The sequence below is a fragment of the Serinus canaria genome (genome assembly GCF_022539315.1).
Source record: "Serinus canaria isolate serCan28SL12 chromosome 7 unlocalized genomic scaffold, serCan2020 HiC_scaffold_29, whole genome shotgun sequence".
NCBI lineage: Eukaryota > Metazoa > Chordata > Aves > Passeriformes > Fringillidae > Serinus > Serinus canaria.
In genome coordinates this window covers 366,685-508,424 of record NW_026108147.1, presented here as the reverse complement: position 1 = coordinate 508,424, position 141,740 = coordinate 366,685, and the positions used below count along the sequence as shown (strand labels likewise).

Sequence of the window (141,740 nt, the reverse complement as noted above, 5' to 3'; positions counted from 1 at the left end):
AAGTCACCCCCTGGCAGGGGTGGTGGTGCTGGGGCAGGAGGGGAAGGTGCAGGAGCTCTTCCCCTGCAGGTCAGGTTGTGTTTCTTCTGTTTTGCTTGGAAATTGTGATTCCTAGCAAATGGGAAGATCATGGCAGAGCTGAGTGGAGAATTATTGGAAGCACTGGCCTGGGGGGTACCAAGGTAAGTTTTAATGGAATTTTTTGTCATTCTCTATCACAGCCCTCGTGGGAAAGTTGGGCTCTGAATTTCAGTTCCAGGCTTTGCAAGTGGCCTGGAGCCAAAGCCCTGCAGTTTGTCCCTGCCACAGTCGTGCCAGAGGTGTGACCTGCACGGAGAGCTCAGCCCAGAGCCGAGTCCTTCAGCTGCTGAGGATGTCAGGGATCTCCCTGCCAGAGCCTGGGCTGGAGTGGGGGCTGCAAAGCAGGAGGTTTGCACGTCAGGCAGTGTCTGAGGACGTGGCCAGGTGCCTGAGGTGGTGGCCCAGCAGATGTTGAAACATCTGTAACAGCAGCCAGCAGGAGCTCCTTCAGAGGGCACACAGCACTGGCTGAAGCTTTTGGGCAACAAACCAGTGCCCTGCCAGCCCTGGAGGAACCTTCCCAAGCCTGGCAGGTGTGCCAGCACTGGGAGGAGTCACCTTGGCAGCGTTTGTGTTTGCCAGGGGGCAAACAGCCCTTGGGGCAGCTGAGTCACCTCACAGCAGTGAGGGGGAGCTGAGGGCTGAGCCCAAGGGGTGCCAGGGAGAGCTGAAATCTTTTGGGAGGGCTGTGCCTGCAGGGTCAAACCACAGTGGGGACCCAGGACCCTGAGAGGACAGCAGAGGGTGAGGTCTGGGGCTGCACTCACCCCACTCAGCCCCAATTTCACAGCCTGCCAGCTGTCCCTGCTGCTTGCAGGAAGGGAGGGTTCTGTTCTCTTCTGCCAGTGAATGATAAATGTGCTTTGGTAATGTGATTCATTGATAAATGTGGTTTACATTTATCAATGAAAACCAAAGTTAAGGAGTTCAGCTGATGCTGGGAGCGTGCTCAGGGAAGGCAATCCTGATTTTACTGACAAGGGGTTTCCTGTAGGACTGGCCCTGACACACTTTGTGGTATTGGGGCTTCAGGTTAAAAGGCACAGTACTACAAAAATATTTATTTTCTGCCATCGAATATTTATTTATTTATTTTCTGTCGCCAAATATTTATTTATTTATTTTCTGCAGTCGAATATTTATTTATTTATTTTCTGCCGTCAAATATTTATCCTCGTATATTTATTTATTTTCTGTTGTCTGTTTCACAAGCACGTTCCTCAGGCATCTCATCCTTTGTACACAGATCTGAACAGGTTTTAATTTGAAAAAGGGTTTGTTCAATTGTTTCAGTGGTAATTTCCCTACTATTTAAGCTATTTTTTGAATTAAATCTTGGTGTTTATTTCTTTTTTTTTTCTCTTCTTTTCCCCTTCCACCCCTCCTCAGTTCAGCTTTCTAGTGACTCCCAAAGGGAGTGATATTTATTCTGGAAATTCACTAACACAAAAGGGGGACAGGATGTTACAGACTGGTGTGTGCCTCTCATTTTCCATTTCGGGCTTTTGCCTCCACCGTGTGGCAGCTCCTCAGAGCTGGCCTGAAGTGCTCCAGCCCAGCAGGCAGAAAAAGGACAGAGCTGAGTGAGTTTCATTTCAGGTCTGTTGTCCCTGGAATGGTGAGAGGATCCATCACCAGAGCTCCTGGGGGTGGCAGCTGGGGTCTGACCCCAGGGTGGCTCCCCCAGGGGAGCCACACTGGATTTATCTGAGCCCCTCAGGGACAGACAGACACAGACAGGAGCTTGTGTGAAATCCCAGCCACTGCTGCTCCATCTGCAGCCTCTGCAGCTGCTGTGATCCCTAAACCATCCCACAGGGAAATTCAGTCTTTAGGTGAGGTCTTCAGCAGGATTTTCTGCTCTTCATCCTCACCAGTTGTGTGCATCCTGTGCTGCTCCTCAAAGATCCAAACTGAAATGGAAATTCCCTGAATGTGGGAATGACTTTCTGCTTGCTGCAGAACATTCAGGGACAGCAAAGACACAGAAGGAACCAGCAGGTTACAGTCCATTTTTTATGGAATTCCAAGTGCAGTTGTTCCTTCCGTCAGCTGAAAAGTTGGGCATGGAAAGAACTGCTCACCCAAATTGAAATGTACAGGTATCCCAGTCCACCCCCCCTTCCTCTGCTGGCCAAAAATAAGATTTTTGGGCATTTTGGATAGATTGAAGTAGGGTGTCACTGAGTCAGGACTTGGAGTTTCAAGCATGGTGTGGTTTTGTGGTCAAAACCAGCATCAAAAGATAGGCTAGAAATCAGATTATTTCTGTTCTGCTCAAACAAAAAACCTTCATGACAGGAGGGTTTTACTCCTGAAGGCAGGGTGAATATCCACGTGTCTCATTTAGGATTCACATGGAGGATCTTGTGGAGATTCACATCACCTGCAGGGCTTGAGGATTGATTTTTTTTTTTTTTTTTCGGATTTTTTTGTGATACAATGGTACTAAAAATGTACATAAATTCTCCTAAGCCTGCTGTGGAGCTTGTAAAATAGTTGGATATGAAGAATTTCAGCTTTTAAACCCATTTTTGACACAGTGCTCCTGCAGGAGCTCAGGGATGGAGCTGACAGCCTGTGCCTGGGGGCAGTGCTGGCTTTTCCAGAACTTTATGAAGTGCCCAGAAGATGGTGCCATGATGCTGCTTTTGGCTACAGAAACGCTGAGCTCTGCAGGTTTAAATGAAATCAAACCGTTTTCAATGCTCTGATCAGAAGCTGGCACTGCAAGAACTGGAATTCCTGCAATAATTGCAGTGTGTGATCAGAAGCTGGCACTGCAAGAACTGGAATTCCTGCAATAATTGCAGTGTGTGATCAGAAGCTGGCACTGTGAGAACTGGAATTCCTGCAATAACTGCAGTGTGTGATCAGAAGCTGGCACTGTGAGAACTGGAATTCCTGCAATAACTGCAGTGTGTGATCAGAAGCTGGCACTGTGAGAACTGGAATTCCTGCAATAACTGCAGTGTGTGATCAGAAGCTGGCACTGTGAGAACTGGAATTCCTGCAATAATTGCAGTGTGTGATCAGAAGCTGGCACTGGCATTCAGTGCTCCCAGGGCTGTGTGCCCACCTGGGCTGCCTGGGGTCTGCCTGGATCCTGGCAGCAAATCCTGTCTTTCCTTTTGCCCCTTGGCTGGCAGCCCCTGGGCCAGCACAGCTCTGGGATGCAGCAGCTGCAGGTTCCTCTTGTGGGAGGGATAATCCAGGGATGGCTTCACTCTGTGCCCTTGGAGTGGGATTCCAGGGATGGCTTCACTCTGTGCCCTTCCTTGGAATGGGATTCCAGGGATGGCTTCACTCTGTGCCCTTGGAATGGGAATCCAGGGATGGCTTCACTCTGTGCCCTTCCTTGGAATGGGAGTGACAATCCAGGGATGGCTTCACTCTGTGCCCTTCCTTGGAATGGGATTGAGAATCCAGGGATGGCTTCACTCTCTGCTCTTCCTTGGAATGGGATTCCAGGGATGGCTTCACTCTCTGCCCTTCCTTGGAATGGGATTGAGAATCCAGGGATGGCTTCACTCTGTGCCCTTCCTTGGAATGGGAATCCAGGGATGGCTTCACTCTCTGCCCTTCCTTGGAATGGGATTGAGAATCCAGGGATGGCTCCACTCTCTGCCCTTCCTTGGAATGGGAATCCAGGGATGGCTCCACTCTCTGCCCTTCCTTGGAATGGGAATCCAGGGATGGCTTCACTCTCTGCCCTTCCTTGGAGTGGGATTCCAGGGATGGCTTCACTCTGTGCCCTTCCTTGGAACAGGAGCAGGCTGTGCCTGAGCAGCCAGCCCAGGTTAATGAGGAATTCCTTGGCACAGCCCTGCTTTCCCCCTTCCAGCCAGGCTGCAGCACTCACTCCTGGCTCCTCAGCCCACTGGGTGTTCCTGGGCTGCTCCAGTGCACAGGATCTCTCCCACCCTTGGAGCAAGGCAAGGGCACTTGTGCTGTTCCAGTGACTGCAGACACTGATTAAAGCAGGAGCAGTAAAATCAAGCCAGAGGCTTGCAGAGCTGTCCCACTGATTTGATCCTCTCCTCATACCAAGAAACCAAGTCTTTTAATCTCACATATGAAAGCCTCAGGTGTCACTAAATGGAACAGATTATTTACTTATTTGATTTTCCTGTTTAGGAGCAGCCCAGCTGAGGTGTGTGCAGCCCAGTGTGTCCTGATGAAATGCAGGCACTGCTGGTGTACACAGCACCTCATGGTTGCAGTTATGAGCCTGCCACTGTCACTCCAGCTCAATCCTTCCCCATCCCAGCTGTGCTTAGGAAAGCACATTCACTATAGGAAAGAAGGAACTTAGGAGATAATGGAATACCAGGGTTTTAAGTCTATTTAAAATCTGTCAAGCAAAGCTGAAGCAGTGAAAAAAAAGTCATTGTTGTGCATTATTCTTTATCCTTTTGCTTTTCTTGGTCTGATTTAAATTTTGAATGCTTTGGCTAAGCAGCACTACTGCAGGACTCAGTAGGACCCCTTCTGTCTCCCTTATTTAAATAAACCTGAAGTTTTTTAAAATTATATTTAAATAAATCTAAGTTTCAGGGTAAATCTTCTAAGATTTCTCTATCTGAAGCTCTCTATTTTTTTATATACCTGATTCATCCCAACTGAAGTATCTGCTGTATTCCAGAAGTCCTCCTCCCTTTTCCTTCTTGCCCAGGCAGCAGGAGACTGGCATTCACTTTTTAGAGCAGTGCCAGAGAGGATTTATTGAGGAGGCTTTTTTACAGTTAGGGCCACACAGATTATAGCAATCATCATAATGAATTTAGTACAATATGGAACAGAGAGAAAAGGGCAAGTGTTTAATCAAATAGCACCGAGTCCCAAAGGAAGGATAAAATCAGCGAGATAGAAGTCGCAGCTTGATTTTTAAAGATTTATCACCCCATTTATTCACTTTATTTCAGACAGATGAAATCTTAAAACCCAGCTACAACCATGCAAATATCAACAGGACTGAGCACAGGATCTTTGGAGACGAGGGTGTGAGTCAGGGAATTTGGCTGCCCAGTGGTTTTTGGGGAGGCACTCACTCACTCAGGGCATGGCTGCTGGACAGAAGGAGAAATCCAGGAGCAATCCCTGCTGCTCCACTCCCCTTCCAAGGGCTGCAAGGGAAGGGGCTGAAATGCTCTGGGCTTTGCTGGTTTGGTTTTTTCCCTTTCTATTGAGAAATTGCTCCTGAAGAACGTTTTCACTGAGAAATGGAGACAGCAGGAATCCAAAGGGTTTTGCTCCTGCCCAAGGTGTGTGGTGGGAAAGAACAGACACCTGGAGGAAGGTGAGCAGAGTGGAGCTGGCCCAGGCTTGTGAGAATAAGTTGGTGATCCAATGTGCTCCAGGGGAAACTCACTTTCTTAAATAGAGATATCAACCCTGGAGTGTGGTGGTCAGACACTGAAATATCCGTGGTGCAACGACAAAGTTCCAGAGACCTGCCAAACCCAGAATTTGTTATTGACCTGCCCAAAATGCTTGGCTTTGAAAAGCAGGGCTGAGTGCCAGCCACAAGGGTGCTCACTGCAAACTCAGGGCAACGTGCAGCCAGAGCTGACTGTGGCTCCACTCCTGAGGGAGAAAGTACATTAATTGGGCCATAATTCAAGCTGAAATAAGGGAAAGAGAGAGGTGAGATGAGCTGCCAAGGGAAGCAGCTACACTCACTGGTGGATTTTGGGGAGTGAGTTAAGGGAAGGGAGCACTTACCCTTGAGAGCTGCACAAGATCATTTGTAAAGTCATTAGTCTTATGAATTATTTTGACTGTTATTGTTATTAATTATTTGTGCTGAAGCAGCACTTGGAGGAAAGAGTTATGCTAAAAATCCTCCTGACTTGTGCTGAAGCACACAACAGAAAGGCAATCTCTCCCCTGAAGAGCTTTCATTCTTAATGCCCCTCTGTAGTCAGTGCTCATCATTCCATCTGTATTCCCATCCTCTTTCATTCTGGCACCTGAACTTCTTCCTCAGAGCTGTGCTGCTGTTTGGCACATCTGGAATTCATGCAGCTTCACTTTGTGCCAGTGCTGGTGTTTGGCACATCTGGAATTCATGCAGCTTCACTTTGTGCCAGTGCTGCTGTTTGGCACATCTGGAATTCATGCATCTTCTACATCTGCCTGTTTGGGTTTCCTCTCCTCAGTGGTTCTCCTTCTCACAGCTGACATTCCCCTCCTCTTTATTTCCTTCACTCATTTTCTGCAATTGTTGTATTGTCTCAGTCTCCACTTTGAAACCTTTGTCACAATCCTCTCCTGTTTTCCAGGGATGTTTTTTGTCTGACGTTTTCCCTCTTGGCTCTCTCTTAGGGAGATCTGTGAACAAACAACTCCTGCCATCCTCTGGCCAAGGGTGAGTGGATTTTGTGCTTTTTCTGGCAAATTGTTCTGTGCCTCTCTGATGCCTTGTGCAGGCTGGCCTAGGACAGGGGCAGATGGAGTTAGAAAATAAAGCAGGGATTTGTTAAAAGGATTTCCTCAATGGATCCACCTTGGGCAGCACCAGAGCCCAGCCAGGGCTGCACCTAAGATGGAACAAAATGGTCACAAAATGGACACCTGGTCATGAGATCTCTCACTTTTATGAATTCTGGTTCATTTACATATTGGGGTTAATTGTCCAATTATAGTTTTAAGTTATGAAGTCCCATCCTTCTTGTTTTCCTCTGTTCATTCTGCTGTTTGTGCTCCTGGGCTGAGATTTGGATCAGTTGTCCTTGGTCCCCAGCTGGAGCAGGAATTGTTCTGTCTCCCTGCTCTGTGCAGAGCTCTCCATCCCCTAAATGCAGCTCAGACCCACACACCAAAGCAGCACAGAATGTGAAAACTAGAAAAGTTCAACCCATCCTCACTTCCCATATCCAGCAAGAATCTGCCCCAGGACAAGGTCAGGTGGAGAGAGCACAGCTTTGAGCAGGGAAGGTGCCAGCAGTGCCAGCAGGTGGGGGGCAGTGATCTGCCCCTCTGCATCGGGAGAGTCCCCAGAACAAGACAACCACAGGGGATTCACTTGGGATAAAACCTGGGAATTTTTATAAACAATAAACTTTGGGGGCTCCCTGGCCGAACCCAAGTGCTGTGTGCTGGATCACTGTGAAGAAAAAGAAGTTTGGCACAAGGATGAAATCAGCTGTCAGCAGTCTGTCTGTCCCCCTGCTCTGCTGTCAGTCGTGCTGCCTGGTGGGGTTTGTTTGCAGCAATTCCAGCTGCACTGCCAGGGCAGCCTTTGGCAGAAGTGCTGCTGCTGCCACAACTGCTGTTGTTCAGGAGCTGCATTTTTCAATTAGGGGATGGATCAGACACATCATCTGCAACAATCTCCTTTAATGATAACAACAGAGACAGTAATTAGTCCAGTGTATGAAACTAAAGAGATTTAAATAATTATAGTGTAATCAAGGCAAAATTACTGATGGTTTTATTTGAGGCTGGATTGTGTGGGAAACACCACAGGAAGAGAAGGGCTTTGTAATCTCTGGTGGGAGATGCAGATAAATGTGCAAATACACAGATCTGTCTGTCTGTCTGTCCGTCCAGGCTGCCAGTCTGTACAAATGCACAAATACACAGATATGTGTGTCTGTGTGTCTGTGTGTCCGTCCAGGCTGCCAGTCTATACAAATACACAGATATGTCTGTCTGTCTGTCTGTCTGTGTGTCCATCCAGGCTGCCAGTTTGTACAGATGCACAAACACACAGATATTTGTGTCTGTCTGTCTGTCTGTGTGTCCATCCAGGCTGCCAGTTTCTCAGCTCTTCTATTGCAAGGCAGACCTGAATATTCACCCAAACTTTCCCAAGCTTTCCCAGGAATCCTAAAACCCACTTGTGTCAGCAGTTCAAGAAAACAAACCAATTTTTTTTGGCCTTTCAGATGAATGTTCAGTTTTCTGCAGAAAGCATTTTCTCCTGTGATGTTTTTCCAGCACCTCAGGTGTAGGGGATGTAGCATTTCTGACCACTCTTATAATTTCATTGCTTTATTTCTCACTTTAGTCTCAAAACCAAGTTGGTTGTGACAAACAAGTGGCTGCTGTTGAAACTGTAAAACTGTTTGCAGGGAAACTGATCTGCCAGTTTGATTTGAATGCTGAAAAACCAAATTCCCAGGCTGATATCTCTCACAAGATCAGATCTGATAAAAGCTCAGCTGGTGCAGTTTCCTATGTAAATGAGTTTTCCAGGTGGTTTCTCTTTCTCCTCCTGCTGTTGCCTAGGCTGTCCTCAGACTTCAAAGAAATTCATTATTCCTGCAGCTCTGGACTTTAAAGGAAAGGCTTGCTGGACCTAATTGATGCTGCCCAAGGTCTCTCTGCAGGGCAGGGGGAACTGTGCAGGAGGAATTCAGGCTATTGAGCCACTCACAGCCTCTGTGTTTGACTCTGCCCTGCTGACATTGTGGTTTTCTTCCCCTGAAAAATATTGGAAATCATTTTCACTGATGGAACTGATGGGAAGTAATGAGTCAATCACATGAGGGAGAGTGGATTCAGGGAGCTCAGTGCAAACTCTTGTGAAGTTTTAAAAGTCTCTTTGTCCACAAAATGTCTGTGTTGGTTTTTTTGTTTTTTTGGGTTTTTTTTTCCTCCTCAAGGTTATTTTGAAAGTAAATATTTGAGGCTGGCATGCAATCTTGAAGGTAAACATCAAAAATTAATTAAATATTAATTAATTATTATGCAATTTTGTGGCAAAACCCTGGGGAGGGTGGGACAGCAGGGAGAAGGGGAAGGGAGACCTGGGGGTGATTTGCAAATGTAATTAATGGATTTGCCCCTACCCAAGAGCCAGTAAAGAGCAGAAAAACCAACTGATGTCCTAAAATCCCTTCCCAGGTGATCTCTGCAGCTGTGCCTGTTTGAAGGTGCTCATCTGGGGGGGTTCAAACTCAGTTATCCTTCCACCAAGAGTGCAGAGCTGCTCTTGGTAAGGGGTGCAAGGCTTTTTCATGAGCAAAAAGAAATCCCAGACAGGGTTCCCCTTCAATAATAAGCTGAGCGTCATTAGTGCTCAGAACTATGGACATTTATTTCACTTTGTTTTTGCAACAGAGCACTACCTTAGGATTGTTTTGATAAATTATTTATTTACATATAATGGCAAGTAGTCCTGGACTGGAATGGGTTTGAGAAGACATTTATTTTGTGGGCATTCAGGAGGGGAAAGTGTTCCACTGGAATGCTGGAGCAGCATCAGGAGCTGACTGGACGTGCCCAGGCATGACCTTGGGGAGTTGGGGGAGTTGTAATGCCACTGACATTGCACCTGGCAGTGTGCTGGGTCAGAAACCAGAGCTGTGCCCACCCCCTGATTTCCAGTTTGGTGCCTCACCTTTTATCCAAAGTCGGATTGGGAAAACCAGGAGCAGCCCCTTCCCTTCCACAAAACCAACCAACCACCTCCACAGCCATCTAAGTGTAAAGAGGTTTATCTTTACAAAATGATCTCCTCTGATGAATAACCAGCATAATAATTTCTCTGATTTCGGTGGTTTTTAATTCCACTCAAATCTGAGCTTCTGAGAGGAATTGTTTAGGTCAAGAAGTAAACTTGTATTTCTAATGGGTTACTCGTGGAGCAGAGCAGGCAACGGAATGAATAATGGAGGGGAATCTTTAAAAACTGCCAGCTGACCTTTGAAATGTCAGAATTGGGATGTTTGCTGCAATCAGCACCCTGTGATAAATGAGAGCAGTGAATGCGAAGATCCTTGGCTCAAAGCAATCGAAACCCAATGAGAGATCGATGGCCTTTGGGTGACCTTTTTGGAAAGGCCAGATGACAACATCCATGGGAGACTTCTCATGGGCTTGGAGGATGGTTATAAATGGGTTTATTGCAATTCAGAGTCCTGGTTATGGAGGGGAGCTCTGCCTCCTTGTCTGGGGTGTGTATATTTGTGTGAGGATGGGTGTCACTGTCAGTCAGGGCAATTTTATCCATAAAAACATGCACACACACGGCCTGACGTGTTGGTGTTATTTGAATTTGTAAGTTATTGCTGTTATAAAAGAATATAAATGAGAGAAATGCTGCTGCACACATATAAAATCTCACCCAGTTATTTTTAAGGAAGGCAGCAGGAGGATCAAAGGTGACTTCAGTGGAAAATTGGTTCCATTCTGCCAATGGTGGCAACAGATTGGAAATGAAACAACAAAAGCTCCTATCCCAAGTGGGGAAAGAGTAAATCTCCCTCTCAGAGGCAGCTTTTAGCAATAAATCCACTGACACATTTTTATTTTTTCCCGAGTAGCTGTTGGAGAATGTTTGTTTGTTTTTGTGCTGATCTTACACACCAAAATATCTGAGATGTTCCAAAATTAAATTGGAGACCATCATCATCACCAGATCTTGGTGTCTGCCTCGCTGTTTTGTATTTCAAATTATGAAAAAATGCTATTTATTTGTTTGAATGATTGATATAATTTTTTTTGCTGAAATTATATATATGTTCAGCTTTCTGTGAGGGCCTGAACTACCTGATTTTTTTTTAAATCTCTGTAACAATTCAGTCTTTAAGTAGAGATATTTTCCACCTTTCTGAGGACAAGAATTGGCTATGATCTCTTACATTTCGTTAGAAAAGCTTCACATCCTTGTAGCTAAAGCATCATTGCTTTAAAAAAGTCAGTTATGGCATCAGTCCCATCATGAATTACTGGGAAATCGTGTGGACACCACAGAAAGCCTCTGAGGGATGAGAATTTGCACTTTTGGGCAACTGCTAGCTGGAGGCCAGGACACAAACCCCCAGGAGCAGGGTTTGGGAGCTGCCCTGGCCATGGGACTGTTTGCTCCCTGCTGGAAATTCGGGGGGAGGGCTGGGAGTGCAGCTCAGCCCTGCTCTGCTGTGCATCCCTCATCCCTAACGAAGCACCGCGGGTAGCGAGGGAATTGTGGGGAGCACAGCAAATGATGGGGACAAGGAACCTGCACAAATGCTCCGTGCTCCACTGCTCCTGTCCTTTGGAAAGAGTAAAAACGGGTGAAGAGGGGAAAAAGGAGAGATTTAGCACGGTGAAATATCAGCTGTGCACGGGCATGGAAATAAATCCGTGGAAAGGTAAGCAGTTTTTACTGTGACCCCATTCAGAGCTGAACTGGAGTTTAAATTGGCTGAAAAAGGCTCTTTCCATCTGAGAGAATAGAACCATGTCTTAGATGACTGATTTCACTGCTATGCAAGTATATAATGCCAAATCACAGTGATAAAATCACGGGGTCTCTGATCTCTAGCTGCCCTGTTCTATTAATATTTCTTTACAGTATGCAGCACCAGCTATTTCTGGAACTATCCTCAGCCTAAGTGTGCCAGCTATTATTTCATACCATTGTTCTGCACCCCAAACTGGAGCTGCAAGCTGGGATGTGCTGGGTTTTGTTCTGCATTCCCAGATAATTGGATATTGCAGCAAGAGAGGAGCTGGAGTCTCATTTTTCCCACGTGGCTGATGCATTTTCTATTCAACACAGTCAGGTGAAGCAGGCCAGGAATATCCCACCTCATGATCATTACAGCTCGTGATTAAAAGATGGTTTGTGTTGAGACAGCTTTGTCACAACCCTCCTGTGGAAGGAAAGCTGAATGGTTTTAAATTCAGGTGGTGTACACAGCAGGTCGAGCTGCTGTCTTTCCCAGTGCTGGAAGGAGCTGCTTCCTTCCCTAACAGCTTTGGGCTCCACAGTGAGATGAGCTCTCACTAAAAGACTCCTCTAGTGATAGTGTGCATGAGGAAAATAAATTAGGAGAGCACAAGTCAGGGAGCAGCTAGGAGTGCAAGCATTTATTCAATTATTTCTGCACTCTGGGTAAATTTTCAGCCCCCAGTACAAAATGCCCTCGTGGTGCTAGGGAGATTTGCATTTTAACTCCCTGCAGGTAACAAACACCTATAAACCTCTGTGTTTTGCCAAAAATAACAAATGTCAGAACCTAGGGAGCTCCCAAAGAGGGAGGGATCTATCAAGGCCTTAAATCTATCACAGAATTGGGCACTCTGGCATTAGCACAGGAGTTAATGTTAGCAATTCATTGTTCTGTATAAGGTGGCATCTTTGTTTGGGCATTAAACCCTGGCACTGACAGGTTAGGCAAGGAGCAGATATTCAGGAGAATAATTGCTTTCTTCACCTGAGCAAGGGTTTGTCCCTCGTTTTTGTGCCTGTCTTTACAAATCCTGGCTTGTTTCTCAATATCAGAGTGTGAATTGAGCACGTGGAGCTGCAGATGGTGAATTTTGCTTTCAAAATTTAGTTTGCAAATATGTATTACCTTTGTGGTACCAAGGCCAGGTCTCAGCTTCAAGAATACCTGCCATGGTAAAATGTTTGTCCTTCCAACACAACAGAAATTGTTCAGCTGCCAATAGAAAAGATCATTTCAAAGACATTTTTTGGCTGGCATGTTGAAATCGGGATAATGTTTACCTGAGGAGAGGCTCCAGCAGGGATATATTGTGGAGTGAAGTGGAAACAAAGAGCTCTGAGGCTACTTAAGAAGTGATAATGTTGTGAAACAGATTTGCAAGAACTCAGGGAGTTGCCTCCATTTCACAGGAGAGAACCTGATCCAGCTTAGGTAAGTTTTGATGTTCATTTATGGCTCTCTTCTACCTCCAAACCCAGACTGTTGATGGTGGCCCAGGTTAAAACTTCAGTCTGCACTGGAGTTACATCAGCTGGGTGAGGCTGTCCTGGGTTTTATGAATAAATCTGTTCTGGTCAATAAGGTTTCCCTTGGGCTGTCACAAGCTGCCCAGTGTAGCAATAAGAGGCAATTTTCTTGTTTAAGCTGATTTTTTCAAAAGGAAGTGTACATGCCTTGAGTTAAGGATACTCACAGAAGAAGGAAGGAGAGGCTCCAGCCAGTATTAGAAAGTGCACGTTTGGTGAAAATTCACCCAAAGAGACAAAGCCCACCTGCCACAGGAACTGTCTCTGAAATGAAATGTCACCACGTGCCACCACCTTGTCCTCCTGACATGGACGTGTCCCTCCACTGTGTCTGCCCAGATATGATCATTATGGTAGGCTAGGAGTGATGGTTCTTAAATTTCCTCTTTAAGTAATTGATTCTGTATTTTATATTTTATTTTCTGTTTTATCTGTGTGCACAATAGAGCATTTGAAGCACAAGGCATCCTGTTAATGTCCTGCAGAAAACAGAAGCTGTTACTAGATTTGCTTTAAGAACACTGACATCCATATTGAGGCAGAGATAATAAAAACAAGTAATTCTGAATTGTAAAAGGTGTGGGAGATTTCACTGACATAAACCCCAGTAATTGGTATTGTTGTTTAATGGCAATTAAAAAGCACTGTAAAGAATAAGGTCTGATCCAAAGGCTGGCTGGGCAGGAAAAACAAATGTCCTGTAAAGGAAGCATGCAGTGTACATGGGAAAAGACAATGTTCCATTATTTGCTCTACAGCCCTGGAGAGCACACAGCGTGAGCAGAGCTTCCTGAAGGCTGCAGAGATTTGCAACTGCACCAGGGAGGGATCCAGGTGAGTGAGAACATCCACACACAGGTCTCGGGGTGGCAGACTGAAAGGTGCATTTACCCTCTCCCACCTGGTTCAGTGAGCTGGGTTATGAAAGCCAAAGGCCCAGCAAAGTGTGTGGTGATCTGATGGGAAGATTTCTGTGCCTGCTGCTCATCCTCCTCTTGGCACGTATTTGTCTGGCTGTCCCCTCTCACACTGAATGAACAGTTCACTTTCAGTCCTCCTTCTCCTCTGCCACCTTCTGAGGGCTCTGAACTGCACCTTTCTGGGCACTGCCAAAGACCTGGGACCCCAAAGTCCTTTTTATGGCTGTAGGGATCTCCCCTTGGTATAATCTGGTTGTTTCTATAATCCACACAGAACCTTTATCTCTTCCCATGCCCAAGAGATGCTGACTGGATATAATTCTTCTGCAGCCTCCACCCTCTCATCTCTTTCAGACCCTAAGGATTTTTTACTTAATTCTCTTTCCATGTATCACAATAATTATCTTCAGTTCATCCCATTAATTACTGCTGTACATCTATATTGAACACTGTCATCTGAAAAGGAAATGCAGCAAACTGTTGTGGGCCTGCTGGCAAATGCACTTAGCCAAATGCAATCTTTCCACTTGATTTTCAATGGATTTGGGATTGCAGGTAGTTAAAAGTGCAGCCAGGATTCCTGGGAAAGTGATGATGTTATTTTCTGGATCAGCCTTGAAGTTCTTTGTTCCGGGAAATCCCTGGAGGCTGGGTAACTAAAGGAGCTTTGGATTAGCTGTCTGAAACTAATGGCATGAAATCAATTGCTCCAGGAATGTATTTAGGCTGAGCACTAACGGCATGGGAGGCTGGATGACACAATGATGGAGCACTGGCCTGGGATTTGGGAGGGCTGGGCTGCTCCTGGCTCAGCCCACACCGCGCTGGGCGACCTCTGCAAAGTCACTTCCCTCATTAAAAAGTTCCAGTGGGAAGTGCTGGGAACTCTCCTGATGGCAGTGCCATGCCAGTGCCATCTATTCTGTAACCACAGCAGTGGAATCTGCTCAGTGCCAGGCACAATGAGAGAGGTCAGTGCCTGTGGTTAAGGAGCCTCTCATGGACGCTGCTCCAGCCTCCTGTCAGATCTGTGTTTCTAAAAGAATCTTGCAGGAGGAGTGGAAGGAGCAGGAAGATGCTCAAACAGCCCTTTATATTTATATTTATATATATCTGATGCTGGTTGAATGATGATAGATGGCAGAATATAAGATGCAATGAGAAGGATGCATCCAGGGGATCCTGCAGGAGTTGTTCTGGTCCTTGCAGCAGTCAGCCTTTTCACTAGGGCACAGGATATGGCACTCCAGGAAAGAACAGAGAGGTGATCAGTGGTGGAGAGTCCTGGGATACTGCTTCAGACAGCAATTTCCTGATAGGTACCACTGGCAGAGAAAGCCAATGTACTTCACACCATTTTTTTTGGTGTTAATCAGAGTTCAGCTCTCAGTAGGAAGATCAGCTGCACATGAACAGCAGCAGAGAACAAGATTTGGAGCTACAGCAGGAGGAGAAATCATCACAGGGAGCTGAGCAACTTCTGACTTGTGAAATTGGGTGGACTTGGTCTCTCTTCACAGGGAGCTATGAATGAGGGGAGTCAAACAGAGGCATCAAAAACCATCTTTGAGAAAGTATGAAGGATTTATGAAGTCCTAGATCCTTGAAAAAGTAAATGGAGTCCTTATTTTTTAAAAAGAGGGAAAAGGAAGATCAAAGGAATTTCAGATCAGCCAGCCTTCCCAGAAAAAAAAAAGCTGAAGAAACAAATAATTTGTGAGGAAAAAACCCAGACACAGCAGAGAAAAAAACGAAGCCAAGGAAGTGTGAAACAACAAAGATCTGTCAAAAGCAAATTATCCAAGTTTCAAACCTGCCTTTATTTTCTTTTTTTCTTTTTCTGTGAAAGAACAGAGTGGCTGCAGTAGAAGTGGCCAGAGTGGAATACTTTGAGCTTTGTAAGCATAACATGCTGGCCTCCAAAGCAGCCTGGGAAAAGTGTGTCTGTAATTAAAGTGCCCCCAGGTTGAGACAGGGCTGTCTGGCAAGCCTTGTCCACAGAGAGGTTATTAATGACTCCCTGCCAAGCTCTCCAGCAGGATCCTCTGTGCTCTGGGAGCAGCAGAAACTTCATCAACAGCTTGGATGGTGAAGCAAAGGTTCATATGCAGAGCAGATCATCCTAGGCAGACTCAGGCAGGCTGGGAAAATAAGAACATTTTTTCCAATTTATAATTGAGAGAGATGAAACACAGAGTGGAGTTGGATTAAGGACAAATGTGAACCCTGCAATGCTGACCAACAACATGATGGTGCAAGGACAGGCAGCTGTGCCAGTTCAGGATACCCTGGGGGATGGATCTGCAGGGGCAGATCTGGGCATCACCAGAGGGAAAAACCTCTGCCAAGCTCTGGTGCCAACACCAGCCCTCACTGGCTGGGGGAGATCAGGCAGCAGTCTCTGCTCTCTGCTGACCCCTGACAGGACCCAGGGAGCAGCTGGAACTGTGCCAGGGAGATTTAGGTTGGGTTTGAGGCAAAGGTTCTTCCCCCAGAGGGTGGTGGGGCACGGAACAGGCTGCCCAGGGAAGGGTGACAGAGCCCAGGGAGCACTTGGACACTGCTCTCAGGCACAGGGTGGCATTGCTGAGGTGTCTGTGCACTGGGTGGTTGCTGTGGGTCTGCTCCCACCCAGAACATTCCAGAAGAAGACACAAGCCCTGCAGGGTAAGTGAGGGTGCTCTGGTGACACCTGATGTCCAGTGCCAGCACCAGGCTCCACGGCAGATACCAGCAGGGACCTGTGGGTGTAAGAGGCAGTGAGAATGGCTGCTGGGAAAGGTGAAATGAACTGATTTTATTCCATCTAAAGAAGGCAGACACAGGTGCTGCAGGATAATGGCCTTTAAACTGAGAAGAGACTGCTGAAGAGGCAGGGAGCAATTTTTCTCCGTGTCCAAGTGAATGAGACACGAGTAATGAGCTAAACCTGAAGCGAGTGATTTAAATTAGACATTAGGAGAAGGTTTCCCACAGCACAGGTGGTTCAGGGGGAGAACAGAGCCTGTGCTCTCCACAGACAATTTCTGTAAAGGGAAACTTTCAGGAGCAGGCTCACCCAGTGTCTGAGTGACCTCTGCAAGGCTGGCTCAGCCCAGAGCAGCTGCCCTGTCCATGATCCTGCTCCTCCTGCTCCAGGGCAGAGCAGAAGGTGGAAGAGCACCTGGGATGGGGCATTTGGGGCTCTCCTCTCAGTAATTGTAATTTTTTTTCCCTGTCTGGTACATGTTCTGCCTTCTGCTTCTCTTGCACTCAGTGTAATTTATGTGCAGCTAGTCTGTGATAGTTTCATTAGAAGGGGAATGTAAATAAAAGGAGTGAGAAAAATATATTAATGTTTGTAAAATACCTTATGAGCCCAAGTGAAAGGCAGTATATAAGCACAAGCATTATTATGGGAAATCAATGAATAATAATATAACCCTAATAAACCAAATTAAATAAAAAAATTTAAAAAACTCCAAAAAGTGCTATACTCTGCACATAAGCCCCATAAAATATATATTAACCTTAAATAATAACAGCCCGTTTTCAGGAGTTGCTGGTTTTGGTTGGGGTTTTTTTTTTTAATTAATTAAGTCTTTTTCATTTACCAAAGTTCAAACAATTAATCACAGGCCTATGCAATCAAAAGTGGAGTTTATTTCTTATTACCCATTCACGTTGCAATCCCAGCATCTGAGGTGATTACATACTAAATATAAACACCCACTACTATGCAATCATTGGGAGTGCTGTGAGGGTGCATAGGTGGCTAAAATGAGCACTGTGTGTGCAGCAAAAAGCACTAACAGCATTCCAGGGCACGTCACACCGTGAGGGAGACTAATCTGCTCCTGAAGTCAATTGGACTTGTTCATTAGTGAGATGAAGAAAGCTGATTACAGGGAACTGTTTTCTTTTACATCAAATGAGGGATAATTTCACCCTAAAGATTTGGGGTTTCCCCTGAAGAAAAAGACATGTTTTACAGAAGATTGTGATTTTTAAGGCAGCTGCAACTGGTCAATCACACTCCAATCCTGTGGCTTTATTTTTGTGGGGTTTATTCTTCAGGTCATTTTAAAACCACACCTTCAAATTCAAACAAACAGGGATTTCTTATTTGTGCAAGTTCCTCTGGTACACGCCCAGCTCTCGTGGGATACTTAAAGAAGCAATAAGGATGCATAAGAGTTGAACTAAAGAATTTTTTTAGTTGGAGTATTAGTGAGTAATTCAGGCAGCAGGGTTTGGAGGGAAATGGAGATGATCACAGCTTATTGTGAGGAAATGCATTAATCAGAAAGAAAGCAGCCCAACAGTCAATTTACTTCTTCATTTATGTTTGCATGATATGTAAAAATACTTAATATTGCACATAAAAATGTGAGCAGCCTGTTCTTCTCCTTTCATAGCCAGGATATTCCAATTTCCATGTTGTCTAAAGCTAATCCCAGCTGTAACTGGAAGCAGCTCCAGCTGCAGCAGCAGCTTTAGAAGGACACTGAGGAACTTCACAGAATGAATTAATGAGAGTGAATAGTGTGTTCTACATTTGCAAGTCCTTTAATCAAGGGCTCTTGGAGCAATTAATAAACACTGCTGCACTGCTGCAGCAGCAGAAACAGCTGCTGCAAAGAACTCTCAGTGGGAAGTTGAGACACTGACATGCTGACCCAGCTCCATCCCCTGAATTCTGCCCAGACACACAAATCTCTGTGTTTGAGGCTGCTCTCTCTGCTCCCCTGTGGCACACCCCAGTGATGCCAGCCCAGCCCATGCCCAGAGCAGGTCAGCCAGCCTCTCCACCATCCACCAGCTGCAGGGAGCACACAGCCTTGGCCTGGGGCTCATCCTTGAGGCTCTGCCCCACCAGTGCACTGCTGGCTGCTGGCATGTGGAAAATGGTCATTCTCTGTGCTGGGAGGTTTTTCACAAAACTGGGACTGCTGTGATGTTCCTTTACTGCAGCCTCAGCCTCATCACATGGTGGAGACAATTGGGAGGTGGCAAAAGCTCACATCCTGCCAGCAGCAAAGATTTCTTTGTTACAGAGCGTTTAAAAACTTCCTGGCCAACAGCACATTGCTAAAGCTCACAGATAATTGTTTTAACTAATTACTAAAAGCACAGGTACACCTGCTTCACACAATGCTTGTCTGCTCTCTATTAACAACACAAACATTTCTTTATTAAGCTTAAAACCTCCTGCTATCTTTATAAGCATATTTTCCTGCAGTCTTAAGGTCCATCTTAGCCAAGCCTAAAACTCAAGCTTGTTTCAAACTTGTGAACAAAATGTAAAGCTCATTGTTTCATGTCCTTGCTTGCTGTACTATTTTGACTTTTTCTACTTTCAGGCTTTGCAGCTGCAGCTAGTCTGAATTTCTCTGCTCTAAGGCCTGCTTTCCCAGCTCTCTGAAAATCATCTTGCCTTCACTATTTCCCACCACACACTGGATTTCCTGTTTTTTTCCTCCTGCTGAGACCCCCCAAGGCAATACCCGCCCTGCATTCCTTCCCCTCTGCGCTCTTGCCAGTAGATGGTGGCAGCAGTTGCTGCATTGCTGGCAGTGCCAGGTGGTGCTGAGCTTGGAGAAAAGCAGTGTGTTGTGACAGCAAGAATGATTTCTCCTTGGGAATCTCTGCTCTGCCCAAGAACCTGAGCTGGGCTCTGCTGAAGGGCTGCCACTCCCGTTTAAGCTGAGGTCTCTGCAGCAGCAGCTCCATGGAGGAAAAGACGAGGAAAGCGATCAGAGGTCCTTCCTTAGGTGTGGCAGCAAGATAAGGAGTTGTTCTGTTTCTCCTGCAATGCTTTAAGTTTGCAGAACTGGGGAGAAGGGTTTTTGATCCTGTGGCACCAGATTTCCATCAGCAGCTCTGGGTAATTATTTCCTTTCAGGTTCTGGCTGTGAAGCTCTTGTTCTCACCAGCACACACGAGACCCTGCAGGTAGGATACTCCAGACTCAGTGAATGTTCTGTAAAACAGAGCAGTGGGAATCCCTTTCCTCCTCTGGAGTGCCCCGTTGGGCTTTAGCTGCTCCTGCCAGCACACAGAAGCTCTGACAAATCCCCCTGCTTGCTGCTGCACTGCCTGGGACTGGAATTTGTGGGAGCCTTTCCCACACACCTGAGTGTGTGCAGCCCCTCCTGCAGTCAGACAATCCCTGCCCAGGGAAACTGGCTCTTCCTACAAGTGCCAGCCCTGTATTTGCATCTGGATTTTATCTCTCAGCTCAATGCAGACTTTCCTACCTTTTTTTTTTCTTTTTTTTCTTTTTTTTCTTTTTTTTTTTTCCCTTTTTCCTTTTTTTCCTGTGCCTTACCACAACAGGCTGAGAAAACAACTGCCTGTTCCATGGATGTTTTTGCACAGCCATCACTGCTGCACTGGAGTAGATATGAAATTGCTCATAAGTTCAGTGAAAAGCTGCTTTAGAATCAGCTGTGGTTCACAGATGCTGTAAACATCTATTTTGACCATTTAGAAAACATTTTTTTTTACTAAAAGCAGTGCCTGGGATGATTTTGTTTTGACTGTTCAGCACTGTTGGTGTTGAAAATAGGTGTGTCAGCCTTTGAAAGATGGTCCTCAGGCACTCAGATTTCTTTAATAGCAAGCAAAATTCTCATTAACAGGCAATTTAAAAAAGCAATACTATTCATTTTTTGGGCTATTAAGCATATAGAGTGTTTATATTTCCAGCAAAGAATGAATTAATGGAAAATAAAGTTCTGTCATGCACTAGTGCCACAGCATTTCAACATAATGTATGTGAGGCAGGTTACAAGGCAGCCTTTCAGCAGGATTATACATGATCAAAGCTCCTCAAGTGAGAACTGTGCAGCTGAAATGATTGAATACAATTCTACTGTTTGTTTGCTCTCTTTCAAACCCAGGTTTTTCTTGTTAAACTAAAACCAGCCTGCACTTGTGGGTCTCTGTATTTCCCTGATTCCAGGCAGGTGTGTTCAGTGTCACATCCCCTCAGCACAGACAGCTCGGCTGCCTTGCCTCAGGTGCACGTTCTGCTAGGACTGACTGCATCATCCTGAAATCTCTGCCTCTTTTGATGGCTAAACGAGAGACCAGGGCCAGGTCATGGCAAGGCCAAGTGCTGCTCTTTGAAGGCAAGGCCCAGCAAGGGGGGATGAACTTGTTCACAGGGACCTGACTTTGCACCCTCACCTCCTGCAAACCCTGACTTCTCACTCACCCTGGGAGGCCTGGTGCCTGAAGTGCTTATCCATCACTACAAACACATCTCAAACCACCCAACACCTCCCACGGGGCTCTTTCAGATGTTAGCTTGGTGATTTTAAGTCAGAGAAGTGACTCCTGTATTTTTATGTATATGGACACAATGCCAGAGTCTAACAGAATTCAGTGCTTTTGAAAAATGCTATTATAATGTGAGATGATACTGAAGCTCTTTTTTACTGTTTATCATTATCCAGAAAAGACCCACATAATCAAGCACAGATGTTTGGTTTTGATATGAAGCTGATGAAAGCCACAACCACTCTCTTTTGTAGGACCTAGTGTAAATTTGCTATTTCTGTAGCAATGGTACACGACTGGAGTTATTGCTCTGAGCAAACCTGTGGGAATCAGAAAAACAGAAACTTCCACAGGCACTGAAGGGTTTGATCTGCAGCCTTGGAAGAAGCTTGGATTGAGGTAAAAATACAATGCACAGACAGTAAGTAGAAAAACCATAAACTTGTATTTCTCTAGTTGTGAGAAGATGCCTTAAGTAAGTGAGAAACTGCATTGATGAGATGGTGAAGGATTTATAGTGTAGGGCTGTGTTTGTGTGGAGTAACATAAGGGTTTGGAAGGTAAAATAGAAATGTGTTATAGATAAAATATATAGATAGTATGTGTTATAAATATATGTTATAGATAATCTATGTTATAAAATATATGTGTGTGTGTGTGAGATAGCAGCCCATTGGACAGAAGTATCCACAGTGCAGCAAAATTTAGTAAAGGTGGCAGGTTAGAAAAGCAAAATAAATGTTGTGGCATGTGTCTATTGGATTAGAAAGTTCTATATGGTCTGTACCAAGGAACTTGTGCCTGCTTTGAGCTGTGGCTGACTGCTTGCTCCTTGAAAACCTCAGGGCCTCTGAGACTGATGTTTATCTGAGCTATAAATCCTTCTCAGCCTGGTCCTGCTCCTTCACTAAAAGCAGAGACAACGATACAAACCCAAACGGTTTCATGGTCATTGCTGTGACTTTCACAAGCCCACTGATCAGTTTTTCCAACAAACCCCCTTTCCTGCCCAGGGAGGAGGAGCTGCAGTCCGTTGGCACAGACTGGGATGTGCCCAGGTGCTGTGACAAGATGTCCCTGCCTGCCAGGTGCCCTTCCAAGGGAGCCCTGGGGGGACAGGGGTCACTGCCCCACTGCAGCCCTCGTGCAGAGCCTGGCCACAGAGAGTTACAGTGGTGTCAGAGTCCTGCCCTTCCTCAATGTCACTGCTCCTGCGCAGCTGCTCCCGCACAGCCGGCAGATGTGGCCGAGGAAAGGCACGCAGGCAAACTCTGCAGGAAGGCTGCTTGCAAGGGGTATTAATAGAAAAACCTCACACAGGAGCAGCTGAAGTAACTTCACTTCCTTGAGGAGACAGCACTGTGGTCAGGAAAAAATGCAAAAGTAAGATATGTGGTATTGTTAGAGAGGTGAAAAAAGAGTGTCTTGTTCTTTCCTGTCTTCCCCCTCCAGTTTCATCCACTGTTTCATTGGAGGCATGGACAAAGTGTTTTGTCCACAATATCCATTGACTGATTTGTCTGCCTTTTAAAAAAATTAAATTTTCTCCAAAGAAAAATATATTTTGTTAGTGGCCCCCAAGGCTTCCTAAGAAGGAATTTGTGCCACACCCAAAATGAGAGAAGAAAAGGACTCTTCTGTTTCAGCTTTGCTGCTGGCAGGATGTGAGCTTTTGCCACCTTCCAATTGTCTCCACCATGTGAGGAGGCTGAGGCTGCAATAAAGCTCGAGGAACATCACAGCAGTCCCACCCTGTGTGTGGAAAACCATCAACACATCTCCCTTCTTCTCCTGTTTTCTTGTCATGGTGATGAGAACTTCCACCTTCTTTGGAAAGCTCTGCCACTTCTCTCTTCTTTCCATGCAGTCACACCTTTGAACAGGAATAAAAGTGGTACACAGGTGAGTGGGTGCACCTCCCTGCTAGGGTCCATCCCCATCATCTTGGGCATCAGAAATTCCATCCTCCCCTTCCATGCAGCCTCTTTATCCTGTTCCTGCAAGGCTGTGCCCATTGTGAAGGAATAATTTGATCTAATGCATTTTCCACCATCAACAGCATTTTTTTATGGCAGCAGCGAATCCTTTCTGAGGACATCTGCAGCAAAATACAGCACTGATAGTTAGAGGGGATAAAAAATTAGCAGCTCAATTGCTATTTCTGCTTAGTGTAAAAAAGGAAAATATTGGAAAAATTGGTGGAAGTATTAATGAAATCCACCTTCCATCAAACGTTTGACCAGATAAGGGTGACTCCTCGTGTGCCAAGCTGCTGGACATTCACACCAGCAAATTAATCATCCCAGGACACATTTCCTTCAGATTTGTGGAGACGTGTGATTTTCAGTTTAACTACAGGCCTTTTTCTTTGAATTTCTTACCATTTTAAAACCTGCACAAGAACAAGGCCTGTCTGTCACTTCACAAACTGTGTCAACTTACTTTAAGGCTTCCTGTCTCTCACCCTTCAGGCAAGACTTGGCTTTGCATAATTTACATATTTTTATAACTCAGAAACTTTCTGGATGATTTTTCACCATGACTTCAGCTCTTTTGTTGTAAAGGTAACTTTTTACTATGTGACAGAAACAAAAACAAGGTCCCACCACAATAAATAGTTACCATGAACTCCTCTTGGAAAATGCATTCCAGGAAACCAGCCACTGCAAAAAGTAACAAATGCTAATGGCATTAAGAGTGAGAAGACAGACAGGGCAGGGAGGAAGAATTAGAAATAAAAGTTCTACCATGCTCTATTTCTTATTAGAAATATTTCAGTTCCCAGGAGGTATATTTAAAGGACTCCAAGCTCAAACATAAAAAAACTGAATTTAACATTAGCTATGAAGCTAAAAAAGGAGATTGTGTTGATTTAAAGAATACTTGGTGGCAAAACTTCTGCTTTCATTTATCCTATCTTCATGTGCTATTACTTTACATGATTTTAAATGCAATGCTTATTAAAAATGTGAGTATGTGATATATGAAGCAAATCCATATGTTCCTGTTCCGTGTGAGAGTTTTTTGATTTATGGTTCCATGTAATAGATCAATGTGCACATTGTTCCTGTCCTCCCACTAGATGGATCTGATCTGCTCTGTTCTCTCTCCCATATGCATTCACATCTGCCACAGTGGGAGGTAACCGGTTTGGGAATGGAGAACAGAACCTTGGACTCCATTCTCATCTCATTTACATCACTCAGCAGAGCTCCCAGCCCTCCTTTCCACACAGGAAATCCTTTATAATTGCTGCTTGCACCACGCCCTCGCCCTCCCAAATGAGGATTTATTTGGATAACTCACATTATAATGTAGTTTCTATGTGTAAGTACAGAGAGAGAAGCCAATTCTGTAGCATTATGAAATGCATGGAAATACCTGAAATATAAGAATTGAAATATTGTTATTTTTAAAGTACTGCCTTATGTGTCTCCTGTTGAATATAAACAGCCTCACCTTCAAAGTTCCCTTTGAAATGATAACCTTTTCTGCTTTAACCCCTTTGTGTCACATCACTTCTCCTTTACTTGATCAATATTGAGGATAGCTTTGCCTCTGTACCCAACTACATTATAAATACCATCAGTGTTAGTCCCATTACCCTTTTGTGCTTTCAGTGAGTAGAGATCTTCACTGAACGATCCACGGCAATTCTGTCCAATTTCAGAATTACTACAGTTAATTAAGAATCCTTTAAAATCTTGAGGACCCCAAAAATGGTAGGAAATCAACCATAAGACTGGAGAGGTATTGAGTTCTTTGCCCCCCCTTGGATAGTTTTAACAGTGGGGCTCTGTCTCAGCCTTAAATTGGAGTAGAAAGTCATAGAAAAGGAAAAATTCCTTCAACAGAAAATGCACAAAAGCGTAAACAAATCATGATGTCTGTAGATTCTTTATTATTAAAATCGAGGGAAGGAAGAGGTGCTCAGTGTGTCAGTCACCTTGTGGAGAACCTGGATTTTGACAGCAGCAGAAGAGTGAAAGCCAGAAATAGAGAGCATACCAAAAAAGATTAATTCTCAGTGGAAAGACGATTTTCTCCTAAGAAGAGCCTTTATACTTGCTGTGAAGTTAAAGAAGAGCACACAACAAAAAGAGATACCTGATAGCAACCACAACTTGGCTGCTCATAAAACTGCTAACTAAGCACACGGAGCATTTGCAGCTCAGAATTGTGCAACTTTCCATAAAAATTTCACTCTGTGGGAAACGACGTGCATTGAAATTCATAGAAGTGCTTACTCACTGCAAAAATGTTCAGTGTCCAAACTGGATGCCCTTCACCAGGCAGTAAAATATTACAAATTCAGTATTTTTTTACATGCCCACTTTCTAATTGACTTTACAGTACACCTGCACTAATTACCCAGCATTGCTGGGCCTCTAACATGAAAAATGAATAGTATGCAAATAGTGAGGGATTTTTTTAAGTGCATGTGCTCAGTCACAACTGGTTACTGAAGGACACATTTTATTGACCTTTCTTCCCTCATAGGAGCTGTAACTTTTGGTGGATGTCAGAGACACATTTTCCAGATCTCCCACATGGAGAATTTGGGTCTGTGGTGAATCCTGGAGGCTTTCTAAGGCTCCTGGTGCTCTCAGGAATCCCATGGTTTCTGTGAAGGACAGAAAGGCACAGGGAAAGAGGTGACTTTCCTTCATGTCACCCCAATCCAGAATTGTTTCTGAAATCCCAACACCAGGCATGCTTCCCAAGGAAAGCATTTAGGCAAACCCCAGTTGCACATCCAGCATTATGGGGACACCCCAAATAGAGCCTGAGGTCCACCAGGTGCTTCTGGCCCTTCCAGAAGGTTCTCCCAACACAGTGCCCTGGCCTGATTGCCCCTAATTAGCAATGATCAGCTTCAGGTGTGGCTGCAGGTGATCCCAATTAGCAATGATCAGCTTCAGGTGTGGCTGCAGGTGATCCCAATTAGCAATGATCAGGTGTGGCTGCAGGTGATCCCAATTAGCAATGATCATCTTCAGGTGTGGCTGCAGGTGATCCCAATTAACTCTGCTCATTAAAACTGCTGCAAGCAAGGCGGGGCTTTGTTCTGCACACCTTTCCTCCTGGAAGGAATACCAGCACCTCCACCTTGAACAACAGCTGTGTACCTCTGTTGTTGTCGCTCTTAATTTTTGGAGGTGCCCTGTTATTACCAAAAACATTGGGGTAAATCAAGCTATCATTAGTATTGGAAGGCAGCCTTGGGAGTGTGTGATTGTTCCCCAAATGTACAGGCTCACTTGGAACACTTCTCAATATTTGTATGTTTTTAGCAAACAAAGAAATTAATGTGCGTTGGCTATAAACTGCATAATTCTGTTCATTAATTAGTATTCTTTTATTGATTCCTCTAGTCTCATGCTAATTATCCCATATTTGTAGTCTTTTTATTATCTTTTTCTCAGAGAGCTTTTCAATGCAATTACTGAATTATCTTTGTTAGCTTCTTCCTTATCTCAGCCTTCTGCAACCCGTCCTCGCTGTCCATAAATTCTGCTTTTTTTGTGTCCCCTTCTCCCAATCCATCTCTCCCCCGGCTTTTGTGCTTTGATACGCACCAAGGCTCCTTTAGCCAAACTCAGCAATGCTCCCAAACCGTACTCTAACAAGAGCGACTTGTCGAAAAACCTTTAGAAAAACTAGGAGAAATACTGCAGTGCTTATGAAGGGGTAACAATGTTAATCAGAGGAGTTAATGAAGCATAATTAGTTGTTGAAGTTCAGCGCGGCCCGCCCGGGTGGGGCCCGGGTCGGCGTTGCCCGGCAACCGGCGGGCCCGACCGAGCTGGGCCTGGGCCGGAGAGAACTTAAAAACCAAAAATAAAAACCCAAACCCCGCGGAAACCCCTCAAAACCCCCATCAAACCGCATGTTTTGGAAACCCCCCAAACCCCCATCAAACCGTATGTTTGATCAGTACCCGAGGGCCGCTGTGCTGCCGTGGCGGCTGTGCCCGCCCTGAGGGCTCGGGGCAGAGCTGCTGCTCTCGGGGCTTGCCTTTGAGGCATTGCCACCATAACGCTTCAAAATATTTGTGTTCTTTAAAGTTTGGGCTGTGGCTGCTGGATAGAAAGCTTCAGGCGTGAGGCTTTGATGGAGCAGTTGCATAGAAACAAGCGAAGGTTTAATTATGCCTCCTCGCAGATGGGTTCAGGGTTGTTTGTCTCCCCCAAGATTTCACTTCTCACCTAAGGAAAAAGTTTTCATGGTGATTGTTTTCATGGTCTCTGGGTGCCTGAGCGATTTATTTCATGCATTTATTTGTGTGGCTGTGACTAAGAAAGGTTAGAGCTGACACTGCAGTGGAATGGCAGAACAGTGCTATAAAACAGTGTTATTATGTATTTATCTGGTGAAGTTGTGAGTGATTATAAACAAAGCTTTTCCATGGGGCTTGGTGTGGCATTCCCAAGGGATGGCACAGAGCCCTGCTGGGGCTGGTCACTGTGTTTCTGCTGAATCCCTCGCACAAACCCTTCTGTGGCTGTCAGGGAACTGATTGATGGCGTCATAAACTTGATGAAACAAGTTTAAAATAATAATGTAAGATATATGTGAAATAATAACATGGAAAAAATAATGCAAGGTATTTAATGCATTTAAATATCTCAAAGGCAAGTGCCAAGAGGATGGTGCCAGGCTCTTTTCAGCAGTGCCCGGTGGCAGGCATTACAAGGAGTAATGGCCATAAACGAAACCACGAGGAGCTGTACCTCAATGTGAGGAAGAAGTTCTTGGTGCTGAATGTGTGCTGGAGGCATCCCAAACTCCCTGTGTCGCTTGCTGCAGGGGGATCAGGCTGGTTTATCTCCAGAGGTTATCTCAACACTGCTGATGCTGTGAAGGGATTCAGTCACTTGCTGTGTGCAGGCTGGAGCACACAGGTTTCTGAGCAAAACGTGGCCAACCCTCCAAACCCCCCTTGTGTCCTCTCTGACTGCTCCAACTCGCTGTTATGGGATGTGGAATATCTGACTGGTGTCACCTGCCTGGCTGTGTCCCCTCCCAGCCTACTGTGCCCCTCCTCTGGTCTGTTCATGGTGAGGCAGAGACACAAAGGAATGGCCCCAATGCTGCTCAGCAGAAGTGACAACATCACCGTGTTACCAGAACTGCTTTGGTCAAAAATCTAACTGCTGCGAAGGAAACAGACTCTGTTCTAGGCTGGCCCAGGTGGTTGGGTTCTGGAAATTTCTGCAGGGGGTGGATTCTCTGTGAGCAGGTCTATCCACTTTACCAGCTTCTATCCATTCCCACTGTGAAATTCCAGTTGTTGTGTTGGGGTTTTTTTTGGTTTTTCTTTCTTTTTTTTTTTTTTTTTTTTTTTTTGGTGGGGTTTTTTTCATGCAATGGGAGTTTCCATTGCTGCAGGCAGCATTTGTTGCTTATCCTTTCACTCATTATCTTGGGGAGGAATAAAAGCCATGTCTTCTGCACAGCTATGCTCTAGGCTGCTGAGAGCAGCAGCAACACCCACCTCTCACAAGCTTCCTCTTCTCCAGGGTGAATAAAACTCATTTCTTCCGTCTCTTTCTATGCTTTGTGAACTTAAGTCCTTACTTCACTGGAAAATTGAAGGTGCACTCTTGTTTTTGCCTCCCTGGAGTGCTGATTTTAGGTACTTTTTGTGCGTGGAACTCAGAACCAGGCAGTGTTCCAGGCATGGCCTCCCAGCAGCCGAGGAGCAGGCAGTGTCTCAGCTGTGACCTTGCTGTGACCTTGTCCATCCACACCCTCCTGACCCACCCACCCATCCTTGCCCAAAAAAGACCAATAGACCAAATCCTTGCCCAATAAGACCAAAAAAAAGCAGGAGCTTTTTTTGCAAAACCTGCTGCAGTCATCTCCAGCCTGGGCAGTTTCCAGGGGATAATCTGTCCACGCTGCAGGGCTCTGCAGTTTTCTGCTCGTTCTAATAGGTGCTGACTTTCTGCTGCAATAAAGTGGTGCAGAACAAGAGCCTCCAGTGCTGATATTGGTGTTAGAACTTCCCTGCTCTCAGATGCAGACAGAATATCTGAGTTAGCTCTCAAGTTTTGTTCCCCTCAAAAACGGGGGGGACGTGTCCCTTTCTCAAGTGTCTTTCAGATTACTTTGCAAACGGCAACGAGCTGCAGTGCAAAGTCTGAACTATCTGGTTGTATCAGTTTGGGATAATGTGCTGGTTGCTATTATCTGCTGTGGTGAGTGGAACAGAAGGTACATCAGCCTGGCATAGATAATGATTCCCTCATATCGCTTTTTCTGAGGTACTTGGACTATGCAGACTAGTTTCAAAAGACTGTAAAATCTTACAGTTTGCAGGTTTGCATTCTGAATTTTTATCTATTTCCACAGTCTGCCAGCTATATTGAAGTGATACTGTATTATGTATGGGGAAATAGAAAGCTATCATCTCAAAATAGACCATAATATTGCACCTTATTAAAAAATACAAGTGGGTTTTCTGCCAGCAACCATGACTTATGATAATGACTGTTATCAATATGCAATTACTTCTGTTACCCTGGAACATATTGACATTCATTTATTTAAAGATAATGTAACACATTTGTATTCATTGAGGTAATCATTGGATATGATTAAATGTGAATGCCCATCTTTTACCAAACAGTAAAACGAAAAAAAAAATGTCATTGGACCTTCTGCACTACTTAAAATAGGTTGTAATAAATTCTGAAAATTGCATTCGAGCTTCTTTGAAACACAGTGACAAACAACCATAAAGAAGCAAAAGCAAAACTTGGGTGATTGCCAATTTAAACATTGTCTTTCTAATGATATAGGATAAACCTGACAATAAGAAAAAGACCTTCAAACAAAACTGCAATCCTGTGTTTGTGGAGTGGGCTACGGAGTTTGTGATAGTGTGGAACAAAACTCCATTTAAATTGTGACTCTGTGGAGGCAGGAATCTGTTCGGGTTGTTTAGATCAGTTTTGAAGAGGCAGAGGTTAGATGTGGCAACAGGCAGGCATCTAAATCTGCTGTTTAGGTTTGGAATCGTTATTTTATCCCCCAAATGCCTCAGAGTTCTCAGGCTTTTAACTAAAATGCATCTATCTGCAGTGCATTTGCTACCTAAGAGTAGTTCTCTGGTGACAGGTCGTTATGATAACAAACAATTTGACACCCACTTCTTCAAGGACACCAACCAGAGCAGTTTCAATATTCTGAGTTTTCAAATACTTCTGCTGGTAAAGGTGGAGAGAGTGAACCAATGTTTGGCTGTTCAGTTATGTGGTATTAAATACTACATCCATTTCTACAACTATGTCGTCTGCTGCGTGTCTTAAACATTTTGGATTCAATGAACTTCAAAAAACAAACCCCAAATCAAAACCAAAAAATACCCTTGAAATCCCACAGAAAACCTCCAGTCCAAAACTCTTTATGGTGGTGGTTGAAAATTAGGGATATCCTGGTCAACTGTTGGATGGTTCCTGGTATCATAGGATGGTTTGCATTGGAAAGGACCTTAGTGCTTATCTGGACCCCTTTGCATCCCCCTCCCTTGGGCAGGGACACGTTCCACTAGACCAGGTTGCTCCAGGCTGGCCTGGAACACTTCCAGGGATCAGGCAGCCACAGCTTCTCTGTCCCTGTGCCAGTGTCTCACCACCCTCGTTGTTTCTGATAACAAAAAAGGGAACAAAAAGCCCTTACTCAAAACCATCTAAATTGTGTACAATCCAGTCTGGAACTATTTCCCTTTGTCCTGACACTCCAGACCCTGGTGGAATGCCCCTCTACATTTTTCTCATCAGCCTGCCTTCCTCCCCACCTGCTTTATTGCAAGGCTGCAGTGAGGTCTCTGGGATGTCCTCCCTTCTCCAGACTGAACATTCCCCAAGCAATGTTCCTCTCTCACACCACATCAGCCTCTGTTTCCTCTCTCCTCTGCAGCTGTGTCAGAGGTCTGTCTTTTATGGGGTCTCCAGAGCTGGCTGCAGTACTCCAGGGGGCTCTTGTGAGAGAGCAAATCATCTTCCAGACCTGCTGGCCACTCTTTTTATTCAGCCCAGGTTAAGGCTGGCTTTCTGGGCTGCAGGTGTGCATTGCTGCCCCATTCCAGTAGTTTGCTTTTGCCCACCAGTGCTCCCAAGTCCTACTCAACAGGTCTGCTCTTGATCTGTACATCTTGCAGGCTGTGTCAGTAGTGGGGATGGCTCTGAGCCAAATTAGTGATCAGGCACCGTTCTCTTTCCAAATAACCAAGCTGCATTTTTGCCAGGTGGTGCTACGTGTGTAGAGACATTGCAAGAATTTCTTTATGATGTAATACAGGTGTGTGCATTTTGGATCATGCTTTGTGAAAGGGCTGGCTGTCTTAGTAGCCATTTATAGCTCAATGTGATTAGAGAAGGCTGTTTTCATTGCTTGGCTGATTCTAGCAAGAGCTCCAGAACAACCCAGTGATTTCAAAAGCCTTTCCCTGGAATGTCAGTCACCAAAGCAAAGAAAAATGAACTTAAGCTCCTCAGAAGTGCACCTTTTATAACCTGAGCTCACTGGAAGGCTGCAAAGAATTCTCATGGGTGCAATAACTCAAAAATTTATCAATCAAACTAAGCATTTTCAGTAAAGTGCCTGTTGCTTTGAGTAGGGCCCTACTGTGGTATTGCCAATACTGTAATTTTTTTCAGTTCCAATTTATAGAAACCTGTTTACCCCTTGTCTTCCATTGCAGTGTAGCTGTGGTAAGCCCCCCTCAGTCAGGGGGGAGCTGGAGACCAGAGTCTCAAGCACAGAAACATGAACTCTTCCATTTGATTTGGGTCTAACAGTTTGTTCATCTACTGCTGCAGGAACGCCCGTTCCTCTTATGAATAATTCCTTTTGAATTAGCAGAGCTCTGTCTGTGCTGAGACCTCCTGCTGAAGCTCAGAAATGCTTATGAAGCTGTTTCATCCATCATATTTTTTTATGTACTCCTGCACAAGCTGGAATGTGCTTTGTTCTGTGACCTGGCACTTATCTGAAGTGAACTTGCTCTTTGCTGGGAAAAGCTGATGCAGAGGTTTTAGTCCTCTGGAGGAGCCCTCAGAGCTCTTCAGTATCATCAGCCTTGTGGAGCCCCACCACTCTGCTCCTGGCCTAACCTGTATCTCTGCATGATACAAACCCGTGGTTCCAACAGACAGTACTTAGGAGTTGTGGAATACTGTTGATTCCATTTGCTGCCTGGACCCTCACTTCATGAAAAAAATAGTTTTCTGTTACTGAAGAGAAACTTTCTGTGCACACTGGTAGATGTAGTAAATTGTTATAAAAAGGTTGTAGCAGAGATTTTCAGAGCTTCAGGCCTCCAGAGAGGTGGAACTCTACAAGGCTCTCACATCACATGGTGATTTGGCCGCTGCTGTCTCAAGGTGCCTGCTGTGGCCCTTGGCAGGATTGTCACCGTGCAGCCATTGGGAGGGCACAACAGCAGCGTGCAGGAACCCAGGGGTTTCCAGGCTGACCTTACTCAGACATCAGAGCCAGGGTCAACAGTGTCACAGTGAGGGAGGCTCGGTGACAGCTCAATGTGAGACTCAGCAAGCTTCCTTTATTGATTAGAGCATCAGACATTTAAGCACAACACATAATAAGCTCATGCATATTCTGTAAGCTAAGCAATCTATTGGTTATTCTTACTTCCTCATTCTTTACAACTTACATCTCTCTTTTCTCGTGCTCTGCTCTCTTCTACAGCATCTTTGTTATCATAATACAGCTATACTCAGTGTCTTCACAGGTGCAGGGCCTCAGATTAGCTGGTCTGGTACTTTTCTATGTCTCAGCTATCCAGAGCATGTCTGCGTGACCTTTGTCATGTAACCAGTCCCCAACAAAACAGTTAGTCTGGAGACTTACCTATAACTCTTTGGTGTTAGCCCTGAGCTGACTCCTCGCAGCTTTTCTGGACCTTGTTCTTCTTGTGTTGTCTTCTCCAGAGTCTTTAACCTTGGTGTGATCCTTCTGTGTGCCAGGCAGTGCCCCTGAGATGGTCTGGCAGAGCTGGTTAGCCCCTGAGGTGGGGGCAGCAGCAGTGTGGGGTCCCCAGAGGAACCTGCCCCAGCACACTTCCAGGGGCAGCCTGGGTCTGGGTGGTGCTGTGGGTTGCTCTTCAGAAACACTTGCAGTAGTGCAACTCAGGGACAAGGTGCTGCAGGTTCAATTAATGCCTGTCTCAGGTAATGTCATAATTGTGTAATTAAGTGTTCTTGTAGATGGTCCAAATCCTCCTTGGGTGGATGAGTATTAAACGTTTCTTCCATAGAGTAGAAAGGGAGGCTTTTGAAATAAACCTAGTAACAATGTCTCCTGCCAGAAATTTCTAGAAAAGATTCAAATACTGTAATTTATTTTAAAGTGGCCAGATCGCTGCGTATAATTTTCCATCAATTAGTGTTTAAAACGTTTTGGATTTTGAAAAATTGTAGTAGGTTTGACAAGCACTTGACTGACATCATGTTGATTAAATAGCATTTCCTCTGACAGCCCCATTGAGACCTCCTACTCACAGTAGATGCATGAGCTAATTGAATTCTTTTTTTAAATTGCTTTTGAATTTCAAACTGCACAAGTGACACCAGACCCCCTTCTCCCACACAGCTCAAATATATACCTTTCTGATGGCTCCTTTTGGCATGCCCTGTAGGTAATATCAGTGCCTTTTGTAAACCATCAGGAAGTTTCTGCTGTGTTCTGAATCAGAAATACGGAACCAAAAGTTTGGTGTTCTTTTTGGTTTGGTTTTTATATTGAGTTCAAGCCTAGTGCCATCGATTTATAGTTTTGTGGGTGATAAAAATATGTCACAGCTAAATTTTGCAGAGATAGAATATCATGGAATGGTTTGGATCGAAAGGGACCTTAAAGGTCACCCATGGGCAGGGACACCTTCCACTCGACCAGGGTGCTTCAAGGCCAGTGTAACCTGCTGTTAAAACTTCCAGGAATGGGGCATTCACAACTCCAGCCTGTGCCAGGGCCTCACCACGAGCTGTGGTTAATTTAGCAGTGATATTTTGTCCTGATGTCAGTGAAATGAAATTGTATTCATTATGATGTTGCTGGTGAGGGAGGAAATATGGCTCTACATATGGTTTCATTGACTGCAAGCTTCGTGTAAGGCTGTTTCTGTAAAACAATTAAGAAATATGTCAAGGCAGGATAGGAGCAAGTCTTTAACTCACATTAAAATAGGATAATGCTCATCCTTAAATACATTACCTTTTACATGAAAAAACCCACATCAGTGGTGCATTCCAGATTCTTTGTCAGAAGATGTCTGGTTTTGTCTTCTGGTTGTTGAGGAAAGCAGTGAGGAATGCAAGGCTGATGGAGGGCTGGGCCAGCAACCCCTGCATGGAATGATTTCTGCTTTCCAGTGGTGTTTTCTGCTTCTGGGCATGGACCACCCCAAGTGCTGGCCACCTTGAAGGCATTTCTCTCAGCCAAAAGCTCACTCAGTATCCCTGCAGGCACCTTTGGCAAGTCTCTAAATATCTGATGGAGGATATCACAGTTATATCTTTGTCCCATATGGATGCAGCTTGGGTAGAACAAAATGTTCTCCCATAGGGTACACTGACACAGTCTAATTCCCTAAATGCAGTAGGTGTTATAATTAATTAATTAGTCATTATCTGTCAGCCATTCTTGCTGGTTTTTGGCTCCCACATCATCCTGCTGGGCTGGGCTTGGGTGCAGGTGTCTGCTGTGGTGAGTGATGGCCAGGCTGAAATGGCTGCTGAGTATCTTCCAGGGTTAGTTCTGCAATAAAACAATTGATCTTGGCACATCAATACCATTCTGCCTTTTGGAGGGAAGAGGGTGAAAAAAGGGTTTTTGTCTGTTTCTTCTTTTTCTGTTAGGAAGTTAAAATGCTACCATGCACTACTGGCAGTGTTGTGGAAATTGCTATTTTTGGGGTAGTACTTTTCTTTTTATTTTCTCCAGTTCTGCTGATTGTACAGTTCTGTCATTATGCTTTGAAAAATTTAAGCTTTGCCTCTTCCACATTCTTTATAATGTGTACCTAGAGATCCCAGTTCCTATTAATGCTATGTTATTTTCTTCCTTGTACATAGAGTTTCTTTTAAAAACTGAGAAAAAACTTGTGTTACCCCCTTCCCAATGTGTTTGTACCCACCAGATCAGCAAAATAAAGCTTCAACATTATACTTGTTCTGCCTCACCCTGGGAACTGTCTTTCAGATTTTATATGGTGTCATGGCAATATTTTTTCTGGTTAGGATACATCTCATAGTCTATTTTGACTTAATATTTTAAATTTTTCAATTGTTGTCTGCAATTTAGATGTCTTTATGTCTTTTATACCTATAATATTAAAGCCATTTCAAAACATAAAGATAAGAAATTTGAGAGATGTGATGTAATGAAGATGCATATCTTGGTTTATGATAATAACTGGGCTTTTTTTAAAGTTACTTTTGTAGAAGGAAACATTTGTGGAAAAAAATGCATTGGTCATTTGTGAGTGCTTTTTATTTATGTATTAATAACTTTTTAAAATAAGAAGAACAAATAAACCTTAACTCCTTCCCCCCATCCCAAAATTATGGGTTTTGGAGTGGAATATCATTCTACTGGAAGGAAGGATGTTCTGTATCCTACAGAAGGATATTCTGAAAACCATCTTGACCATGGACTAAAATATCAGGCAAGCACTAATAAAAGAAAAATGAACCAAATGACATTTAACTGCTTCCCTCAGCCAAGGTGACACTGTGTATTAATTGCATTTTTCTTGATGTTTTACATTTTTTTGTAGGTGTTAGTCAAGTGTGTTATCTGGTGGGCAAAACTAACTTTATTGACGTGGCCATTTCATAACCAGTGTGTTTTATGTAGTGTTGGTTTTTTGCTCCAGTAAATCAGGGTGACTTGTGTGCCCCCTTCTTCCAGGGCACATAACCAAAGAATACCTGGTGTGTTCTGAAAGTGAGCCCTGCCCTAATAACGTGTAAAAAGTGCAGAGTTTGGTGTGGAATGTTTGCAGTTCCTGGTTTTGGGAACAGAGATTGCATTGATTGTTAACACCAATGTTGAAGACCAAGTTTTCCCAAGTCGAGTAGGTTTTGCTGTGATGGAAATTGCTGAGGGATCTCTCTGTGCCCTTCTCTTGGGGCACAGTCCTTTAGTTCTGGATGGAAATTGCTGAGGGATCTCTCTCTGCCCTTCTCTCGGGGCACAATCCTTTAGTTCTGGATGGAAATTGCTGAGGGATCTCTCTGTGCCCGTCTCTTGGGGCACAATCCTTCAGTTCTGTATGGAAATTGCTGAGGGATCTCTCTGTGCCCTTCTCTTGGGGCACAATCCTTTAGTTCTGGATGGAAATTGCTGAGGGATCTCTCTGTGCCCGTCTCTTGGGGCACAATCCTTTAATTCTGGATGGAAATTGCTGAGGGATCTCTCTGTGCCCTTCTCTTGAGGCACAATCCTTCAGTTCTGTATGGAAATTGCTGAGGGATCTCTCTCTGCCCTTCTCTGGCACTTCTGTGCCCTCTGGGGCACAATCCTTTAGTTCTGTATGGAAATTGCTGAGGGATCTCTCTCTGCCCTTCTCTTGGGGCACAATCCTTTAGTTCTGGATGGGAATTGCTGAGGGATCTCTCTGTGCCCTTCTCTCGGGGCACAATCCTTTAGTTCTGGATGGAAATTGCTGAGGGATCTCTCTCTGTGCCCTTCTCTTGGGGCACAGTCCTTTAGTTCTGTATGGAAATTGCTGAGGGATCTCTCTCTGCCCTTCTCTTGGGGCACAATCCTTTAGTTCTGTATGGAAATTGCTGAGGGATCTCTCTGTGCCCTTCTCTTGGGGCACAATCCTTTAGTTCTGGATGGAAATTGCTGAGGGATCTCTCTCTGCCCTTCTCTTGGGGCACAATCCTTCAGTTCTGTTTTGCCTCTCCTGTTCAGTGAAGGAGTGGAGTGGTGGAGTGGCTTTGGGCACCTGATGTCCAGCCAGGGTGTGTTCACCTCGCTGTTATAGCTGTGATGATTACGAGTTAATTTTATCTCTATCCATGCTTAGGAGTTTACTGCCTGAAAATTAATTATTATCTAGGAAATAACTAATTATTGGTAGAGAACGGGGTGATTTTCCTGTGGGTACGGGCATGACCTTGAATTGAGATTTTTTTATACATTCTGATGTAAAACTGTTTGACAAGTAGCAGTAACTCAAAAAAACCCAGAACAACAAAACTGTGAGTGTGCACCAGTTTCCTCCTCCACGAGGATCTGGCATAAACTACTTTACTAACCTTCAAAGAGATATGCAAATGCAACTGTGCCCTTCACTATTAACAAGAAAGTGAGAAGATTCACACGTTTAAATGTGGTGTTTAGAGTCTGAATGAGTAATTCATAATAGCAGATAGCTTGCCATGTGTAAGAGTTGAGTCATTGTCATCCCTTTCTGTTCACAGAATGTCTGTGAGCTGGGTTCTGGGAGCACAGTGAGGGATGAGCAGCTTCCAGTTCCATGAGTTCCCAACACTCATGGTCTGCCTAAACTGGAGCTGCTCCCCAGCCTTGACCTGTCATGTCCAGAGGAGTTATCCTTTCACACAGGGCAAGAGGTGACCAAGCTGTGTCACCAACAAAATAAACTCCACTGAGGCTAGAGTGTTTATGGGGATCTCTTGAGTCTGCTGTCATCAAGTTTCTCTTCCTCTTTCAAGGTGAAGCTCAAGAATCCTCTTCTGAAGGTCCAGATAAAGTGTGTCAGTGCTGCACTTGACAAATTCACTACCTAATGTGGTCATAACCTTCAGCTAAGCTTCAAAAAGGGCGTGTAAAGATGCTGGAGCAGCTCAGTGATCACTGGTAATGAGTTCTTCTGGTGTTTTTTAATTCGGATGTTTTTCCCCAAGTAGCATTCTTCTCTTTAAAGTTCCTGGTATGTCTGCTAATAATATTATTATTAGCAGGCTATTATTATTAATCTGCTAATATTCAGAAGACATGGATACATTTTTCCTTAAGATGTTCTGAGCTCTGGTGAATATTGAACAATATTTTTTAGAGTAGACTGCTGCTGCAAATAACCAGTCTTAATTACTGGCACTTCCTGGTCTTTGAGAGGTGTCCTGCAGTATTTTTGTGTGTTTGAGCACGGTGGCAGCAGCAAGGACCTGTAAAGATTGTCACACTCCTGGTCTTTGAGAGGTGTCCTGCAGTATTTTTGTGTGTTTGACCACAGTGGCAGCAGCAAGGAGCAGCAGAGATTGTCACACTCCTGGTCTTTGAGAGGTGTCCTGCAGTATTTTTGTGTGTTGACCACAGTGGCAGCAGCAAGGAGCAGCAGAGATTGTCACACTCCTGGTCTTTGAGAGGTGTCCTGCAGTATTTTTGTGTGTTTGACCACAGTGGCAGCAGCAAGGAGCAGCAGAGATTGTCACACTCCTGGTCTTTGAGAGGTGTCCTGCAGTATTTATTTTGTGTGTTTGACCACAGTGGCAGCAGCAAGGAGCAGCAGAGATTGTCACACTCCTGGTCTTTGAGAGGTGTCCTGCAGTATTTATTTTGTGTGTTTGACCACAGTGGCAGCAGCAAGGAGCAGCAGAGATTGTCACACTCCTGGTCTTTGAGAGGTGTCCTGCAGTATTTTTGTGTGTTTGACCATGGTGGCAGCAGCAAGGAGCAGCAGAGATTGTCACACGTGTGCAGCGTGTTTGCTGCGTGCACGCCTGCTGGAAAAGAATCCCCTCTTTAGAAGAGATCACTTTTGAGATAGAGGTGAATAAGAAGAAGTATGAGGAGAGCTCTCAGTGCAGCTGTGGAACTGGTCAGTGAGGTGAAGCAAGGCAGGGTTTCTGTGCACTGCCCTGAGTGAATTGCAGGGCTGTGGATCTGAACGGTGGCTGTGAATCCTTGGTGAGTGGAGGGGCAGGAGAGCCTGGCCTGAAAGCAGGAGCAATAACCAAGTGAGAACCAGCTGGATGGGAGGGGAGGCATTGGCAGTGACAGGCAGGTGCTGGGCTGGGTGACAGGGAGCAGAGAGCTGCCCTGCATGGCTAGGAAAGAGTTACCTGGAGAGGGAGGTCAGGGTTTCCGTTCTCGCCTTGCTGAGCTGCAGCTGAAATATCAGCAGCCATAAGGAGATGCCAGAATAGAAAGCTCAGAGATGAATCATTCCCTGGGAAACCATGGTGGCGTTTGGATTTCCAGAGAAGACAAGGCAGAGGCTTCTTGCTGAGGGAGATGAGAATTGGAGCATGTGGAAATTCCTGGAGCATTCCTGGAATCCCAGCTCCTCCTTAGAAAGGGAAAACTGGTAGGCAGTCTGATATTTAATGAGGAGGATTAAACCCACAAATAATTAAGGGTATTGTGATAATTTATCTGCTTCCTTTATACAATTCAATCCCTCAGATTACTTCTGCCTTCTGTCTTTCCTGTATCGATATCTTTCTAGAACTATTTTTAAATGTGCCCCATGAGCAAATATCTATTTTCCTCTTAAAGCCTTGAGATAACTTGTGGTAATGTTGCCATTACTCAGAAATCAAACTGAATGTATTTATGGTGCTGTAATTTTCAGAGCCAATTGCTATAATTCGGGTATTTTAATTTATCATCTCTTTTTTTTCCTCCTCTTCACTTGAAGATAAGCAGCCACATTTGTGCTGAAACTTGATATTGCAAGTTGATTGAGCAGTTGTGCAAGGCAGCAGCAGATTGATGGTTTCTATATCATATTGAAGTAGGGTTTTAAATGTGAGAAGGGAATTTTTTATTAAATAGCTAGAAACTTTATTGTTTTGGAATACCATGAAGCATGAACTGAGTGCAAGGGTAACACAGGTGCTTCCTGGCCCTCAGATGTGGAGGAGCACTGGGTTCAGTGCTAAGGTAGCTTCTGGTCTTTTTCCAGTCTGAAATAATTTCTAGGGCCCACAGGTGTGCTTCTGCTCCTTGGCCCGTTGTCTTTGCAAGGTAAAAGATTAAAATTTCCACGTTGCCCATTTTGTTCTCAGTGGTGGTGTTTGCATTCTCCTCCTGAGAGCTCTGGTGGAGAAGGCTCTCATGCAGAATGGATCTATATCCTGCTCCTTGTGGATCCTCTCATGCAGAATGGATCTAGATCCTGCTCCTTGTGGATCCTCTCATGCAGAATGGATCTAGATCTTGCTCCTTGTGGATCCTCTCATGCAGAATGGATCTAGATCTTGCTCCTTGTGGGTCCTCTCATGCAGAATGGATCTAGATCCTGCTCCTTGTGGATCCTCTCATGCAGAATGGATCTAGATCCTGCTCCTTGTGGATCCTCTCATGCAGAATGGATCTAGATCTTGCTCCTTGTGGGTCCTCTCATGCAGAATGGATCTAGATCCTGCTCCTTGTGGATCCTCTCATGCAGAATGGATCTAGATCCTGCTCCTTGTGGATCCTCTCATGCAGAATGGATCTAGATCTTGCTCCTTGTGGGTCCTCTCATGCAGAATGGATCTAGATCTTGCTCCTTGTGGGTCCTTGTCATGCTGGATGCACCCTGATTTATTAACTACTCAGTGCTGTGTGTCTTGTATCTCAGCCCCTCCTGCAAACACTCTTTTGGAAGCCTCTGCGTGCCAAGAAATGTGAATTTAATCTGCAGATTTCAGATCTCCCCACAGGTTTGTAGCTCAACTTCTCAGCTCCCAGGCCAAGCCCTGGTGGATGGGTGTGGGGGTCAGGGTGTTCCTGGCACCCAGACATGAGCACAAAGGGTATGGTCCCTGTTTTCTCATCTGCCTTTAGGTTTGCCCTTTCATGCACAGGGCTCACAGTTGGATCTTGCTGTGCTTAAAAATGGATCTTGCAAAAGCAGATTCAGGCTCAAAGAATAAAGTAGGGAACAAAGTTATTTCAGCTTTTTTTTTGCTGTGTTAGCTTGAAGTATTTGCACCAATGTTCTGGCTGGGCTGAGGTTTCTGTGCTGTGGTTTTGGGGACAGGGAGGTTTTTGGGCTCTGGTTCACTCTGTGCATCTCTCAGTGTTTGACAGGATGTTAATTTTAGGAGATTTGGTGTTTTCTCTGTTCAGGCCCATGTGTGGTTGGTCAGTGATGTGCACACCATTGCCTGGGCCAGGCTCTGTGCCCCACCACTGCACCTGGGGCTTGGGTGCTTTGTCTGTGTGACAAGCTGGCACACCTGAAATTGCTTTCCACCTGCAATTTAGGGCTGTGCTGAGGATGGAAATTGTTTCTGCTGCACACAACTCTTCTCTTTCAGCTCTGTGAGCTCTGTGTGTAGGACTGGAAATCCTGCTGAGCAGAGCACTGCTGTAAGGTGAATAAAAGGCAATTTTCAGTCAATTCCTGGTGCATTGTTTCAGGCCAGGCCTGTATTGAATCATTTGTGCAGCAGTATTTGAAATCCATTGTGAGTACACAAAAGGGAGATGGTCTCTCTTCTTAGAGTGATGTGATGATCCACTGGAGAGATAAATTAATCCTGCTTGACTTCCATTCCTATTGAAGGCAGTGCAAGTTCATGTCATTAAGTGTCACTTATTGGGTCCAGCTGAAATTCAGCATTTTCATTTATTATCCTTCCAAGGAGCAAAATGCCTCGCTCTGAGTTTTAGGTGGAGTAGGTTGCAACATGTAAAATCAGGTTTACTCCAATAAGTTTGTGATTTTCACACTCCTATGAAATTACTGTGAGGTATCTTCAGAGACATTGGTACATGAGAAGTACCTCCAGCTCTGAAGGCCAGAAGTCCCCATTTAGGGAAAGTGACTAATTTTTGTAATTAATTTTAATTTTTTTAATAACCATATGTGTCTACTTTATCTCTTCGATCCAGATATTTTCATCAGCAGCCTCTTCAATGTATAAAATATTTATCTACCGCAGAGAACTTTAGTCAAGCTCACATGCTTTCTCCAGGGAAACAATATTAAAACAGTCTGTTATATGTTAAAAGCCTTTTTGTGGTGTCTGTTGGAAATAGCTCAGCTGATGAGTTGTTGCCATTAGGCAATATGTCAAAATATTAGCTCAAAACTATTTTGCTAATAGCTACCCTAAAAGTGGTAATTCTTACTGTGGAATGGATAGATCAAAGTACAAATGAATGGACTGATTATCTTATTGAAAAAGTATTCCTCCACCTTTCAATTTCTTCTAATGTTATAAATTAATTAGAAAGTTATGTCTGTACAGCATAACAGCAAAACAGAATCATCTCATTACTCCTTAAAAGACAAGTGGGACCCTTCTATTTGTATAATTGCTGCACAAATCCAAATGTTTACCTGGGCAGCTTGACTTCAGTAGGGCATGGAAGGCTGGATGCTACTTCTATGGTTTTAATCAGCTGTGGGAGGAAGTGCAAATGAAAGCAAAATCTTATTTCAGAAAGAGATTTGTCTTTATTAGCTTAAGCAGCAAAACATCATACATGGATTTTTTCCCTTGTTCTACAGCGAAGGTGCAGAAGCTTCCCCTCTGTAGAGCTAGGTCTCATTTATCTGTAATTATCTATAACAAAGGTGCCCCATCTGAATGGCACCCTTTGAATATGAATAGTGCATTGGAATACAGAAGTGTTAGAGAAGAGGGGAGTCTGTGTCACCCTGCTGGAAACCATCTGAGCATCACTGAGGAGTGAGATGCTGAACAGCCTCAAGGCCCGTGTGCACTGGAGTGTGTTGCTGTTCATTCCTCTCCTCGTTCAAATACTAACATCTCTGCTAGTAAAAGATGCTATCCTCCTCTCACTGAATGCAGAATAAAATCATCTGTCTTTCTGGGGAGTCTTTCTTACAGTGGATGAATTTTGACTTTGTGCTGGTCGCAGTGAAACAAAGGTTTGGCAAAATTGTACTGAAGTACTGATGGAGTTTTGACTTGGGAGATTAAAGCAGATCTGCCCATTGCTTATTTTGCTGTACAGCAAAAGAGAGTTTGGCAATGAGGTGCTGGCCCAGTTAAATTATCAGCTAGACTGAGAATAAATTCTTGGTTTATATGTGCTTTTACATACCAGTGAAAGGTGTTCTTATTTGTCTGCAGTGTTTAAACATAGTAAGAGTAATTTCTCTCACTTCATTTCTCGGGGGAGAACCTCCTCTGGATTTGAAAGCTTTTGGAAATCTCTCTGCTTTTGTGCTCAGAAGGAATGCCAGGATGTGATCCTACAGTTCCATCTTAAAAATCAGATGAATAAGCAATCAGCACTCATGAATACTGTGCCAGAACTGCATGAGAGTGGAGATTCATTGCTCAGTGCTTCTGCACAGAGGTACTTTGCAGGAAATCTGCATCATAATGCATGACTTCCAATTGGATTGGATTTAATAAAACAAACCAGAGGTTCAGCACTTTTTATAGATTCCATTTTCAGCGATGGCTGGATTTATTTCTGCCTAAAAATAACATTATTCTGCAGCTGAGCAATAGAGAACATTCTTCCAGTTACTGCAGCATCAGCAGTGCTCTGCCATCTATTTTCTGGCATGTGTGTGTGGAGATGATCCCTTTGTGACTCTGGAGATGTGTCAGCAGCAGGGATGGTCGTGAGCCATAAGCCAAGAGCTAGATCCCACCTTGGTTTGAGAGCACTGCTTTGTGTTTCTATTTGTATTTATTTGTATTTGTGTTTCTATTTGTATTTATTTGTATTTGTGTTTGTATTTGTACTTGGCCAGGTCAAGATCCTGGCAGCAGCCACTTCTCACTTGGAAACTTTGGCTTCATTTTGAGCTGGTGATGGTAGGTGAAAAGAAGTGCCAAGAGATAAGCAGGCTGTTTGTTCAGGATGAGAATAATTTTGTTATGCAGTTGTGTGACTTGTGTGTACCTGAGTGATTGAGTGGCTGAGGGCCAGCTGTCAGGAAGAGCAGGCATGCACACAGAGCTGGGGATTGCTGGGGTATATAACTTTATAACTTGACTCTGCCTATCCAAAATCTTCAGTCTGTTTTGAATTTTGCAGCTGGAATTCAGTCCTAAGCAAAATGCTCTGGTACATTGATAATAAAACTTTCTCAGACACCTGCTGGCTCATAGCTCTGATGTTGCAGAGAGAGAAAAAGAGAAATCAGTCACAGTACTGTCAAATATTTGGTCAGTGCCATTTCCCTGGAGAGTGCTAAAAATCTGCTTGGGAATCCATTGCCAAATCATTACATTTCTTTAGCCAGGTTACTCAAATAGGCTTGGCTGGGAATATCGTGTGTTAAATGGCCTGGCTGAGGAGCAGGTCACTTGTCCCTGCCCTTGGGATGGAGTTTTGTGTGAGGGAAGTCAGAGCTCAGGGTGTGATGAGTCTTTTGCTCTGTGTGTGTGTGAGAGCACTGAGTCCACTGATTTGTGGTCCTCTACATGAATGAAAAACAAGTTTTAATCATTTTATTCTATAGTTAAACCACTTATTTTTAGGAAATTTCTACTGATCTGCTCTTGTTATGCCAAAGCAGAATCCAGCCCAGTCTTCTTAGGGTTGGGCATTTTCATTTTCCCTGCTGGTTTTCTGATTGTGTCTCTCAGTGCTGTTCCAACAACCTGCCAAAAAGGAACCTTCTCTTTGTAACCTCCTTTGATGACCCAGCTATTATTGGTAGATAAGTGTAAGACTTTTTCATCATTGACTGCATTTTTATGAGGTCTGAAATGCCAATAAGCCTTAAAATAAGAATTTTAATGGAACTGGGCAGGGGAAAGCCTGAGAAGATATTGAGAGGACCATTGGATTTTTGACAAGCTGAGAGTTTCTTGGGGTGGGGGCTTGTAGCAGGGGAGGTAGAGAGAAAACAAATCAGAGCTTCTCTGTTGTGTTATCTAAGAGTTTCTAGTCCTGAGAGTAAATTAGCATTCTGTGTCGGGGAGAATGTGTTCACTATATATAGCAATATACCTCACAGTTTATTGTGTTGATGTGTGTAATGAGCTGAAGCAAACCCTACTAAAAAAGAGCATAAAAAAGAAACTCCTACCATGTTAGATTTAAATCTGCTAATATTTAATGTGCACTTTATCTGACAGCTTGAAGAAGAGCCCTAGTGATGGGGGTTGTAAGAAATGAATAGGTTATTCTGGTGCATGGATTCATCTTGCTTTTCATCAGAGGAACAATAACCTGGCCCACAGCTCAGCCTGCTGACAGCAGCTCTGGTGCATTAGTGCCTGACACGTGCATTATCTTAGATATTCATATAAATATCAGCAATCAGATCTGCGAGAGAAAAGTCAGGAAAGGAGGTGGAGAACAGCATGCAGTGCATTTTGAAACAAAAATAGCATTGCTTATGGCCTGTTAAATAGAACTTATTATATGCATGTGCCTCATCTACAGCCTGTGTATGGAGAGTGTGGTGGGGGATGTGCTGGTGGAAACAGCACATGCAGATGTGCAGAGGCACAGCTCTAAATCTGCAGCCTTCCACTAAGGGTTTGCCCTTGGTTTTGGGCTCTGGTAGTGAGCAGGAGCAGTAGGACTGTCCTGGCAGGAGGATGGGAGTGTGGGCAAGCCAGGCACGGACACTGATGGTATTTCCCATGGGATCAGTGTGAGCTGAGCCCATTTTGGGAGTTTTGTGGGGGATCCCTCTTGGTTTGATGCTGCTCCTGACACAGCTGGGGCCACAGATTGTCCCAGAGCTGCTCTTCACAGATTGCTATCAGAATGAAGGAAAGAACAGTCTGGAGGGAAGCTGGTACTTGGTTATCTCTGCCCAAGCTTCTAATGAGGAAAGGTCTGGGGATAAAAGTGAGTAATGTTTTGGCAATGTCATCTTTACCCCCTTCTAATTCTTATGAGGTTAGAAATTACTCGGAGATTGGTTTATACACATGTTATTTTCAATAAACTATATAGACCAGAGAGATGGGGATTGACTGTAATTATTGATAATATACGTATGCAAAAATATGTATTTATCAAGTAACTTGAAGTAAACACATGGTCTTGCACACAAAAGAATATTAATAAGATTGCTCAGTCAGCTCTAGAATTTAGGGCATTAAAAATTGTGATGGTTTAAGCAGTAGCTGCATCTCCTATTTTGAATCTAAACCATTTATCCAGGTGGCAAATGTTTTTTTTTTTAGGAAGGAATATGATTATGCAGTTGAAGACTGTTTTATAATGCATGCTTATGGGGAAGAGGGAAAAGATTTTTTTAAATAAAAACCGCTTTAATATGACAGGAAATTCACAGCATGGAGAGAAGTTGTCCTGTAGGATGGTTCAAGATGAAATATCAGCAGGCTGCTCCAAACTATAGAGATGTAAACTGGTTATTTCTCAGGAGAATCTTCAAATGGGATCTATTATCCTATAGCAAAGGGCAAGTGGTTCCTGTAATAAAGGTGAAGTGTACTTTTCCACTCTGGAAATCCTCATTTGCTCAAAGAGGGCAAACTGAATTTTAATGGATGAAGCTCAAACTCCACAGGAGCGTGATATCAGGCTGGCAGGAGGATCCTGGGGTGGTAAGGAGCTTTACTTGGTGTTGAGAGGAAAGCGCCCCCAAAGAAGAGCTCCCAACCTTTGTCTCCCTGTATTGCTTTATTTCTGTTCCTCCTGGGACTTGACCTTGACTCTGGGACCTGTGACATCCTCAGGCTTGTCTGAGCTCGCTGTTTATTCCGGGGTAGGAAGTGCCTTGCATCACAAACTGACAGGGCTGGATGAGAGGAAAGAAAGAAAATCTGGTTTGATTGTTCTTTTTGGGGCTCACCCCTGAATCCAGCTGAGGCAAGGGGAGTGCTTGCCTCTGCCAGCAGAGGGTTTTCCCAAGAGCCTTCACAAAAAGGAACCCCCTCTCTGCCCATTTCTGTTTCCTGGCTGCCACCTGGATCTGGTGGTGCAAATTTGGGCATTGCTGTCTTGGTAAACTCTGCTGCCTTCACCCATGGTGCAGGGGAACTTCACAATTTGGTTTATTATTGATATTAGAACTTTGGGACAGGACTTGCATGACTTTTAAGTGAGATTTGATCATTAAAACATGATGCTGAAGAAGAGACTGACTGTTTTAGGGTGTGTAGGTGAAAGAAGAGATGATACCATTCGTTTTGTCTCAAAAAGAGTCAGCTCCAGTTCTTGCATTCCGTTTTAGAGAAGGGAGAGGCTGTTCCTGTGCATGTGTGCAAAGGGAATTTCAGTTCCAGGTATTCTAGAATAATTTATGGCTATGCTGTTCTGAGCTGCATTATCTTGGAGCAAGTGTTGCTTGTTGGCTTTCTCTTTCCAGCCTGCAGGAAGTCTCTTCCTGAGCTATTTGCAGTCTTAGCTGCACTGTCAGGTTTTTCTCTGAAGCTGCTGGAGAATCACTGCAAGTTGGGCAAAGCCTCAGTTTGTGTTGATCACAGCAATTTCGTCTGGTTCAAGCAGCCTTGTGATGTACATTTAGCTAGGGGAAAAAAAGGGCAAAAACCATATAGTTCTGCTGAAACTTAGTGCAATGCAGTGCCCCAGATTCTAGAAATTACTTCTGGGAATAATTCCAGTTGATAATTACCATTTTAAAAATATCTTTTAGGCCACCATGCTTAATTACCCATGTAAATATGGATTAGAAGATAAAAGCACCAGACACGCAGTAAAAACGAAGTTGGAGTGTGTTTGCTTGTGGAAACAATACAAATGATTTTGTTCCTTGGTGTGTAAATAGAAATGGAAGGAGCAGCAGCAGCATTGGGTGGCACCGTGTGCAGTGCTGCTTTGGCCCCTGCTGGTTTCTGCAGTCTCGTGGTCAGGATTGTGCTGGAAACCCTCCTTGCCCTCTCTTTCCTTTTCCTGTGTGTGTTTGGAGGCTGCTGGAAGCAGCAGACTGAAACACTGGCTGTGTTTAGTTCTTTTTCTGCTGCAAGGAGAAGGGAATAGACATTTAAAAGTGTGTCAGTGCAGGAAACTTGGAAACCAGCAGTGTTTGCTCAGGATAGATTTCTGAATGGAAAGTGTGTTTGATTTACTCTAGGCTGGGCTCATTAACCTCGGGCTGGAGCCTGCCTTGGTCAGATCTTCACAGAGAGAGGCACAGGGCACTGAGAGAAGGGCAGGTGTTCACCTGGCCTGTCATCTGCTGTCACCAGCCCTTGGTGGCACATCACCATGAGTTATCTGGGCCTTCTGACCCAAATTTGCTGTCTTCTCCTTTGGTTGCTCTTCCTGCTTTTACTTTGTTTTCCACTCTCACGTTCAGAGCAGTTTATGCCATGGCTTCTGAGCATGTCTCCTCTTAGTTTGTACAGAGATAAAGATTCTCAAGTCCAGTATTCATGGGCACCTGAACATGGCTTAGCTGGACACTAAGGCTGCCACATGGAAATGTATTTTTATGGTTTGCTTTGTGGGTTTTTCCCTTTATGGTTTGCTTTGTGGTTTTTTTCCCTTTATGGTTTGCTTTGTGGGTTTTTTCCAAGCAGGTGTGTAAACAGGTAGAACTTTCCTAGCAGCCTTGTCTTTACACTGGAATCTTTCCCTGGTCTGGTTTTCAGTGGTGTCTTTGGGATCCCTTCTGTAGCTTTTGTGTGTGTGGATGGCAAATCCCCCAGGCAAGCTGGGAGAGCAGCTGTGACAGTGCTCACAGGGGTGCCAGGGTGAGGGCAGGGATGAGAGAGCTGACTCCATGTTCAGAAGGCTGATTGATTATTTTATGATCTATATTATATTAAAACTATACTAAAAGAACAGAAGGAAGGATTTCAGCAGAAGGCTGGCTAAGGATAGAAAAGGAATGAATGACAAAGGTTTGTGTCTGGACAGCTGGGCTGGGATTGGCCATTGATCAGAAACAACCACAGAGACCAATCCCAGCCCCACCTGTGCATCCCACAGCAGCAGGTAAGAATTGTTTGCAGTTTGTTCCTGAGGCCTCTCAGCTCCTCAGGAGGGACAATCCCAAGGAAAGGATTTTTCATGGAACGTGTCAGTGACCCTCAGCCATGGAGTGCTTAATAAAGGATCAACCCCTGTGGAATGGAGCATTTGGAATGTGCAGGGGTCCCACCCTGGTGGTGCCAGCCTGGGGACTGCCCTGCAGTGCCAAGTTGGAGCTGCCCAGCTTTGATGGCGTGGCACTGCCTGTCCTCACTGCCACTGCCTGGGGCAAGGAGGAGCACTGCTCCCATTCCAGCAGCATCATCATCACGGGAGGGCGACCCTCAGCAGCTCTCAGCTCACATTCATCACCCAAAGGTCACAAAAACTCTTGCTTGGAGATGATTTTTGGGGCATTTTAGCAGCTCCTCTCCGTTCTGTGAATCCTCTGGAGGAGGAGGGGGCTGGAGCTGCTCCTGCACTGCCTGTGCCCTCCTCAGCTGCTGTCTGAGAGGGGATTTTGGATAAATTGAAACACTTGGGGCTAAGAACACTGGCTGTTCTCCACACCTAATCCCTCCAGTAGCAGTAATTATCTTTGCCACTTTGATCTGCAGGGTTTGGAGAGCTCGTCCTGCAGTCCAGGAGAGCTTGTGTCCCACGTGAACCTGTCCCATCTCTCCCTTCCTTTTGAAAGGATGCTTGTAAGGCTGTAAATATTCATGGCAAAGAGCACCGTGGGATGTTTGTGTTTGTATTCTCATTAATGAGCAAACCCCCCTTCCCCACAAAACCCTTAAAGATGGTGGGAGTCTGTTTTATTAATATTAAACATTTTATGGGAGCAGGCTGTGACTTGGCCATGTGGACTTACACTCCCACAGTGTTATTACCCTGTGCTTGCCTGAAACTCTATTTTAATAAAAACCTGCCTGAAACTCTATTTTAATAAAAACCTGCCTGAAAATGTTCTTCCCACTGTTAATTTCAAAATCTAAGGGGGAAGGAGACACCCCACAAGAAGTGTCTGGCTGAAACTCAAAACCAGAGAGGAGCAAGAGGTGAGAGGCAGAGGATGGATAAAATACCCAGTAATTTTCAATCCTCCTGCAAAGGGAAAGAGCAGGCAGCAATAAAGATTTCTAAGTCTGATAAAATATCTCCAGGGAACTTTTTTTTTTTTTCTCTGCAATATGGTGGTTTTACTAAATCAAGGTCAGATGAGAACCAGATTAGCTGCATGATTAATGTGTATATGGGGCCTCAGCTAGCAAAGTCAGCCAGCACACCGAGGGCACTTTCATTAGGAAGATTGTGCAAATAATCACTGATGTTTAACCACGCACTGGATTTGACTGAAACAACGAAGTTATTGCTAAAAAAAATTGGCACTCTGCTGCTACAACAGAATTTACTTCACAAGGAACAGCAGCTTGAATGAAAGAGGATTGCTGTATTTAAGGATAGCATGACCTTTGAAGGTCTAGTAAAATTGCAATTAAATTAGTGGATTTTTGTGTAATAGCAGTGAAATTGGTGTGGTTTTCTAATATTATAAAGTAAAAGGCTGTGGGTTATAACCTGAACTTGGAAGTTTTTCCACCTAATCTGATTTTTTTTGTTGTTTTCTGTCATTAGTCTCATGCTGGGCACTCTAAAGGTGTGTTTAGAACGTCATAGGTTAGATGCAGGAGTATCTAAAACATACTTAAAATGTGACATCTTTAATGGAAAAATGTGACATCTTTGGAAATTCTTGTGGTACATAACTAGGCAGTTGTAGGGCGTGTGTGTGAGGGATTTGCAGTTTCTTAGAGGAGTTGTGTCAGCTGGGACTGCAGATCCTCCCCAGGGAGATCCTGGGAGCAGCATTTCCCTCTCTGACCAGCCCGGGGGCAGACTGACAAAAGTAACACCGTGTGGAACGTGGGCTCTTTTAAACCTGATTGTTCCCTTTGCCTCCATCAGCCTCGCTGCTCAGCAGAAAAATCAAGTGTAAGCAATAGCAGGAGGCAGGAGAAAGGGTGCCACTGGTCATCAGCCCTTTAAAAAGGGGTTTCTGCTTTGATGCTGCTTCTTTTCTGTCATTCCAGAGATTTATTTAAAATATCTAAACCCCAAATTTCTGTGTTCTGCAGTCAATTTTCTATTTTTCAATTTGCTTAAAGGGTAGCTGGGAGGAATTTACCTTGTTTAACCCTTAGGCTTAATCTTCTCCCCTGGGCTGGGATTTGAAACCCTTCTGTGCTGGACTCTGTAAATGCTTGCCAGTTGGTAAATATAATAAAATTAATTTCTGTTTTTGTGAACATTTTAATTTGAAGAATAGAGGTTCTTGTAGTTAATGACCTGGCTGAAGTTGTTAAACCTAAGTCTTGGGCTGAGTAATAAAATGTCCCTAATCCCCTAAATTTTTTCCTTATTTTTCCCCTCAAAAAAAAAAATTACCAAATGTATTTAGATTTAAATGTTTTAAAACTACCAAAGTAGTTAATGACCTGGCTGAAGTTGTTAAACCTAAGTCTTGGGCTGAGTAATAAAATGTCCCTAATCCCCTAAATTTTTTCCTTATTTTTCCCCTCCAAAAAAAAAAATTACCAAAATGTATTTAGATTTAAATGTTTTAAAATTACCAAAAAAAATTTTTTTTTGGAGGGGAAATAAAAACATCAAAATGCCCAGCTATTGCATAAACCTTGTCTGAATATTTTATTATAAAGCACTTTGAGTGCATAATTTTTTACTCTGCAGAATTAGAAACTTTTAGCAATGTTTCACTGGAATGCTGATCTATTTTCTCATCTTTCCCAGAGCTGGGATTGAAGAGAAATTTTTCACGTGGCTGAAAGAAATTACCAAAGGAAGGCCAAATAATGAGGGACAGATAATGAATGATATCTCAAATGATATCTCAAATGATCTCCATCTCAAACCCTTCAGTATCTTTTTGTTGCTCGGGCCACGCAGAGCTCTGTGCTGGCTGCTGAGAGCAGGACTTGCTGCCCATCCAGGGATCTGCCAGGAGTTAGTGAGGCTCAGGGAGAGTTTCAGGGGCTCTCCAAGACCATCCCTAAGGAATCAGCTCCGTGCCTGGCACAGTTCTTCCTCCTGTCTCGGTTTTTGGAAAACCTGAGCGTGTTCTCATGGCTGCTGTGGCTTCAGTGGCACACCAGGAGGAACGATGTGCTTCTGTAAATAAAGGGGATTTTTATCCCTTCAGCCACTCAGGGGACAGCTCACCGTTCCTGGAGCTGTTCCTCTGGTGCCCCAGGAAGAACTTTTCCTCTCTGGATCAAAACTTTTGGCCTTTTGTTGCCACAGACAGCAAAGTGAGTTCACAATAATTTAGTGCTTCACCATTTTCCCTTGTTCTTGCCCCAGTGTTTGCATGCTGCTGTGCCAGTCTTAAAGATAAAAATCTCCTCAGCTGCTGAGTCCAGGGGAATCTGGAGCCAGGATTTGTTCCTGTTTCCAAGAGAGGAGCCCAGCTGCCTTTCCCAAAGCAGTTTATCAGCAGTGTTTCTTTCTCACAGGGCAGCAGGTGCATGTGTTAACCTTTGCTCTTAACTAGGGCAAGAGAGAATTTGGGTGATTTTGGCAGCAAAATATGTATGGATGCTAAATGCTTAAATTTTGGATAGTTCATTGACTTTAACTTGATTTATGCCTAAAATTTGGATGGTTCATTGACTTTTGATTTTATCTTTTTAAAGGAACCTGTAAAACATGAAAGTGCTTGCTGCAAATGGTCTCTGGATCATTTACATATTAAAAAAAGCTTTAAATGTTCCTTGATTTCAGCAATACCTGTGGGTTTGTTACTTTGCCTGCAGCTAGGAAACATTAAAACAATATCTCCTTTTTATACTTCCCTCTGCTTTCATCAGTGTAACGCTGTCCTGAAGAGGCTCGAACTGCAGCATCTTCAAGACATTTAATAATTGCTTTTTGTGCGTGATTAAAGGTGCAGATTTATATTTCTGATCTGGGATTAAGCATGCCCTCAGATCATGGCGGGGCACATCATCCCTGCCATTTAATCTTTGGCTTTTCTGTTTCTGTGGAATTAGGGCAAAGCTGGAATCTGAACCAAGGAGGGATTTGGGGAAAAAGTAGGTTTTGTGCTGCCTGTTTATGACATAGCCCAGTGGCTTGTTGATTTTGATAATGACGAAGAGTCCACGTATTTGTGAAATATCTAAATATCAAACAGTTCATTTGCTGCCCCTAAACCACCCCATTCTTTTTCTGAGGTTTTATTTTGCTATCTCAGTGCCTTGTGTTTCTGAAATTAGCAGTGCTGCTCTGCACTGACAGAAATCCTCCCCAGAAAACAGGAGAATATCCACGCTTGTGGTCTAGAATTTTGTCTTCCCAATCCATCTTTAATTTTTGTTTTAAAATAGAAATATTGTGGTGTGGGTCAAAAGACTGTTGGTTTGAAATCAGAGGTAGTTGTGTGCTGCAGAACCATCAGGCAGAACATGAATAACCTTTTTGGATCCACGTTTTTTCCCATCTTTTCTTGTAAAAATCATTTTCTGTGTGAGCAGGACTGGGGTAAGAAAGGATTTGCTGCTCTGTGGAAGTGCCTAAATGATCTCTGTACCATCTGTGTCTCAATCAGAAGGGGAGGCTGTCCTTTGGTAATTTATACAAATGATACACCATCATTTGATTACCCATTTATTTAACATGCTTTTTTGATCTGCCAGCTCTGATCAGATATTCATGCAGTGGTCTTTTAATAATGAATTTCTTCTCATGCCCGTGAAGCAGTAATCACAGGGACCTGTCTTTTAATAATTGCTAATTAATAGAAGCACGTATTCAGCCTTTGCTTTCATCAGAATCATTGTGTGACACTTGGCACAGGAGAAAACATCACAAGTGGGCAATAAATTGGGTTTGTTCATCTTGATGGGACTCAGGACTAGGAAATGCCCAAGCAGATGTTGAGAGAAATGTGACTAGGACATTTGGGTGTGGCTAGGAAATTTGGGTGTGGCCGGGCAATTTGGGTGTGGCCAGGCAATTTGGGTGTGGCCAGGCAATTTGGGTGTGGCCAGGCCATTTGGGTGTGGCCAGGACATTTAAATGTGACCAGGAAATTTAAATGTGACCAGGAAATTTAAATGTGACTAGGAAATTCAAATGTGACTAGGAAATTCAGGTGTGGCTAGGAAATTCAAATGTGACTAGGAAATTCAGGTGTGGCTAGGAAATTCTCTGTTTGATACCCAGGCAGTCGTTCCTCATTTCCTGATTTCTGTGCAATGTTGTACTCAGGGTACATTCAGCTTTGAAATCTCAGCCGTGCCAGAGAGCAGGAGGGAGGAAGATGGAAGGAGAAGGAGTTTTCTCCTTTCTGGGAAGATTATTCCATGTTTCTAGGGGCTGACCATAAGGCCTGGCAAGTACAAGACCTGAGGAAGACCTGATTTGGTACCAATAAATGGAGTTATTGTCAGCTTGATTTTTAGCTTGATTTTTAGCTTGATTTTAGAGAAGGATTAGCTTGATTTTAGCTTGATTTAAGCTTGATTTTAGAGAAGGATTTAGCTTGATTTTAGAGAAGGAGAATACAAACACCAGCAGTGTTTCTACCCTGAGATGCTTTGGCAATATGTGGAAGCCCTTTCCATTTCTGGGACGTTTGCATGGAGGTGGAGAATTTTTGGGTGTGTGCTGTTCCGTGGGCGTTTTTCTGATGTGTGTCACAGACACAGAATGGCAAAGTCATGGCTAGTGCAAAACGTGCCTCCAGCTGCTGCAGAGGTGCAGTGATGAGCCAGAAACAGAGCTCAGGGTCACCATCTGCTCTGTCTAAAGCTGTTGGGTCCTTTTGGCATCTTCAATCCTCAGCTGAAGGGCTCTGACTCCCCATGGCTGAGTTAAAGGCTTCTGGTGGCAGCAGCTGAGGTTCTAAACCTTTGTGCTTTACAGGAAAAGGTTTATAGCCAAAAGGAAAGGCACAGCTCATCGACAGCAGCTCTCACTGCTGGATTGCCCATGGCCAGTAAAAATCCTGAGGCTCTGTCAGTGGGCAAAAGAGCTCCAAGTAAGGCTTGGAGTGTTTATTCTCTCAATAACTGATAATTTTCTTAGTAAATAGTAACTATCAATATAATAATTCTGAATATTAAATAAATATTATAAAATATATAGATAATTATTAAAATTATCTCTATATAATTTTATAATACTTATTTAATATTTGCTCTTCAGCAGCAGGCTGTGGGCTGGCAGCTGACTCTGCAGCTGATGGTAGACCTTGGCAGGGGTACTCATTCTAGTACTAGTTAAGCCAAGCAGGCATGGTTTAACCAGGAACCAGGTCTTGGGAGCCCTTTTCCTGAGGCAAATCTCTAATTAAATTAATTAAATATGCTGTGTGCACGGGAGGGGCCTGGAGCTGTGCTGGCACTCAGGTCCTTCATGAAGGAGAGCATTGTTCCATTGTTCCTCAGTCTGGTTTTTGGGTTTTCTCCATGAGCCAAATCGTTGCTGTTGTTTAATCCTGGTTCCCACTGGGAATATTTACTGTGGATCGATCCCAAATGGAATATTCCAGGAAATCTCCAGAGAGCAGCTGCTGTCTGAGCCCTGATGTGACCAATGGAATCATGGCCTGGTTTGGGCTGGAAGGACCTTTGGGACCATCCAGTTCCTCCCCTGCCCTGGGCAGGGACACCTCCCTCTGTCCCCGATTCCACCCAGCCATCCTGGAGCCCTGCCAGGGATGGGGCAGCCACGGCTGCTCTGGGCACCCTGGGCCATGCCCAGCACCCCCACAGGGAAGGTTTTCCTCCTCCTATTTCATCTCTGCCTCTTCTCTTTCAGTCTGAAGCCGTTCCCTTGTCCTGGGACTCCAAGCTCCCTTCTGGTTTCAGGTGTTGGAAACCCTCAGTCAGGCCATGCCAGGCCCTTCCCCTCCAATATCTGACATGGAGCTTCCCAGCAGAGACTTTTTCCTCTTTTTCCTGATATCTCCCAATAATCCATCCTCACACGACTTGATTCTCTCCTTTAGCCCAGAATAAATTGGAATGTCTCTGTAAGTCCCTTTGGCTGTTGTGAAATTTGGGCATTTTTTTGTGGTGTGCATTATCAGGCATAAACAAACATTGCAACAATTTGCCAGACAATCATAAAATAATTCTACGCTGTGCAATGTTTTAAACTTTGAGGAGGAAATTAATTTGCATACATCCCTGGTGCCTTATAAAGGATTAGCTCAAGCTATTTCTGTGTAATGTAATTCTTTTAGCTCATTTTCGTGCAGGGGCAAATCCAGGCTTGATAAATTGCTCCCTGCAAATAACTTGCTCAACTCCAGTTGTGGGAACAGCTCTTAAAGAATTTACAACAGAAAACTAATTTTCTTAATGCACCCAACATTTTATCTCGGGATTTCCTCTATTTGCTTTGCATATCTCCAGTCCCTTAAAATGTTTGTTTATGCTAAAAGTGGCTTTTCACACCTTGTCTTCTCTGAAATAAACTGGCAGGAGAAGTCTGATCCAGGTATGACTGATATCCTGGGGGTTTTTCTAATTTACCTTTTTTATTTTATTTTCTTTTTGTCTTTCATCTTTACCCAAAACACTTTGGCATTTGACTCTCACGAGATGCCTTAGAAGAGTTTTTAGATGTATTTATATTCTGCTGTGACCCTGTCCCTGCTTCTCCCTCAGACTAATGTGGAGCATGATCTCCATCCAGGTGAGGGCCATGTAATGACTCAGAGAGAGAACTGATTTTCCAGGAGCAGGTTCACCTGCTGGCAGCAATCCCTGTAATCTCCCTGCCCCAGTTACCCCCTGCCCTGCTCTAATTCCCCTGACTCAGCCTTTAAAAGGTGAGGAGCTCAGATCTGTCAATGCTTAGATCTGCTCACTGGGGGTTGTGGCTCTTTCTTTAACTTGCTCTGGCACATCCAGTGGTGTTTTCTCAATGCTTTATTTTTAAAATTTGTGTTAAATGCAATGCAAACTCATTTACTTCATGTTAAATTGTACCACTGTACATTTGGGGTTCCTTTAGCTAATGTGATATCTGTGATGATGATGCTCCCATCACTGCTCCTGGTGCTGCTCTGCCATTGCTCTGTGAGGAGGGCCAGGACAAGGCTGCAAACTCCATGGTTTTAATAAATGTTCTTGGAGAACAGTTGGGTTTCTTTTACCTAAACTGCAGAGAGTCCCAGAACAGATAGAGCTGCAGTTCTTGGAGAACATCTGGGGGTTCCTTTAGCTAATGTGACATCTGTGATGATGATGCTCCCATCACTGCCCCTGGTGCTGCTCTGCCATTGCTCTGTGAGGAGGGTCAGGACAAGGCTGCAAACACCATGGTTTTATTCTTGGAGAACATTTGGGGGTTCCTTTAGCTAAACTGCAGAGAGTCCCAGAACAGATAGAGCTGCAGTTCTTGGAGAACATCTGGGGGTTTCTTTTTAATGTGATATCTGTGACAATGATGCTCCCATCACTGCCCCTGGTGCTGCTCTGCCATTCCTCTGTGAGGAGGGTCAGGACAAGGCTGCAAACACCATGGTTTTATTCTTGGAGAACATCTGGGGGTTCCTTTTTAATGTGATATCTGTGATGATGATGCTCCCATCACTGCTCCTGGTGCTGCTCTGCCATCCCTCTGTGAAGAGGGCCAGGACAAGGCTGCAAACTCCATGGTTTTAATCAGCACAGACACAGCCAACAACTGTTCCTTGTGAAGATCAGAATAAAAAATGGCTTCAAGTCAGAACTTGTAAATAAAAAGCTGATCTTGTTAGTCAAATAAAAGGTTCTCAAGATACTCCTTGTTTTAGGTATATTTTCCATCTGTCTCTGTTGATAAGCAGCTTCTGGCAGCCTAATGAATTCTTTGATCTCTCTAACTCCTAAACCTGCATTTGAACAGATTTGAAATATATTCACTCACATCTGCAGGAGTTTCCTCAGAACAGCCTGTTACAGAGAGAGTTCTCCCCTTCTTTCACAGAAAGATCCAGTCAGGAAAATGTCATATTTGTATTCCCATGGAAAAGAATAATGTCTGATTTCTGAGACAAGCAAGACTGGTAGCCATTTAGGAGACTGTAGAGAGGCCAATATCTATTCCTTATTTAGTGATAAGTAGATATTGTGAACTCAGCGATTTAAGGGGAGGTGTTTTACACTTTGAAAAATTGAGTGTTTTGCTGAGACAGCTCTCACCCACTTGGATTTAATGAGTGCTCGAACTGCTTGTTCAGATGTCTTGTATTTGCATTTTCTGTTCCTTCCCCACCCCATCCAGAAGGCTCAAAGCTATGGGGTACAGAGAAGGAATGCTTTAAATCTCTGCTGCTGAACCACCAAGCCACCATTGACCAGCAGCTGGATTTTCAATCAAATGTCAGCATGGCTTTTTGTCACCAGGTGAACTTCAGCTGAGGTGTGAGGCACAAATCCTGTGCAGGGCTCACCTGGGTGCACTGCAGGGTCACCTGTGCACCTCAGCTCTCCCAGGTGTGGCTGCTCATCTCCTCCAAGCAGTTCCTGCCTTGCCCAGTGATGCTCCCTCTGAGGCTGGAGCACTGTGCAGGTGTCATCAAAGTGATTCCCTCCCAGCTCTGCTTGTTTAAGACAGTTTATGAATTGCTTTCAGGAGATTTTTCTCCTTTCTGTTATATATTTAGCATCCATTTGAAATGCAGGAGCAGTGCCCTGCCAGCTGGTTGGAATTTGCTGGGAATTGGGTAGGTGAAGGCTTGATGGGGTGGATGGACCAATAGCACAGAGTGAAAATTCTGTGTTCAGTTGCTCCTCTCCAGCAAAAAGAAAAATAAATCTTAACTAGTAGACTAAACAGAACAAACATGGCACGTCCTCCTTGGACAGTTGTTTCTGGACTCTGAGGTGAAATTGTCTAAAGTGAGTATCTGCAAGCAGTGCTGTGACAAAATGAGCAGCTTTTGTAGCTGTGGGTGCAGCTCACCTGAGAAGGGCTCAGATTTGGCACCTGGCAGAGCGATTTCCCTCTGCTCCCTGCCGAGCCCTTCCATCCCCTCATGTCAAACTCAGATCAGCCTGAGCACTGAATGCTGAGCTGGCATTAGGAACAGGTTTGGGAGGCAGTTTGGGAGAGTCTGGAGCAGCAGATTTCAAAGGGGGATGCTGCAAAGAGCAGAGGGGAGAGCGGGGTGTTGGAGCCTGCCAGGTCCTGAATTTCTGAATGTTAAGGGAGAATTCCATTTATCCTCGGTGGGGGCTCATCAGAATGATTTGTGTCTGTCTCCTTGTGCAGGAATAAAGGAGGCAAAGGTGTTTGGGGCACCTGGGTTTTCATGGGTGGGTGGTGGTTATAAAAAACATACTTATGGCAACTTTTGCAAAACGTGTGCACATCACAAATTGTGGTTTTAGAAAGCTTTTTTACTCCAAATGAGTGGGTATTTTAGAGAAGAGCTGCTCTGAAATAGTGATATTTGCTCCTGTGTCTATCTCCAGAAGCAGCAATACATTTAATATAGTGGCTTAAATTTGTTTTGCCTCAGCTCAATGAGGGGTAAAAAAACAGAAAGTACCTCAAGGAGTAGTGGCAGAGTAACAACTGGGAAAAAATCTGCTTGGAGTGGGGCAGTGTTTGTGATCAGATGGAATGGCAGAGCTCTCCAGGGAAGGTTTTCCATGCTTTGCCCCCTGCCAGCTGCTGGCATCCATTCCAGTGCCTGCAGAGTGCCACACGTGAAACTGCACGTCCAGTTTGCTCCCATCCCCAAACAAAAATTCCTGTTGCCATTAGAAAGGAATTGCTGGAGTCCCATCCTCTGAGAACACTCGTGGGCAGCCTGATCCTTGCTCTCTGGCTGGCCCAGGCCCAGGGTGTGTGCAGAGCAGAGCTCTGCCCTGTGCAGATTGCCTCATTAATTCTGCTCAGACCTCGCTCTCCAAAAACTCAGAGCCCTGTTGTTCTCTCATCTCTAACCAAATATTCATCATTAATCTGCCTCGCAGTGCAGCCTGCTTTGTGGCATGTCAGTAATACATCTGACATAAGCAATCAGGTGAAACATTATTGTAAGGCAGGCAGGCCAGGGAAACAATTTAAAAATTAATAAGGGAATAAAATATGTGCATTTTATGGACTTGTTTTTCTTTAAACAGTTTACAAAGAAATTGTTTTCTGTTCTGATAAATCCCCAGCATTTTTCTTGCAATTTAGCTGCCCCAGGGAGAGCAGCTGCTCTAACAAGGAAGAAGCTCCAAAGCCATGGTTTCAAATTTTTGGGATTACTTTTACTCCAACATAGTTGAAATAAAAGTAAAAGTAAACAATAGCTGATGATCCAGTGCAGAAATGCAGACTTTCATCCATACAGAGCATAATGGTGAATCTGGACTCCATCAGGGAGTTCAGCATTTTTAATCACTGGGGATAAACTGCTGGGTTAATAATGAGCATGTCCCTCTGAGTAGGTGCTCCTGGGCAGGTGGTTCCCTTTTGTGCTGTTTCAGCTTGAAGAAAGCAAGATTTTCAAACAAATTCCAGCCCCTGGTCTCTGGAATGGCCATCTGGATTTGGCAACAGGAAGGTTTTCCCAGCTCTGGCTTTGTTAATAGGCAGAACACTGATTTAAAAGTCAGCTTTGATGGAAAATAGAGGGATGTTTCTCTTTGGTTTTATGGCGTTTGAAGATTACATGCACATGATTTCTCAGATCTCTCAGCTCCCCCTTATCCCTGCAACTTCAGCTGCTGTTCTCCAGGGTCTCAGCCCTTGTAGGAAATGCTGTTTCCAGAGATGAAGGTGGTTTGCACTTTGGTGTTTTGCCTTTCCCTGTGAGAGCACACTCTGTGCCTCTTTAGGAGCCCCTGTTCAAATCTGCTTGAGCAGATAACACCTTCCAAAAGATTAGTTCAAATACCAGCAGCAACATTTGAATCCAGTTTGACTATCAGAGCTGGGGGAAGGGTGGGGGGGAATAAATAAATAAATTCTTTTCAAAAGTAGGGACTGCAAAGTGCCATAAAATCCTTTTTAGCCGTGGTAGCAGGAGGGAGTGGTGTGTGAAAGGTGCCAGCCAGGTCCAGGTTCCTTCTGGGGCAAGAAGAACAATTTCATTGTCCAAACAGAGCAATAATGCCCCAAATTTCTGTCGTGTTGCAGCAGGATAAATGGGTTAAAAGGGGGCTGGAATATCAGGAGTTTCTGGAGGGGCTGAGAGGTTGGAACAGGTTGGGTGGATCTTGGGCTGCCTTGGGAGCCCCAGTGCCCTGGGTGACTCCTTGGCCTCCTCTGGGCATTTTCACTCTGGTTCTGTTTAAACTGAGATGAGGAATTATTCCTAATATATTCCCATATAAGCATCTACTCCAGGGGTGTCTGAAGTGCCACTGTCAGATGGATTCTTGTTCCATATTTATCAAATCAGGAATCCCACTCATTCCAGCATTCCACTGTTTCTCACTGATGAGAAATCCTGGAGGTGAAAGAATGGCATCCATATTTTAGGCATGGAGGTGCAGGATCAGGACATGCTGCTGAGTTTTTTGCTTCAGCTGAAATATAAATGATAAAATGGGGGGCAGGAAAATGAAATTCTAGTCTGTTTCTGTAATTCCAGTGGAATTATTCTGTTTCACCTGCTGAAATTATTTTGTTTCTCCCTAAACTGAATGCTGTTTCTATCACAGCAAACCCTTTTCCTTGTGAGATTTGTAACAATAAGTGCAGTTTTGCTAAAGAGTGAGCACGAGTCAGGAGGGAGGCGTTTAGGCACTAAATATTTGTGCAGTGTTGGGGCTCCTCATGCCCTGCTGGTTAAAATGGGCTCTGTTTCAGATGAAAACTAAATGTAGCTCTGCACTGGGAAAAGCTGTTTAAGGAAAACTTGTTTAGTCTCTGATACTGAGGGTGTAGAAGTAGGTGAAGGCTGATCAAGAGTAATTGGTAATGAATATTTCATCCATGAAGGAGCTTTCAGTAAAAAATAAGATGACAGGGGCAGAAATGGGTGAAAATATCGTTGGGGCATTATTAAAGGGGGAGGAAAAAAACCCCCATTCTTCCAATTTTTATTGTGTAAGGAGAAAGCAGAGCAGAAGATGGAGGTTAGGAAAATTTGCCCTTTAACGTTTTTGCGGAGTCTGTGCACATTTGAATTTTCTAAATAATGGCATCAAAAAGTAGTAGTAATAATAATTATAATATTTATAATAGTATTCTTAATAACAATATTTATTATTATTATTATTATTATTATTATTATTATTATTATTATTATTATTATTATTATTATTATTATTATTATTATTATTATTATTATTATTATACTGCCCATGATTAATACAGGAAAACCCTCAGCAGAGTGGAACTGCATTTGATTCCCTACATGTAGCTTCATCTCCCCTTTTTCAGATGATTTTCCTGCCTCCCTTTTCCTGCTGGTCCACTGGATGGCTCTGTGATCACTCCCATGCTGCACACAGGCATTCCTGTGGCCTGTGATCATTTACTGTCACCCCCAACCCTCTGCTGCTCAGGGTCGGAGGCAGAGCCTGCTGATGTCAGCAGCAGAAATAGAAAATCTCTGTGCCAGGAGCAGTGGCACAGGGAAGGGCAGAACCAGAGTGGCTTTGAAAGGCCAGGGCCTGGTCCCTCCCCTGAGCTGCTGCTTTTCATCATCTGCAAATTTCTTTGTGGAGAAGCACCAAGAGGTGGAAGGGGGGGATTTGTTGGGTTTCTAGGGTGCAGCATTATTGGGAATGGGTCTGGCTCAGGGCACATCTGGGTTTGTGGCTCTGCTCCTCTCTCTGAGTGGGGCTGGCTCAGGGCACATCTGGGTTTGTGGCTCTGCTCCTCTCTCTGAGTGGGGCTGGCTCAGGGCACATCTGGGTTTGTGGCTCTGCTCCTCTCCTTGGGGCTGTCAGAGAGGATTGGGAATGGCTCAGGGCACATCTGGGTTTGTGGCTCTGCTCCTCCCTTGGGGCTGTCGGTGAGGATTGGGAATGGCTCAGGGCACATCTGGGTTTGTGGCTCTGCTCCTCTCTTTGGGGCTGTCAGAGAGGATTGGGAATGGCTCAGGGCACATCTGGGTTTGTGGCTCTGCTCCTCCCTTGGGGCTGTCGGTGAGGATTGGGAATGGCTCAGGGCACATCTGGGTTTGTGGCTCTGCTCCTCTCTTTGGGGCTGTCAGAGAGGATTGGGAATGGCTCAGGGCACATCTGGGTTTGTGGCTCTGCTCCTCTCTCTTTGGGGCTGTCAGAGAGGCTCTGAAGTTCCCACCTCCCAGCCAGGGTGGTGTGTGGTGTTGCTGCTCCAGGTGGAAGTGTCCTGCACTCTGTGAGAGGATGCTTCCTGGTGTTAGTGGCAGCATCAAACAGCGAGCTTGGTGAGAGGGATTTGCAGCTTTGGCCTCCTGCCCTGCATGTCTGTGCCCATCAGTAAATGCCATGGGAGTGCTCAGGGTCAGCTGCACGCCAGCATCCCCAGTGTGCTGCTGCTGGTTCTGGTGGGAAATGTTAATGTCACAGAAATGCCATCAGGCACCTGGGCTGGGGCAGGCAGGGCTGTGCTTTCCACACTCTCAGTGCTCTGTGTTCCTCAGGTTTTCTCTAGAAGGAAGCAAACAGACACAGGCTGATCTGCAAAATGCTTGCTGTATCTTGAAAAGATATCTTGGGGGGAAGGAAATCTTAAAGGCCAATGGTGCTGGAGTCGATTAAAACTGAGGAAAGCAAGAGCTTTTTATAGCTGTCTTTTCCTATAAATCACCGACTTCCTCTCCTTGGGAGATTGCCAGTGCAAAACCCAAGAATTCCTTGGCATTACTAAAATCAGAGGGGACCTGGTTTATATTCCCAGACCAGAGCTGGGCAGTGTTTCATTTCTGCACCAAGGCAGAATAAACCTCTAAAAAAATTGTCATGCAGACCCACAAATTAGTGTAGCACTGTATGGCACTGCTCTAGACTGCACCCCAGGGAACTCCTGCCCAAACTCTTGGTGATCATCTCTTTATCTTGGCCTCAGTGGAGTTCCTGGAGAGCATCACACTGGCACTGGAATAATCCTGCACACTGGCACTGGAATAATCCTTTATACTGGCACTGGAACAATCCTTTATACTGGCACTGGAACAATCCTGCACACTGGCACTGGAACAATCCTTTATACTGGCACTGGAACAATCCTTATTCTGGCACTGGAACAATCCTGCACAACTGGCACTGAAATAATCCTGCACACTGGCACTGGAACAATCCTGCACAACTGGCACTGGAATAATCCTGCACAGTGGCACTGGAACAATCCTGCACACTGGCACTGGAATAATCCTGCACACTGGCACTGGAATAATCCTGCACAACTGGCACTGGAACAATCCTGCACACTGGCACTGGAACAATCCTTTATACTGGCACTGGAACAATCCTTATTCTGGCACTGGAACAATCCTGCACAACTGGCACTGTAATAATCCTTTATACTGGCACTGGAATAATTCTGCTGAGGCTGAGAGCTTTGGCTGGCTCTGAGGAGGAGCCACAGGGCAGGGATGAATTGTCTGTGATTTCATGATGGGATCTGGAATTTGATTAACTTGAAAATATTTGTGTGCTCTTATGATTGGTTTTATGTCATATCTTCCTGTCTGAACTGTCCAGCTGTGACAGTGCTCACAGGGGTGCCAGGATCAGGGAAGGGATGAGAGAGTTGACTCCATGTTCAGAAGGCTGATTTATTATTTTATGATATTTATTATATTAAAACTAGACTAAAAGAACAGAAGGAAGGATTTCAGCAGAAGGCTGGCTAAGGATAGAAAAGGAATGAATAACAAAGGTTTGTGTCTGGACAGCTGGGCTGGGATTGGCCATTGATCAGAAACAACCACAGAGACCAATCCCAGCCCCACCTGTGCATCCCACAGCAGCAGGTAAGAATTGTTTGCAGTTTGTTCCTGAGGCCTCTCAGCTCCTCAGGAGGGACAATCCCAAGGAAAGGATTTTTCAGAAAATATCACGGCTACATTCAGCACTAAGAAATGAAGTGAGCTGTGGTTACATTGACTTTTTATCTTGTCAAACTTGTATTATCTCTTTTTTTTTTTTTTTTTTTTTTAAGACAAATACTCCTTTTTTTTCTGTCAGATCCAGCTCTGGCAGTCAGGACAGACTCCATTCCCTTCCCAGGGCTGTCTTTATGTCTGATTCCTGTCTCTGGTCTGCCTGCTCCTTGGCTCCTTCCCTCACCACAAAGGTTTTGTGGAACAGTGTTTGAATGAGAGACTTTCCACTGAAATTCCTTGGTGTGCACAGGCCTTGGTGCTCCCTCAGGGCAGCTCAGGTGAGCTGTGGGGAATACCTGGGAGCAGGAACTGGGATGAGGATTCAGGGAAGCTGCACTCTGTTTGAAGAAACACCTGGAGTACCTTGGGAGAAGTGTGATGGTGTCCACAGAGCCTGGAAACCCTGTCCATGCCTTGGAGCCTCTTCCCACAGCAACCTCCTCCCAGCTCCCTGCAGGGGGTTCATTTAAACCAATAGAAAATATTTAAAACATGTAAATAATATTTGAAACGTGTGGTTTCCTTCTGACCAGTGTGAGGTGTCAGCACCCCCAGCTCGCTGGGGTCCCAGGGTGGAACAGCAGCAGAGGAAAACCTGCTCCACTGGCAGGACAGCAGCCACTGGAAATTAATTTGGGAAACAAAAGAGGAAGGGAAAAATCTCCCAGGCAGTCTGGGCTGGAGCTAAAATAGCACAGCAAGATTAAAATCAGTAATTGTCACGGGTGTTAATTAGAGCTGGGAGCACACGTTGGAAACGTGACTCACACAGGATGCTCAAGGAGCCAGGCTGAGTCAGCCTGCAGCAGAGCAATCCTTCTCTGCAGCCTCTCTCTGGGGGTTAAATCACTTTTTTCCTCTGTGCAGTCAATGAAGTCTTTGGGGGACAGAGCTTATCAGAACTAAGTGATGGCCAATACCTTTGCCTGCATCCTCCCAGAGTCTGCAGTCCCTTCTGCAGCTCCAGAGCTGCAAACTCAGCATTAAAGGTCTGGGAGCCCCAGGGCACTGATCCAGTGTGAATGGAAATTCCCTCATCCTCTGCATGTTGTTTTAAATTTTCTGACAAATCAAATGGCATTATAAAGACATTATAAAGGCATTATATTTAGAGGGTTTAGCTCAGCTTCCTAAATCCTTTGGTGGATCATAAATATTTAAAGTTGATTATTTCAAAGAAGGGAGATAATGGGGGATATTTACCTGTGAGCTAACTTAAATTAAAATATTAATATGTCTCTTTATAGAAATTCCTTTCTTTAAAATCTCAACTGCCAACTGCTAACTTGCAAAAAACGAGTCTGTTCTTCTGGAAACTTAGAGAGAGATGGATATAAACCTGACATGCAGGAATGCAGGAATTTACAACTACATTTAACAGAGCTTCCTGTTTGTGTTGAGAACTCAGTCACTCAGAGCTTGTCCATCCTGGGCCGGGGGTGTGAACCACCAAGTTCTGCTGATGAGAAAGAACCAGGTTCCCATCAGGTGCCAGCGTTAAACTGAGCTCCTGCTCCTGCTGCTGGCAGCGTGGGGCTGGGCAGAAGGCAGAGCCATCTGTGCTTCTCTTCAGTGCTGCTGGCCAGGCTGAGCGTTCTCCTTCCACTGTGAACGAGTGTGTTCTGGGACACTCAGTTACAGCCCAGGAAATCACCACGCTCCTCTCCAGATTTTGAAAACGTGCTAGAATGGAAAAAAAAAAAATAAATTAAGTATTTTTGCCTGTTAGGTATATTTTGTTTCTGTATGTGCTGCCACACGTGAGGCTATGAAGCATAACTACAGTCCCTGTGTTTAAATTTATTTAAATGTATTTACAGTCCGTGAGAATGGGGAGCTGGGCAGGTGTTTTGTGCACAGCAGGAATCTGGAATTGTGTAGAACAGAAGCAGCAGATGAAAGGCTGCCTGTTGCTGGTGGGTTTGGTGGGATCCCACCCACCCCCAGCACCAGCAGGGCAGATGAATTCTGCAGATGAATTCTGGCCACCTTCAAGGTCTGCACTCAGTTAATTCATGGAAAAATGAGTTAACTGAATGCAGACCTTAAAGGGCCAGAATTCCGGCCCTTCAAGATTCAAATCTCTGACCTTCAGGTCCAGGCCAGCCACTCCCTCAGCTTTACTAAGCTCAGTCTATTTTACTGGGGTCAGCCACATCCTGGGAAGCAGCCAGGGAAGCTGCCAGTCGTGAGGGACAAATAGCAATAGAAACATTTCGGGACAAAATAATCTGTTTTCTAAATTTTACAGTCCCTGCTGTGGGAAGAAATAGTTCTGGACTTGAAGGAAAAGCAAGCACAGGACAAGAGGCTGGAAAAAGGGATCAGACCAACAAAAGTGTGGCAGCAGTGGTGGCCAGAACTTGGAAGGGAGGTGAGAGAGCAGAACTGCAGCACAAAATCTGCAGACTTGTTTCCTTTTAGAAGGTGGGCAAGAAACTTGGAGTACAGAACCATGAATTCCTTCTCAGAAGTGAAGTACAATCTGTTCTGCACATCTGTGGCTGCAGATGGGCACTGTTGCTAATAACCCAGCACAAAACCCAGCACAAAACCCAGCCCAGCTCCTTAGGCTGAGGTAAAAACCAGCACAAAACCCAACCCAGCTCCTTAGGCTGGGGTAAAACCCAGCCCAGCTCCTTTGGCTGAGGTAAAACCCAGCCCAAAGCCCAGCCCAGCTCCTTAGGCTGGGGTAAAGCCCAGGTGTGCAGCTCCTGGTGCTCAGCCTGCCAGCCCTGGGTGCCCCTTTCAGCAGCAGCAGCCCCCCAGCCTTTCCCACACCCGCAGATCCCACTGCATTTACTGCAGCCTGCCAATCTGTCTTTGGAGTGAGATATCCCAAAGGAGAGGCTGGATCTGGAATAGTTTTGTTGCTAGCTGGAAATGACGCCCATTTCCCACTTTTTTGGCCAAGATTTCAGGTCAGGTTTTTGTGTTGTGGCTTTGTGTAATGTGTTGGAACATGCTTTATAAAAGTGGGAAATGTACCGATTACATGGAGGTGGGAAATGTGCCCGTTGCTGTCTTTGCTGTGGTTTTGATTTGTTTCTGTGCCTTGCTTTTCTCACTTAAAATAACAAAGGAGAAAAATCTGGGGGATGGGGGAAAGCCCAGCACCCCACACCATTGGTGGGAGAAACAAACGTGGGAAATTAGAGCTTGATCACTTGTGATAAAATGCACAGGAATGTAATGAAAAGAAATCTTGGAGGAGGAAACAGTTTGAGCAGAATGTTGCATGAAAAGAGTGTGTTAATGAAAAGAATGTTTTAATTCCCGGGCAGTATTTATAACTGAAGTTGCACAGCTGATTTATTGACCTGCTCCCTTTTGCCAGCCCATCAAACACAGAACTGCTGTGTATTTTTCCTCCTGAGTATTTTTCCTCCTGAGTATTTTTCCTCCTGTGTATTTTTCCTCCTGTGTTTTTGGAAGCAAAGGGAGCCCCAAGCTCTGCAGCAGCACCAGCAAACTGCAGCATCATGCTCCTCCAGTGCTGACAGAATTTTGTGTCAAGTGCTGTGCCTCCTCTCTCCGGGTTAAGAAATGCAATTTGTCTTTTTTTCCTCACCAAGTGGTGAAAAAAATTTACAGAATGGGTGATGGTGATGATCACAGGATTAAGGCATTAAATGCAATTTTTTCAGACTGTTTTCTTTTTGCTGCCAGTAACTTCTTTAGAATATTTACAGTAAATTGAGGACGACCATGACCTTGCCTTGAATTGGATGCTGTGGAGCAGAGTCACCCCAATACAGAAAGCTGCTCCCATTTCAGTGCTTGCAGCTGGTTTTCACTGTGTGCTGTTATTTCTTTTTGTTGCCAAGGATTGGAAATGGCATCAGGAAGTCAAGAGGGCAGTGCTGGTGTGGAGCTGGAAATCAGGATCTGTCCAGGCTGCCAGGAGCTCTTTTTCCTTCAAATAATCCCTTTCCTTGCACCCTGTGATTTTCACACCTCAGCAGCATTTTTCTGTCCCTTTCTCTGAGGTTAAGGATAGTTTTTATTGTGACTTAGTGCAGCTCCTTCTGGAGGCAGATGCACTTTTGACTTGCCAGGCAAGGTGTGATTGAATTTAGGGATAAACACTTATTTGGAATGGTTTCAGCACATCTCTCCCTTAACCTGCTGCCTTGGGAAGTGTTTCAGCACATCTCAGAGCCTGCAATAATGCTGCTGCTCTGTCAGCCAGGGGAGCAGGGCTCAGCAAGGGAAAAATCTCTCCACTGCCTCTGGAGCCACAGAGGCACCTGTGTTTGCCTTTGGAAGAAAATCATCCTGACCCCACTCGTCCTGTTCCTTCAGCAGGGCTGGGATGGAATTCCTGATTTCCACTCATCCTGTTCCTTCAGCAGGGCTGGGATGGAATTCCTGATTTCCACTCATCCTGTTCCTTCAGCAGGGCTGGGGATGGAATTCCTGATCCCCACTCGTCCTGTTCCTTCAGCAGGGCTGGGGATGGAATTCCTGATTTCCACTCCCCCCACTCGTCCTTTTCCTTCACCAGAGATGGGGATGGAATTCCTGACCCCCTCTTGTCCTGTTCCTTCAGCAGGGCTGGGGATGGAATTCCTGATCCCTTTTCCTTCACCAGAGCTGGGGATGGAATCCCTGACTCCTTTTCCTTCACCAGAGCTGGGGATGGAATCCCTGACCCCCACTGGTCCCTTCCCTTCACCATCCCTGCTCCCAGAAGAGCCCTTGCCCTGCCCTGTTCTGGATTTTGTGGCCCTGACTGGAAGTGTTTTTTCAGTGCTTTTTGGTCTCCTGTGAAGGACAGGGGGTGGGAGTCAGGCTGGGCACACCCTCCCTCCAGCAGTGCATCCTGTCACCTGCTCCAGCTGAAATCCTCCTGTTTAAGTGGATTTTCACTAGAAACAGGTCTCCCAGATGCCAGTTCTGATGCCAGGGGTTGCCAGCAATATCAATAAAAAGCCATTACTGTGGCCTCTGCTCCCTACTGCAGCCCAGGTCTGTGACAAAAATAAGCGTGGTCATTTTATAGCTTCCCTTTTTTTATATCCTGCTCAAAACAGAGCTGTGTTAATCTGACAGACAGCTGATTTTTCAAGGTCAGAGGTGCTTGGCTGTATCTTGATGAGCTATTATGGATGTCTGTGGTGGTTTTTTTTTTTTTTGATGGTTCTGTATTAATAATGTGCTTGCAGAACAGGCCATAAAAATTCCATTTGAGGGTATTAAAGCACAGAGGGGCATTTAATCAGGTGGGGATGGCTGTCAGCTGGCTGCAGTCACGCTGCTGTCCAGCCCATCCTTAACAAATGTGCAGGGGATCAGGACAAAGGGCTGAGCCATCACCTCAGCCAGTGCTGGCTTGGCCTTTTCCTTCTGGGCACTCCTGGTGGAGTGGGAATACAAAATACACTGAATTTTGGGGAGCAGAGCAGTGCACCCCTCCCACTGCAAGAAAATCCAGAGAGCAAGGGACAAGAACAGAAAATATTTATATTTATAGGCAAATTATCTAAATATTTGTAACAGGAGAAGATGCAACTTGCAGCAAAATTGTGTTAAAGTGTAGATTGCATCATCAACTTCTACAGTTATTCTTTAATAAAAATGAATTTATTTGGCTGGGCACTGGGCACTCCTGGTTGAGTGGGAATACAAAATACACTGAATTTTGGGGAGCAGAGCAGTGCACCCCTCCCACTGCAAGAAAATCCAGAGAGCAAGGGACACGAACAGAAAATATTTATATTTATATGCAGATATTTATAAATATTTGTAACAGGAGAAGATGCAATTTGCAGCAAAATTATGTTAAAGTGTAGATTGCATCATTAACTTTTACAATTATTCTTTAATAAAGATCTGTTTGTTTGGGCACTTGGCACTTCTGGTTGAGTGGAAATACAAAATACTCTGCACAATTTTGGGGAGCAGAGCAGTGCACCCCTCCCACTGCAACTTGCAGCAAAATTGTGTTAAAGTGTAGATTGCATCATTAACTTTTACAATTATTCTTTAATAAAGATCTGTTTGTTTGGCTGGGGTTTGATGCACGTGGCTGCTCTGGAGCAATCCCAGCATGGAAATCAACTTAGAGCAGGAAATTCTGCAGCTCCAAATGAGAGTTTTGGGGTAGGGAGGGTTGGGGTGGGGGGCAAAGGTGGTGATGTTTCCACCCAGGTTAGGTTCCAAGTGAGGTCTATAAGATAATTTTGTGTGTGAAATCCCAGCAGAAGAATTCCAAATTAACGTGTCCCTTCTTACATGGAAATTAAAGTGACTTCCAAAGTAATTGGAATTGGAATTACAAACTTCAAAAGTTCATAATTCCAAACTTCATTTTACTTTGTGAAGGAAAATGAAGTTTGGAATTGGAATGACGTTACCATTTGTTTTTACATGCAGTAAATTATTTTAAAAACCAAGATTTTCTTGCTATGGGAGATTCTGATTCAGAATATTTTCATTCCTGCTGATGCAGACATTTGCACTCAGTAGGATTCTGTAGTTTCTATAAATCCATTTGCTTGTGGCTGCTTTGGTTGTTTAACCCAAAATGTGCTCACTTTTAAAATTTTCTTTAAATTATCTATAATTTATCAAAATATTTCAGTATGATGAGCTTTTATTGTTGGCACAGTCAGTGCCTGCAGGGTCACAATCCTCTCTACAGCCAGGAGCTCCTGCTGCTTCCCTGAGGAAACAGAGCAAAAATTGACTTTTCATTCAGGATCACGTTCTAAAGTGGACGAGTTTTATGGCAAAATTGCCATTTTTAGAACCCCAAGGGTCTGGATGTCATCCTAAAAAGGTGCAGGATCTGAAATTCCCCCCAAAAATCATCCTGCTCCCCTGATTTGGCTGGCTCCACCTGAGAGCAGAGCTGAACTGCTGGAAAGAAAGATAATTACTGCTGTAGGTGTGAATCTGGAGAGTTCCCAGGAAATCTTCTTCTCCCTCTGGAATTCGCATCAGGATTTTAGAAAGCTGAAGAAAGCAAAACCTGTTTATCAGGTTGAGCTCCAGCTACGAGCCCTTGTTTTATTTTGACTTGGTTTTGTATTTGAAAAACTCTATCCCGAATCAGGATGAAATGACAAAATCCTGTAAACCTCCGAAGGGAAGGAAGAAGAGGCAGATGTCAGGCACAGAGCAATTTTTGAAAAAAAAAATTCCCTTTCAGTCAAACTTGAGTTTGCAGCTGTGACAATGGGAGGTTTGAAAACACCAAAATGCATCAGGGAATGTGAATTCTGGCTGACATGAATTTTTCAGTTTTGACAAAGTGCCTTTATCTCTTCGAAGAGCTGTTTCACCTGAAACTGAAGTGCAGCTCTCAGCCCTGCAGGGATGACTCGTGTGAGTCTGCCCTGACAGCCCAGAGACAGTTCAGGCAGATTTTTGGGTGATCTCACATAAATTGACACATAAAAGTGGCAAATTTGCTGATTTTAGGAGTCTAATGCAAATTTTCCCTGTTAGATATTCCCCTCATCAGCTCCTGGAAATATTTTCACCCCAGTTTGTATTTTTGTCCAGTTGAGTAAGATATTTACCTGCACCATTGCAACATTTATCCAGGCTGTGAGAGTGAACCCCTGGCCCAGTGAAACAGAAATAAAAACAGTTAAACAGAAATAAAAACAGTGAAACAGAAAATAAAAACAGTGAAACAGAAACAAAAACAGTGAAACAGAAATAAAAACAGTGAAACAGAAACAAAAACAGTGAAACAGAAATAAAAACAGTGAAACAGAAATAAAAACAGTGAAACAGAAAATAAAAACAGTGAAACAGAAAATAAAAACAGTGAAACAGAAACAAAAACAGAGCAGGGAACAGGATCTGGGCTTTCCTTCCACCACTTTGAGTGTGCAAGAAATTAATCTTAATTTATCAGCTGATGCAGCCAAGCTAATCCTTGTTCTAAGGAAAAATTTAAATCAGGTCTTTCATTCTGGTTCTGGTAATAAAATACATAATTGCTTTGAATGTTGAGAACCAAAGATAAAAGTTCCAACCAAGTGACTTAAAAATAGTGATTTAACAAGCAGTGTACAGTGGAAGAAATCAATACTTTTCTTTTTCCCCCAGCTCTGGTTTTTTTAAATTTCCACATCTAAATAATTCAATAAAATCTAAATAAAATGGAATTGAAATAATAGTTTTCAGTTCCCTTATGTTTCATAGACCTGTTTACACTTTTGCAATTTTTTGAAGGCTGGAATTTAATTTTTTGACTAGAAACAAGATTTTTCTTGTGATTGGCCACTATTCAGGTAAACACTGAATTCTGGCTCTCTTGTAAATCAGCAGGATTTTGTTGTTTTTGCAACGTTTTATTAATCTTTAGTAAAAGTTGGTACAAAATAGAAAATTCGTGTGGTTAATTGTTGCTTTTTTGGAGGATACCTCAGAAGGAGATGCAGGAAGTTGCCTTGCAGGAATTGCTAATTCCAGGTGAGAAGTTTGTGACATTGGCAGCAAAATGGTCACAGATGCAGGGCTGATCACAAACCTTGGAGTTTGCAGCCTACCAACCAAAACAAATTAGAAATGGAAATATACACCAGGGTTAAAAAATGAGGGAGAATTGACAGAGCAGTGTGAGTTTTATGGCATTTAATCAGCTCCTGTGCCTGGCGTTTTTTAAATGTAAGATTTAATTTAAATGAGTGTTTCCTATTAAAAATGCTGGAATTATCCCCTCAGCAGTAAAAACCATCAATTGGAAACTATAGAGCAGGAATTTAAGCCTTATAAAATTTAATATGAAAGGTGTGTATTTCTTCCTGAGGTGGAATCTATAACTGCACTTTAAATATCTGGATATGTGTCCAATGTTAGTTAACAGATCTCACCTAGAGAAAAACTAGAATAAATTACTTTTAAAGTTAATTTCAGAGTTCTGCTGTCCCAGGTTCTTTGATGAGAGACATTTGGTGAGGTTTGGGTTGGTGGAGGGTGCTGGACAAAGGAGATGCAATCCTGGGCAAGTTTAGCTCCTGGCAGTGCAGAAATCTGAAACTCCCACCCAGCTTCAGTCCCAAGGGTTTAGAGGAGCTTGGCACTTTTCCAAAGCCAGGCTGCTAATTCCCAAAAGAAATAAACCAAAGATTTTCACCCAAAATTCCAGCAGTCAGCCCCGTGGTTTATTTGTCCATGCCAAATGTTTGACACCACCTCCCCACAGAAAGGAGGTAATTGCTTCTGATCAGGGGTTGTTATTAAATAGTCTGGCTTTATTTTTAATTCATTCAATCCCAAGCCCAGAAACAGAACAGAGGAAGAAGGAAAGAGAGTTAGAAAATGGAAAATAAGGGAATGCCACCACTCTCTTTTCCAAATCAGACATAAATTTCCATTCAGGTCTTAACCTCAGCAGACTAATAGACTTGTATTTAAGCAGGCATTTAGCAGAGCAGAAATGGCTTTCCTGTCTGCTGTATTTATAACCTTGGAGGCCTTTCCCTTATTTTTCTCTTTCCCCTGACCTTTTGTTGGAGCACACTTTTAAACTCTGAGGTGGTGAACGCCGTGCAGCCTTGCTGGAGGCACATTAAGCTCACTCCAAGCACAAATGTTACTGTATAAAGTTCACAAACTTTCATTTATTTTGTCTCCAGAAAAGAAAGGTTAAATACTCCTTTTTAAAATTTATTTTTTTTTCAAGGCAATACTCGGGCAGTGACAAGTTGAAAGCTGCTAAATGTAGGTGTGCCTTTAAATCACCCTGTGGTTGTGAATGAATCCCAAACTGCTTTGAGTTACTTTGAGACAACTTTGCATCCAATCTTCCTGTCTCCAAAACATAACAATTAATTATAAGAAAATCTGGGATGTTGTTTGGCTGTGTCTGTGTTGGGAAGGGGGCTCAGATCAGTGCTGTGACACCAGTGAGGTGGTAGAAATACCTGGGGAATTAGGGAGGTGTTTTCCACTGGAACTCTGCCTGGCCCGGGGCTGTGTGAGGGTTTGCACCAGGGGAAGAGCTTTAGGTGCCCTTCTGGAGAGAAGATTTATTGATTCCTTTCACCCCAGAGCAGCCTGAGGGGGCTGGGTTTGGGACCTGGTGTGGGGAGGGTTGGGAGGGATGGTGGTGAGAGCTCCTGCTCTTTGCTGCAGTGCTCCTGTGAGGCTCACTCTAAAAACCTTGAATTGTGTTTAACTGCTCAAAATTTGATCTAAATTCTGTTTCAATCTGAATCTCAAGGATGATTATTGTTCCCCATTATTGACCTGGTGTGGGGAAGGTTGGGCTGGATGGTGGTGAGAGCTCCTGGTCTTTGCTGCAATGCTCCTGTGCCATTCCCTGCGAGTCTTACTCTAAAAACCTTGAATTGTGTTTTACTGCTCAAAATTTGGATCTGATCTAAACTCTGTTCTAATCTGAATCTCAAGGATAATTATTGTTCCCCATTATTGACCATTATTGTTCCCCATTATTTCCAGATCTAAACTCTGTTTCAATCTGAATCTCAAGGATGGTTTTTGTTCCCCATTATTGACCTGGTGTGGGGAAGGTTTGGGCTGGATGGTGGTGAGAGCTCCTGCTCTTTGCTGCAGTGCTCCTGTGCCATTCCCTGTGAGGCTCACTCTAAAAACCTTGAATTACTGCTCAGAATTTGGATCAAATTACAGTTTTACTGCTCAAAATTTGGATCTGATCTAAACTCTGTTCTAATCTGAATCTCAAGGATAATTATTGTTCCCCATTATTGACCATTATTGTTCCCCATTATTGACCATTATTGTTCCCCATTATTGACCATTATTGTTCCCCATGATTTCCAGATCTAAATTCTATTTTAATCTGAATCTCAAGGATGGTTTTTGTTCCCCATTATTGACCTGGTGTGGGGAAGGTTTGGGCTGGATGGTGGTGAGAGCTCCTGCTCTTTGCTGCAATGCTCCTGTGCCATTCCCTGCGAGGCTCACTCTAAAAACCTTGAATTGTGTTTAACTGCTCAAAATTTGAACTAAATTCTGTTTCATTCCAAATCTCAAGGATGATTATTGTTCCCCACTATTGACCTGGTGTGGGGAGGGTTGGGCTGGATGGTGGTGAGAGCTCCTGCTCTTTGCTGCAATGCTCCTGTGCCATTTGCAGCCCCCTGAGTGACACAGCCCAGAATTATTTGTGCTCATGGGGGACAAACGTGACAAACTCTGCAGCACCTTGGAGTGCCCTTCAGGTTAAGGAGCTGTTTTGGCATCTCCTCCTTGCAGAGATGATCTGTGCTCATCTGTGCCCTGCCAGGTGGGGAGAGCAGCTCTTGGGGCTGGGTGAGAGCTCAGAGCAGCTGTGGCAGCCCAGCCTTGGCACAAAGGGAGCTCAGAGTTTTAATTTTGGGTTTTTTTGTGTGTTCAGTGCTGCCAAAGTGGCTCTGAAGGTGCTGGGGTGAGGGGGAGCCTTGGGTGCTGGGAGGAATTTCTGGCTGTGAGATGAGTGGCATTAGACTGAGAACAAATACTCTTGAGCACCAGTGGATGAAGGCCCTCATCAGCTTCCTCTTGTCTGTCTCCAGAGTGGCCCCAGTAGCAGAGATTTGCCTTTCATCTCCCCACCCTGTTTCCTGAGCATTTCTGAAGTGCAGACGTTGGAGAGTTTGTTTTGTGTTCCTCTATGGGAATTCCAAAATTCACTTATTAAAACCAAGACAATCCTCTCTTGCCTTGCATGTGTGAATATTTTTCTCTGGCATCTCCCCAGCACAACAGCCCTCAAGGGCACACCAGGTACTTTCTGTTTGCAGGAACATATTTCACCTTTCCAATCAGGCATTGTTTTGTTAGGTTTATGTCGCTCAGCAAATTGCTGCCTGCGAAATGCAAAATGGATTCTTTGGTAATTAAAATATTTCAGGTTTATGAGAGAGTTTGAAATCAATAAAAGGGCCTTATTTCAGTGGAATAGAGCTGTGTGTCTGTTGGAGCAGAATCCTGTAAGTTATAGAGCAGTAGAAGTAAAACTAACAAGTGCTTTCCATTTCCTTTGGGCTGGTTCTCTCTTGGATGGTGTGCCAGCTACCAGGGTTTCTTTTTTCTCACTTTAATTTAAATATCCCAAGAGATGGGCCTTGCAATAAAGCAATTATTTTTCATGTGCAATTTAAAAAAGTGTCTCTCTCTGCTGGAACCCTTCAGTGTTACAGCTGGGATTTGCCTCAGAACCTGAAATTAAAGCAGGGCATCACCTCGTGGTGCTGGGGCTCTGGGGCAGCCAAAGATAATTCAGGGAACTCAGTGGCAGACTAAGGAAATAGGAGTGTTCCTCACAGCTCAAAGTTAACCTGTTCTGAAAGAAAAATGAAACAGAAATAGGAAAACTAATTTAAAAAAAAAATGGTTTTTTGTTCCCTTTGTAATCTTTGTCATAGATTTTTATACAAATGTCACCTGCCAGAAGTACAGAATCCTGTACTTGGAAGAGAGGAATACTTCCAGGTGCATAATTTTGTCAGGAGTAATATTAATGTTTATCATGGCCAGATCTTTGCAACTGATAAATATTGTTCTGCTTCCCCTTTTTTTCTTTCCCCTGCTGACATTTTTAAGCCAAGACCCTGGAAATGTCAGTATTGCTAATTTTGCATCTTGGGAAGGTGAAAGGTTAGAGAGCTGTACACTGGGACACAGAAACATCGTGGGAACAGACTGAAATTTAACACTCTGAGTGCTTTCTCAGGTGCAGGATGTGTGTGCATTCTTTATTTCACTCTGAGTGCTTTATCAGGTGCAGGATGTGTGTGCAATCTTTATTTCACTCTGAGTGCTTTATCAGGTGCAGGATGTGTGTGCAATCTTTATTTCACTCTGACTTTGAGTGCTTTGTCAGGTGCAGGATGTGTGTGCATTCTTTATTTCACTCTGCTCTTTGGATGTGGGGCTGGTGCTGCTCCAGCAGCAGCTGGGGGGCGATTCCCAACCCTTCCCTGCATTTCTCCTGGCCAGGGAGGGAATCCCAGCCCTTCCCCCGGGCTGCCCACTCCCTCCTGGTTAGCAGCAGGAGGGGGCTGCAGCCGTTGTTCCATGGTTTTTAAATTTATAAATGCCTGGGAATCCAAGTGCAGCGTTGTTCCAGGGCCACAGGCTGTGGTGGTGCTGCCAGGAGTGGTTTGGAGTTGGGATTCTTGTATTCAGAGAAGGATCCTGTGCCCATTCTTCTGCTGAGGAGTCAGTTTTCACACGGGGGAATAATGCTCACTAAAATAAATAGAATAATGCTCACTAATCTAAATTATCAGGACACATTTTCCCTCTTTTCTCTTCTGAACATACGTATCAGAAATAGGAGCCAGGAACAAAAAAAATGTTTTAATGTTGTTAGTCTTTTTTCTTATTTCTCCCCCTGTTTTAGATTTAATTTTTACATTGGAAAATTTGCCAACAAAGGATGAAGAAATGTTTCTAGCTGCTAGTGAGGGATGAGAATATTTCAAACATCAAATGATCACCATCCTGTCGGAAATAATCTTATCTCTGTCATGTGATTTGATTAAAAAAGAGCTTGGTAAAAAGGTTTATTGCTGACTAAATGTGGAGACTCGTCTGACCTTTCTGCTTAAAATGTTACTTCAAATCAAATCTGTCTATTAAGGAGCTGTGTTGTAGCTTTCAGGGTTTAAGGAAGCTCAAGTGTGTGCTTGGTATCTTCACACAGATCTCTCTCAGCTTGTCTTCATCCTCTGCCTCCCTGCCATCTGCTCCTTTTCTCTGGTCATTGTTTCCATGTTAATTAGCAGAGTGTCTGCTGACTAAACACGGGTTTAAAGACTTAATTCCTCTGTGCCTAACTGTTTGAGGGGGGAAAAAAGAATCTAGAAATAAATATAGCAATGCAGTTTGGAATTTGCAATCATTAGTGCAAAGCTGTGAATGCACTTCTGGGTGTTTAGGCAGCTTGAATAATTTAGGGCCTTTATATATAGCTGACTTGCCTCATTTGATTTATCTTCTTCACACGGGGTTTTGTACTATTTCTGGGTACTTTATTATCACTATTGTCTCTCACATTCATAATACAGATAGGAGCACAGAGCATGAGCAGGAATTGGAGGGAGAGGGTGGCACCTGCTCACCCTCAGCTGGTGGAGCAGTGTGGAAGCACATTTAGCCTCCCCATCACACACAAACCCCAGCTCTGTGAGGCACCAGCAGCTCCTTTTTCCTCTCTCTCATTCCAGCCTGCAGTTTCTCCTTTTGCCCCCAACATCTCCAAAGGAGCAGCACACACACAAACCCCAGCTCTGTGAGGCTCTGCTTTTTCCTCTCTCATTCCAGCCTGCAGTTTCTCCTTTTGCCCCAATATTTCCAAAGGAGCAGCACTGCTGATCACATACATAAACCCCAGCTCTGTGAGGCACCAGCAGCTCCTTTTTCTCTCTCTCATTCCAGCCTGCAGTTTCTCCTTTTGCCCCCAACATTCCCAAAGGAGCAGCACACACACAAACCCCAGCTCTATGAGGCTCTGCTTTTTCCTCTCTCATTCCAGCCTGCAGTTTCTCCTTTTGCCCCAATATTTCCAAAGGAGCAGCACTGCTGATCACTGAGGGTGCAGCTCTGTTTTAAACCAACTCTCTGTCGGTCCTGGCGGTGCTTTGCTCCTCACATTTCCTGTGTGAGCATGAAGGGCAGCCTTGGAGCTGTGTGAGAGCTCTCCCCCTCCTCTGCCCCGTGGCAATTATTGTCCCTTTCTGTGCAGAATCCTCTCCTGGGGGCAGAGGGGCTGCAGGGCTGGCTCTGACCCTGCCAGTCTGGGCTGGGCTGCCCTTGCAGGTCCTGCTGCTGCTGGGGGACACAGACCTGGCGTGGCAGGGAAAGGGATGCAGACAGACCTTTCATTCTCACTGGGTTTGGTGGGTTTGGTCTCACTTTGTTCTGTGATTGCAGTAAAATGTGCCCTGTGCTGAAGGCACAGCCCTGGAAAGCTGCTGGTGATTTCCCCAGGACAGGGAATTCTTAATTCTTTCTTCTGTGCTTCTTCTTTCCCCTCTGTTTGCTGAGCTTTCCCCAAAGGGTGTGAGAGGCCCATCAGACCTGGTGGTGCTCTGGGGAACCATTTGCATTTCCCCCCTCCTGACAGCAGCACAATATTCAGGAGGGCTTTTGCTCTCTGGTCCTTCATTTCTCCCTCGGGGAGGAATTTCTGTGGAGGGAGCTCTCTGTGCTGGGCACTGGCTCTGCCATCCTTGGGCTGGTGGATCCCTTTGGAGGGGTGAGGAGGTTGGCTGCGGGGTGGAACGTGTGGGGAAAATGCAAAATTAAAAGTTCTGTCAGGCCAGCCTGGGAAAGTCAGTCTGTCTTCTGCATGGCTGTGTGTGCACCCATGCAAAACACACAGAAACACACAGAAATCTGGGCTGGAGGCTGCTCCAAGTTTATTTTGTGAATTGTATTTTGTGAGTCGTATTTTGTGTATTTTGAGTGGGGAAGCACAAGCCAGTTTTAGCTCTTACATCTACCTGATCCTTCTATCTTCTGCAGGCCATGTTTTGTTATCTGCACTTTTGCACATTGCAATATTGCAGAATGACTCTGTGCAATTGAAAACTCATTTAATTAAACGCCGAAGCAAAGTTGCACTCTACTTCTAACACCAAATAGGTGCTGCAAATGCCTCGTGTATCTATACAAACCCATGTATTTTGTCCCTCAAGCACTCTTGCAATCACAGCAAAGCCTGTATTTGAAATATTGTGGTTAAAAACGTGCTTTGATTTCAGTAGCACACAGGGTCCAAATGTTCCTCTTTGAAACCCAAGTTCTTCCATTACTTAGAGCTGCTAGTATTGAGTGACAAAGTGATCATCGTGGTTGTAATTAAATATTCATCATAGAGTTCTCTTTTGTCATTTGGATGTTACAAGGCAAGCAGAGATATACGTTAAAGGCTGAGGAGTGAGCTGTATTATGATAGTGTATCAGGCAAATGAGTGTTTGATGGGCTGTGCTAACGCGAGCTAAAAATAAAATCCCATCTGTTCACCTTTCAAACTCCATCAAGACACTGCACATGGGTTGTGGAATAATTTAATGAAACACAAATGAAAATATGTTTATTTCCATCTTGCTGAAACAAGTGAAACAGGCAACTTGTAAGTAAAGATGTTTTAACAAGCAGGGCATCGTGTGCTTATGGCTTTTCTGGAATGTAGCAGCACTGCCACAATTTAAAATCAGAAATGAGTCGGTATGGAGGCACAGACTCAAGGAAGGCACTGCCTCTAATTTAATAAATTAAATAAATAAAAAAAAAATCTCTAATAAAACAGACCTTGGTTGCTGCTGCCAGGAGTTGGAGTTAATGCACAGCTGGGGATGTGTCTGTTGGCAGCAGAGCTGCAGGGGAAAAGTGTGGGGTGAGGAGGTTCAGGGAGATCACACCACAACCAATGTGATCCAGTGAAGCCAAGTTTATTATCCCTAAAAGACTGCATTTATAATAATTCTCTGCTGTCCACACATCTCTAGCTAATACATGCTTGGTTTACCCTAACTCTTCACGTGTCTGAGATAGGGTGCTGATTGGATCATCTAACTTTTCACACATCTGGCTGTCCCAGACATGGACACTTTTCTGTCCCAACCATCAACTGTCTTTTTTCAAGCTCACTGGCAAACCTGCTTGAGTCCATTTGACTCTTCTTCTTGTATCCTTTTCAAGGATATACCCACCCCATCTTCTGAATATGTCCATTATTGTTTGTGAACGCGTCCATTGTCCATTATCCCAAGCAGGCTGGATTGTGCATTGGCTGAATGTGGCCATTGTCCTGCAACAAATCCTCAATCTGCAACAACTCCTCAATCTGCAGAAAACCCTCAGCACAGAACGTGCTGTGTTCTCTGGTCTTTGGGGACACTGCTTTTTCAGTGGTTTTGTAGCTGAATGAGTTCTCCCAAAGTCTTGGTTGACTCTGCAGGGAGACTTTGGGGCCACGTGCTGGTTTGCCCTGTCAGTGATCTGCTCCACAGAAAGGAGCTGTTCCAAGGTGGATCTGCTCCACAGAAAGGAGCTGTTCCAAGGTGTGGGATCTGCTCCACAGAAAGGAGCTGTTCCAAGGTGGATCTGCTCCACAGAAAGGAGCTGTTCCAAGGTGTGGGATCTGCTCCACAGAAAGGAGCTGTTCCAAGGTGTGGGATCTGCTCCACAGAAAGGAGCTGTTCCCAGGTGTGGGGTGGGCTCTGTGCCATGGCTGGGTGCTGTACAGGACAGGGAGACCAAGGAGGTGCTGCTGCCTCTGAGCTCTTGCTGATGGTGCTGCGTGCCCCAGCCACAGGAGCAGCAATCATTGCTGTGTGCTCAGGACTTTTGAGTGTGCTGCCTGTTTTAATATTGCAGTGGGATGATTTTTTTCTGCTCTTTTCGGGTAATTGCACCTTTGATGTTGGTGCAGTTGTGCTCATCTCGCTGCTCTGTTTTTCTCCAGGCCTTTGTAAATTCCGTCTGTCGCTCTCACCAAGCATTTCCCATTGCTTTGTCTTTATCTTCAAAGCTCAGCCATTCCTGGTGACTTCAAATCACAGATCCCCATCTGTTGCTGGTTCTCTGAACCAAAATTAAAAGACGCTGTGTAATCTGTGAACTGCATTTGGAGGGAGTGAGGCAGTTTTCCGAGTAGCTCTGGGGGCTGATCCTGAAATTGGGAGATTATTTATCAGATTTGGGATGAGGAGACACTCAGCAAGGCAGGGCCAGGCAGGGAGAGCTCCTTTAGCTGCCTTTTTTTATAGAAAGTCAGCAGGAGAGGAGCTCAGAGGATCTGGGTGAGGTGTGCCTGCAGGATCAGGCTGCAGGGGCACCTCTGGCTATGCTGCATCTGGTTCATGACAAAAACAGAATTCCTGTGCTGTTCTTGGAAGAAAAAGTGCATTTATGGTGTGCTCCAGTGGAGCCCCAGGAGAGCAGGGCTGGTGGGAGTGCCACGGGCTCCAGGCGTGGTGGCTGCTGTCAGTATTTCCTTAAAAATATTAAAAAAAAAGTGTAAAAATACTTAAAAAAAGCTATCCTGACCAGGCAGCTCCGAAGGGAGAGCTCCTTTAGCTGCCTTGTTTCATAGAAAGTCAGCAGGAGAGGAGCTCAGAGGATCTGGGTGAGGTGTGCCTGCAGGGGCACCTCTGGCCATGCTGCATCTGGTTCATGACAAAAACAGAATTCCTGTGTTGTTCTTAGGAGAAAAAGTGCATTTATGGTGTCCTTCAGCAGGGCCCCAGGAGAGCAGGGCTGGTGGGAGTGCCACGGGCTCCAGGCGTGGTGGCTGCTGTCAGTATTTCCTTAAAAATACTAGAAAAAGGTGTGAAAATACTTAAAAAAAGCTATCCTGACCAGGCAGCTCCGAAGGGGTGGGTGGGTGCATAGCTCTCTGTGTGTGTGTGTATTTTTATATCTGTAAATTGTAGCATTTGCTTTGGTGAGACAGCTTGGGTTCTCAAATAGCTGAGATGTGTTACAACAGCCTTGGGAGTGGAAGCCACTTGCAAAAGCCTTATGTTGGAGAGGCATAAACTGTCTGACTTGGCATCTTTTCCAGGGCCCAAAAACCTCTGAAGCAGGTTGACAGGGAATACTGAGCAATTGCTTTCTGTCAGTCTTCAATAGAAATGTTTTTCCTTTTTCTATTTTTAATTTTAAAAAGTCTTATCCAAGCGTTACTGTTAGATGGGTGAAGGTGCCTAAAACAGGGTGGAAAATACAGAGTTTTTTCATCTCCTCCACAAAGATCTTGTTTGAAAGACGTTTTTCAAAATCAAAGTATTTTCTTGGAAAATTGTGAAGTAAAGAAAAACTTTGATTCGACATGAAAAAAATAATAATGCTTTATTCTTTGACTGCTGTCCAACTCTAATTTTATGAAACTTAGTGATGAAAGTTCTCTGAAGAATAATGAATGTTTTTCCACCAACTCCTGTTAAAACATAATTCTCATTTGCTTGTACTTGCCATGCCTAAAATGTGATGGCACAATCAGGTAGAGCCATTTGCATAAATTTCTGGTTTCTGTCTTCTCTTTAAAAGGTTATAAAAATAATCAAAGCAAATTACATAAAATCCTAAATTCGTGTGTGGCTAGATAAGAATCAAGAGCACTTCTTTGGTTACCACATGTCCACAGATGTGAAATGAGAGCCAGCACTTATGTAAAACAACATTTGTTTTTATTTTCATTTTTAATTTGGTGTAATATTTGTATTCTCCCAGTTGATGTGGTAGATTTCCATTATCTGTAGTTACCTTCAAATTTGTTGTAGGCTTCTTGACTTTGTTAGGGGAAGACCAAGAAGTGAGGGCCAGCAAGAACATTCCTGAAATTCTCCACGAAGAGCTCCAGAGCTCCATGGCAATTTGGGAGCACCTTCCCCCCACCCAGCTCCAGGAAAAGCAGCCCAGGTGTGCAGCCAGGCCACAGCAGGCCCTGAAAATGCAAACAGCTTTTATTGACCTTTCATTGTGGTACACCCAGGATACACCCAGGATACACCCAGGATACACTCAGGGTACACTCAGGGTACACTCAGGATACACTCAGGGCACACTCAGGGTACACCCAGGATACACTCAGGATACACCCAGGATACACCCAGGATACACTCAGGATACACCCAGGATACACTCAGGGTACACTCAGGGCACACTCAGGGCACACTCAGGGCACACTCAGGGTACACTCAGGATACACTCAGGATACACCCAGGATACACTCAGGGTACACTCAGGATACACTCAGGATACACTCAGGATACACTCAGGATACACTCAGGATACACTCAGGATACACTCAGGGGACACTCAGGTCACACTCAGGATACACTCAGGATACACCCAGGATACACTCAGAGCACACTCAGGATACACTCAGGATACACCCAGGATACACTCAGGATACACTCAGGGGACACTCAGGATACACTCAGGGGACACTCAGGATACACTCAGGGCACACTCAGGATACACCCAGGATACACTCAGGATACACTCAGGGTACACTCAGGTTACACCCAGGATACACCCAGGATACACCCAGGATACACTCAGGATACACCCAGGATACACTCAGGGCACACTCAGGATACACTCAGGGGACACTCAGGGTACACTCAGGATACACTCAGGATACACCCAGGATACACTCAGGGCACACTCAGGATACACTCAGGGTACACTCAGGATACACTCAGGATACACTCAGGATACACCCAGGATACACTCAGGTACACTCAGGATACACCCAGGATACACTCAGGTCACTCAGGATACACCCAGGATACACTCAGGATACACCCAGGATACACCCAGGATACACTCAGGGTACACTCAGGATACACCCAGGATACACTCAGGATACACTCAGGATACACCCAGGATACACTCAGGGCACACTCAGGGTACACTCAGGATACACTCAGGATACACTCAGGATACACCCAGGATACACTCAGGGCACACTCAGGATACACTCAGGATACACTCAGGATACACCCAGGATACACTCAGGGCACACTCAGGATACACTCAGGATACACTCAGGATACACCCAGGATACACTCAGGGCACACTCAGGATACACCCAGGATACACTCAGGGCACACTCAGGATACACCCAGGATACACTCAGGATACACTCGGGTACACTCAGGTTACACCAGGATACACTCAGGATACACTCAGGGTACACTCAGGATACACCCAGGTTACACTCAGGATACACTCAGGGCACACTCAGGATACACTCAGGGCACACTCAGGATACACCCAGGATACACCCAGGATACACTCAGGATACACTCAGGGTACACTCAGGTTACACCCAGGATACACACTGCCCCATCCCTGCAGCTGATTTCCACCCTCCCGTGGACTGGCAGTCTGTGGGAGGTGTGCACAGATTTTTTGTTGTGCAGCTTTACAGCACTGAACAATGCAGGTTGAAGGTGGAGCTGGGTTTGTTTGCAGGGCACCTTCAGCAGAAAAATCAGCAATTTCTCTGCTAAAGCCCTTGATTAAGGAAATCAGCTGCTATTGAAGGGAATATCAAAAACCCTTTCAGAACTGCCAGCAGAGCTCGGGGCTCTGCTGGGTTGTTAATTAGCAAATACAAACTTTACAGAAGGCTAATTCAGGAATGTGACGAGGGATGTGAAACTAAAATGTCTCTAGGAGTCTCCCAAGGCAAAAATGAAGAAATTACTCTTACTCACCAGGCAGCAGTTTGTATCCCTGCATGAACAGGTGGATACAGGCTGTCAGGGATGCTTTATCCTGGGAGCAAGGATCAAAGCAGGCTGTGCTGAGTCCCAGGTGAGTGTCAGGGCTGCAGGCGCAGCCTGTGCTCCCTCTGATGCTCTTTTTCAGACTCTCAGATTGCCAGACACCAGCGTGGCTCCGGGAGGCAGGTGAGCAGTGTTTTTACACTGACAGCAGCAGTGTGAAAAGAGAAATATTGTTCATTGTTGTTCTGGCTTGGCAGATCCCCTGTTTGCTTTGGTACCGAGGGAGGGCAGCTGCACATCCCACATGAATTTACATCCAGGGCAGCTTTGCCCTTCCAGTGTAAGCACCATGACTGGGCTCTGGGATGTGAAATAATTTACTTTGTTTTCCTCACAGTTCCTGCCTTGGGAAGTGAACAGTTTGGAGCGTGCATCCCACAAATCAAACACTTAGGGAACCTCGTTGCTCCATGAATGGATGCTTTCCTTGTTTATTGCACCTCGTCTCAGCAGTAAGGTAGAGATTTTATTGGATGTATACATTAACTTCCTTGGAAAACACTCATGCAAATGCTGCTCCCACTTGTCTTCCAGGAGGCATTAATGTCTCCCTTCCTCTGGTAGCAGGTAGCCTACTGGGACATAAAAATAATTAATGCCTTGGAAGCACTATCTCACAGGACGTTATGTTTGGTTTATTTAAGGGAAAACATTTCTACTCCAGGTTAAAAACCCCAGGCTGAGATTTGTGTTCCCTGGAGATGATTCAGGTGCTTTAGCAGGATCTGTTTGGGTTTCTGTCTGGGGACAGGCTGGCATTGCTGCTGCAGGCAGTGGCAGGGCTTTGGGCAATATCAGCTTGTCACAGCTTGTGGCACTGGGACACCTTCCCACAGATGCTCCTCAGTTCCTCGGAGCATTCCTTGGGCAGCAGACTCCCAAAAGAGCCAGGCTTCTCCAATGCTGGAACTTTCTGTCAGGGAATCCTTTGGGTGTTCCTGCTCTTCATGGTGCTGTAGTTAAAAAAGGGCCTTGTTCCATTTTTAAGGCACAATTTACAGTCTGGGTAATGACATCCCAACCCTCGTTTTCTTTTGTGCGAGTCTGTGGTTGCACTTGACTTTTGGCACAGGTCTGGTGGTTCCATTTGTGACTCAGCTGAAAATACCTTCCTGGAGAGAAAGTGTTGTGTGCTCCAGCTGTGGGGGAAAAAGGAAATTCTGCTTGAGAGTGAAAATATTCGTGTGTGTCTCTGCTGGAAGGGTCACTTCTGGGGCTCTGCTGGGGAGGCTGGGCCACCATGCATCATGTTGATGTTTTCCCAATTTTCCTGCTGCTGAAGGCTCCTTGCAGGTGTGCTGGCAGCCGAGGAGGAGTGTGAGTGGCAGCCAGGGGTAGAGCAGCACCCAGCCTTGTGCCCGGTGCCCGTGCAGGGCTGCACTCCGTGTCCCAGCTCTGAGCTGGCAGGGACCAGGGCTGTGCTGGGGATGCTGGACCACCACGAGTCATACTGAGGATGCTTTTCTAAGCTTCCTGCTGCTGAAGGCTCCTTGCAGGTGTGCTGGCAGCCGAGGAGGAGTGTGAGTGGCAGCCAGGGGTAGAGCAGCACCCAGCCTTGTGCCCGGTGCCCGCGCAGAGCCGTGCTCCGTGTCCCAGCTCTGAGCTGGCAGGGACCGGGGCTGTGCTGGGGATGCTGGGCCACCACGAGTCATGCTGAGGATGTTTTCCCAATTTTCCTGCTGCTGAAGGCTCCTTGCAGGTGTGCTGGCAGCCGAGGAGGAGTGTGAGTGGCAGCCAGGGGCAGGGGCAGAGCAGCACCCAGCCCTGTGCCCGTGCCCGTGCAGAGCCGCGCTCTGTGTCCCAGCTCTGAGCTGGCAGGGACCTGGGCTGTGCTGGGGATGCTGGGCCACCACGAGTCATGTTGATGTTTTCCCAATTTTCCTGCTGCTGAAGGCTCCTTGCAGGTGTGCTGGCAGCCGAGGAGGAGTGTGAGTGGCAGCCAGCCCTGTGCCCCGTGCCCGTGCAGAGCCGTGCTCCGTGTCCCAGCTCTGAGCTGGCAGGGACCTGGGCTGTGCTGGGGGTGCTGAGCTCTGCACCCTGCTGCTGCTGCTGCTGCTGCTGCTGCTGCTGCTGCTGCTGCTCTGCACCTCTCCCACAGTGCTCCTGACCTGTTTTAATCCCTTGCTCTCCAGAGTGTGACTCTGAAATGCGATGAATCCAAATTCGTGAGACGCGCTGGAAGGTTTCACGGCTGGAGTCCTTTGCAGGAAATGCTCTCTCCGAGTTCTGCTCAGGGAATGGGCTGGCAGGTAGCTCTGCTTTGCTTTCCTTTTTTTTCAGTATTGCTGCTTAAAAATTCAGCTTTGAGTGTTCTGTATACAGAAGGATCTGGTGCAACTGCTACAGAGCAGAGATGAATAGATGTAGTCCAAGAAAATCCATAACTCTTGGGATTGAAAGGATCAAAAAAGCAGCTCTGCTTCTTCTTATACTGTTGCTCCAGCTTTATTCTGAAAGTGAAAAACCTGTGGAAAATCACAGGGTGAATACATTTTGTAGAAGGACAAATGAATCTTGCTGCTTCAGTGGCCTTGCAGCTTTTCATATTTCCCATTCCCAAAATCACCGAGCTTGTAGAGGACGAGGGAAAACTCCTCCAAGCTGCCCAAACAATTCTGTGCTACTCCCATGATCAGTCATCTCTCCAGCTGCTGAGCATTTCAGCCTTAGCTGAAGTGAGTAACTTGATTAAAGATGTTCAGGTGTTCACATTCCATTTTGGAGCCATTGGAAATGTGCAGATTGAACACGACAGCAATTGTTGCATTGTTGAAATGTTTTATTGCAAGGACTGATCAAAACCCTTCTGCAAAAAGAAGCATTTTAGCTGTTGGACAGACAGAGGCACATTTCCTCTGCATGTCACACAACCCCCACAAACTGCAGACTCTAAAGTGATGAAGGAAATTTAGTTTTTCTGTGACTTCAAAGAGGGTTGAGGAGGGGAGAAGAAAGGTGGGGATCACCCCCAGCAGCTGAGCAGCTCTGTCTCCTTTGGAATTGCTTCTCACCTGAGGTCCAAAGCCTGTCTGGATCACTGGGTGCTCCTGAAAGTGGCTGAAGTTGGCAGGAAGTGAGAGCAGCCACCCTGCCATCCATCCCCAGCTGCATTTTAATTTGGTAAAGAGGCAAACGGTGGGAACATCCAAATATTGATTGCAGCCTGTGGGAGCTGGCTGCTCTCTTTGGGTGGGATGAGATCCCTTGGAAAGGACCTCTGTCAAACGCTGGGCAGCATCAGGCTGCTGCATTCAAGTTCCATACAGTTTAGTGATTGTTTTTCTTCTCCAGAAAAAACATTTATATGTTAATTTAAGCATCCAAATGCAGAATTTGGAATTAAGGCAAACCAGCCTTCACGTTTCAAAAACTTAAGGAGATTAAATTTGCAATTACTTAATTATGGTCTATGAAATATGAAAAAAAAAAACCCCAAATAAACCTGAGTATTAAGCCAAGTTTTTTTCAAAAAATAGAAGTTTTATAGCAGTAGGTGCCTTGAATTGTTCAGGGTTTGATTTACGGTAGGGAAAATAGCCTCTTTAAAAATTTGTTTCTACTGTTAATAAATAACCCAGAGCTGAAGCTTCAATTTTCAGGAGAGCAAAAAATAGATTATATTAATGAAGGGCTGGGAAAATAAATTTTCACTCTCTTGGAAAAGGAACAGATTGCGTCTCTTAATGACTTTGCATTTGTTCAAATGATTTTGCAGTCTGGTCAGAACGGATCTGAATTGCACCAACATTTATTATTATTGCTAATATCTGGGCTAGGGTGAAGCAGAAGTATAAAAATGCTCGTGAAGGGTTGAGTGGAGGGGAGGAGTAGGTGCACACACACCTCCAGACAATTAAGAATGTATCCAAACGTTCTGGCTGAAATGAGCTGTATCCTCCCTCATTTCCTGCTGCTGTTTCTCCCTGGACAAACCCAGCTGAGGAGAGACATTGATTTAATTTGTGAGGGATGTGTTGTCTGCCCGATGCCTTGTTTTCTGCTTGCTCCTGTCTTGCCAACAATTATCCTGTCAGGAGGCAATGCAGGCAGCAGGGAAGCAGCTCCCAAACTTCTGATAAAGTTTCTTTCCACGGCAATAAAACGAGACCCAAACCAATCATGTAATTATTTAAAGAACTTCTGGGCTGGTTTTCCTGTAAAACAAATATTGCCTCAAAAATTGACATCTTCTGGACCCGAATCGCTGCAGGCTGGCGATGGCACAAGAGAGAATGAGAGCTGAAATGAAGATTAATTGGAGAAAGGGCTGCAGGGCTGTGTCTGTGCAGGGTGCCAGGGCTGCTGGCTGAAGGAGGTGCAGCTCCTGCCCTCCTGGTGTCCTTGTGGCACTGCTGCCTGGGAGCAGTCTGGGACACTGCTGCAGGGCCGGGAGGAAGGAGGGAGCTCTTTTCAGCCTGCTATTGATTGGAGCAATCAGCCTCAAACCCTGAGCAATTGTTCTCCATCTCTTTGGGCTGTGAAGGGTTTTGTTTCCTGCTCAGATCCAAGAAAGCTCCAGTGTCCAAAAGATGATCTGTTTCTTTCAAAAATAGCACTTGGAAATGTCACCTCTCCCTCCAGTCCTTGGCTGATCTGCACCCTGAATCACCCTGGGTAAAACACTGCCAGTACTTTGGCTGGGTGTTTGGTGTTATTCCAATAGCTAGACTTTGGGAAAGCAAAACTATAAAGTTTCCATTTGGAAACTCTGCCCAAACTGAGCGTTTGCTCAAAGTCTGAGTGTGTAAATGTGCACGTGTGCCATCTGGAGAGGCTCTGAGTATTTGTCTGGGTCGCTGTGAAACCTAAAAATCCCTGCAGAAATTGAATTTCTTGATGCAATGACATATCTGACCTGGTGCTGCTTCTGCCCCTTGGACACACCTGGGGGGAAGGATCCTCTGTCTGGGGGCAGCTTCAAATGCTGCAGAACCACCAAAGTGGCAGTGAGCAAGGTTGGGCAGCCCACGGAGGGGTGGGGAATTGGGAAATGTGCTCTTCTCCTGGCTGCAGTGCTGTGCAATCACTTTTGGTGGGGGCAAACTTTAAAGGTTTTATGAAAATTTGTCTGTCAGCCCTCAGGCAGCAGGCTGGGGACAGAACTTGGGCTGGGAGGTGCCTTCTGTGCTTAGGTGCAGTGACTGCAAGGATTTGGGCTGAAAGGCAGAGTGAGATTGAATTTACTGCTCGGATTTTACTCTCAGAAAGTCCTGGAAACTGATTATGCATTTAATAATGCTGAGGCACAAGATGGCCAAAACATTTCCCTTCTTTGCTTTTGCAGTTCTTTTGTAAAGGTTACAATATCATCTTTTGGAGCTGGTTCAGACACTCTGGGTTTTATTTCCATTTAATTTAATAGCAAATATTGAAAGTATGGTAATGTTATTTGCCTTAAGTTTGGGATGTGGGAGAGGCAGAAGCCTTGTGTTTACTGAGGGAAGGAAAAACTTTTATTGGAAAGTTTCTATCTCTTAATGCTTGCAGTGTGTACAAATGAAAAAAGTTCTTAGATCTTTCCTTGAGTAAAGGAGACATGAGCAGTGTCCCAATGGAAGCACTTTTCCCAGAGCTGTACCTGTGCAGCTTTTGCTGAGTTACAGTGGCACCATAACTCAGGTTTCATTGTGGTGCCAGTGAGGAGTTTATCAGAAATGAGATGAGATGGTTAGTGATGCTGATTTACACTTTGTAGTGGATTTTTGCAGTGATTCTGGAAAGCTGTTTCTGCTTTTGTTGAGTGGGAGTCTCGGCCAGGGATGACAGAAGAGTTTCCAGCAGGTCTGCAGACAGAGCACGCCCCAGCCTCTCCTGAGGAGAGAGCTGTGACACTCAGTTCCAGTGGCACTACATCACAGCCCCCTAAACCTTTCCCTTTCAGCCTCAGCATTTTCTTAAAACACAATCCTCCCTGCTTGTCTGTTACATGGTTTCCTGGGGTCCCAGGATGAGGGAAGAGATGAGACAGTTGGCTCCATGCATCAGAAGGCTTGATTTATTATGATATGATATATAAGATATAAAAACTATACTAAAAGAATAAAGAGAAGGATTTCACTACAAGGCTAAGCTAAGAATAGAAAAGAATGTGTAAACTGAAGTCTTCTCAGCCCGAGACGGGCCGAACAGGTGAATTGTGATAGGCTCTTAATTGCAAACAGTCTGACGGGGCCAATCACAGATTTTCCCGTGGCATTCCACAGCAGCAGATAAGAATTGTTTACAGTCCGTTCTTGAGGCTTCTCAGCTCTCAGGAGAGGAAAATCCCTAAGTAAAGGATTTTTCATAAACTATGTCGGTGACACTTGTCTTGTCCTTATATTGGAGAGGAAGCCCTGAGGCTGGGATGTTTTAGCTCAATAAATATGAGCTGTCTTTGCCCACAGCAGGCACGGCTTAGCTGTGGCTGGGGAAGAGCAGCAGTGTGCTTTCAGCTTCCCTCTGAGCTCTGCTTTGCCCTGTGCAAGGAAACAGGAGAGGAAAAGCTCTCAGATCCCTCTCTGTGGGATGGAAGGGTGTCAGGGAAGAGAAATGTGTGGCCTTGTTCCATCTCCCTCCCCTCACCTCCTGCTTGGAAGTCTGTAAAAATAGATTTTTGCAGTGTCAGCGTGTGTCCCCTCCAAAGGTCAAAGTCAAACTCTGCTTCCTCCTCCTAGGAAATCATTTCTGTGTGTGAAACTCTGCTCTGCTGGGGGACTTGATGGCTTTGTGTCCTTTGGCAGCCCCAGAGCTGAGTGTTTGAGCAAAGAGCAGCTGGTCCAGGCTGGGGTGTGAGAGCTTGTTCCTTCTGAGCTGCACTTCAGCCAGGGCTCTGACAGAGGGCTGGGAATTCCAGAGTCTGGGCAGGGCACCTCCAGACCAATTCCCTGCCACAGGGTCCAGAAGGGCTCTGACAGAGGGGTTCAGACTGAGGGCTGGGTTCCCAGACTCTGATCAGTGCACCTCCAGACCAATTCCCTGGCACAGGGTCCAGCAGCTCTGAGAGAAGGGCTCTGACAGAGGGCTGGGGTTCCCAGGCTCTGATCAGAGCACCTCCAGACCAATTCCCTGCCACAAGGTCCAGTGGCTCTGAGAGAAGGCTGGGAATTCCAGAGTCTGGACAGTGCAGCTCCACTCAAATTCCCTGCCACAAGGTCCAGCAGTTTGGACAGAAGGGTTCAAGACAGAAGGGTTCTGACAGAGGGGTTCTGACAGAAGGAAACCTGGGTTCCCAGGGTCTGATCAGTGCACCTCCACCCCAATTCCCTGGCACAGGGTCCAGCAGTTCAGACAGAAGGGCTCTGACAGAGGGGCTCTGAGAGAAGGCTGGGAATTCTGGAGTCTGATCAGTGCAGCTCCACACCAATTCCTTGGTACAGGGTCCAGCAGTTTGGACAGAAAGGTTCTGACAGAAACCTGGGGTTCCCAGACTCTGATCAGTGCACCTCCACCCCAATTCCCTGGCACAGGGTCCAGCAGTTCTGACAGAAAGGTTCTGACAGAAGCCTGGGGTTCCAAGACTCTGAGCAGTGCAGCTCCAGACCAATTCCTTGGCACTGGGTCCAGAAGGGCTCTGACAGAAGGAAACCTGGGGTTCCCATGGTCTGATCAGTGCAGCTCCACCCCAATTCCAGGGTCCAGCAGTTCCCCCTTTCACACCTGCGAGGCCCCAGGCTGCCCCTGAGCTTCCTTCAGAGCTTCCTCCACCTCTGTTCCCAGGGCACAGCTCCCAGGACATTCGCAATCTGCACTTTGTGGGTGTTCATTTGGAGATTTTCTGTCAGTTCCCCACTGGAGGAGGCATGGTGCTGCCTGAAAGCAATGGGAATGCCCAAAATGCAATGCAAAGGAGGAGAAAAAGAATAAATAAAATAGAAAGCTATAAAGCTAATATGAACTGATGTAAGCTGCCAAGGAAATGGCAAAGGGGTAAAAAATGGAGTAATTTTTTCTGACAAAAACATGAAAGGCAAATGTAAGGTGGAGGGCTGTGTAAGAACCCTTTGCACTCTCTCCTGGACCTGCTTTGTCCTCGTGCCTGCAGTGAGCTCTTCCCTGGCAGAATTTGTGAAGGGGATTGTTTGTGAAAGGCCAGTTTAGGAAACGAAGCCGTGTGGAAGGTGGAATCACCATGAATTGTGTCTTTCTTCTGCCCTGGTCAGACTCTGTTTCTCTCTCTGGCAATCCTGCCAGCTGCAGAGAAAGAGGAGCAATTCAGGTTGGAAGATGTAGATTTTTATTTTTATTTTTTTTTTCCTGTGGAGGTTTATGCTCAATGTAAAGGTTTAGAGGGCTCCAGTCAGGGAGGTTTGCCTGAGCAGCCAGTGTGACAGCAGCCACGTGCCACTGCCAGCCACCTCCACTTCTGCCTCACCCTGTAAAACACGTTAGCACCAGCCTGTTTTACAACACCAGTGACAATTGGTGAGGGAAAAAAACCTTTCTAGTCTTTAATTTATATCCTGAGATATTGCACACTTCTACCCACTCCCACCCTCATTCCTTTGTAACCAGGAGCCTTTGCTGGATAATGAAACCACAGCAAGGTGGGAGAGCTGATGTTTCTGTGGGTACATGTTATGGCACTGCTGAAAGTTAAGGCTGGAAATTAACTAATTAGAAACATTTGACGCAGACTGAGCTCTTGAAGTTTGCTGTAACCTGCTATTTTCTAGCTGCTTTTTACAAAGAGCATCACTGGAAAGAGTCTCCCATAAAAAACAGGCTCTGTGATCCTCCTGCTTCATCACTGCACTGTCATCTGTCCTGTCCACCTTGAATAATTTGGGCAAATCGTGCACACTGTGATTGTAATTTCACTGAAAATGACCGTTCACAGAGTTATTGGCCTGCAGTACTGACTGCTCTCCTAACAGAGCTGTTGGGATTCCCCCCAGGTTCTTCTGCTCTCTGCCTCCAATTATTTCATCTGCAGATGTCACTGCCATGTCCTATGAAAATCCTTTCCTTGGGATTTTCCCTCCTGAGGAGCTGAGAGGCCTCAGGAACAAACTGCAAACAATTCTTACCTGCTGCTGTGGGATGCACAGGTGGGGCTGGGATTGGTCTCATGTGGTTCTAATTGTTTCTGATCAATGGCCAATCCCAGCCCAGCTGTCCAGACACAAACCTTTGTCATTCATTCCTTTTCTATCCTTAGGATTTCAGCAGAAGGTTGGCTTTCTTCTGTTCTTTTAGTCTAGTTTTAATGTAATAAATACCATAAAATAATAAATCAGCCTTCTGAACATGGAGTCCACATTCTCATCTCTTCCCTCACCCTGGCACCCCTGTGAGCACTGTCACAGCTGAGGATGCCCCCCTGCCCACCTGGCTCAGGTGCTCAGCCCCTGGTGAGCAGCACCCTGATCCCTTTCCATGGAGCCACTTCCCAAACTCTCCTCCCCCAGCCTGTGTCTGTGTGGGGCTGTGGTGACCCACGTGCAGGACACTCTCTGTGAGCACAAGTCCTTGTTCCTGGTGACAGATGGAGAGCTGTGGTGCCCAGGGAGATGTGGTCAGGCAGTTCTGGTCAAAGTGGGCATCACCAACGTGGCTCAGCCCTGCTGCACTGGTAATCAGCTCTTCACAAACACCACGTTCCTACAAAAGGGGAACCTGGGCCTGCAAGACAATGAAACCTGTTACAGAAGTAAGCTCCCTTCTCCTTTTCCAGCTCAGAATCCCCTTCTTCCTAAGGAAACCAAATTAATAGATTCTCATTATTCCCCACCTGGTAGCTCTGCAAACACCAAACTTCCCTCCCACACCTGGGAGTTATGGCCAGCCCCACCTGGCACTGGGCTAGAAGCAGCAGAGGTGTAAAGCTCCCAGGTTTGTCAGAAGAGGTGGCACGAAATGACCAAGGAGGGAGGCAGATTGCTGCTCCCACCCAAGGAGGGAGGCAGATTGCTGCTCCCAGTGACCGAGGAGGGAGGCAGATTGCTGCTCCCAGTGACCGAGGAGGGAGGCAGATTGCTGCTCCCAGTGACCAAGGAGGGAGGCAGATTGCTGCTCCCAGTGACCGAGGAGGGAGGCAGATTGCTGCTCCCAGTGACCAAGGAGGGAGGCAGATTGCTGCTCCCAGTGACCGAGGAGGGAGGCAGATTGCTGCTCCCAGTGACCGAGGAGGGAGGCAGATCGCTGCTCCCAGTGACCGAGGAGGGAGGCAGATCGCTGCTCCCACCCGAGGAGGGAGGCAGATTGCTGCTCCCAGTGACCGAGGAGGGAGGCAGATTGCTGCTCCCAGTGACCACGAAGGGAGGCAGATTGCTGCTCCCACCCAAGGAGGGAGGCAGATTGCTGCTCCCAGTGACCGAGGAGGGAGGCAGACTGCTGCTCCCAGTGACCGAGGAGGGAGGCAGACTGCTGCTCCCACCCAAGGAGGGAGGCAGATTGCTGCTCCCACCCGAGGAGGGAGGCAGACTGCTGCTCCCAGTGACCGAGGAGGGAGGCAGATCGCTGCTCCCACCCAAGGAGGGAGGCAGACTGCTGCTCCCACCCAAGGAGAGTATCCAGAGCAGATGAAGGCACTATTAGACATTCCCTGTGACAGATGGCACCGGGGAGAGCGCGCGTCAGGCGTCCTGCCGCTCACAGGAGCCTCACTGAAGGGGATGCAGAGCGGCTGCTAATGAAGGCACCACGTAACAGAGAGCACCACACTGCTCCAAGGCTTCCTTTGACTCACAGGGAGCATTTCCACCCAGCCCAGATTGCTGTTTCTTTTTGCAGAATGTCTATAATGCCTCTTGCCTTCAACGCCTTTTGTTCTGTTACCTTGAGGATCGGGCAAACAGCAGAGTGAGATTTCTCCCTGGTTTCTTGGCAAATTTCATTCCCTAAAAAAAGCAGCTGAGGTTGAAAAGCCAGTTTTCTTTGTCTTCCTTCCCGTGCCACTCCAATTAGAGCCTCCCTCTGTTGATGAGTTCTTGCTTGTCTCATCTTGTTAGACGTTGCAGCCTTTACGCTAAATATTTTTATATGCAGATTTTTGATGTCTCCTTAATTTAAATGCCTATTGTCTTCTTGAAAATTTAATAACCCATTATTCGGTGTTGTTCACGCTTGTTTTATTCAAGTTCTTCCATCTTAGTTTACAGCTGATGTCAGGCAGCACAGAAGGACAGACAGCACTAAAAGCAAACCCAGCCTATTCTTCTATTTAAATAATAAATATGAAATTGCTGTATATGAAAGAAAAAAGGAGTGTCAAAAGTTGCCTTCACCCCAGACCAGCAGGCAAATGGGGGCTGGGTGAAGTGAGCCCTTTCCCCAGGGGTCTCCTGCATTCCCAGATCCCACTGAGCCCTTTCCCCGGGGGTCTCCTGCATTCCCAGATCCCACTGAGCCCTTTCTCCAGGGCTCTCCTGCATTCCCAGATCTTCTCTGCTTTCAGAGAGCACCTGAAGTTTCAGGCAGGAGCAGCTCCCTGCTCTGCAGTAAATCAGTGAAGTCCCTCTGCAGTGAGAGGAGTCCCCAGCTGAAGTTTCCTCGGACGTGGAAGAAAATCCTCCTGACTGACACGGGCCCCTCCTGCCAGTCTCCTTCTGAAGAGCAAGGGCTGCTGCAGGGGCCAGGCAGGGAGTGCTGCTCTCTCAGCACTGAGCCTCCAAAAGAGAAGAGATCATCAAAGACACTCTAAAAACCACAAAACTTTTCTGAACCCTGTGTCCATTTTCCACCTTAATCAGGAATTTTCCAAGAAGGTGCCACACTATGGAGAGCAGCGGAAAGAGCCAGAAGACCCCAGCAGTGAGGTGGGGGGAATGCTCAGTCCCAGGGGGTTCCTGTCACTGCTGAGACATGAGAGCATCACCACCCCCAGGCTCCCAGCAGCAGACTGGGAGGCACTGCTGCCCCACTCCTACTGCACCATTTCCCCGTGATTAAGTTTCCTGTTGTAAAGCAGAGGAAATTATATTTACATTATCAGTAACATAATCAATTGTAGAGAACCCTTGTAATATATTAGAATTTATTTCAGGACTTTCTGTTAATTACCATCAGGAGCTTTATCATTCAGCAGAACCTGAAGGAATTCATTGCATTTATCACAGGGCAGAGGTGAAACTTGCTGGTTTAGACTGGGAGCTGTGTCCATGGCAATAAGCAGAAATTAAATTAATTCAGTCTTCAAGCTCTCTTTCTGAAACAATAATACTTTTGTCTTTTACCTCTTTCCCTCATCACCCACCAGCTGTTTTTACAGACACTTCCATTTTATAAACACATTGTTCTTTATTGCTTTCATGGTGATATTTCTTTCTCTACGCTCCTGTAAACTCTATCGGACTCAGCAATAAAGAATATTTCATTTTCAGTCTTTCTCTGAGCAGAACAAACCCAGTCCTGAGACTTCTCTCTCCTCAAAGCCACTACTGATTGCACACCCCTAGAAAGAGCACCCTGTTGGCATTCCGTGGTGTCCAGGTCAATTACCTGGCACCACATGATCTTGAAACTGATAGGACTTGGGCGTTTTTCTTCCACTTGGAGGGATAGCAAAAAAATCTTATTTTTAATTTTCTTTCCTTGATCTTCTGGTCTTTATTCAGCCAAGCAGTAGGACAGGCAGAGGCATTTTATGTTCTCAGCATAAAGCTCCCCTCAGCCCAGTGAGGCAGCCTGGGGTGCATTCCAAGGGAAGGAAATGCACATTTCTGCAGGCACTGCAGCCAAGCTCCCACAGTGCCAAACATCAGGACATGCCCAGCACTTTGTGAAACGTGGCATCCAGCTCTGTTTCTCACCAACAGCCTCTAACTGGGCTGCCCAGGCACAGAGGGTGTCTGGGCTCCCAGGAAAAACAAGGAAAAGCAGTCTGGAGGGGTTTGGGATGGCTTGGCTGGGCTCAGCTGGAGCAGCCTGGAGGCAGGAAGGCACCAGAGCAGTGCTCAAGGCTGCTTGGAGGCAATTTTTATCAAACACAGCAGAAAGCAGGAAAAATCCAGAGTTTTCCCTGGAGCAGGAGATCCTACAGAGATGTGCAGAGGTGTGATCCCTTCTGACCAACCCCTGGGACCTCCCTGCTCCCTGGGGAAAGTCATCTCCTCCCAGCAGGATCCCCACAGCCCTCAGCTCTGTGCTGCTGCCCCTGTGAGGGATCACAGCCCCAAACTCCACTGCTCACCACAAGGAAAACCCTTCAGCACCCCTCATTCCTCACCCAGCAATGGAATTAAACAAAGATCTTTCTTTTCCAGTCTTTTCCTTTCATTCTCCTCTCCTGAGAGGGGATTCCTGCCCCAGGGGGTGAACTGCCCTCAATAACAGAGTTCAGCTGTGTGTCCTGTGCAGGGAGCAGATGGAGCCTGCTGTGCCCTGGCTTCCCTCCAAGCCAGATTTGGGTCTCACATCTGCCACCCATCCTCATCCCTACAGCCTGTGCTTCCATCCTCATCCCTACAGCCTGTGCTTCCATCCTCATCCCTGCAGCCTGTGCTTCCATCCTCATCCCTACAGCCTGTGCTTCCATCCTCATCCCTACAGCCTGTGCTTCCATCCTCTCCCAGCCTTCTCCACCCCAGGGAATCATTCCCCCCTCCCATTCCTGAAAGGACAGGAAACTGGGGATGCCTCAGCCAAGCACAAAGATGCTTTGCCAGCTTTCTGCCAGGAGCAATGCACCCCAGCCAGTTTTGCCTGTTGCAGGGTCACTTGTGCTGCTCCAAAAGCATTGAGAGGCCACAGAAAATCAGAAACTCAGGCCTTCTGTGGCTGTGGGACAGCAGGAATTCAGGAGGTTGTATTAAATTTGCTGTACCTTGGGTGCTCTGTGGCATCCAGTGAAGTGCCCAGAAAAATCATACCCAGGCACAGGAGCTCCAGCCCACCTCCCCTGGTCTGCACTGCCTCCCAGCACAACAGAAAAGAGCAATTCCCTCCAGGACAGGGTTCAGAATTGCATTTTAATTGAAGCTGCTCTGGCAGCTCTTGGGTTTAGCCACCCTCCTCCAATCCAAGGAGGCAGAAAATCCAGGAGAGCATTCCCTCAGCATGGGCTGCTGAGAACAACCTCTCCCTCTCCCACCCACACTGCCCCAGAGCGTGGTGGAAACCATGCCCCAAACACCTCTGGGAACCATGGAAACCATACCCCAAACACCTCTGGGAACCATGGAAACCATACCCCAAACACCTCTGGGAACCATGGAAACCATACCCCAAACACCTCTGGGAACCATGGAAACCATGCCCCAAACACCTCTGGGAACCATGGAAACCATGCCCCAAACACCTCTGGGAACCAGGCCTTTAACTTCAATATTATTTAACATCACTGCTATCAATGTCACCACAAGATGCCATTCCTTGGGATCCCAAAACACCTCTGGGAACCTCACCTTTAACTCCAACTCTTTAATATTATTTAACATCACCACAAGATGCCATTCCTTTGGATCCCAAAGCCCCTCTGGGAACCACACCTTTAACTTCAATATTACTCTGATATTATTTAACATCACTGCTACCAACGTCCCCTGCCCTGGGTTTCACCAGGTGTGACTGTGGTGAAGATCTCAAGTTCTGTAATTTACCTGCACTAGTGCTCTGGATGGATGGTTCTAGAGCAGAGCATTTCCCACAGAGCTGTGGGATCCCCAGCCCTGCTCTGGACCCTGCACATTGATTTAGGATGGTGCAGGAATCTCAGGCTTTGCCATTTTAGGCAGGGCCACCTCTGCCCAGAGCTCCTGCTGACAACTCCACCATCTGCCCTGGGTTTCACCAGGTGTGACTGTGGTGAACATCTCAAATTCTATCATTTACCTGCACCAGTGCTCTGGATGGATGGTTCTAGACTGTCCCTCACATGGGAGGAGGAACACAAAGCGTTTCATTGTCAGCATCAGATAAAATAAGTATAAAATCCCTATATTCAACACAAAATGAATTCTGTTTTTTGATAAAGCCCTTGCCTTCTGCTCTTCATTTCACTTCTGCCTAACACATCGTTAGGACACCCTTTTAACCCTTTCTCAACACTCAACACAGGGGTGGAAATGCAAATATTTCCAGGCAGGAAGGAGCAGAACTCTGTGTGGGGAGAATTTCCTCCCCAGGCAGCCACGAGCTGCCCTTATCTCCCCAGAGGAATTATTGCCATTTGTGCCCTGCTGCTCCTGAGCTGCAGCTCCAACAAGCAGTGCCATGGAACAGCTTCCTAGAGTGCACAGAGGAGTGATCAGCCCTGCAGCAGATCAATACCATCAATGGCTGGAGCACCAGGGTGAATAAAACCTGATATTGATAACAGCTTAATTGTCTTCCAAGCTGCTCCTGCCAGGGATAAACATTGGATAAGACTGGGAATCTCCAAGCCTTCTTGCACTCAGTTCTGGTTCTTTTATTTTTTTTATGACTAAACTAGAGGTTTAAACTCAGAGCATAACTCAGTTATGCTGAGAGAGACACAAGAAGAAGAAAATAAGATCACAGAATTTAATCTGATGGAGGGTGGCCCTGGCTCTGCAGCAGCAGCAGCAGCAGCTGAGTGTGCCACTGTGCAAGGAGGGGAGGATGAACCCCAGCAGGCTGCTCTGCTTGGCCACCTGCATTCCCCGGGGTGAATAAAACCTGATATTGATAACAGCTTAATTGTCTTCCAAGCTGCTCCTGCCAGGGATAAAAACTGGATAAGACTGGGAACCTCCAAGCCTTCTTGCACTCAGTTCTGGTTCTTTTTTAAACTTTTTTTAAAATTATTAAACTAGAGGTTTAAACTCAGACCATAACTCAGTGATGCTGAGAGAGACTCTCGGCCACCTACATCTCCATGGAGGTGCTCAAGCACCAGGGTGAATAAAACCTGATATTGATAACAGCTTAATTGTCTTCCAAGCTGCTCCTGCCAGGGATAAAACTGGATAAGACTGGGAATCTCAAAGCCTTCTTACACTCAGTTCTGGTTCTTTTATTTTTTTTTTATGACTAAACTAGAGGTTTAAACTCAGAGCATAACCCAGTTATGCTGAGAGAGACACGGCAGCCTGCTCTGCTTGGCCACCTACATTCCCACTGAGGTTTTTCAGCTCCAACCAGAATTTTCTAACCAAGGGGCCAAGTTCTGACCTCCACAGAGCTCAGTCTGTACCTGGGGGACGGGAGATTGTTCAGTGTTATCCAACAATTCCTGTGGGTGTAGGGAACACCTCCTTCCCCCCACAGCTGCACTCAACTGCTCTGAGGTGAAATTGAACCCTGCTGAATGACCAAACCACAAAAAAAATACAAACAGAATAGTGACAGACACTCCCTTTGCCACAGGATATAGAAATTGGCATTTTCTTCTCTCAGATTCGCCCTGCATTACAGAAAGCCTCTTAAAAAAATGGGCTTGGAATATTAGTACCCAACATTTTCACAGTAAAAATAGTAAAATCTCATTGAGACTTGGGCTCCTGAGTGTTTTCCAACAGCCTGAAACGTTTCTGGTAGCAGTGTGTGACAGAGAGGGGCAGGCTATAAACGAGTTACACGGAGTAAAAATGATTATTTTCATGTTGAACATGATTTTCCTCATTTAAATGATCATTGGATTCAAGGTGACTCAGTCGTGGGCTGAACCCAGGGTGGCTCAGGAGTGAAATTGAATCACAGACAGATCTCCTGAGAAACTGAACACAATCTGATGGTGATCAGATGGAGGCAGTCCCGCAGACACACACTGGAATATCAGATTTATATCCAGATGTGCCTGCAGTTACCCACAGACACTGGAATATCAGATTTATATCCAGATGTGCCTGCTGTTACCCACACACACACACTGGGATATCCGATTTATATCCAGATGTGCCTGCTGTTACCCACACACACTGGAATATCAGATTTATATCCAGATGTGCCTGCAGTTACCCACAGACACTGGAATATCAGATTTATATCCAGATGTGCCTGCTGTTACCCACAGACACTGGAATATCAGATTTATATCCAGATGTGCCTGCTGTTACCCACAGACACACACTGGAATATCAGATTTATATCCAGATGTGCCTGCTGTTACCCACAGACACTGGAATATCAGATTTATATCCAGATGTGCCTGCAGTTACCCACAGACACTGGAATATCAGATTTCTATCCAGATGTGCCTGCTGTTACCCCCACACACACACTGGGATATCAGATTTATATCCAGATGTGCCTGCTGTTACCCACACCCTCACATTCACCCCATTGCTCCCTTCAGGTTTCCCATTCCCTGATGAACTCTGGGAAGGAAATTTCCAGAGGGAACCCTGGTGATTACATCCCAACTTCCACTGATTTCCAGAACTTTCACCTTTTCCCTGCATGGAAATTAACTAGCTAACAGTTGCCAAAGCCAAAAAAGTTTGCCTGGGTAGATGCCCAGTAAATTATGTCAATATTAGTTAAGAAGCTTCATTTAAAACTGCAAAATTTGTATCAGTAGCATGCCTCCCATATTGCCATATTTCCTAAATAAGAAATAAGGCCAATTAAAATTCTGCTCCATTTCAAAGGAAGAAAAGCACCTCATTACGATTCAGTTTTCCTAATCTCCGAGTAAACTATTATAAAATGCAAATATTTACCCATTTATGCATAAAGCAATCACCGTTTTTCTTTTCTAAACAAATAGGTGTGGGAGCCAGCTGCAGCAACAATCCCTGGTGAGAACCAGCTCTGACCACAGCAGAGAAAGGGCCAGGAGCAGCACAGAGCTGCAGCTCTGCTGCTGAGAAATTAAATCCAGTTCCTGCAGTGCATTTATTGCACAAATACTGGTCAGGGTTGGAGGGCTGGAGCAGCACAGACCTGCAGCTCTGCTGATGAGAAATTAAATCCAATTCCTGCAGTGCATTTATTGCACAAATACTGGTCAGAGATGGAAGTCTTTCACCACAGATTTTTTTTAATTTTTTTTTTTTAATTTCCAGCCTAAAGCTTGTGCTTTAAATAAGTAACTCTGGGGTGGACTCTGGCTGACATGGGAAAAAACTGTCTCATTTTCCCAGTTTTTGGTCAGACACATGGGAAATTACCAGTGTTTCCTCAGGGACTTGCTGAGGTTTTTTTTTTCCCTTAACATTCATTTCTATTATGAAAAAAAAAGTTTTGTCTCCAATTATGTTACTTACAATGTAAAAAAAGGCATTTATAAAAGTAAAAAATGGGAATTTCTAACAAAGGCAGGAATAAAGCAGCATGCATTTCTCTATAATTAAAATTTCTGCCCTCATCACAGAAGTCACCAACTTTATACAAATCTCATCAGAACACTCACCTTGTTTGCAGCTAGCTGGGAGACAGAAACCATCTGCAGCAAAGTCACTTTTGAAAGCATCCTTTGAAAGAAACCCTATTGTTCCTTTTTCCCTGTTTCACCAGGGATATTGTGGTGAAACAGAAAAAAGTGTTGTAATGGTTTCTAGCAATACCTGCCAGAGGGAGAATTGAAAACTCAGATGTATTTTAACAATTCTGTACAAGGTTTTAGGCTGCTCCACCAATTCTCTGTTTCCAGTGCAGCACCAGCACATTATGCACATGGAAAATAAAAAATGGAGAGGGGTAAATGTGAGCTCTTTAAAATGCACTGATGATTTTTACCAGAGCCTTTCTATCATAAGCAGCTCAACTCTGACAATGTTTTTTCTCTTTATACTATTGACAGGTCTGTGATTTTAAGTTCTGCCTGATACATGCATGGCATACTCACAGAACATAAGAGATATAAAAACCCCTACTAAAAATGACCTTAAGATATCAGACATGAGGATTATTGAGTTATACTCGTATTTCAACCATCTTTAATAAATTCAGCCACTTTCCCCTTCCCCTGCCCCCCCCAAAAAAAGCACAGTAACACTTTTAGATCAAATTTTCCTCAGGACTGCACATGACTGAAACATAGAAATGAAATAGGCTGAAAAATGTGGCATTTTCTGGTTCACCTCCTGTGCATTTGAAATTTTCCATCCAGCACAAGTGCAGAATTAACACTGGCACACAGGAACCATTTCAGTTCACGTGGGTGCTGGGAGCACTGAGGGAACAGAGTCACTCCTCACCAGAACCCCCCAGGGGAGAAGTCAGCAACAAAGAGTTAATTTGCCATGAACCTGCAATTCCAGCCAGATGACCTTCCTGGCTCCATCCTCCAGCAACACAAAGTGGCTTCTTCCTGCTGATTTTCGCAAGTTTTTTGGGTTCCTGACTTCTTCCATCAGCAGGCAGCTGTCTGTCCAGCTGCAGCTCTCTGAACACCATTAGCCTGAATTAAGCAGCACAGTCTCCGAGCTGCTCTCAAATTGAATCCTGCCACAAATGTCATGGAGTGTTCTGGTTCCTACCACGAATGTCATGGAGTGTTCTGGTTTCTCCCACCTCACACCAGCCCCTTCTTGACTCCTCTTTTCTGCTCTGCATTATCTTCATGATTTATTCCTTTGCTGTGCTGCCCTGTTCCCCCTGGGCTGTCCCACCTACAGGAGCTCAGACCCTCCCTCCCAGGTGATTCCCTCCCTCCCAGGTGATTGATTTCCCCCCTCCCAGGTGATTTCCTCCCTCCCAGGTGATTTCCTCCCTCCCAGGTGATTGATTCCCCCCTCCCAGGTGATTTCCTCCCTCCCAGGTGATTTCCCCCCTCCCAGGTGATTTCCTCCCTCCCAGGTGATTGATTTCCCCCCTCCCAGGTGATTTCCTCTCAGCAGAGTTTCAGCACCTGCCTGCAAAGGCTCACCCTGAATACAAACACCAGGTGATTTCTCTGCCTCCACCTCTGTGCAAGGAGCTTCTGGAAGGATCTGTATGTGACAGTGCCCACAGGGGTGCCAGGGTGAGGGAAGAGATGAGAGAGGTGACTCCATGTTCAGAAGGCTGATTTATTATTTTATGATCTATATTATATTAAAACTATACTAAAAGAACAGAAGGAAGGATTTCAGCAGAAGGCTGGCTAAGGATAGAAAAGGAATGAATAACAAAGGTTTGTGTCTGGACAGCTGGGCTGGGATTGGCCATTGATCAGAAACAACCACAGAGACCAATCCCAGCCCCACCTGTGCATCCCACAGCAGCAGGTAAGAATTGTTTGCAGTTTGTTCCTGAGGCCTCTCAGCTCCTCAGGAGGGAAAAATCCCAAGGAAAGGATTTTCCATAAAACATGTGGGTGAAAGGGGTCAGTCCCTTCTGCTGAGTAATGAGCAATGGATGACAAGAAATGGTCTCAGGTTCTGCCAGGGGCAGCTTAGGTTGGATTTTAAGGAAAATTTCTTCACAGCAAAGGGTTCTCAGCAATGGGCTGGGAAGCTGTTGGAGCACCATTTCAGGAGATATTGAGACATTTAGATGTGGCACTTGTGGCAGGGTCAGGGAAGCTGTTGGAGCACCATTTCAGGAGATATTCAGACATTTAGATGTGGCACTTGGGGCAGGGTTTAGTGGGGGCCTGGCAGTGCTGGGCTGGCAGCTGGACTCAGTGATGCCAAAGGTCCAACCCCAATGATTCCGGGGTTCCCCAAAGCAATTGCACTCCAGTGGGGTGGTGGTGATCCTCATCTGCCTGAGCCTTGCTGGCAGGGCAGCAGCCCTCTGTGCCTCATCTGGGAATAGAATTGCTCTGTGCATTTAGAGATTGATCAGCTCCTCCTGGAGTCAGGGAAAAACCTCCCAGTGGTTCCAGGCTTTGGGCACTGTCAGAGAATTCTCTTTCATTCTGAGCCACAGATAAATAGCCCTAACAGCACTGAGCAGGCAAGGCTGGTCCTGCTTGGAGCATGAATTTGCTGGGGAAGAGAAATGAAAGTGGATGGGAGAGGTGCTGTAATCTAAAGGATAAACCATTGTTTTCTTAACAGCACAGTTATCTCAGCAGACTGCACTTTTATCAGGGAGTAACAAACCATCTTTAAATCTCTGCTCAAAGCTGGCTGCCACTGAAATGCCTGCAATGCTCTGGGCAGGTAGGAAAACATGTTCATTAAGGTCAAGGATCAGAGTCTTCTCTTTGGTAGGGAAATCTCCATCAAGTGAATGTCTCTATTATGATAAAATAAGGAAGTAAACTACAAGGAGGTCATTGACTGTAAGAAGCAATTTTCTAGCTCTTATTGCCTCTGAAAGTCTACAGTGTAATTCACAAACAAAAGCATAAATCAACAGCAACCTTTTCCAGCAGGGTAGCAGAGAATGGGGAGAGATGAAGGCACACAACACAGGATATTAAATTGCCATCACCAATTTTCTATAATCACTCTTTAAAGAAAGCAGAACATCTCTTCCTTACAATTACAAAGATATTTTGCAAAATCCCGAGTATTTTAGGAGTGTTTCAGAGCGTCCAACGCGAGAACTCTTTCTGCTGTGAAAAGTATGAGCAAGCAAACAAACAAATGCAAGGGCTCATGTATATTCCTATCACATGCATGGCTGCTCCCTGCTCTGGCACTTGTTTTATCACAACATTTACAGAGGCTCCTGGGCCAGGAACAAGTGGTTTCAAGGAAAGCATGTAGAGCCTGCCATGCCTCATAAACACAATCCATGTTCTTCCATCCCTCGATAGAATCTGCTCAGCTCCACAATTCTGCAGACTCAGCTGTTGGCAGTATTTATAAATGGGATGGGTTTGTATTTCCCCAGTAAAAATTGTCTGAGTGTGTTGATGTTCCCTCAGTGAGAAGTGCCTCTCACAACCCTCACAGGCATAAATTGTCTGTAATTAAACTGAAGATAACAGCAGAATGGTGACCTCTGAACTTACATTTCAGCTTTGAGAAGTCATTGTCTGGATTTCAGGGGTTTGCAGTGTGCTGGGGCAGAGTGAGGGCAGCAGGGGTGCAAGCTGCTGGTGCAGGAGCCTTCCCTTCTGCCAGAGCCCTCACAAGTGCCCCAGCCCCTGGGTCAGGTGTGCTTTTATTTTACAGGGGTGCCCACAGTGGCTGCTGGGCTGGAATTCAGAATGAGGGTGGGCATGGAGAGCCTGGGGTGATTGCCAAAAGAGGAAAACATTTCTGCCCGTTTATGAGCCTGTGCTGGTTTGGGGGAGCTCCCTGGGTAATTAAGGCATCTTTTTGTGGATGTACATGTGAATATATAATTAATTAATGAACTGTGCTGTGAAAGTGTCAGAAATAGAAGCTGGCACTTGAGAAGCTACCAGTGAAGGAGAACTTGCAATGGAAAACAGAATGCAGAATGTCAGTGGATTCAGTAGCAGAATCACAGAAAAACATCTACTCCCATATCTCGAAATTCAACTGTACTTCCTCTTTGAATTAATTTTATGATTTATAATATATTAAAACTAGACTAAGAGAACAGAAGGAAGGATTTCAGCAGAAGGCTGGCTGAGGATAGAAAAGGAATGAATAACAAAGGTTTGTGTCTGGCCAGCTGGGCTGGGATTGGCCATTGATCAGAAACAACCACAGAGACCAATCCCAGCCCCACCTGTGCATCCCACAGCAGCAGGTAAGAATTGTTTGCAGTTTGTTCCTGAGGCCTCTCAGCTCCTCAGGAGGGAAAATCCCAAGGAAAGGATTTTTCATGGAACACATCAGTGACACTCATCCCTTGGGATCTGTGGTGTTCTCCCTCTGTGCCAGCCCTGCTCCCTCTCTGTGTGGCCTCTGAAAGTTTTGCCCATCCCATGCAGCACCCACATCTCCCCCATGCCCCTAAACCATCACCCAAATTACAATTAAATGCAGAATTCCGTGTCCTGCAGGCAGAATGGAGCAGCTTTGCCAGGCTGTGTCCTCACAGCACCTGCAGTCAGAAATGCTCACGCTCACCTGGGTAAGTGAAGAAGGAATAAATAAATGTTTCCTTCACATTCCATGAGTTTTGCTTTCTCCTTCTTGCTGGGCAAACCTTGAGAAGGACTTTGATTTCCTGTAAGAGGCAGACTTGGATGTGTCTGTGGAAGTTCACTTTTGTGAATCTTTGTTTCTCTCTAAGAACCATTTTGAAAAGGAGATGTTTTTTTTCATTTTTAATATAGCTCTTCCAGGAAAACAGTTCAGAATATTTCACCTGTGAAATTAAAGTGCAGGAAATAACTAATATCAGCAAAATACTGTGAGCAGATTTGTTGTTTGACTAGGGCAGAATAGGGAAACAGCAACAAAACCTCAGACAAACCCATTTCTTTGATATTTGTGATGTATTTTTGTAAGGCAGGGGATGTAAACCAGCAACTTGTGGAGTGTGTACAATCATTTTTCTTTTTATCTGAACTAATCTCAAACTCAGCCATCTGTGTAGTGTCTGAGTAAAACCTTCCTAAGTGAAAAGTGATGGTTTTTTCCTTATCACTCACAGGAGGGCCACTGTTCCTTAATTGTCATTTTTGTTATCCAATAGCAAAGACAATCCTCACTGCATGTGCCCTTTAAAGCAGGGTGTAATTGTGGTGATATTGCCATTTTTCATTAGATCTCTAGAGAATATATCTTGCTAGCAAGTCGTTGATATTGAACTTTTCTGCCAACTTTTAAGACAAGAAGTTTCTGCTAAATAATTCTTGAGTGCCTCATCCCTCTGCTTCTCCCTCTGCGTATGGAAAAGAACCCAACCTTTAAAGTGTGCCACCCAAACGTGTCTTTTTTCCTTTCCTGTGGGCAGAGCATGGAAAAAATAAATTCTCCTTGAGTAGTCTATTGAAACCAGAATTGGGCTCAAAGCCTTCCGAGGAGCTCTTTTGCAATCTGTGTCTCCAGCAATTTTAGCAATTCCCCCGTGGGCGGCATTCTCTCCGCCTCATTTTGGCCTTGTCTCCTGAAACAATCTGTCTAGACTTCCAGGGCAGTGGAGTGAGAGAGGCTTCCCTGGAGGATGCAGCACGTGGTGCCCCAGCCAGGGCTTTGCTGAGAATTCCTCCTGTCCAATAGAGCACCTTTTAATGCTCAGTTTGGGACCCCCAGTGCCACAGTTCCCTCCTGGAACACAATCCCTGTCCAATAGAGCACCTTTTAATGCTCAGCTTGGGACCCCCAGTCTGGCCAACCATGTCCATACACCTTAATGCCTTGGAAACCCATGCCAATCCCTGTCCAATAGAGCACCTTTAATGCTCAGTTTGGAACCACCGTGCAACCCCTGCCACAGTTCCCCCTGGAAACCAACCCTGTCCAATAGAGCACCTTTTAATGCTCACTTGGGACCCCATGCCACAGTCCCTCTGGAACCATCCTGTCCAATAGAGCACCTTTTAATGCTCAGTTTGGAACCCCCAGTGCCACAGTTCCCTCTGGAAAACACAATCCCTGTCCAATAGAGCACCTTTTAATGCTCAGTTTGGAACCCTGAATGCCACAGTTCCCTCTCTGGAACACAATCCCTGTCCAATAGAGCACCTTTTAATGCTCAGTTTGGGACCCCCAGTGCCACAGTTCCCTTCTGGAAAACACAATCCCTGTCCAATAGAGCACCTTTTAATGCTCAGCTTGGAACCCTGAATGCCACAGTTCCCTCCTGGAACACAATCCCTGTTTAACAGAGCACTTTTTAATGCTCAGCTTAGGTGAAATTTATTTGTACTTAACCCTTTCCAGCCAGGAAGCAGATATTGGTATCAAATTCAATGAGCTGGCTTTGTCCCACAAACCAGTGGCAACACATTAATGACAGCAATTCTGTGTCTCTGCTCCTTTTACTCCTTTAGAAATCTATTATCATAAACCCCTTTTTGTTTTATTTTTCAATCAGCCGTCATCAGACATTTTATATTTTAAATTTCTTCCCATAAGCAGGCCATTATTCCAAAATGATCCTTTCTGCAGATGAGAGCTGCACTAAAATTCCCCCTGATTATTACTTTTGACATCAGTACTTTATTGAATTAGCTGTTTCCAATTTAATTATACTTGCTTCATTGTCTGGGTCACCTTTTAAACACATTCATATCAGTATGAAATTGCTGTTATTACTGCACTGGACTGTGATGGCTCTATGCTCACAGAGAGAATTTCTCTTTTGTTCACATTTGGAGAAGTTGAGTTCTCAGTCATTTATTACAATGGTTTGTAAATGTATTATTTCTGCTAGCAAAAGGGGATATCAATAATATTTGCTTGTTCAGTTTTTAAAAAACAGGTGTGAAGCAGTTTTATTGAGGAACCCTTGGTTTAATTGCTGTTCATTCCAGAAAGTGAAAAGGTAAAGTCATAACTTTAATTATTTTTATTTCTGAGATGTACAAAATGTGTCAGGGCCTCACAGAGTCAAGCAAAGGCATTTGTCCTTGGCTAGCTTTTATTTGTAATGTCTTGTGTAACAGATTTTTTCAGCTTGATCTTTCTGGTTTCTGAATTAGGTGAAAGCCAGCACTTTCTTGACTCCTGCACTCCAAAAACTGATATTGTGTGTTGTCCTGTCCTGCTGTACAAGGGGGAGCCAGGGAGGATTCTTCATCAGACATTTCTCAGGTAAAAATAAGGGAAAATTCCTTTTATTTACATATCTGAGAATATTATTGTATCTGAGATATAACAGAATAAATAAGTAAATAATCTGGTTTATGTTGGATTCCCTCATGGGGAGTTTGCTTGGATGAACCCTCTAATTTCAGTGGTGAAAATATTTAATGGGAGCCTAGCCCTGCCTGGATGCCCAGTGTCCTCAGGCTTGGGAGAGATTTGGTGAATGAGCCCCTGCAACTTTGATTTAGTGTCTTCAGGTGGTAAATTAACCACAGTTGGATTCCCTGTTGCTCAGTGGGAGCAATAAAAGCAGAGGGGGATTAAAAGCAGGGCTGATTTCCTCCACGGGAGGTTCCAGTTCACAGAGGTTTGCACTGAAACTGGGAGGGAAAGGTTCAGTTCTGCCTCCTGCTAAAAGCTTACTCTGTGATGCTGTCTGTCATTTTTTCCTCCAATAAGTCTGTCCCTTTTATGTGTGGGAAAGGAAAAACCACAGGGCCTGCTCTATGAAGAAATGGGAGTAGGAGAGGGTAAGAATGTTGTTGTTCAGTTATATCTAGATACACACAGGCATGTGAGGGTGTTAGCACCCAAACCACTGAGCTTCACACTTTGACAAAGTGTCCATCTGCCTCCCACTGCTTTCAGCCAGATCCTCTCATTTATTAAATAAGCAGAGGTGGAAGCAATTGCAGTGCTAGCTCCAGCTGGAAATGTTAACCTGATTGCAGGTTTTCCATACAGCATTATGGCTCCAGGTATTGAGGGAGATTAAAATATGTGTGTACCCACTGGGTATCACAGAAAACAGAAATTAAACACAGATCCAAAGATCTGGGAGTCCCAAAGGCACAGATCAATAACAAATTAATAGCATAGTTCAAAAGCATGCACAGGAATAGTTCTTCAGCTGATCTCAGAGAGCAGATCAAGGGTTTCAAGTGGAAAGCAAGAGGAAAAGGGGCTCAGACACCCCAGCTGTGTTTGAGACTGCACTACACACATTTTAATAAAATAAATGCATTGGGTGTTCAGTGTGATAGAACAGGGATTAAATGGTACATGTTTCACATGGGTAAAAGGCTTTCAAAATGTGCCAGCATTTCTTAAAGGTCTGGTGGCTTTGGATGGAGGAGGGAGACAACAGTTCAGCAGTCTCGAGTTGAGATTTATTTCTCCATTTAATTTCTTTGTTAATTAGTTCATTTCACTAACTAGCCATTCATGTGATGGATGATTCTTTAAGCAAAAGCCACAACAGGCATGCAGGCTTGGAAATAGTTTTTAAGAAGACCTGCCAATATTGCAGTTAGAGGTTTCAGGGATTAGTGATCAGCTGATTAATATGTGCATTGTGTTCAAAGGGACAGCAGCCTGTGGTGGTGAGATGTCAGGAGCTCACTGCTAGCACTTGGCTTTGCAAGCTGCAGCACTGCCTGAAAGGCACCCACCTTAGCATGCTGCCAATAAATAGGAATGAGGCTTGATGTATTATATTAAATAATCCATCAGTCACAAAGCAGTCGATAGTCAAGGGAAGCAGAGGAGACTGGAACTGATTCTAAGAGAGTACAGAACAGTGCCCAGAATTACTGTACAAAAAGCCAAATAAGTTACTTTCACCTTTCTCTCCATGCCCAGAAGTGCTTTAAAACCCCTGTGGCTTTGATTTTTTCCTCTTGTTAGTTCAGGAACACATAATCACAAAAAATTATTCCATGCAGGTGCTTTTATTGAAGAGCTCCGGGTGTCAGGGGTACAACCCCAAACCTGACTCCAACATAGGTTCAGGATAAACATACTTTTATATTCTACCCTTATATAACTTTAATGTTAATTATTAAACTTGTACTGTTCAATTGTATACACAGATTTCAGCCAAGCCTTGCCTCCTTAGACTAGGAACACACAGTTTCTTATGATTATACAATAATTATTCTTCTTATGATGACACAATAATTATTTTTAATCACTAAACAATCATCCCACCTGACAATTATATCATTTATCATACCACTTACAGGTGCCACGCAAAGCTGAACATTTCAGAGTCTCTCCTGACGTTTTTGCAGGGCCCCCCTCTCCCTCTGAGCTTCCCAAAGGGGATCTCTTGCTGTGGGACCAGGTCCTGATGTCTCCCCCACCACCTGACACCAAAACCCTCCGGTGTAAAGCCAGCACAGCTGCTCTGTGGGCAGTTCCAGACCTGACACAACCTGGGGTTATGAGATGTTCCTTTTTGAGGTAGCTCACACTGAGCTGTTTTACCCAGGTAAATGAACACAGGCCCTGAGAAGCCCCAGGTTCACTGTTGGAGGGAGATTTTCTGCTCATCCTGTGCTGCAGAAACGTGAGAGAAGAGAATATTGCCCCCGTGCAGTCTCAGTTCTGGGGTGTTTGCAGCCTCTGGAACCCCATGGCATCGTTCTGCTCTGCCTCTCACAGGCTTGGAGTGGAAGGAGAATTTTAACATTACTCTTTTTAAACAAATTATATCCCTGTCCTTGCTGGAATGAAAATTCAGGCCCTCTCCCAAAGTACTAAAGAAGGTGGGGCACTGAGATTAAAGTCTTTTTTCTCTGTCTTGGAAAGAGAAAATAAGATAAACAGTAAGATAAACAGTTTATCCTCTCTGTTTGCATAGTCCCTCATTCTCAGCAAAGGCAATAAAATCATAAAAGCTTAAAAATGGAGGCCAGCTCTTTAAATTTATCCTCCTCTAGTGGCTCCTTACTTCTAATTTCCGTGTTTTGAACTTGCTTAATTAAATCCTGGGCAGGTTGTGTTATTGCACGTGGCCACCATGGGTTGTTAGCTGAATGATTCTGTAATTTATACATCCAGGGCTGTTCAGGGACGTGGAGGGAAAGGGAACCAAGTGTGGCTGCACAGCTTTTGTCTGCATGCAAACACCAGAATACCCAGCCAGAACAATAATAGAAAATAATTAATGCCAGAGTCAGGAATGGCCTGGCCTTTAAAGGTTTTGTGTACAAGCTGATGGAATTTGGGTCTGTATAAATCACTGCTTTGGCAGGTTTGCCATATTTATACATGCACATATATATGTGGATCTGTTCTTTAAATTGGGTGCTCTTATTTCCCCAACCAACATAAAAATCAAGGACTTTTTTGCCACTTTAACAACATTTTTTTTTTCACGCCATCTTCCCAAGCCCAGACCAAAATGAAATTGCAGATTAAAGCACAAATTATGAATTTCACACCTAATTTTTCCATTCTGATTCTGCCCCAGAACACACATCTTGGTGCTTGCTAAAAGAGGGCTGTGGCTTGAGCCCTAAATAGCCTCCAAAAAGTCCAAATAACTTTAAAGAACATGTTCTTCAGAGTTCCAAATTAAAACCAGGAGCTCTGTGTGCTGCCCTCGGAAATGTTCCCTGCAGCTCTCTGCAGAAATATCTAAAATGAAGCTGCTGAGAGCACAACAACTCTAAAAAAGCTGTTGCAGCCAAATAGCAGCATGCAGAATTAGGTTAATATGGATAAGGACATTAAAAAAGCCACGAGTTAATGTATATTTCTGAGTATTAAAAACTTGGCTGCCTTAGTATAAAGTAGCTGCACTAGAAGAAAAATGGGTTTTAAAATTGCAGTTTAAAAATGTGTTTTAAATTGCTCTGTCTCCAGCAAAAATCTTGCTCTTTATTGAGATGGCTTCCAAATAACAGCAGAGTGGTTGGTTTTGACATCCAGAAGTCAGACAAGACCTCTGGAATATCAAACTCCTTCCAGGTGTGCTGCTCCAGCTGTGCATGTGACACCCAGTCCTTCCCAAATCCAGGTGACACACCTGTGTGACAGCCCTGCCCTCTGGAATATCAAACTCCTCCAGGTGGCTGTGGAACCCCCTGTGGTCACCATAGATGTCAATGTTTTATTGGCCCATAAATGCATAAAAATCTTCTTTTCAGCTTTCATCTACTTTTCCCTTAAATGTCAAAATTAAGTGCTGAATAAATTGCAATATCTAATGAGTGCCTTGGCTATTTGCAAAGTTATTTTCCAATGGATTAACTAAAACAATATAATTTAAAATGTGATCTAGCTGTTGATTTAATGATAAGATTTCATCTCCCTTTGAAAAACAAGCAGTTTATGATTTAATGCAATTATCATACCTGTTTGCCTGCAAGTATTTAATTCCAAATTAATCTCTGCACCTGATGGCTATTATTTTCCCCGTTGTTTCAGAAAGACATGAACCATTGTATTTTATTGAATTTTTTTTGTTATTCCATCTGGCTTTCAAGCTCCCTGAAGCACTAATGAAGGTCAGGGAGCTGCAGAGTGAAATGCAATCCCCTCACCTGGAGTGCAGGACCTGCTAGTGCAATAACAGCAGAAAATATCACTTTCTTTCTGGAGAATATTGGATTGCTTCGCAGCTCAAGATCAGAACAAGGGTGGTGAAAAATAGAAATGCCTCTTGGAGTGAGTTCTGCTGCTTGAGATTCCAGGGGCTGAAGCTTATTGTTATTTCACTCAGGAGGAGCAAAACCATCGTGGCAATCGAGAGAAAATAAAAAAGCAGAAATAAAAATAGTAAAACAGTAAAAAATTAAAAAAAAATATAAATCTCTAAAGGCATGGATTTATCAGGTGCCCTTGAGAACAGCAGACCTTGCTTGGAGCCTGCCTGTCTCCCAGCTGCTGCTCCTGGCTTTTCCCTGGGTTTAGCCCCAGCTGCTTTTCCCTCTGGTTCTGGCCGGGTGCTCAGGTGCCTCTGCAGCTTTGCCTTCTCCAGGGTTCGCCCCTGTTCCTCTCGTGCTCCATCTCCTGCTGGGTGAGGAGCTTTCAGAAGGGCCTCCCGCAGGTGCTGAATAATTTAGCTGGAAAACGAAAGCTGCTGAATGCCACAATCAGCTCTGAGCACAGAGAAGAGCTGCTGATCAGAATGACCTTTTCAGAGAAGGACTTTTGGGGAAGGTTCTCTCCCTGCCTGCAGCTCGTTAGAGGTTTCATTATCCCTTCAAAATTAATAATAAACATTAAGATTATCTCCTTGCTGCAGTAATAATAAGGGTTTCTAAAGACTGATAATCTTGTTAACAACAAGAGCAATGAAAGAATGAGCACTTGCTCATCAAATAAAGAAGTATTTAAAAATAGTTGGGACACCAGCACAGCTAAAGTTTTTCTGAGCTCAATCTTCTCAGGATTTGGCACCTCAGGTTGATGAAACTGTAGGAAACTCAGCATTTCTCTTGAGGCTCTGTGTTTTAGGAGTGTTAAAATACTCCACAGCAAAAATTCACTGTGAGTTAAAGACGCAGTGTCTCTGTTTTCTAATTAATAATGGTTTTGATGTTCAGGAGGAGGGGGTAAATGGTGTCTCAAAGTACAGTTTATGAGGTGCAACGTGGCAAATTTATTGTTGTGTTTTGAAAATTTGGGCCAGATATGACTTGAAACCAACCTTCATTTAAAAAAATTAAATACTCGGGAGGGCAAAGTCCACAACCTGGAATGATTTCTTCTGTTATTTCAGTTTGGAAAGCAGGGGTGCCACCCACCTGTTTTTAGTTACATGTTCATAAATGTACCTCATAATTACATCTTCATAAATGTTCCTGATGTATTCTTGGGTTTTTTGGGTTTTTTTTTTAATAATTGACTTTTTTCATGTTTAGAAAGCAGGCTTAGAGTTCCTTCAGAGCAGTGCATGACAGCAATGCTCATTTTAAAACCACTACTTTTGACTCAGTTTTGTATAAATCTTGCTGCTCTGTGCTTCTCTTAGGGATAAAACAGAAATTAATCTGGAGGAGAAGCTATTCATCGGGAACCTGTCACCTCCATAGGATCTCATGGATTTTAAAGAGGTATTTTCAGCTACATTATAAAACAAATAATACCCTTCTTCTGAAGGAGGGCAGAGGAAAAAAATGTTCTTTAAATAGTGCTGTGTTGTCATGAAATATGTGCTTACTCTCAGGCAAATCCTCTCCCTTTTAATAACACCCCTGGCTTTATAAAATGCTGCCCACGTGGAATTTCTCAGCAGGCAGTGCAGCTCCACTGGGCCCTGCTGATGGATGGCACTGCCAGGCCAGAGCCAGTTTGGCTGAACTCACCTGCCAGGCTCCCCTGGAGGAAAAGGATTCTGCTCTGGGGGAGGAAAAGGATTCTGCCCTGGGGGAGGAAAAGGATTCTGCCCCGGGGGAGGAAAAGGATTCTGCCCCGGGGGAGGAAAAGGATTCTGCTCCGGGGGAGGAAAAGGATTCTGCTCCGGGGGAGGAAAAGGATTCTGCTCTGGGGAGGAAAAGGATTCTGCCCTGCTGCCTGTCTTTGTGGAGTGTGGGCAGGGCACCCTGCATCCAGCTCAGCCCTACAGCTGGTGGAGAGGTCAATCCCTGGCTGGAGAGAGCTTTTCTGGGAGATGGAACAGGGGAAATGTCAGTGGTGATCTGCCCTGGGGATGCTTTGGGTCTGGGGTGAGAATCAGACCTGGAGGGGATGGGGGTGAGAATCAGACCTGGGGGGGATGGGGGTGAGAATCAGATCTGGAGGTGATGGGGGTGAGAATCAGACCTGGAGGGGATGGGGGTGAAAATCCAGACCTGGAGGGGATGGGGGTGAGAATCAGACCTGGAGGGGATGGGGGTGAAAATCCAGATCTGGAGGGGATGGGGGTGAGGACATCCTTCTGTCTGTCAGCCTCCCACATGACAAATTCTGGCTTTTCCCAGCACCCTTGGAAAATGAATATCCTTAAGTAGAAAGGGAATGTGCAGTCTCTGCTCTGGGGTAGGATTTGTGGGGCCAGCTGGGACAGGGAGAGCTGCCACTGCCACAGCCCTCTGGTGGCTCTGGGGAGCTGCACCTCTGCCCAGGCTGGGACAGCCCCGTGGGGGCATCAGGAAGGTCTGTGGAGTCACTGGGGACAGGGTTTAGATTAATGTTCAATTAAATCTGGTGTCAGATGTGGCTCAGAGGCTTTGCAGTGCCCTGGGAGCCAGTGCCAGCACTGCTGTGTCCCTTTCCTGAAATCAGGGTTTGTCTTTCCTCAGAGAGATGCAGAGCCTGGATGTGGCTGACCTTCCTGTGGCAGCATCTGAGCAATGAGAGGTTCCTTGGTGTTTCCTTCTGCAGAACCTCCCCTCTGAGCAAGGAAAGGTTCCCTGGTGTTTCCTTTTGCAGAACCTGCCCTCTGAGCAACGAAAGGTTCCTTGGTGTTTCCTTCTACAGAACCTCCCCTCTGAGCAACGAAAGGTTCCCTGGTGTGTCCTTTTGCAGAACCTCCCCTCTGAGCAACGAAAGGTTCCCTGGTGTTTCCTTCTGCAGAACCTCCCCTCTGAGCAATGAGAGGTTCCTTGGTGTTTCCTTCTGCAGAACCTCCCCTCTGAGCAAGGAAAGGTTCCCTGGTGTTTCCTTTTGCAGAACCTGCCCTCTGAGCAATGAGAGGTTCCCTGGTGTTTCCTTTTGCAGTTCCCCTCCAGCAGTTCCCCTCCTTCCAGCCCAGTCCCTTTCCCTTTCCCTTTCCACCCTGACCTTCATCCTGGAGAGCCCCACGTGCCTGCACCATGGGAGCTGCTTTCCCTCTCTTATCTTAAATGGCCATGGCCACAAACTCAGCCTGGTGTAAAAGAGGGGATGGCAAATAAATTCAGACAAATATTGAGAGGCAGTGGCTTTGTCTTTTTATTGCTCCCTTTGTTGCAGCAGATGAAGCAGGTAACTAAAGAATCTGCTGCTTGTATTTTAGCTCCAGGACTTTGGCTGTAAAATGTCTGATAGAAATTTTACAACAATTGGAAAACCACGCAGTTCTCTTGATAAGAATTTTAAAGACAGTTGCAACTCTGAAGTGTCTGTCTTGCAACTGCTGCTTAATATCAGATAAATCAAGCAGCATTATGAGAGTGACAGTGATATCAGGGGAGGGACTGTGTGCCCAAGTTGTTAGCATGCAGTATTAGAAATAGATTAATCTGATTAAATTTTAATATAAAATAAATTGCATTTGCAATTTATTAAGATTCTCTTCCTGGGCTAATACTCTTCCTAACTGATCTTTATGCACAGCTTTATTCAATCAACAACGTGGCCAACTGGCAAAAAAGAAATGGAAAAGTGTTTGTGATTGTAACTGTGTATCTCTGAATATTGTTTTCTTAGATTTGTTTGCTCATTTTTTCTGCTCAGATCTCATGCCCTCGACCTCCTGAATTCGCAGTTTTCACAACATAAATGATCTTTGAGTTATCAGTGTGAGTAACAGAGCTAGGAGAATGCAAATCAGGTGAAAGGCATCAGCCAGCCCCAGCCTGGCCATCCTGCCCTGCACATGTCCCTCACCTGGGACAGGTGGGTTTGTGACCATGGTGCTTTTTGGAGGAAGCTTTTCCACCAAAACTCCTCAGGTGTGGCAGTGACAGCCCCAGGGAAAAGAACTTCCCAAGTGATCCTGGTGGACTTTGAGATGGCAGGGAGTGATTCCTAACCTGTGATCCTTTTAACTGAGGTTCCTGCTGGGCTATCAGGAATTTGGGGGGATTCAGGTGGTAAGGTGGGCAAAATCCAGGGAGTGTCAGCTCGGGGTGTGGCTGAGGTGACACAGAGCTGATTAAAAGAACTTCCCAAGTGATCCTGGTGCTCTGTGAGATGGCAGTGAGTGATTCCTAACCTGTGACCCCTCTGGCTGAGGATCCTGCTGGGCTATCAGGAATTTGGGGGGATTCAGGCTGTAAGGTGGGCAGAATCCAGGGGCTGTCACTCGGGGTGTGGCTGAGGTGACACAGAGCTGCTGTGCCACGTGGATTCCTGCTTTTTGCCCTGACAAAAGCACATTCCTTCACAGCTGGCCATGGAAGCAGAGCCCCTGGCACTGATCCATGCAGTGGGAAGTTTTGCCACCTCAGCAGCATTGAGAGAAGAGGTAAAAGTGAGCCAGGCTCCACTTCTGTTCCTGCTTGCAGTTAGACAGACTCTGCACTGGGAGGAAGCAGAGCTGATCTGTTCTGGGATTTTCCAGGCAGCTGCAGCTATTTAAAAACTATACTTTTGACTTTTAGTTATGGACTGTACAGAGGGAACATTGGTAGGAATGGCTTGGATTCAGACAGTTCCAGTCAGAGCTAAACCTAATTCTAAATGTTGGAACTCTGATCATGGAACCCCATGGAAGTGCACTGACTGGGTTTGTGTTTATCAATCCCCTGCCATGGCATATGGAACCCCATGGAAGTGCACTGGCTGGGTTTGTGTTCATCCCCTGCCATGGCATATGGAACCCCATGGAAGTGCACTGACTGGGTTTGTGTTTATCATCCCCTGCCATGGCACATGGAACCCCATGGAAGTGCACTGACTGGGTTTGTGTTTATCACCTGCACATGGAAGCCCCTGGAGTGCACTGACTGGGTTTGTGTTCATCCCCTGCAGTGGCACATGGAACCCCATGGAAGTTCACTGACTGGGTTTGTGTTTATCACCTGAAGTGGCACATGGAACCCCATGGAAGTGCACTGACTGGGTTTGTGTTTATCACCTGAAGTGGCACATGGAACCCCATGCACTGACTGGGTTTGTGTTTATCACCTGCACATGGAAGCCCCTGGAGTGCACTGACTGGGTTTGTGTTTATCAATCCCCTGCCATGGGACATGGAAGGGCACTGACTGGGTTCTGACTGGCATTGCAGAGCAGCTCTCTGCTCTTCCATCAGAAGGGCAGGAAGGAGCTGTTCTCCAGCTGCTCTGTGGAATAACTCATTAATAAAATATGCTTAAACCTGAAGGAGCTCTTTAGTATCCTCCCGAAGGAACAACTGCAGCTGTTTGGGAAGGGGTGTGACAATGTCATTGTTGTTCTAAGGCATGTTGCTTGCTAGGGCTGGTGACAATTCTGATTTATTTCTGTTCTCTGGAGCACCTTCCCTGAGCCAGCAGGACGAGCAGGTGAGGCTCTGCTTTCGGGCAGGATGAGCTATTGCTTTGAAGGATTTTGGTTCTTTGTCACTTGTCACCCTCACCCTGCCTTCTGCAGATGTATGGGCACAAGCCAGGGAGAATGAGGCAATCTTTCATCACTTGCAGCAGTGAGAGCTGCTCTGCTGTCAGTGCTGGCAGAGCACTGACAGCTTTGAACTGAAACCCGACCCAGGGAGAGCTCAGTGCTCTCCTCACCCTTGTTTAAACAGGAATATCACGGAACTCCTCGATTTCCTGACCTGCAGGGGTTGGGCATGCTGGGCTCAGCCCAGGAGGGATGGGGCAGCAGCTGTGCTGCCTCAGGCTGTGCACAAGGGATGGGCCAGGGGTGCGGTGGGAGGATGGTCCCCATGGATGGACCCAGCCTGAGTGCCCAGGGCTCTGGGTGCCCCAGAGTGCACAGTCAGCACTGATCTGTGAGAAATACCTTGGCTGAGTTATTTAGAGGGGACTGTTGTGTACATGGATGGACACACCTTGAGTGCTCAGAGCTCTGGGTGTTCCAGAGTGCACAGTCAGCACTGATCTGTGAGAAATACCTTGGCTGAGTTATTTAGAGGGGACTGTTGTGCAGGGGGAGAGCAGACCTCTCCTTGTTTCCATTTTCCCTGTTCCCTGACTGTTGTTTTCTTAGTCTTAGCCCAAAGGGAAGTTTGGAGATAAAGGCAGCTCCAAAGTGTCACCATCACATTTCCTGGAAAATCCTCTTTGCCCGGGATTTCTGTCCTGGGGAGCTGAGAAGCCTCAGAGAAAGAGGAAAACAAGAATTATCTGATTTGCTCCTCCCGTGCTTTGCTGCTTTGGAATGTGGCTGGAGATTGTGTATCCACCATGGGAATTGTTTTTACTTATTGGCCAATTCTGGCCAGGGTGGGTTGGACTCTGGGGAGAGAGTCACAGGTGTTTTGGTATCATCTTCTAGCCCTCTGTCTCTATTCTTTAGTACGGTTTAGAATCAATATACTATACTAAATATAATCTAGGTCCATATAATATAGTATCATCCCTATACTATAGTACATATCATATCATCTACTCTCAGATCGATCCTCTCCTATCCTCTCCATCTACTAATCCTCATAATGATCCTATAACTAGCATATCTATACTATCCATATCAAATCAATATAATATATAACTCTTCCCTCATCCCCTCACCTCCTTCACTCCCCTCTCCTCCATCTCCTACCCTCTACTCATCTCCTCCTAACCCTAACTTCGCCTTCTACGACTTGCCGTCCGCTCCTCCCTCCTCCCTACAATGGGGACCCAGCAAAATCCCCCACCCCCAACTACTGAAGTGTTTTTTTCCATTCCACATTGCTATCATTTCCTTCTGCTGAAGCCAGCGGGGATTTCTTGGACTTATTCCCCTGCTTAGCACCTTTCCCACGTGTCCCACACCATCTCTAAGTAAGGAAAAAGAAAAACAATCTATGTTTCTCAGAATGTTTTACTGCCCATTTTCCTTCCTTTAATGCTCCCACTTTAAACCTTTATTGGCTGAGCAGTATGACCTCAGATTTTTAGTGAATTCAAACGACCTGATCCCATTAAATTTTGTGATGGTAATTTGAATTTTTATTTTATAGTGGAGATAATCTAAATGTTAAAGGTGGTGTGGGTTTTTTTTTTAAAGGAGGAATGTAAAATGATTCAAATGGAAGGGTTTTCCTTAAGAATAAGGTCTGCCTAAGTGCAAACCAGATAAATACATAAATGCAAGACTGAAATCTATTATAGAGGATGTCAAAGTGATTAAAGTAATCTTGAAGTTATTAGCAAAATCAGTCTTACACATACGATATTTAAATTCTAATTTGACCTATTTAAGTCTTGCATTATAAAAGGTGGCACAATGCAAAAATAGGCAAGATAGATCTGCTTATTTCCTTCTGCCTTTAAACTTTCCTTCTTCAGCAAACCTGCAAGATAAAGAAACCAGTTGGGATGATCCCTCAGTGCTGTGCTGATTTCTGCAAAGCACAGAGGACAGACACCCTCTTCTGTTGGTACCAGAAACTGTTGGGTGCTCCTGGAGCAGCAGAGCAGGCTCTGAAATTGGAGCAGAACTCTGAAAAGCATGGCCAGTGTTGGACTGGTGGAGGGTGTGCAAGCTGCTGGCACTGCTGGCAGGAGCTGGGATTGCTGTCTCCAGGAGTGCTTCCCCCTGGTTCTGGTCACATTTTCCTGGTTCTGGTCACATTTTCCTTTAGGATTCCTGACCATGAAGGTGAAGGTGGAGGGTGTGCAAGCTGCTGGCACTGCTGGCAGGAGCTGCTCTGTGGCACTGGGATTGGTGCCTCCAGGAGTGCTTCCCTCTGGTCACACTTTCCTTTAGGATTCCTGACCATGAAGGTGAAGGTGGAGGGTGTGCAAGCTGCTGGCACTGCTGGCAGGAGCTGCTCTCTGACACTGGGATTGGTGCCTCCAGGAGTGCTTCCCCCTGGTCACAAATTCCTTTAGGATTCCTGACCATGAAGGTGAAGGTGGAGGGTGTGCAAGCTGTTGTCACTGCTGGTCCCAGCTGCTCTGTGGCACTGGGATTGGTGCCTCCAGGAGTGCTTCCCCCTGGTTCTGGTCCCATTTTCCTTTTGGATGAAAGGTAAAGGTGGAGGGTGTGCAAACTGCTGGCACTGCTGGCAGGAGCTGGTCTTGGTGCCTCCAAGGGTGCTTCCCCCTGGTCACTTTTTCCTTTTGGATTCCTGACCATGAAAGGCCTGAGGCTCAGACATGAATATTCCATTTTGGGTCCACATCTTCAAGCCTTAAAAAAACCAAAGTATTGAAGAGAACACAGCAGTTGGATATGTTTGCATCAATGTATAGGAATAAGAACGTGGGCAGGTGGCAGGGAGAGGGCATTAATAATAATTTCCTGTTTCTGCAGCCCTTGTGTGTTCTGTCCTCTGCTAAAAGTTGCCCTGTGTGTTAGCAGGGAAGGCCTGGGGCAGGACCCTGAGGGTCCCTCTCAGACACAGTGCCCCCCAAAATCAATCCCTGAGCTCTCATGCTGGTGCTGTTCTGCCAGCAGCGTGGGGAGGGGCTGGATCACAAACCCCCCTGGTTTAAAACATAAGGGTTCTCAGTGGACTGCAATATTTTAGATAACTGGGAAGTTTTCCTTGGCATAAATTTAACTTTCTGAATGTGCTGGGGTGCTGCAGGGGAGGGCTTTGGCATCTGGGAATGCCATGACATTTAACTGCCTGGGGTGGGGAAGGTGAGCGAGTACAAGGCACCTCATGTTCTGGGGAATGGGGGAGAAATACTTCTGTAGATTTTGAGCAACTTTTCTGGGTATTTTTTAGTATAAAAACTATTTGGCTGGGTTTTCACCAGGCCTGTGAAATTTCATAATGTCATTGAATAGAATATTTCACAGTCAGGAATTGCTCCCTTTGTTGACCAATGCATTAATATGAAACCATCCCAGGGAAGCTGCCCACTGCTGGAGCTGCTCCCATTATCTCCATAAAAATGGGGCATAATGGTCCCTTCACACCAGCATTCACAACACTGAATAAACCACGAGAAAAGAATTCAAATATAGTTTTTTTTGTCAGCACAGGAGAAAAGGAGGATACCCAAAAACATTCCCAGGGAAAGTGATAAGGATGACAGCTCTTATTAAAGTGCAATTGAATTTGCATCAGGCTGGTTTGATGCTGGATTTTCCCCTCCCCTGACTTTGACAGGAGCAGCAGGGAAGTGCTCAGTGCTGCACTAAAGGTGCCTGGCAAAGCAGCAACAGCTTCCACTCATCCCTGGACATCAACCTGCTCCAGGCACAGTGGCTCCAACTCTCCGTGCTCTGTCCTGAGCCTTCATTTTGTGACCTGTCCTTTGAGGTCTGTCCTGAGCCTTCACTCATTTGTGACCTGTCCTTTGAGGTCTGTCCTGAGCCTTCACTCATTTTGTGACCTGTCCTCTGTGCTCTGTCCTGAGCTCTCATTTTGTCACCTGTCCTTTGGGGTCTGTCCTGAGCACTCGACCCACTCTGAGAAGTGGAAGGAGGGGAAACACTTTGGGGAAATTGTTATTTTCTCAGTGCCAGCCCTACAGAGCCAGAGTGAAGCCTTTTGGAAAAAAACCCCAAACCCTGGCTTCCTCAGAAGGGGGGGAGGCTGAAAAAGGGGCTCTGGGCTGCTGCTCTGGAGCAGGGCTGGTGTGGGCACAGTTTGGGGTGACTGGGAGTGGGGCTGTGCTTTAGGGGCACAGTTTGGGGTGACTGGGAGTGGGGCTGTGCTTTAGGGGCACACTTTGGGGTGACTGGGAGTGGGGCTGTGCTTTAGGGACACAGTTTGGGGTGATTGGGAGTGGGGCTGTGCTTTAGGGACACAGTTTGGGGTGATTGGGAGTGGGGCTGTGCTTTAGGGGCACACTTTGGGGTGACTGGGAGTGGGGCTGTGCTTTAAGGGCACTTTGGGGTGACTGGGAGTGGGCCTGTGCTTTAGGGACACAGTTTGGGGTGACTGGGAGTGGGGCTGTGCTTTAGGGACACAGTTTGGGGTGATTGGGAGTGGGGCTGTGCTTTTTGGGGGTGACTGGCAGTGGGGCTGTGATTTTTGGGGGTGACTGGCAGTGGGGCTGTGCTGTGGGCCATTAGCAATCCAGTAGAAGGGATTATTCCCTACCCTCAGAGGAGCCTTTCCCAGAGGGTTTCCCTGGATGCAGAGGGGTGCAGAGCACACTGTGAGGGCCTGGCTGGTATTTCCTGGTGTTCTCTGAGCTGGGAACTGGCAGGCAGTTGTAGATTCCCTGTTTCCCCCTTATCTTACCCACTGGATGTGTGCATTGTCTCACATTCCTCGTTGGCAGCAGCAAAGTTGCCATGGGAATATTGACTGGGAAAAAATTAGCACTTGCCTTTGATAGAAATATCTGGGTGTTAGCATTTCTGTGCTGATCTCATGCTAGGAAATTTAAATGTCTGCTGCAATTAATTCAATTATCAGTTAGAAGCTGCGACTGCTGCAGCCCAGCCCTGCATTTCTGTGGCCAGGAGATGCTCCAGGGGAGTTCAGTGGTTGGATGTTCCACAGCCTGATCCCTGAACCTGACATTGCTCAGGGATGGCAGCAGTGCAGACAACTTTGGTGTATTTAAATTTGTCCTCAAGGGAAGCGCTGAGGTTTCTCTCTGCATCATCTTAAGCTGGCTTTAGTTTCACTTGAGCCTGACTTCACACCTACAGCAGCACACTGTAGTGGTAAAAGGCTTTCCCCAAAGTGCTCCATGCCTTCTCATCCTTTCCCACCATGGGGTTGGGCTGTCCTCTCTGCTCCCACACACCCCTAGGATGGTTCTGGCACGCTGGGCCTCAAAAGATGAGTCTGGACTCTGGGTTTTTCGGTCTTCAGAATTGTTTATTGTTTCTTATCTACAAAGTCCCTTCTCTGCCCGACCTGGATCTGACCAGCAGGGCAGCCAAAGGCACTCTGACCACCCCCAAGGTGGGCACATCTTTTATAACAAAAACTACCTATATCAGATTTACCTTTTATCCCCAATACCTGTCACCCTCGTCATGAGATATGTCCATGAGAGTTTCCCACTTCACAAATTCAGTTCCTGCTTGCATGGCTCCAGCAGCCTGGGCTGCAGGGTCTGGAGCAGGAAACCTCAGTGGTGCGGGCTGGCACTGGGCTGTGACCAGAGCTGAGCCTAAATTGCTTTAATTAAAGGCTGCTCTGGAGTGAGCTGCCATTAGTGTCCATTACTGGGAGATTAAAGTCCCTTTATTGGGTTGTTATTGATGGAGGGAGGCCGAGGGAGGGGAGCCGTTCCGAGCTGCAAGAACTGCCAGGCAAGGAATGGAAACATTTACTGGCAGGGCCAGGAAACCTCGGGACTGGAATCCTGGGATAATCCCACTTTAACTGCAGGTGGGCAGCACAGACCCATTGCAAAGCTCAGACATTTAATGTGATCAGGTCTCAGGGCCCCTGGGCATGGGCAGGGGTCAGCTGTGGGGTCAGCTGTGGCTGCAGGTGCTCCAAAATCTCTGGGGGTGCTCTGGGGGTGGCTCTGGCCAGCTGTGACAGTGCTCACAGGGGTGCCAGGATGAGGGAAGGGATGAGAGAGGTGACTCCATGTTCAGAAGGCTGATTTATTATTTTATGGTATTTATTATATTAAAACTAGACTAAAAGAACAGAAGGAAGGATTTCAGCAGAAGGCTGGCTAAGGATAGAAAAGGAATGAATAACAAAGGTTTGTGTCTGGACAGCTGGGCTGGGATTGGCCATTGATCAGAAACAACCACAGAGACCAATCCCAGCCCCACCTGTGCATCCCACAGCAGCAGGTAAGAATTGTTTGCAGTTTGTTCCTGAGGCCTCTCAGCTCCTCAGGAGGGAAAATCCCAAGGAAAGGATTTTTCATGGATCGTGCCAGTGACCCTCAGCCATGGCAGGAGCTCCTCCAGCCACTTCCTTTGCACCACAATCATGTCCTTGCTCATGGTGCAGGACGAGGTGGAGGCCAGCAAGCTGCTGCAGCAAATGCCCAACCTTTAGGAGCTGAGTGCCAGCTGGAGCCCTGAGCTGGCTCAGCAGGGCTGCAGGAGATGCTCTGCCTCAGATGGAAGATGCCACAGGACACAAGGGAGATGCCAGGAGAATGAGATCTGGGCTCGGTGCCAGCAGCAGCCAGGCCAGAAGAACAACTTTAATTGGCCTGTCATCCGCTCTGTTCCCTGCTCCTGTTTCCCCCTGCCATCTGAGGAGATGGAGAATGAGAAACCAGCCTCTCCTCTTCTCTTTAATTGTTCTCCCTTATTCTTCAGAGAGGCCTCCCCTGCTCGAACTGCAGCTGATCTGTAATTAAAATGTCATATTCCACACGTTTTTAAGCCATCTGGCCGTGTCTCCGGGACAGAGGAAGGTGGGGATGAGTGGATATGTTGCATTTTAGGGCTGTTTTCTGCCTAAGCCTCCATGGGGCCCTTTGTTCCTCTGGTGATGCAGGGATGCTGCCTGCTTACAAAGATTTCTGAGGAGCCTTTGCTGCTCTGACTGTCCTGTGCTGACTTTGGTCAGCAGGCCTTCTGGAATGCTTTAGAAAGATAAAATGGAGAAAAAACCCAAACTGCACTTCCTTTTTACTGTTCCTGGTGATTAATGTGAGTGGCTTTTCACAATCCATTTCCAATTAATTTCAGTGCAGGGAGCTCTGCTGGCCTGTGTGTGAACTAAACTTCATATCAGAGGATTATTGAAGGGATTGCAGGCTGGGGATTGAGCACAGGGCTCAAGCTCCAAACTAGCCCCCATGTGAGTCACCAAAGCCACAGTTCCTCCTGGCTGTGAGTCACCCTAGTGACACCCGGGAGCCACTGGGGCTCAGAGCTCATCCCCTCTGCCAGCAGCCTCAGCCCTGCCTGCAGGAGAGACCTCAGCCCCCAGGTGAGGCAGCCAGGAGAGACCTCAGCCCCCAGGTGAGGCAGCTGCAAGGGAAATAAATGGGTGCTGCAGGGCTGGGGCTGGCTGAGCAGCAGCCGTGCTGCAATCCACTCCCATCCCTGAAAATCAGAGGCACTTTTTGCTTTTTGAGGGAAAGAGAAGAAGTATTTTGTTCCCCCCAGTCTCAAACTCCTTTGAATACCTGTGGTACAAGTTTATCCCATCCTTAGTATGGCAAACAAAACTCTCAGTGCTTGAGAGAATGCAGTTATTTGCTGTCCTCGCCCTTGCAGATTTATTCCTTTTTCCCTTTTCCCTGAGCTGTAATGTCCTCTACAGCTGCAGTTGATGTTGAAGAGCAAGAAAACATTGTTTGAATTTGTTTTGATAATTCTCTCACGGGAACCCCCGTGGCTGCTGGGAAGGGCAGGAGCTGGCAGACCAGCCTTTAAGCTGAGCTGAGGAGCAGGGAGGAGAGCAGTGCATTAACCAGCACTGTCTCCTGCAGGTTTCTCCTGCTAATGGCCGAGGTACTGATTCACCCTCCCCCTTTTAGTGCCAGGATGTGCCCAGAGCTGCAGAGGGGATGCCAAGGGCTGCCTGCCCTGGAGCCAGAGTGGCTGTGGGGAGCTGATGATGATGATGATGATCTTGGATCATCTCAGCCTTCAGCTCAGATCTTCCCCCTCCTCTCCATACTTGCCCATCAGGAGATGATCCTGGAGGGGTTCTTTGTTTCTGAAGGAGAGCAGTGCAAGTTATCACTGTTAACTAAAACCTAGGAGTGGAACACAGAATTCAGGACAGCCACTTTCTCTTGGCAGTTGTTCTGCCACTGCTGAGTAGTGACCAGCCCGTTGAATTTTAAATGGGAAGGGGCCTTGTGCTGGCTGAGAAGGCTCTTCACTAAAATAACAAAGTACAGGGCAGTGCTAGCTGGAAAGAGCTTGCTCAGAAGGACCAGAGCCATTTAGGAATAGCAAGAGGCAGCCCTGAGCAAGATGTGAGCAATAAACCGTCAGGAAGTGGAGAAAGGAAAAGGAGCGGTGAATTTCACCCATGAAATTTCCTTTCAGATGTATTTGTAACCTATTTGCCTTTCCTTTTCCCTTTCATTTGATTTCAATAGATCACAAAGAAGACTTTGCTGTCACTCAGACCTATTGTTCCAGACCCTTGTGGGGTTTGAGTTGATACAGCATGAACTTCTGTCATTAGACTGTGCCAGCACTGCCAGCCTGGCACTATTTGCCCCTAAAACACATTTTGTCAGCAGTAACTGCTTTCTTTTGAGTGAGGCTCCCGAGTAGATGCTCCTGCTCTTTGGCAAGGTCTGAGCTGTATCCTGCTCCTGATGCTATTGCTGGTTGACTCATTCTGTCAGGTGAATTCCAAGATTTATTTCCTAGGCAGTGCCCCAGCTTGCATGACTCCGTTTTACTCCTACTTGTGAAGATCAATCACAGGGAACGTGCAGAGGAAATTACCAGCATGAGCAGGGAGTTCCTTGAGCAGCAGCTGACCCAAAGGTTTTGCTCTTTTCCTGCCCGTGGTTGCAGGGCTCCATGCATTCTTTGGGATCTGCCATGGGGCATCAAACAAGAGCTTGACTCTGCTTTTTATGGGACCCAGAGCCTCTTGTCTATAACCCACCAGTCTGATAATCATTGTAAGACCCTTTATGAGATTATACATTGCAATCAGACACACATTATAAAAGCATTCGTATTTTATGCATTCCCTGGAGGTGCAATTGATGCAATAGTTGCAGATATAGGGATAAAATATATTTATATATATGTGTGTATCTATGTTTCTCAGCTGAGCAATGAAGGCTCCTTTCCTCTGGAAACATACTGCAGTCCTGATTTACTCCAAGAGCAGGATGAGGCAAGGAATGTGTGGCCACGTGCTGGAGCAAGAGGCTTTCTGTGGGTTTGTAGGATGGCAGCACAAACTGTGAGGAATTCCCTGTCCCTGTGTGTGGCCTGCAGGAATATCTGAGCTGGAAGGAGCTGGAATTGCAGGGGTGGAGCTTGGGAGCCTGTCAGGAGCTGGAGTGGAGCTTTGCACACCTAAAGGATCTGCTCCCAGGGAGGTGAGGGTGCTGCACTCTGTGCCAGAGCCACAAGCCAGTCCTTGTGAGGTCAGGGCTCAGCAGGGCTGGGAGGAACCCTGCAGTAATTGGGCTGAGGAACCCTGCAGTAATTGGGCTGAGGAACCCTGCAGTAATTGGGCTGAGGAACCCTGCAGTAATTGGGCTGAGGAACCCTGCAGTAATTGGGCTGAGGAACCCTGCAGTAATTGGGCTGAGGAACCCTGCAATAATTGGGCTGAGGAACCCTGCAGTAACTGGGCTGAGGAACCCTGCAGTAACTGGGCTGAGGAACCCTGCAGTAACTGGGCTGAGGAACCCTGCAGTAATTGGGCTGAGGAACCCTGCAGTAACTGGGCTGAGGAACCCTGCAGTAATTGGGCTGAGGAACCCTGCAGTAATTGGGCTGAGGAACCCTGCAGTAACTGAGCTGAAATCTTCAGTGGAGGCTGCAGCTGCTGCGTTGCTGTTGGCAGAGAGCTCCTCTCTGAACACACAGCAGAGAGCTGTTGTTGTGGGCAGCAGCACGACTGAATCCCTAAATAACTGCTGCCTGTGCTGAGCTGCCTTCCCACTGCAGAGCATTTCCTGAGCTCTGCTGGTTCAGGGTCTGGCCCAACAGTGGCACTGCTCACTTGCTCTTTGAATGCTGCTACTGGTCCATGGCTGGCACCCAGTGCAATCCAAACAAAAACAACTGCTGAGGCCTCTGATTTAATTCCTTCTTGATGTACCACCCTCTGTCTGGGAAGCAGGTAGCCTTGTTCTCAGGCAACCTCTGGTTTAGTCTTGATTTTAACTCAGCCAGCCAAGACATGCAGATCCCCAGTTTCTGGTTCTGCTTATTACCAGCAGATTGGCATTTATGTATATCTCCAGTTTCTGGTTCTGTTCATCACCAGATCTCCAGTTTCTGCTTATTGCCAGATCTCCAGTTTCTGATTGTGCTTATTGCCAGATCTCCAGTTTCTGGTTCTGCCTATCACCAGCAGATTGGCATTTATGTAGATCTCCTGTTTCTGGTTCTGGTTATTACCAGCAGATTGGCATTTATGCATATATCCAGTTCCTGGTTCTGTTTATCACCAGATCTCCAGTTTCTGGTTCTGCTTATTACCTACAGATTGGCATTTATGTATATCTCCTGTTTCTGGTTCTCGTTATCCTCAGATCTCCAGTTTCTGGTTCTGTTTATCACCAGATCTCCAGTTTCTGGTTCTGCCTATCACCAGCAGATTGGCATTTTTGTGTCTTGGTTTCAGCAAGCTCCTTGTAGAGGTTCTCAGCCTGCTTTCCCCAGCTGGGGGGATTGGTGCTGGCTGGCTCCAGCAGGGCCCCTCAGAGCTGTGTGTGCCTTTAGGGATGTGACTGTCCTTGCCACAAGCATGGCCTCACCATTTTAATGGGCCACTAAACTGCAGGGCTGTCCTAGGCAAAACCAGCAACAGCAAAACTATCCACAGGGTGATATTCAACACGTTGTGGAGCTTTAAAAGAAATGGGGAAAAATTCGGTTTAGGATAAAATGGCCCAAAACAGCAAAACCATGACCCAATCCTTTCTGGAAACTTCACCAAAATGATGGTGAAACTGATTTGGCAGAGGGAAGGCAAGAGCTGCAGCTTTTCTGCAGCACAGCACTGTAAATTTTCCAGTGGAAAGACATCTTCTGGTGCTGAGCTGTGTCGTGTTTTGGGTGGTGATAAGGGATATAAATGCTGCCTGTTGTTCACATTAGGTTTTAAGTATTGTTTAGAGAACCTGAGAGAATACATGGCTACCGAGTGAAAGATGATTGTTCACTGGTAGTGTTTGAAACTGGATTTAAAATCCATCACAAAAATTGAGGTGTATGCTCTTGCTGCTTTGTTTTCTGCACTGGCTGTGAATGCTCTCACAAGGCTGCCCAAGGACCACTGTATAAGTTAGGGGTTAAATCACTTTCTTATTATTTTAAATCCAATTTCCATCTGAACTTAAGCCCTTTCACCTGCCCGTTCCTGGGGGAAAATGAAATATATTTACCATAATTGAACTGCAGCCTAATTTCTTTAGGTACACAGTAAGCCAATGATCTCTAGAGAATGTGCTTCTGTTCTAAGAGGCTTGTGAACAGAGGAAAGCATGAAATAATAACACAACTTCCAGATATTTATGACTGCAGTGAGATCACCTGACATTGGAGGCTTTATTTTTTTTTTAATCTGCAATTGAATTAATTCAGGGTATTTGGTGGTTTTTAAAGCATTCCATGCTTTCTAAAATGATCAGTTCTCTTTTCTTACCTTGTAGCAAAGAGGCTTACACAGTCTCCATTTGGCTATTTATTTGGCTCCTCCAAATAAAGGCTATTAGTAAAGCACCCAAACTGGATGGGATTCTCCAGAGCTGACACAGGCACAGAAAATGAGATGAGAGTTGTGTTTTCCTTCTTCTCTGCTTGTCCCACAGCTCCTCTCTGCTCAGAGGGCCTGTGAATGCCACAGCTGGGAGCAGGGGCAGCCCTGCAGCATCCCCAGCTGGCTTGGCTCACCCCAGGCAGCCCCTGGCCCCTGAGGTGGGGAAGGGGCTGTGCCCCCCTCCTGCAGGTGTGGTGCTCTGCCTGGGGTGAGGTTGCACCTGGGTGTGATGCCATGAACACTGCTGTTCCTGCCCCACCAGTGCAGCCTTCCCAGCTGCTGGGCTGGCAGGAGTGTGTGCCCCCAGAGTGCAGGTGGGCTCTGTGACCTTGTGTTTGGGGTGACATTGCACCTGGGTGTGATGCCATGAACAGCTCTGTTCCTGCCCCACCAGTGCAGCCTTCCCAGCTGCTGGGCTGGCAGGGGTGAGTGCCCCCAGAGGAGTGCAGGTGTGGAGGGGGAGCTGGAGCAGAGGGGCTCTGTGACCTTGTGTTTGGGGGGAGATGGTGACAGGAGGGCTGTTCTGTCCTAGCCAACACCAAAGAACCAGACTCACACCGCTGCTCCAAGGTGAAGAACAAAAAGGGAAGTTTATTCCCTGACTCCAACATTTATAGATTTCCAAAAGTGACAGTGGATCGGAGGGTGACAGTGCCACCTCTCCAATGCCACTGGGCAAACCAACAGCCCATCGAGTCTCTCCTCCTCCATGAAGGAATGCAAAACAATGACTTATTTACAGACAGTGTGTGATAAAGTTCTCCACCAGGAGGTAAACATCAGAAGGCTTAGAAAATCCTAGAAAATCAGGGCGACACTATTCCTTACCCTGCTCTCTGTGCAGGGCATGTTGGCTCTGCAAACTCCTGGGGGGATTGTGAAAACCAGGGATGCCTCCTTGTGTGTGTCCTGCAGGGATGTGTGGGTGAGGACAGGGCTGGACCGTTCAAGGAGCCCAGAATTCCCCCTGCTGTGGAGGGCTGTGCTCCAGGGACCCCTTCCTGAGGCATCATGCCGTGTAAACATGGCCCAGACCAGCAGAAACTGGGCTTGCTGCTCATCAGGCACCTTCATGGCAGCGTGTCTGAGCAGGGATGGAATCCAGGTGTCAAAGTAAGGACTGCACAAAGGAGGAAATGTTACCTCGTTCACAGGGGTCCCAGGAGGAGGGAAGAGACGACAAAGTTGACTCCATGTATCAGAAGGCTTGATTTATTATTATATGCTATATAATATATAAAAACTATACTAAAAGAATAGAGAGAAGGATTCCACTACAAGGCTAAGGTAAGAATAGAAAATGAATGAATAACAAAGGTCTTGTCTCAGACCGAGACCGGCCGGACAGGTGAACTGTCATTGGCTCTTAATTGGAAACAGCCTGATGGGGCCAGTCAGAGATTTGCTCTGTTGCATCCCACAGCAGCAGGTAAGAATTGTCTACAGTTTGTTCCTGAGGCCTCTCAGCTCCTCAGGAGGGGAAAAATCCTGAGGAAAGGATTTTTCATAAAACATGTCGGTGACAAGGAAATGCTCTTTAATTCTGGTCATCTCAAAAGCCAAATAATTAGGGTGATGGAAAAGATGGCTTTTACTGCCTGCTCTCAGGAAAAGGAGGAAACATCATGTGTAATGTGCCCCCAAAGGCAAGGGTGACTGGATATGAAGTTTTTTAGGAATAATTTCCACAAAACCTTTCCCAGGAAGAAACAAATCACGGCTATATTCATAGCCTGGATTTTATTTGGTTCCTCACTACTGCAGCAGGACTCCAGCTCTGGCTGCTCTCAGCAAAGCTAGGACGTGAGTTAGCCTCAGTATGAATGCAGTGAGTTCCACTTGCAAAGCCAGCCAAGAGCTCTGCACGGTGTTCCCAGATACCGGAATTCAATTCACAGGATTTGCCAAAGCTCTATTTTTATTTTGTCTTCATCTGATGTTATCAAGGTTGTTCCTGTTCCAAAAATGGATGAGTTTAGCAATAGTTAGCAGTTGGTAATAGGAGTCAAGAAGACCAAGGCTTTTAACACATTCAGAATGTTTAATTTCCCCTCCATCTGATGATAATAACTTAACACGTAAAAAGAAAATAACACAAAATTATGTGGATTTAAAAAACCTCCCACGCACCTTATGGAATTAAAATAGTGTGTGGGCCTGGAACCACGAGTATGTTCACTAAGTATGGTCTCCAGAAGCATGTTGGATTTGAGAAAAAAAATTAAATGAAAAATTAATGGTCGCTGTTTTATCCAAACACTTCACTTTCCCAACATTTCGCTATGCCCATTAGGTAATCATGCCATTTATATTTAACTAAATTTTTTCCTTAGGGTGGCATCTGTAAAATTTAAATATCTGCTTATTCACTTGGGGTGTTTCTATAACTGGAACACAACATTGCAGGAAATCTTGAAGTACGTCCAAGGAAAGGTCAGATTCTGCTGAAATTTTTACTTATCTGAAGCTTTTTCACACCAAAACGCATCTCAGAGTGTAGTCAGCAGTGTGTTTCTGTGAGGCTGGGTGGTTTTGGTGGTGGCAGGAGGAGCTGGTTGGGAGTCTGTCTGTCTGTCTGTCTTGCCAGGCAGGCTTGGCACAGCCCCAGGGTGTGCAGTGAGCTCTGCAGAGTCTCAGAACAGCCTGACACAGCAGGCACACCAGGGAAATCCTCCTGCCTCATCATCCCAGGGCCTGTGGAGAGCAGGCAGGAAAGAGCCAAACCCTTCCCAGAAATGTTCCTAGGAAGCAGTGTCATTAAAAAAAAAATGACAACAAAAAACAACAACAAAAAAAAAAAAAAAAAAAAAAAAAAAAAAAAAACCAAAAATCCACCAAAAAACCCACAAAAGACAAAAAAAAACCCCAAAAAACCAAAACAACAACAACAAAAAAAACAACAAAAAACCAAAAAAACCCACTAAAAACCGACTAAAAACCAAAAAATAACCCCAAAACCAAACAAAGCAAGAAACTCACAGAAAGCATTTCTAATATATATTTAAGCATGGGAGATAGAAATCAGAAATTTTTAAAATCAGGTGGGATGGCCGCAGTCGTAGTGGGGTACATGTGTTAGGGTGCTTTATTAATAATTAGCCTTTTCAAATTTATCTAACAAAAATCCAAGATATCTGTGGAAAAGCTATTCCTTGTAGTGGCACTCAGTGGTGTAAAATGAGATTATCACGTGTTGTGGCACAGGAAATCACCCTGTTCTGAGTGTTGTGGCAGGGATTCGAGGTTCTGAGGGTCAGATTGGGTTAGGAACATGAGGAGGAGAAACTGCAACACCTGCAGAGAAAAGGTGAGGCTGAGGGTGGGGAGCAGCTTGTCCTGAAGTGCTGCCTGCCCATTGCCCAGCAGAGCAAGGAACCCCAAAACCCAGAGCACTGCTGCTCCCCCCTGCTCCACCCTACCTGGGTGCTGAGCGTGTTTGTAACCTGTTGTTTGTAAATGCTCCCTACAGTGTCCCCACAATGTGAAAAGTGTGAAATTTGTGTTAAAACGTGCTCATTTCCCTGATCAAAAGGGCAGCGTTGCTCAGAGAGAGCCCTTTGGAAACTGGAGTTTTTCTGGAAAGAGCCTTGTAGCTGGTAGAGATGGAAATAGAATGGGATGTGGGGGGTTTGTAAATCTATTTAGGATACCAGAGTCAGATGCAGAATGACACGGCAAAGATGTAGGTGCAAAACACAAATAGATACTAACCAGGTTCTTCACTTGGTGGTGGGGGCTCCAGCACAGAACCTTCGTGGCACAGTTAGACTGCGGCCAAGAATTGAATTTCAGAGAAATTCAGCCATCTATTCTTTGTAGTACGTGTACTTTGGCAGGTTTCATTCATAAACCCCCTGAACCAAGAGCGTTTTTCAAGGTATTGTTACAGAGGCACTGACAAGATGCAGTAACTGTGAGCAGGTTTTTGTGCCAGAAATCATTTCCTGAAGAAGACAGCCGTGCCCAGGGAACCAGAAATATGCTGTTTCTAAAGGAATTTGTGTATAGAAAGCATCCTCAGGAAGAAGAGATGGAATGCAATCTTCCTTAGGTATACGCCCGTTAAGATATTTTTATCATCTGCTGCAATCTAATGCTGGCTCGTGTAAGAGGGGCTTTGCACATTCCTCCCTCATTTCTGCTAGGAAATTAAATCCTGATAAGGTTCTATATGATGTCTCTTATCACTCTGTAGAGCAGCAATTTAAAGACCAGGAACACACATGGTTTTTCATCTTTACGATCCAATTTTGACCACTGGAGTTTGTTTCCTGCTGCTGTTTTCACAGGAAAATGCAGGAAAATGCTTTGTCCAAAAACCACTTAGCTCTCTGCTGGCCTTCAGTTTGAGGGATGTTCTGTTAAAGCCAAAATACACAGCTGTAATACTGGGCAGAAATTGGCTCCCTGCTAATAAATTCATACAAATGGTGTTTGGGTTTCTCTGGTTAGCTCCTCGTGTGCAGGGAGAGTGAGCTGCAGGTGAGAAATGGAGAGAGAAGTGAAGCACCAGGCACAGCCAAAGAACTGGCTGTGCCAGAATTTGAGCCTTTTGTGGGTGTGAGGGGTCTCTGGAAAAACCAGGATGGGTTTGGCAGCCTGGAGTGCCAGAGTCAGCCCCACCAGAGACCCTCCAGGAGTGAGAGCCAGGAGATGGAGCAGCAGCACTGAGGTCAATGTGTGCCCTGCATCCTTCCATCCAGTCTCATCCTTCCATCCAATCTCATCCTTCCATCCAATCTCATCCTTCCATCCAATCTCATCCTTCCATCCAATCTCATCCTTCCATCCAATCTCATCCTTCCATCCAGTCTCATCCTTCCATCCAATCTCATCCTTCCATCCAATCTCATCCTTCCATCCAATCTCTTCCTTCCATCCAATCTCATCCTTCCATCCAATCTCACAATCTCATCCTTCCATCCAATCTCATCCTTCCATCCAATCTCATCCTTCCATCCAATCTCATCCTGCACTCCCTGAACGCCGTTTTTATTCTCACAATTCTGTTGCAGCTCCTGCTTTCCCACCTTTAGGGTGTTATTCCAGATCCAATCCATGTTTGGCTTTCTGCAAACAACCTGGAGGGCACAATGGAGATGGATATCCAATAAAAAAGCCTTCAATTGCTGTCTTTAAGGGTTGATCTTTAAACATAATCTGCCTGCCAGTAGATTACACTTATGGCCATTTGGGTACAAATGCACCTTTATAAGAGAATAATTCACTCAGCAAAGCCAGCAGAGGGAATTTAGAGAAGATGGACAAAAATAACCAGGAATCAATTTATGTTCAAGCATTAAAGTAATGACAATAAAGCTTCACCAGCAGAAGCTGCAGAGACTTCAGTGTCTTGCACTAAAGGCTGATTATTTATAAAATAGGGAGAGAAAAGCTCAAGGAATATTTTATTCCAGTGCTAGGCCAAATGCTTGATGGTGATTTCCAGCTGACAAAAGGGTGGCAGCAAAGGCATTTAAAAGGGGCAAGTTTAGGCATCATGAGGGGGTGAGGGACTGTCCTGCCAGGGTCTGAGTCTGCCAGGCTCAGGCTTCAGAAATACAAGGTACAAACTCCAAGATGGATTTCAAAAGCAGTGGGTGATGTTTTCTTGTTGGTTTAGGGGCTGGGTTGGTTGGTTGGTTGTTGTTTTGTTGTTTTGGTTTTTTTTCCTTCTTTTTAAACCACCTCAAGATCAGCAAGTTTAAACATAATATTTCTTTCAGAGTGGTGAGAATTTGGGCAGTTTTTTTTTCTTTCTCCGTGTTTTTTGTTGTTGTTTGGATGGTTTTTTAGAGTAAAGGCATTTTCCTGTAAAGACTGCAGCACGTGGGTTCCCAGGGAATAGTTCCGTTGTGTTTTGACTTTTAAAACATTTTATACTTTCTTTTCCTCTTGACTCCAGGCATTTAGAATGCATCAGGGTCACTGGTTCTAGTGGCAACGCTGACGTTCAGGTCAGTTCAAGGGTAATTTAATATATTTGGGTACTGGAATTCTGTAAAAGCAAAGCTGCTTTGTTTTGGGTCTAGATAATAGAAATCTTGCATTGAATTCAGGTCTGGGTGGAGAAAAGGCAGTGTGCAGTTACAGAAGTGTGTCAAGTGACACTGGACTGTACCTAGGAGTAATGAAAGTAGAAAATTGAGCTGGAATATATTTATTCCCAGGAAATAGTTGCCTAATTTTATTTCTTGCATAATTTAATGCCTTTTCTTCTGACATTTTGGAGAGGGAACCACACCCATGGTTCTGTCTGAAGGGGAGCCAGGCCTGGAGTGTGCTGTGTTTTTAAATTTATCAGGTATTTATAATATTGACTTGATTCTCACATGGCAACGAAGCTGCTGGTTATTTCTAGATGCACAGGAACATCCTGATAACAGAAAAACCGTGTTCCTGTGCGTGTACATGATCACACTCCTTTTCTGGCTGCAACAAGAAGCAGCAAATTCTGATCTCTCACCTGTGGCTCAGCTGTCAAAACTTTCCACTTTTGCCATTTCCATAATTCCCCCCAAGTACTGGAAATGCTGAAGAATGAGTGACAGCTGTCACAATTTACCGTTCACTGTGACAGGAGATGTTTGTCAGAAGGGGGCACATCTCAAAAAAATGGGGCTTGCTCAGTCAGGGATGCAAACACCTGAGACAGCAATTTCTGCCCAGGGAAGTGTTTGGATGCGTCCCCACCCTCATTCTTCTGGCAGCAGCTCATCCATTTTGGAGGACAGGATGACAGGACACTGCTGTAATGTTGCCAGCACTAAATGCTGACTAAGAGACGTGTTCAGATGTTGCATCATGTTTCTGGGCTTCTTTTCGAAGGTGCTCCTTCCTTTGGCACTGGAAATTCATCCCATCAATCTTGATTTTTACAAAGCAGGATAAAGGTGAAGCAGGTTGGAAGGAGAGCCAGCTAAGAGTGTTTCACACCTCGCCTGAGAAACCTGCAAATCACAGACAGGTGTCTTGTGGGGGAGAAAAGCCCCAACAAAACAACAAAGCACACTCAAGCATCTTTCTCCTGCACATCTTAGGCTGTGACAAATTCTGGTCCTGGAAGCCAGCTCCGGTTGGTGTGCTGCAAAAAGAAAGGGACACTTCAGCTGGTGAAGGAGCAGGGGTGTGCCACAGCTGCCTCACGCTGATGGACCTGATGGTTTTTAGTCCGGTTTGCCGCGGGCTTTGTCGAACCGAGCGAGTGCGTTACACGGGCGCTGAGGCTGAGCATCGCAGAGCCTGCGCCAGAGCCCGCACGAAACCATGGTCCTTGTCCTTTTCCTTGCACTCGCCCGAGCCCTGCGAGGCCGGGTGGGCAGAGCCTCCTCCGCCGGCGGCCCCGGGCCGGGAGAACCGTGAGTAACCGCGGGGGAGAGGCGGGGGCGCTCCGGGAAAGGGGAATGCGGCCCCCGAGGAGGAGGAGGAGGGATGCAGGCACCCCGGGAAGGGGGGATGAAGGGATGCGGGCACCCCGGGAAAGGGGGGATGCAGCTCCCCCCAAGGAGAAGGGATGCAGCCCCCAAGGAGGAGGGATGCAGCTCCCCCCAAGGAGAAGGGATGCAGGCACCCCGGGAAGGGGGGATGCAGCCCCCAAGGAGGAGGGATGCAGGCACCCCGGGAAGGGGGAATGAAGGGATGCGGGCACCCCGGGAAAGGGGGGATGCGGGCACACCGGGAAGGGGGGATGCAGCCCCCGAGGAGGAGGGATGCAGCCCCCAAGGAGGAGGGATGCAGGCACCCGGGAAGGGGGGATGCAGCCCCCCAAGGAGGAGGGATGCGGGTACCCCGGGAAGGGGGGATGCAGCCCCCCGAGGAGGAGGGATGCAGGCACCAGGGAAGGAGGGATGCAGCCCCCCGAGGAGGAGGAGGGATGCAGGCACCCCGGGAAGGGGGGATGCAGCTCCCCAAGGAGGAGGGATGCAGGTACCCCGGGAAGGGGGGATGCGGCCCCAAGCCCTTCCCGGCGCCGTGACCCAGAAGTTTGGCCAGCCCGCTCATGATCCTGCGGGGTGCGGCGGGGATGGGCTGCGGCGGCCGCAGCCCAGGGAAGGGCGGGATGGAGCTTACCCCGAGCGAGGATGAGGAATGACCGATTTCCCCCAATTACGTTGTCACGGGCCAGAGGAGCCGAGAGCGGCGGGCGGGGGCGGCGGCCGATGGAGCCCGGGGAGCGGGGGGGCTGCTCCGGTGCGTGTGAGTAAGGTGTCAGAGAAATGTGTAACAAAAAAACCAAAAGGGCGCGGTGGAGGGCGCGGAGGCTGCTCGGAGGAGGGGGAGGGCGGGAGCGTTGGGCTGGGGGCGTCGCACCCCGGGCATCTCGCCATGCCCACCCCCCCAGATCCCCGAGGAATCACACTCGCCGTCGTCCCCACCCCCGGAAAAAGGAGGGCACACCCCACCTGCGGGGCTGGCCGCGGTCGGGGTGCCGGCTCTGCCCTCTCCCCCCGCC

The 141,740-nt window shown here is 45.6% G+C and overlaps 1 long non-coding RNA gene across 1 annotated transcript; it reads left to right on the top strand.

The window, feature by feature from the left end:
* The first annotated feature begins 21,228 nt into the window (after positions 1-21,228).
* On the top strand, positions 21,229-111,445 carry LOC127061116 (uncharacterized). Its single transcript, XR_007780589.1, has 3 exons — positions 21,229-21,360; positions 108,738-108,808; positions 111,327-111,445. It is a non-coding gene; the product is annotated as an uncharacterized LOC127061116 (long non-coding RNA).
* The last annotated feature ends 30,295 nt before the right edge of the window (positions 111,446-141,740 follow it).